This window comes from Marmota flaviventris, chromosome 14 (assembly GCF_047511675.1).
Source record: "Marmota flaviventris isolate mMarFla1 chromosome 14, mMarFla1.hap1, whole genome shotgun sequence".
In the NCBI taxonomy this organism is placed as follows: domain Eukaryota; kingdom Metazoa; phylum Chordata; class Mammalia; order Rodentia; family Sciuridae; genus Marmota; species Marmota flaviventris.
This window is the reverse complement of record NC_092511.1, coordinates 42,994,538-43,138,716: the sequence shown is the minus strand read 5'-3', so window position 1 is coordinate 43,138,716 and position 144,179 is coordinate 42,994,538.

Below are 144,179 nucleotides of genomic sequence, written 5' to 3'. Positions count from 1 at the left end.
AAATAATAGGAATAACATCTTCTATAGTGCTTACTGCAAGGAAGATAATGTTCTAAGCACTCTTACATATTTAAATTCATTTAATCCTTAAAACGATTCTATGAGATAGGAACTATTATTACTCCCATTTTAAAGAAGAAACTGAGCTATAGAAATCTAAAATACTAGTCCAAGTTCATCTAGCTTGAAAGTGGTGGAGTCAGGCTTTGAATCCAGGCAGCCTGGTTCTAGAGTCTACACTCTTGATCACTTATAATGCTGTTACCTTCTGTGATGTCGCTGTGCAGGGAAATGCTTTGATCTTTGTTACTGGCTCCTACCATGGTTATAGCACTTGTTATGCTGCCATGAATTGTTTTCACTTCTATTCCCTTATGGGTAAACAATAAAACTATGAGGAGCAGAAACTGGGTTTCATTCAGTTTTGTATACTTGGTAGTTTACCTGGAGGAGAGCTTGTTGAAGAAATGAATTGGCCAATTTGGAACAAAACCAAAAATGAAAAATAAAGCATTAAATATTCTGTCCTGCTTGAAAATTGGATTAAAGTTCTAGATACTTTTCATGGACTGACTATGTTTCAACAAAATTTCACTTTTCTGATTTGGGGTCCATTCACTAGCAGAGTCAAAGACAATTGGACATCCACCACAATTTGTGAATGTTAGAATGAATTACAGAATTTCTGTCATACGCCCCCAACCTTTTTTTTTTTTAGGAAACTGAGCCAGCCCAATGATTTGACTTTCCCCAAAAGAGAGATTTGTAGCAAGGTAGGGATAAGAACCTGGTCCTCCTGATGCCCAGTGTAAAGTTTCCAGTAGGAAATATGAAACTTCTTCCTTAGATTCACAGTTGTTAGATTGGTAGTCTCAAGTTTCTATGCTCAGAGCATTTGAGCTCTATAATGAATGCAGTTATGTGCATTAAAAAAAGAAAAAAAAAAACAGTTCTGAAGAGTTGAGTTTCTTTACAGGTCAAACCTGCTTTGTTAAGTTTTTTCTTTCTGTCAAGTTTTGAATTTACAAATGAATCCCTTTTTGGTTACACAGAGTGCTTCTGTGCTATCTCATTAAAGATGAATATTTCTCCCTTTAAATTTTAAATGTAACTGGAAGATGAGCTGCCAAAAACCTGAAATGTTGTTATGGAGGCAGCTTTCTTTAAATTCAGGGTGAAAAGGAAATCCTATTTTTTAAAAAAGACTTTTATCCAAAGTATCATTTAAAATTAATTTTGTTAAAGTTTTCACTAATGGCAACTAAAATATTTCAATAAGAATGTGTAAAGAGAAAAAGGAAAATGTGGTGGGTAAGGGGGGTAAGCCTGGAAAAACTTTATAAAGTTGCTGAAAGTATTGGAATGAACTATAAATCTAATAAGAGTATAGATTAGACTGTAGTATTTGAAAAGCTACAGTTACCTTTGTCTTTGAAGACCATGGTCAATGTAGTAGCTACAATATTTCAATCATCTAGATTGGAATTGGCACAGGTATGATTTAAAAGATTTAAAATATTTAAGTGCCATTAAAAATATAGATGAGGGTTTGCTCTTACCTCTAACACTTTAAAGATCCAAAAGACTTAACCTTTAAAATCTGGTAGGTTTTAATGCAATGCGAGAACTGTTTCTCTTTGCCTACAAGGTCTGGAGAGTATTCTACTTCCTTACAAAAGTCAGTAATTATTAAATCAAAGAAGATCATAAAGTCAATTTCAATTAAATCTGATTTTTTATGCCCATATGCTTGTGTTCTACTTTCAGTGAGATGTGACCTTCTCAACTCTTCTCAACTAAACGTTTTCAGCTCCTGAGTATAAGCAGAAGTAAAAACACTTTCTTTTTGTGTTCATTAAAGTAACACCTTTGTTTGAAGAGACAACCTTTCTAGGTGGAAACCTACTTGTTTAATTGGGACTTGTGCTTGATAAAACTGCTTTTCTTTCACTTAAATTATTTAATCCTGAGAATTTATTATTAAAGTTTCTTTCTCTCACTAGTTTCCATTTCCTAAAGTAGATAGACTTGTAGTCCATTATTTTTTGGGAAAACAAAACAAAACAAAACCAGTTTATATTTCAGTGGAGAGTCTGCTGTGGAAATTCTTACCCCAACTATTTGGACAAATCAAGAGTGTATTTTAGCACAATCCCATTGCCTTCGGGTAAGAAATGACATTCTCAAAAAATGTTTTTGAAAGATGCTTTTGGAAGGACAGATTGAGCTTTTCTCTGTGTACTGCATTTTATAAAAAGGCATATAGCTTCTTGTTGATTCACATGGAAGTATCTGTAACAATAAGAAATAAAAGATGGTTAGAACTGTTCCTGTAGAGGGACATAGACAATAAAGCAAGAATGAATGGATCTTGCTGCCTATATAAATATTTCAATTAAATCTCACTTGTATTTATTGAGGGCTTTCTATTCAAGTATTGAATTAGGCTCTTTAACCCTAAAATAGTCTGCACTGGGCCATGGGAATATCAGAACCAAAATAAGGAATTGCAATATGGGAACCAAGAGAGAAGAAAAAGGAATTTGAGAACCCAAAGTGGAATAGAATGAGAACATGAGAAAGAATCAAAACAAAACAAAAACAAAAAAAGGGGAGGAGAATAGAACAGGAAGCCAGGAGTCGGAGGCTGGTGACTTCTAGGTCTTCTTTCACCATCCACGTGCTCTTAGACTGACCTGGCTGGGAAGTGTCTTGGAACTCTAATAAGAATAATATAGAGAGAGACACCCTTAAAAATTAACTGTGGACTGTAAATATAAGAGCATTCTCAATTTGTATTGCTTAGTTATATTATTTTCTTTACCTTTCAGAGACTTAAAGAACATAAAGACCCGGGCCCATTTCAATAAACCCTTTGGAAAACCATGTATTTCCAATAGTCAGATAATGATCATACAAGATTGTTCCAGAGAAAAGTAATTTCTGACAGAATTTGAGCTACAGAAACACAAGTAAACAGCACTCAGTGCAGGTTTTGCTAAATCCAGTTCTGAAATGGGGATGGACATGTTTCCTAAGCTTTACCTGTACTGTTGATCTATTTCAGGATGTGATGGATATGCTCAAGATTTCAGCAGCTTTGACCTCTGGTGCCTTATGTCTTTGTTTCTGGCGGCCCTTGTTTAATCAAAGCCACAGATTAAAGTCACTCCTGTAATGTAGTTGGATAAGGCAGTAAAAGTTAAGAAGGCTATTTATAAGAAAAGGGTAGAAGAGGTAACCCAGTGTGCTCTTTTATAGCCCAAAGCTAGATGGTTTCTTATTGATCCAATATGAAATAGGATGTTTTCCACCTTTGAATTTCTTCAGAGTTTTATGCAGTGAAACAATGTGGATCCAAAATATATATATATAAAATTTGTAAGGACCTGAAAAAGGAAAATGATAAATAACAGAGCATGCTCAAGGGACTTCTGTAGATGGAGTCTTATGAACAAAAACATGCCTTTTTCCAAAGGGCAACATAAAGTCAAAGTCTTCAGGTAAGCAGATGGTTTCCAAAAACCAAAGATAGATACTTGTAAGAGAGAGGAGGAGATGCACCATACTCCTAGATGAAATAAAAGTTAATGTTTATCTTTGTAATAAATACTGTCTTCTTAATAATTTATAGATTTTTTCTTACCTGAAATTCTAAGATGAATGCTCAGAATGAATTTCATTTCTGGAGATTTTAGAATACTAGAAAGGGAGGCTAGAATGGGAAAATATTGTCAACAATTAATTCAAATAGGCTTGGCCCTGTGTGCCCACTCATTGTTAATGAATTCCATTGTTTCATGAACTACAATAAAGCAGCAAAGTGCACTAGTAGTATAGGATGGATTTGAAAGAAAAATACATAACACTGTGACGGAGAGAATTGATGGTCTTATGGGAGGACCAGGCTTTCAGTCTACTTCTCCCATTCCTTCTTGTAATTCAAGTCACTTCATCTATAAGATGGGAATGAAAGCACTACTTTTCTTTATGCAAGAGGAGGATGTTTTTAGGTTATCAAATTTCATTTCCACAATGTATTTCCTATCTAGATCTGAATAGGCCAATTTCATTATGTTAAGATGAAATAGAATATATTAAGAACTTTTCTCTTTTTTTGATCGTCGTCAGTATAGAGCGCAAGTTTGGAGTCCTAGCTGGAATGAAACTAAGGTGATTTTCTGAGTTCATAGTCATCTGGCCTCTGTGGCTAATGCAGGATTTGTCTTTACTTAGGCCCTTATGAAATATGATTCTTTTTTTATTAGTTGCTCAAAACATTACAATGATCTTGACATATCATATTTCATACATTTGATTCAAGTGGGGTATGAATTCTTATTTTTACCACGTGTACAGATTGCAGGATCACATTGGTTATACATCCATGTTTATACATACTGCCATACTAGTGTCTGTTGTATTCTGCTATGATTCTTTAAATCACCAATTCCCTGTCATTTTACAGTCAAGACATGCAGTTTGACACTGTTTTGAAAAATGACAATTATAGATTTGTTTATTTGTTTATAATTCTTCAACATGCCTTCAGTTATTTGAGACTTCAGAAAAATCACAGTGAAGAATTACTACTTGAATTAGATGTGTGCCCCTTAACTCTAACAGGATGTAGTTAGTCTGCTCTTTATCAAATGAATTATGCATAACGTGTTCAAAAATCTTGTTCAAGCTCAGGCATTAACAAAGAAAATCATATATCTTTTCACTTTAACCATTTGATAAAATCTATTTTGGCTACTGCACTTTTTACTGTAGTGTTTTCCTTTGATAATTCCGTATTTCACAGTACCACCTCCTTCCTGTAATAATTGGTATTTTTGAATTGAGGCAGGTTTCTCACCCTCATTTCCTTAGCAAATGATATATTCTACTTCATTTTATTCTTGGTTAAGGATTTTATTGCCAAGTGACTCAAATAAATCTTTTAAAGAATGACACATTCAAAGGAATAACCATCTTTGTTTGATGCATTTAAATAGAGTAATTCACTTTTGAAAGACTTGACCCTTTATGTTTTAAGCTTTCGTCCAGAATGTAGGAAACACAAGATGGTAACCCTTCACCCCACTAAGTAGTCTGGCTCTGGACATGAGGTTCATCTTGGGTTTCCTACTTATCCATAGTCTTATTTATTTATTTTTTTAGGATGACTTTATTATCAGCCTATATTGACATGAAATAGATTAATTTTCTCTTATTATGCAAAGAAAAGATACATTCTGTAAAAATTATGATACTCCTCATGTTTTCTTACTCAATTAGAACCCTGATTTGGGGATATAACGCACATGCATACACACACACAGGTAAAATCATGCATCATAAAAAAATTTATCATGATCTGTGTTTTTTCTGATGACTAGGCTTGGAAAACTTCCAAATTAGAATATACATATAGACGTTCTTTTTAAAAATAAAAGTACATATTATATACATTATAACATTATATTGATACTTGTTTTCATTCAGGTAATATGTCAGAAATATTTCTTCAGATTAATGCATATTAATGTACCTCAAGGTAGCTACTCACCTGTTAAGGGATAGTTGTTTCCAATTTTTACTGTTAAAATGTGAATTGGCAATTTTTTTTCTTTGTTACAAGGTTGAATAGTATTTTAGTATAGATTACTTCATGTAGAAATAAAGGGTCAAAAGTGTGAACATTTTGAATTGTGATAGGTAATACTATAGTATTCTGGAAAGCATGTCACTAATTTATATGCCCCTATATGGTTGCATGAGAGTCCTCATTTCTCTATATTTTCACTACTACTAGATTTTATTAGTCACTTTAATTTTTGACAATCCAATAGGAAAAGTTGTCTTATTATTTTAATATATCTTTTCATCATTACCAATGAGTTTGAGGATCTTTCTCTTAGTTCTTCTTTATATTGCCTTTTCATAACTGTAGCCTATCTTTTTTATTTATTTTTATTCTAATTTTTTTATATATGACAGTAGAATATATTACATTTCATATTACACATATAGAACACAATTTTTCATATCTCTGATTGTACACAAAGTTTAGTCACACCACTCGTGTCCTCATATATGTACTTAGGGTAATGATGTCTATCTCATTCCACTGTCTTTTCTACCCCCATGCCCCTCTCTCCCCCTCCCACCCCTTGGCCCTATCTTGAGTTTTTCTAATCCTCCCATGCTGCCTACCAACCCCATTATGAATCAGCCTCCTTATATCAGAGAAAACATTCTTAGCCAACCTTTTCTATTCAATTATCAGTTAATTTTTTTGACCTACTGAAGTTCTTAGGACAATTCATATCAATTGTTTTTAATTTTTAAAATGGTGTCTTAAATCTTAAATAGTCAACTGTCTTTGTCTGGAGTTTTTGTGGATGGCATTAGAAGCCTACGTGTATATATATATTTTTTTCTAATGTGATTATGACTAAGTCTGTCATGCTTGTCCCATGGGTTGATTCTAAAACTAAAATGAACCAAAAAGAATATACAATATTATTATTATGTTGATATTGTTTACTTCAAAACCAAGTAGTATGTTTGGGCCCTTAGGAAAAGAAGACTGTAATCTATTAACACTAACCCTTGCTTCTCAGAGGCACTGTCCTTCTCAGTATCAAGAACAAATGGAATCCACCCCCCACACCTTTTTTTTTTTTTGGTACCAAGGATTCACCTCAGGGGCATTCGACCACTGAGCCACATCCCCAGCCTAATTTTGTTTTTTATTTAGAGACAGGGTCTTACTGAGTTACTTAGCCCCTTGCCATTGCTGAGGCTCGCTTTGAACTCTTGATCCTCCTGTCTTAGCCTCCTGAGCCGCTGGGATTACAGGCATGCACCACCACACCTGGTTTTCCCTCTCTTTTTAAAGTACTTCAACACCTGATCAAAAACCACATCACATTTTAGTTTGCCTCATATATACAGTATTAATTCTACAGCTCTTGGTTTTTCTTAGCATTTGTAATTGTTTCTCATTGGTTAGCAGTAGAGAAAGAAAGGTCAGAAGTCAAAAGTCATACAAACTTTGAAATATCTGGCTTTAATTTCTATGTGCTGATCAATAGGATTCAATCAGGAGACATATTAAGTATTAATTTATGAAGACATTAAATATTTTTGGATAGAGAGACACACATGAAACCAGTGTGGTTAAAAATAGGCCAGGATCTCTGATTCTTCTTGGTCTCATTTTGAGAATTTGTCTTCATTAACGGGTTTCCTGTGGGTGTGTAGATTATTCATCAGTCCTTCTGAAATCCAGGATCCAGTTAGAAACTAAGGAACTCTAGCATTCCCATTGAAAGATGAGTTCTACATGGGGTGAAGTCCCATGGAAACTATCTGTTTCTCTATGGGGCAGGAGGAAAAGGTCTGGAAAAATGTACATCCTCTCCAGGTGGCTCAGCAAAGTGAGGAGGAGTATTTTGAGAAAGCCATTAAATCTCTAAGAAGGCTTGTTACCAACACAGCAATGTGACTATAATGTGACACAGAATAATGTACAATAAGGTCTTTCAAAATCAAGCAATTGCCACAGTTAGAGCTATTTTAAGATACTGGAGACTTCCTTAGGTTTTCTTAATGCAGTATTATTTTTAAAATGATAGATTATATGTTTAGAATAGGGGCAGGTGGTAAGAAAAATGGGAATGCCAGCTTTAGAGCTCAAATTTAGCAGAAAAGTTCTCTGAAAGATGAAATGAACTAACATGCTGCTCAGACTCATTTGCTCCAATTTTTTCTCTGGTTTCCTGTTACTAACTGATCTACTAACCCTTAGTAGCACCTAAGGTTTGCAGATCCTCACCAATATTTTTATACAAGGTTCAATGGCTCATCTCATTTATATGTCTCTCTTGCTTAAAACTAGCAATACAAATAAACAAATACTAAACAAAAGATTAGAAACATGAGTTTAAATTCATTTCTCTTGGATGTTGGACATCCTTTGTGTATATCCATGCTAGTAATCTGTGTATCTAGCCTAGGCATTAATGTCTAGTGAGAATAAATGGATTCTCAGCTTCCTATTTGGCCTGTTATAACTCAGCATGACTGTTATCAACCTGTTAAGTAACTACGCAAGCCATGCTGAAGGCTAAGTGTACTTAAATGGAAGTCATAAAAATTATGTTTTATGAAGCTGGAGTGGTTGTCATGGTTGTCTAAGTTTATGTGCTTATTAGGTCCTGGACAAGCCACCAATAACCATGTGGCTTTGTCTTTTGAAGTAATAGCAAATTAATAATCAAGAGGAGGAGTGGATGGGGCTGATAATGTACTTTAGTTAATATGTAGTTCATTTCAAGCATGTTCTTTGAATTTAAATACTTGGGGGTGGCTGTGACTGAAATTACATAGCAGCAGGAATGAAAATATTTTCTGTGAAAAATGAGTGGCTGAGAACATTAAACTAGTTTTTGTTAGAGAAAATACAAATTCTCTCACAGAGACCACTGCTGTTCACTTTAAGAAAAACCTAAAAAAATGGAGTGACTTGTCAAATTTTTAGGAGGTGACATTTTTGAGTACCTTTGATTTAAAGTGATACTACAAAGGGGGTTTAATGCTATGTTAAGAAAAGCAGAACCTCTAATTTATACTATACAGGACAATGGTTATGAAGAAGAAAATGACTAGAAATTATAGAACAAATTATGTTTATTTTCAGACATCCTCTGAAGAAAAAAATAAGCAAGCATTGGAATTATTGGGCTAAAAAAAACAGAAGACCAGTATGTACAAATTAAAGCAACCAATTGCCGTGGATTTCTACCTTTAATTTCCACACATGATATTTTCCCCTTCCAAAATTCCCAGATGCCCTCAAGTTTACCATTGTATCAGAATTTATTTCACCTCAAATAATCAAATGTTATCGTAGCTATTTATAATATTATTGTAGCTGTTTACAAAAGATATAGTAATTGTCATTTAGTATTTTGGAGTATAAAAGATGAAATACTTCAGCCTAGGCTATACTACAGACAGTCCCCAGCTCAGCATGTTTCAACGTAAGATTTTTAACCTTACTATGGTGCCACAGCAATATGCATTCCATAGAAGCTTCACTGTGAATTTTAATTTTTGATCTTTTCTTGGGCATGGATATGCAGTTCAATATTCTCTTGTTGATGTTGGATGGTGGCAGCTTGCTGTAGCTCCCAGTCAGCCAAATGACCAGGAAGGGGAAACTGATGTGCTAATGTCTCCTGTGTAACTATGTCATGAAATTTGGTGTATTTAATAAACTTTCAAGGTTTTCAATTTTCTGTGAGTTTAACAGGATATAACCCTGTAACTTTATTATTTTACCATGTAAAAAGCAAAACAGATGCTTCCAAGGGACTGGTTGGTTAGATCTGCCTGGGGCAAGACCTGTTCCTCAGAAACTCCTAACTTTTTCTGTGGTAGAAATGACTCAGGATCAAGGGAAGATCTCAGGGCTGTTTATTAATATGGCAAAGTCTTATATTATGAAAAAGTGGTCCTGTATCGGAATGCAGAGGTGTTGTTTCCTGATTGCTGAATGATAGGAGGTGGGGCAAGTCGGTCCACACATCAGGTTTCTTTTTTTTTGAAAGGAAAAAAATAATCTTGAATGACCCTGTAATGACAGTGTCAAGAACAATTAAAATTAGGCACCATCTAATCTTCCTTCAAATACCAACGTGTTCTACTCTTTTGATATCTTTTGTTGTGGCCTTTTATTCTTAATTATGTTCTTATATGTCTAGTTGTCAGAAGTTTTATAGTAAGTAAAGGATCCTTATTTTCTGTTAAGAAATTTCACAATTATCTTGAAGAAATAAAATATATAGCAATAAAGGAAAGATTGTGTGCATATGTAGTTCATATGGCACGTGTAAGTATATCATATTATTTTCCAATTTTTGCTGGAATGTCTCCCCTAGATATATGCTTGCATCTTGTTTTATCTATTTACCAGTTTTGTATAAATGAGGTAAGCCACTTGTTGGAATTGGAGTTTTTCATCTATAATGTGGGGATTACAGTGTTTCCCTTACAAATCATGGATATGAATGTACTTGGTAAGTTGTATAGCACTATATAAAAGTATAATATTGTTACTGAATTTTAGTTCCTATCCTAGTGTCTTTGACTGAATTTCCATTTTCTTTTTTTAAAAAAATTTTTAATTGATTTTATTATTTTTTTAAATTACACAACAGCAGTGGAATGCATTACAATTCTTATTATACATATAGAGCACAATTTTTCATATCTCTGTATATAAAGTATGTTCACATCAATTTATGCCATTATACATGTACTTTTTTGCATTACAATTCTTAATACACATATATACCACAATTTTTCATATCTCTGTATATAAGGTATGTTGACACCCAATTCAAATCTTCATACATGTACTTTGTATAATGATGACCATCACATTCCACCATCCTTGCTAATCCCCTTCCCCCTCCTTTTCCCTCCCACCCCTCTTCCCTATGTAGAATTAATCTAATCCTCCCATGCTCTCCCTTCCTACCCCACTATGAGTCACCCTCCTTATATCAGAGAAAATATTTGGCATTTGTTTTTTGGGGGCATTGGCTGACTTCACTTAGCATTATCTTCTCCAATGCCATCCATTTACCTGCAAATGCCATGATTTTGTTCTTTTTTAATGCTAAGTAATATTACGTTGTGTATAAATGTCACATTTTTTTTTATCCATTCTTCCATTGAAGGACATCTAGGTTGGCTCCACAGATTTTTCTATTGTGAATTGTGCTGCTATAAACATTAATGTGGTTGTGTCCCTGTAGTATGCTGTTTTTAAGTCCTTTGGGTATAGTCTGAGAAGAGGAATAGCTGGGTCAAAGGGTGGTTCCATTCCCAGATTTCCAAGGAATCTCCATACTGCTTTCCAAATTTGCTGCACCAATTTGCAGTCCCACCAGCAATGTATGAGTGTACCTTTTTCCCCACATCCTCGCCAACACTTGTTGTTTGTCTTTATAATAGCTGCCATTCTGACTTAAATAAGATGATATCTTAGAGTAGCATTGATTTGCATTTCTCTGATTGCTAGAGATGATGAGCATTTTTTCATATATTTGTTGATTGATTTTATATCCTCTTCAGAGACATGTCTGTACAGGTCCTTGGCCCATTTATTGATTGGGTTATTTGTGTTTTTGGTGCTTAGCTTCTTGAGTTCTTTATATACCCTAGAGATTAGTGCTCTATCTGATGTGTGAGGGGTAAAAATTTGCTCCCAGGATGCAGGCTCTCTGTTCACCTCACAGATTGTTTCTTTTGCTGAGAAAAAAACTTTTTAGTTTGAATCCATCCCATTTATTGATTCTTGTTTTTAATTCTTGTGCTATAGGAGTCTTATTAAGGAAGTTGGGGCCTAATCCCACATGATGAAGATTAGGGCCTACTTTTTCTTCTATTAGACACAGAGTCTCTGGTTTAATTCCTAGGTCCTTGATCCATTTTGAGTTAAGTTTTGTGTAAGGTGAGAGATAGGGGTTCAATTTCATTTTGTTGCATATGGATTTCCAGTTTGCTCAGCACCATTTGTTGAAGGTGCTATCTTTTCTCCAGTGCATGTTTTTGGCACCTTTGTCTATTAGAAGATAATTATAATTTTGTGGGTTAGTCTCTGTGTCCTCTATTCTGTACCATTGGTTTACTGGCCTGTTTTGGTGCCAAGACCATGCTGTTTTTGTTACTATTGCTCTGAAGTATAGTTTAAGGTCTGGTATAGCGATATCACCTGCTTTGCTCTTCCTGCTTAGAATTGCTTTAGCTATTCTGGGCCTCTTCTTTTTCCAGATGAATTTCATGATTGGATTTTCTATTTCTATGAGGAATGCCATTGGGATTTTGATGGGAATTGCATTAAATCTGTATAGTGCTTTTGGTAGTATGGTCATTTTGACAATATTAATTCTGCCTATCCATGAGCAAGGTAGATCTTTCCATATTCTAAGGTCTTCTTTTTTCAATGTTCAGTTTTAATCTCAATCTCTCTGAAACAAATCCCTTGGTGTTTTTTTTTTTTTTTTTTTTTTTTTTATCAGACCATGATAATTTGTCTTCAATTTGTCATGGTGACTTCACACCATGTAAGTTTGTCACTATATGCACTCTAATTGGGATGGTGGGCAATTTCTTTGTCTTTGAACTTTCCTCCTAGCTAGGTGAATATTTGTCTAATATAACTCAGAATTGTCTAGCATTGGCCACAGGCATGATTTGAAACACTTTGCAGGTAGACTTGGTTTCACGTATTGGAAGGCAGAGGGTCGTAGCACCTGACAACTCTGTACCAGGAATCTCAAGCCTTGTGGAAGACGTGTTCTAATTTGTTATTATGAAGGCAGCTTCAGTCTGAATGCTATTGTGCAGGCTTCCCTTTTTTTCTCTGAGCTGTGTACCAGGCCACAAGAACTGAAGGCGAAGACGCATTTGGTATTTGAGAAGCTTCCTTGCTATGCGCCCACATGCAGTGACTCCAGCTTGGTGAGGTCGAGCTTCCTTCCCCTCTTCTTCTAATAGGGTAACATCTTTTTTTAATCAGAGCAGCTCAGACTGTGTGTGATGGAAGGTCAACACCAAGCTGATTTTGTTATTTTCTTCCTCCCACAGTATTTTTCAAACAAAATTGGATATAATCATTTTGTGAAGAGTTTAATATATTTTAATTTAGTTTTTAACTTTGCAGAAATAAACAGAGACTCACTCTACTTATCGATTTAAAAGTGGACCTATACTATACTCTGCAATTAAGATAACCCATCCTACTTCCTTATTGTTATGGAACACTTAGGTTTATACAATAATGGCAAAGGTATCTTTGTTTCCTTTAGTGATACAGTTTTGGTATTAGTGACTAAAATTGTAGTTAAATATTATTATTTAGTTTTTTAAAAAGTGTTTATTCTTCATTGTGTTAGATTGAGTTATATGTTAAACAGGCAGGAACCATCAAGTCTTCAGTAATAATCTTTTATTGAAATGTGATCTTTATTCTCTAAAAGTCCATGTACTTTCTATCTAGGAATATCCTTCTGTACTGAGTCCAGCTGATCATGTAAATCACTGGAGAGAGAATATATCTCATGATAAAAACACTCAATAAACTAGTGATAGGAAGTAACTTCCTCAATTTGATAAAGGACATCTGGAAAAACCCATAGCATCATGGACAGTGATGAAGCCAGAATGCTTTCCCCTAAGATCAGGGGCAAGATGAACATACAGGCTCTCACTATTTCCTCTCAACTCTGTGTTACAGGTTCTAGCCAGGGCAGTGTGACCACACACACAAACAAAAAAACAAAACCAAAACCCAAAAAACAAAACAATAACAAAAAACCCACCAACAACAAAACAGACAGAAACAAAACAAAACAATAACAACAACAACAACAACAAACAAAACAAGGCATCCGAACAGAAAGGAAGAAGTAAAATTCTTTTTATTTGCAAATGACTTGATTTTTCATATAAAAAAGTCCTAGGGAACCCACTTAAAAATTGTTTGAATGAATTAACAAGTTAAGTGAAATTTCAGAATATAAGATAGATATACCAAAATCAATTTAACTTTCACACACTATGAACAAGCAATTAAAAAAATTAAATAACCAATTCAAAAAGAATAAAACACTTAGAAAAAGTTTTAGCAAAATAATAGCAGGACTCATAAGCTTAAAACTACAAAACATTATAGAATGAAATTTTAAAAGATTGAGATAAATGGAAAACTATCCCTTGTTTATGAGTTGGTAGGCTTGGTATTGCTACGATGGTGTTATGGTTTAGATATGAGGTGCCCCCCCAAAGCTCATGAGTTAATCAAGCTTAAAGGTAAGAGAACTGGGTTATAAGAGCCTAAACCTAATCAGTGCATTAGCCAAATGCAATGGATTAACTGCATAGTAACTGTAGGCAGGTAGGATGTGGCTAGAAGAGGTAGGCCACTAGGGGCGTGCTTTTGGGGTATATGTTTTGTCCCTGGTGAACAGAGCTCACTTTGCTTCTTAATGCCATGTCATGTCATGTGCTGCTTTTCTCCACTCCACCATATCCTTTGACCATGGTGTTCTACCTCATCTTGGGCTCAGAGCTATAGAGTTGGCTGTCTGTTGACTGATACTGTTGCAGGAATCAGAGAAAGAGTGACAAATGGCATTTGGAGAGAGGGAGAACTCAAACTTTATTTTTTATTTTTATTTATTTATTTATTTATTTATTTATCTATCTATTCATCTATCTATCTGCTTATTTATTTATTTATTTATATATGACAGCAGAATGCATTACAATTCTTATTACATATATACAACATAATTTTTCATATCTCTGGTTGTATAAAAAGTATATTCACACCAATTTGTGTCTTCATGCCTGTACTTTGGATAATAATGACCATCATATTCCACCATCATTAATTACCCCAATGCCCCCTCCCTTCCCCTCCAACTCCTCTGCCCTATCTAGAGTTCTTCTATTCCTCCCATGCTCCCCCTTCCTATCCCACTATGAATCAGCCTCCTTATATCAAAGAAAACATTCAGCATTTGTTTTTGGGGGGGATTGGCTAGCTTCATTAGCATGATCTTCTCTAACTTCATCCATTTACCTGCAAATGCCATGATTTTATTCTCTTTTATTGCTGAGTAATACTCCATTGCATATATATGCCACATTTTTTTTTTATCCATTCATCTATTGAAGGGCATCTAGGTTGGTTCCACAGTTTAGCTATTGTGAATTTTGCTGCTATAAATATTTATATGGATGTATCCCTGTAGTATGCTGTTTTTAAGTCCTTTGGGTGTAGACCGAGGAGAGGGATTACGCTTGCGGACCCACAGATCAGACTCCAAACTTTGAGCTCCCATCTCCAGTTTCTCACAACATTTATAGGCTATCTGGTGCCATAAAATTTCTATTCCACATGATATATGGTTGTGCACGGGGTTTCTAGCAGGAAGCATGTTTATAGAAGCAGAGTGGCTCAAAGTCTTAGATGTAAGAGCTTTATCTCTAAAACTCTTCAATGAAAGTACAGGAGTAAGCCTATATGATCTTGGGTTAGAGAGTGATTTCCAAGATGTGACATTAAAAGCACAAGTAACAAAGGAAATAATTTAAATTGCCAATCTCCAATTAAAAATTTTTGTGCTGCAAGTTACATCATCAAAAAATTGAAAAGACAACCGACAGAATAGGAAAAATACTTACAAACCATAGATCTGATAAGAGACTTGTATTAAGAATCTATAAAAAATTATAAGAAAGAGACAAACCAATTAAAACTGGGTAAAGGCTATGAATGATAGTCCTCCAAAAATATATAGTGGGTAATAGGCACATGAAAAGGTGATCAACATCATTTGTCTTTAGAGAAATGCAAATAAAAACCACAGTGAGATACCACTTCACACCCACTAGGATGGCTATTAGAAAAATAACAAGTGTTAACAAGCACATGGAGAAATTGGAATCCTCTTTATTGCTGTTGAAAACATAAAATGGAAAACATCCTGTCAGGCCTTGAAAATTAAATGACCTGGCAATCTACTCCTAGTATCCTATTTATTGATTGATGATTGTTCTGGGGATTGAACCCAGGGGCACTCTACCACTGAGCTACATCCCCTACCATTTTATTAGTATTAATTTTAAAAATTTGAGACAGGGTCTCACTAAGTTGCTGAAGCTGACTTTGAACTTGCAATCTTCCTCCCTCAGTCTCTTGAGTTTCTGGGATTATAGGCAGATACCACCACATCTGGCCTCGTAATTCTTTTTTTTTTTTTAAGAGAGAGAGAGAATATATTTTTTTTAATATTTATTTTTTAGTATTCGGCGGACACAACATCTTTGTTTGTATGTGGTGCTGAGGATCGAACCCGGGCCGAACGCATGCCAGGCAAGCGCGCTACCACTTGAGCCACATCCCCAGCCCAACGCCTTGTAATTCTTAAAAAAAATATATATATATATGTCTATAACTTTGTACAAAAATCTCCCATATCATTATTAATAGTAGTTAAAAAGTGGAGTGGATCCAATTGTCCATCAAATAAATGAGTAAAATATGGCATATCCATGCCATGGATAATTATTCAAACATAACAAGGGATGAAGTACTGATGCTATGAAGTGGATGAATTATGAAACATTGTGTTAAGTGAAAGAAGCCAGTCACAAAAGGCCATACATTATACAAGTAAGTCCCTATGAAGGAAATGCCAACAATTGGCAAATTCATAGAGATATAAAGTGAATTAGTGGTTTCTTGGGTCGGTGAAGGAAATATATGAATATTGCTAATGGTTACAGAGTTCCCTTTTGAGGATATGAAAATATTCCAAATTTAGAGTGCAATTATCATTGCACAATTCTGTGTATATTATACAAAATCACTTACTCATACTTAAAATGGATACTGATTTTTTTTATGTGAATTATGTCTCAATAAATTTTTACTGCTAAAAAATAATATAGACCATCTCTGTGTTGTACCAGAGTATTCTTCAGTTTCAGAAGTGGCAATAAGGAAGAGTGATTTCTGTCTTCACTTTGAGACTTTGATGAATTCCAAAGCAATGTAGTTGCACATTTTGCTGTAGTTCTAGAAGTTTTATCCCATAGGGTCAAAATATTAGCTCATAGCAAAAGGACAGTTTATAAACTTGTCTTTACTCTGGACATTAATTGGTGATAGTTTTTTATTCAGAGTCTTGAACTTCAGAAAATTCTAACTTATGCAGAAAAAGTAATATATAGGGAAGAACAGGTAAAGATAGATTCTTCCCTTTCTTTTATATATGATTTAAGGTTTTAATTTTTTTTTTTACAAAATATTGCCAAGTTTTGACTTTTATTCAATGTGTGAGTGGAGATGATAAAAGGAAGAAAGGAAGTCTTTTGTTCACTCTTATTTATATATTTATTCAAGAAGCATTTATAAGTATCTCCCAGACATTGTGCTAGGCTTTGAGAAAACCGAGAACATTATGAGAAGTGATACTTCAAGGGCTGCTTAATCTAGTACTATCATTCTGCTTGTAATTCAGCTGGACAGAATTCTCTCTGAATGCACTCATTATCAGGTTCAACAACTAGAAACGTGGTGCTACCTGTTAGACACTCACCTTAAACCACATGCTTCCCTGGGATTCCTGGTAGTTTATACTAGATTTTAAAATTGTGTACTAATGAGACACAGCTAAATCATCTTTAAGGACCCTGTATAAACTCCCTAATTTTACCAGGATGTGACTGTAGAATGACCCTCAAAGATGATGTTATCTGCTAAACTATGAACTAAAAATAACTAATCCAGATGTTTGGAACTAGAGACACTGAATTCATTGGCAGATGTAAAATGCAGATGTTTTCCCTCCATCACCTTATTGTAAAATCAACAAGAGTCCTTGACTTAGGCTTCTTGGTTCTTTTCCACGGAGGAGTATAGAATGTAGGGTGAATGTGTTGAACTCCATTCATGGAATATGCTCCCTCACAACTTTTCAATCCCCCAAATCCATCCAAGTTTCTTTTTAAAATGAAATAGAGAATAGACACAAAGTAATATTTACAAAATATGAGTTAGGCATATAAGAGAGTGAACACTTTTATGTGCATCACCTGTTTCAGGAAGAACATGGTTATTATTTTGCAATTCCTTTGTGCATTCTCCTTGAATCCTGTCGTCTTCCCAGAGGCAGTTTCAGTCATAAATTCACATTTGTCTTGTTTGTTTTTCAAATGGTTTTATTTCCTTCCTCCTCAAATAATAGAATTTACTTTTGACAGGTTTGAACTTTATCAGAATGGAGCCAATCTGTATTCTTTTGCATCTCTCTCTTTTTTAGGGGTCAAATGTACATTTGTAAGAATCATCTGTATGTTTTCAAGTAGCTCTTGTTCATTCATTTTTACTGCTGTATAACATTCTTATGTGAGAATATAGTGTGGAAAATTTATCTGTTTATGATTGACATTTGTTGTTTTATAGGGTTCAGTTATTTTGGAAATGTCACACTGAACGTTTTACATATGACTTCTGGGCTCAGAAATACATGATTCTTTATCTTATGAATAAAAGCACTGTCTTTAATAGGCAGCAACACGATTTTCCTATGTAGTGGTACCAAGTTAGATTTCCTCAAGAAGTATATAAGCATTTCTGGGCCTCCATGTTTTCTCCAAAGAATGCTTTTAAAGTTTTTTTTCCAGACTTGAATTTTTTTTCTCTAACCCATAAAGTGTGTAGTGGCAACTTAATGTGATTTTAATTGCAAAAGCAGATTATTTAATGAGGTTTAGTGCCTTCATATCTTTATTGATTACTTGCATTTATTCTTTTTTTCCCCACCTTTGGTACTGGGAATTGAACCAGGGGTGCTCTACTGCTAAGCTATATTACTAATCCTTTTAAAAAATATTTAGAGACTGGGTCTTACTAAGTTGCTGAGGGGGCCTGGAATTTGTGATATTCCTGCCTCAGCCTACTGAGCCACTCTGATTACAAGCATGTGCCACTGTTTCTAGCTTGCATTTATTCCTTTTGGAAGGGCATGCCCAAGACTTTTGGCCATATTTTCAAGTTGAGTTCTCTTCTATTTTCTTAATGATTTGTAGGACTTCTTATCTTCTGTAAACTCCTTGCTGATGGCGAGCACAAATATCTTCTGCTCTGTGGTTTGGCTTTCCTTTCTTTGTAGATGTTATAGATTTTCAGTTTTAAGAAGTTTTTAATTTGATGTAGATAAGTTGATCAATTTAATTTAGGATTAGAATTTGTTGGGTTTTAGAATACCTTCTTTATCTGGAGGACATATAGATATTGTCCTAAATTATCTTATAAAATCTTTACAGTTTTGTTTTTCATATTAAGGTATTTAGTCTATATGGATCTGATTTTTAAAGAAATTATTGTATAAGACTCAGTTTTTTTATTTTGGGGATTGAACCTAGAGTTCCTCTACCATTGAGCTGTACTCCTAGCCCTTCTTATTTTGAGACAGTGTCTTGCTAAGTTGCTGAGGCTGGCCTTAAAGTTGTGATCCTCAGACCTCAGTCTGCTGAGTATCTGGGATTGCAGGTTTGGACCACCATGCCCAGTTAGGATTCAGGTTTTATTTTTTGCTTACCCAATTGTCCTAAGCACTGTTTCTGGAAAATCTGTTCTTTCTCTCCTGCTTCTTTCTGCCATCTTTTTCATTTATCAAATTGTACATGTGAGTGTGTTTTATTACACTATGCTGATCACTGTAGGTTTATCATGTCTTGGTATCATCAAAACAAATAATTGAGTTTTTAAATTTCACTTGTGTGTAATTTCTAGAAGTTATTTTAATTTTTCTTATTTTTTACTGGTCATTGCTTCAGTCTTTTGATATTTATTCATGTCTTCCATCACTTTTAAAACCTATTCCTATTTATTCATTCTTCTGTGTTTGATGGCAGTAGTGTTAGATGGCTTTTGGGTCTAATGGTGCTGCTGTTTCTTTGGCTTTCACCTGTGGTGCTTTGTTTCCTTGCATGTTTGATAATTTTTTACTTTGAACTCAGTTCTTAGAACTTTATTTTCTGAGGTTTGCTTTGAAGGTAGGTTTCTACAAAGAAGATTTGCAACATTTCTCTCATTCTGTACTCCAGTGACCACTTTAAGTTAAGATGGCACAAATTCAGGCCGTAAAGACATAGAATTATTGCTTGAGGTAAAAAATACATAGTACCAAGTCTCTTACAGGTTTGTTTTACATTCTCTAGTGGAGCAGGTTTATCTCTACTCAGTACTAAGTGGTAGCCATCTGTTGCCCCAACTTTTTGGGAAGTTCTCATATGGGAAGTTCAAATTTCCTATTTGAACAGGCCCTGAGTTTTGTCTCTGGTTTTCTGTGAGGATTTGGAAACCCAAGTTTACCCAGTTTGGCTAATGCTCCCAAGGCAAAAAGAACTTATTATTTCTCTAGGTTATAGAGAACCTGTGTGTGTGATAGTAGGAGCAAATGTGACTCCATTTTGTTTTATGACTTCATCCTGTAAAACAACCATGTCAAGTAGAAGAGTCATGACTGGAGCAAGATATTCTTTTCCTTTTGCTATAGAAACCTTTAAGAACATGGAACTACCTAATGGGGTATTTTTTCTGTAACTAGGGTAACGGGGCTCTGTTTCTGTAACTGGGGTGACTGGGCTAACTGTGATTGGTTAGGCTTCCCTCCGCTTGACTGCACTGTCCTGCTTCTGTAACCTGGCTTGCTTGCATTGGCTAGACTCCCTGAACATCCCTTTTGTGGTTTTCAGGCTTATAAGGAGCGCCCTTGCAATTGTTCGGGGCTGATCAGGGGAACAGCTTTATGTTCTGGTCAGCCGCCACCGGTGTGCTTCAATAAAGGCTTGATTCGATTATACGTCAGTGGTCTGGAAGTCAGTTTATGAAACCCTGGGACAAAGCTTTAACTATAACATTTGGGGGCTCATCTGGGATCCATTTCTTCCCTACCCTCATGCCAAATTTGCCTCCAAGGATGGTCCTTTGGATCTTGGCCCCGGAGTAGAGGGGAGCTCCTGAGAGACGTTCTTTAGCCTCACTCCGAGGACAACTCCAATCCGTCCTAGGACGCTCTGATCAGCCTCCTGCCAGCTGTCAGTTCTGGTGAGTCAACTCTTCTGTGGGGGAAAAGGTCAGATTGGACGCAGTCGCTTACACCTTCCCCGGGACAGGACGAGACGTTGTCACTGTCTCCCTGGAGGTCTCCCTGGGAGGCCTCATCTGTCTGGGGGCAGGACGAGACGGGGTCTCTGCCCCGTTAGAGGTCTCTCTGTGTGATCTCAGCGATTGTTGCTTGTCCTGTGTCTGTTCTGCTGTTTGTCGTTTCTCCAGCATCTTCTTGCTCTTCGTCATTTGTCCTATGTCTGTTTGCCGGCCGTTTGTCTTGTGTTTATCTGTCTGAGTGTTGTTCGTGGGGCCCTTTTCTTGTTCTCATAACCACTCTTCTTTCACCAGGACTCCTTCGCTCCACCGACATCAGAGACGAAGAAACGCTTCAGAGATCTCCACCTGTACCCCTTTAACTTGTTTTCTTAACAATTTTCAGGACTTTGTCTGTTGGTTGGTTTTTGTTTGTTCCCTTTGTGTTCTGTGTTAATTTCTACCTCAGTTTGTTTCTAATGGGAATAAAACCGGTTAAAACGGTTTTAACTGTGCTCACTACAGCTTACATTAAAATGTAAAGTGCTGCCAACAGGAGTAAAAAGAATTGTCAAAAGTAAAAGCTAAAGGTAAAAAAAAAAAAGACATTCTAGAGATTGTCTTCATTTAGGAACTGGGCCAGGTGGCCAACTAGGTAAATCATGTCAGTTCCTATAGAGGACAGATTAAAACTAAAGTGTTTTATAAAATTATTATTCCTAAAGTGTATAACAAAAAGCATAATTTTGTCTAGGAAATTTGGCTTTTGTCTCTCAGTATTTACAAGCATGAATAACTCCCAACTATTAAAAAATGGTCTAAAGATTTTTCAATGTCATGCTAAAAGTTGGTGGCCACTATCCAAGAAACCAGAAAAACCAGTTTAAAATGGGACCCCAACCTGGGGGACTCTCCCAAGGAGACCAATGAAGCTACATCTTTGGGAAATTCCTCCAGGAAAAAATAAACCCCCTTCATTTGTCTATGTTCCCTCAACTCTTTTCAGCTTTCATGAACAGGACCACCTCAGGAAAAAGGTCAGAAAACTTTTAAAATTCTATATTTGTTAAACTCATAAATTTGATCCAATATGTCTAGGTTAATATGTTTTTCCGATTACACTCTGCTTTATTCTAAGGCCAATTTACAAGGGTTAACTCTCAATATAATAGGTTTTAAAAAATAAGCTACCAGGCTTTTGTTTGTCTGTTTGCTTTGTGTGGGTGCACCAGTGTACTGTCTGTCTATGTGTATTGCTATGTCTACATATATTTGGTGCAAAAAAATTAACATATGAGCTCATAAATTAAAATTTTAAAAAGTGGATCCAAATACTTTTAGTTAATATAATTTAAAAGATTCAATTTAAATTGGGGAAATAGATAAAAGTACAAATGTCTTTAAAGTTACTAATGCACAGTTTTGTTTCTAGATGGTTAAACAGCTGTTAAAATGTTAATGTCTATAAAGTGTCTGATATTCATTGTCTCTAGGGTTTTTATTCAACAACAACAAAAAAGATTACTAATATTATTCAATACACTTGTGTGATACCTTGTTTTTCAAAAAAAGATATGTAAATTTCATCTAAACGTATATAAAATTAATCATAAGTTTGTTTGTTAGAGACATCTAATTGGTTTACAAAGTTAAAATGCTAAATGTTAAATATAATATCAAGTACTTTTAACTCCTTAAATTCCATAAGGTAAAATACTTAAATAATGTTGGTGTTTTCATAAATTGGTAAACTAAAAAGGAAATTTGTAATCATTTTGTGTTATTATAAAAACAAGGTTACTCTAAATTACAAAGTCCCAACAGGTATAATTCTACATACAAGGAGTCAAGAGGTTTCAACTGTATTTCAATTAAAGTACTGTAAATAACAAATATTTCACCTTATTAAAATGGATTGATTTATCTAAATTGAGAAATTTATAAGGGTTATTTCAAGATACAGAAAAAAGGATCAATGGGTTAAAAAATTATTAAAAAGTTCTAAATATAAAAATATATTTAATAAAAAAACATTTCCAGGTAAAAAGTCTTTATGTGGTAAAGTATAATTATAATACATCTAAGTAAACAACAAAAGGGTCTAATTAAGTAATATAAAGGTCTATAAATAAAAGACAAATATTAAAAGGTTTATATGTAACTAAGTTGGTTATATATATAACACAAATAGTTAAAACTATTCAAGGTTGTTCCCTAAGGACAAATAATAATGTACTGATATATTTATATGTTAAATTGACAAAAACTTCTAAAAATATTAATTACATTATGTCTGTTAAGTTTTATCCCCTAAAACAAGTAATCTTGGAGAAACTAAGGTTTTTACATCTGTGGCTAAACAGCAAATGTTATTTTAAAGTATTGTCCTACATTACAAAGTCTAGATTTTCCTTTAAAAGCTAACCTTGGTTAATATAAAAAATCAATAAAAGTGTGGTACATTACTCTTCTTTACAAATTAAATGTGTTCATATCTTTCAGGTAAACAAGTCTTTAAGATAAAAGGTTTAAAGGAACATTTTATCAAGCTGGTATTCTCCAAACTATAATTGTCTGTAATGGTAATTTAAACTTATAAAGATAATAGATTTTATTAAAAATTTATTTATATTATTTAATGTTTTGTAACCAAATCTTATGTTACCTTTTACACTAAATTTAAAAAGTAATGAGAGCCTAATCTACTTAAAGGTTAAATATTATAAAACATTTTGCCACTTTTCCACATAAAAAAAATGTTAAGGGCTCTCAGCTTTTTCTTAATTAATGTTTCAGATTTATGTCATATTGTGCTACTAACATTCATACAGAGTCAAAAACAATATATGTAAACTTTATAAAATGATATCTAAAAAGAGAGACAAAGATCAGCTTTAAAACTAAAACACTTTACCTAAGATTTGTAAAAGGCCCTGACTTACTTGAGATAAGGCTCTGCCTTCCACCTTACAGCATGTCAAAATAACTTCAAAGTAGGCCAGATTTCAGTTAATTTAAAGTTATATTCAAAGATTAATTCATTAAAAAGATTACTGTGATCTCAAATAAAAAATACAATGTATAACTCAGCCAAGTTTCAAAATTATATACAAGCTAAATATGTTTTTACTATTGTTAATTTCACTTTGTATTTTCATTATATCTAAAAAAAATGTGACCACTACACTCAAAGCAACCAAGAGACCTTTACTGTGACAGTGTCTGATTAACACAGAGAGAGAGAAGAGAGAAGAGAGAAGAGAGAGAGAAGAGAGAGAGAGAGAGAGAGAGAGAGAGAGAGAGAGAGAGAGAGAGAAGGAAAAAGAGAGAGGAAAAAAGTAAATGAGAGACAGGGAAAGTGAGAGAAAAAGGAGAGAGCAAGAGAAAAAGACCTGGCAAGAGAGAGTTTTTATAGCCAAAATATAATGGGCTCTCTAAATCTGCAAGCTGCCTTGTTGGTGTACAGTGATTTGATCATACAGTAGATGCTAAGGTGTCATCTTCTGCCTTCAGGCAGATCTTCAACATTACATAAATTAATAAATAAAATAAGGATATTATGTTATATAAAATTAACTGTAAAGTTATAAAGATTAAAGTTAAAGCCCAGCATTTTTACTTTAAAACTGGTAAAACTGACTTGCTAAATGTTTAAGGCTAAATTTAAATATTAAGGTTAAAATAAAGGGGCCAAAGAAACCAATATTTGGCTCTTGCCCTCTGAGTCAGCCTGAACTCAGGACAGGGGGAAAAGCTTTGCAACTCTGGGCCACATAACCTCCCGATAAGGGAGATTAATGAGACCCCTGGAGAACAGAAAGCCAATGAGTGTACATGCTGCAAAAGAGGAGGGTCATTTAAAAAAGGAGACATGCCTGATGCTTCCAAGGGAAGCCATATGGTCAGCAAGACCTTGACCCATCCTAATGCAGATGACATTAACAGAGCTAAAATGCTGCTCACAAGTTCCCCAAAAATGACCTCTAAGAAAACTCAGCTGACTCTTACCAATAGATAGGAACAAGTTCAGTTTGACCAGCTTGGTCTTAAACACCTAGCAAAAACAGTTAAAACCAAAGCACAGCCATTCCTGGACATTTAAAAAGAAACAACAGTTATTTTAATGTAACTTAAAATGTACACTAGTGTTAGCACCCCTCAAAATAAGTAAGACTGAAGGCAACAATAGAGAAATTCTTGGGCAAAAATGCCTGATAACTATCAATAAAAAAAAACTGCCAGAAGTTTTTAGTCAGTTCAAGGCCTACAGATCTTCCTAACTTCCTAACAGGTAGATGTAATCAATATTTATTAATATAATTATCTAGCCTTAAGTAACAAAAGGATCTTTACTGAACACAGTGGTCATGCCAAAAAGGTATTTTTACAAAAATCAGGTGACATTAACTAATTTAACTAAATGTTGTGTCTACATTCTTGATAATTCTGACAATGTTAAAGATTTATGTTCCCTAAAAAAGTGCCTTATTAGGCTTTGTTAGGCCTTGTTATGAGGACATTTTCTCAGGTCTTCTGCCTCCTGGTAAACAATTATTAATTTCTGTCATTTTCATGATATTCATGGACAGGTTCCAGATGCTACAACTGCTATTTTGTATTAATCTTACTTTAGCACTCATGTCTTTTTGTTTCTCTCATAGAAGTGCCCACCCCAGGTGACTTTACATCCTGTTCTTCCTGAGCCAGATTTTTACCATGGACTCCTTGACCCACTCAGTTTCTAAAAAGGGACTCCAAACTGCTTGCCCACTGCACATCGCCCCGCTTTCAGCTGGAAGTAGCAAGAACGGTCATTGCCCTTTTCCCTTACAGCAGTTGGAGGTCCCTAATATTAGAGGAAAAATTACAGTCAACATAGATGTTCGCCAATATGTCTAGCTCAGGAAGATATACCTGGGAAACTACTCCCAAGATCACCCTGGGTGATCTCCCAAAAAGAGACAATTGCTTCCACAACCCAACTTATAAGTGGGACAACTCCCCGTTCACCAAAAATTGTGCTTCCTGGGTCCCACTTCAAACTCCTTGCCTAAATCTCCAAACTGTCAATAACTCTGAACTATGTAGCCTACTATTTTGATGTAGTAAAGGGAAAAGAACACCTGGACTTATTAAAAGGCCAGGCCCCACTGATTTATCAACATAGACTGGCTGCCCCCATTTTAGTTCCCCTCCTGGCTGGTTTGGGAATAGCTGGATCTACTGCTTTAGAAACTGCAGCTCTTATCACAGGATATATATCAAATAGATATAAATTTAAACTTCAGGTAATTGGTTCTAAAACCTATTCTCATGGTCCCCTTGGTTGACTACCATCATTTCAGCCATAGTTGGGCCCCTAGTCCTTCTCCTGATTGGGATTACTGTAGGACCCTGCCTCTTAAAATCCCTCCTAAACCATATACAAAAAAATGTAGGTGAGGTCAGACTTATGGTCTTGTGAGCCCAGTTTAGTCCCTTAGACACAGAAGGTTGGAACAAAAACTGAGGCCTAATGATGTGCAAGATTGACATCAAACCTACTAAAACTAGTGGGGAATGTGGTAGTAGGAGCAAATGCGACTTCATTTTGTTTTATGACTTCATCCTGTAAAACAACCATGCCAAGTAGAAGAGTCATGACTGGAGCAAGATGTTCTTTTCCTTTTGCTATAGAAACCTTTAAGAACACGGAACTACCTAATGGGGTATTTTTTCTGTAACTAGGGTAACGGGGCTCTGTTTCTGTAACTGGGGTGACTGGGCTAACTGTGATTAGTTAGGCTTCCCTCTGCTTGACTGCACTGTCCTGCTTCTGTAACCTGGCTTGCTTGCATTGGCTAGACCCCCTGAACATCCCTTTTGCAGTTTTCAGGCTTATAAGGAGTGCCCTTGCAATTGTTCAGGGCTGATCAGGGGAACAGCTTTATGTTCTGGTCAGCCGCCACTGGTGTGCTTCAATAAAGGCTTGATTCTATTATACGTGCGTGGTCTGGAAGTCAGTTTATGAAACCCCGGGACAAAGCTTTAACTATAACATGTGTTCCTGATTTTCATGTCAGCTTAATATATGAAGAAAGACTTTAAAAACTATTTTTATCTAGCATTTCTATTTTCATCAGGTAAACTGGAGTATCTGGTCTACCTTGCTACATGAAACAGAATACCTCACACGTAACTTTGCCAATAACACTGTGAAATCAATTTCTACTGAGCTACTCCCTCTTATTGACATATGAAAAATAGTACTTATAAGGAGGGTGACTGTTAAGTTTGTTACTCTAACTAGGACACATCTTCAAGGGAAAGAAGGAACAGTTAACAATTACAGAGGAATCAGGCATAATGTGGGACTCTTCCAGGACATAAGGACACAATGTATACTACATATGGGGATGTATGTTGTGCATTGCATCTGGGATCATGGGTAAATTGATTTTCTCACCTTTGAATTCAGAGCAGAAACTGTTGATTTGATCATCTTGAATAGATGGAAGTTCTTCCAGTAGAGGGGATAGAATCTGATTAGAGTTATACTTAGTTTAAATTCTGGTTTTGCCATTTTTTACTTCTTGTTTGTCCTTAAGTGAATTATTTAACTTTTCTGAGGTTTAGTTTTCAGGTATATATATATATATATTTTTTTTTTGTATGATATGGGATAATAAGCTATTCTGTAGTGTTGTAATGAAGAGTGTGTAACGTGCCTGATAGAGTATTTCACATACTCTCAATAATAGTAGCTATCACAATGCAATCATGAATTAAGTACAAGAGATTGATACTGATGGGGGTGGAGGTTCCTAATTGGAGTCCAGGTTTCTGGCATCCTTAACAAAGAATTTAGCAAGATGTGAAGAGCCAAGATTTATTTAAAGTGAAAGCACACTCTGTAGAGTGGAGTGGGCAGAGAGAGGGAAGAGAGAGAAAGGGGCCCGTATGTCTGGGAGAGTCTTCTTGTTTCACATGTTGAGCTGTGTCTTCGTCCTGTCTCTGTGGACCTGATTGAAGACCTTGCTCTACTTGTTTTCATGGGTTACTTTATTTTCACCTAATTAGAAAAACGAACTTGTGGCAGGAGTTGCCATAGCAATAAGCCCTCAGTGACGGAGTTGCCGTGGCAATGGGTCTTAAACAGGGATGTGATGATTCAATTTTTGGTCTTCTATGCCGGTTACATTTTTCTTGTACCCTGCCTCTGCCTTCTTGATATTCCTAAACACCTATCTCAAGATTGCTCAGGGACTTAATATTCAGTACTATAATTCCAAATGTTGATGGTAATTCAGGGCCATAGGTATAGGAGCTAGAAAATGATATAATTAAGAAGATATAATTGTAACCAAAATTTACTGTGAGGCTTGTGATCAGTACTGAGAAGGTACATGTGGAGAACTAATTGTTAAACTTCTTGAACCCTGTGATTGAAAACTGCCCATTTATGAGAAGCCATTCCTTTTTGTAGTCCATTGCTTTATAAGCTATTTCTGGGCCTCAAAATAATATTAGAGTCTTAAGGAAGAAGAAAACTATAGTTTAAAAAGTGTCTGTCTCATCAAAGTGTTGATCTAATTTGTAAGATTTACATATCTGTTCATTGAATCCTGACACTTCATTGCTTTTTCTAGACTTAGATGAAGCTAGTACTTTGGAAAACTTATTGTAGCCCATATTTGCAACCCTTGGATTTTTAAGAATTCTTTGCAACCCTTGGATTTTTAAGAATTCTTTATCTATTTCCTTCAGCATAGAATAAAAGCATATGAATTCCAGGAAAAGGTTAACAACAAACATTTCTATTTGCCTCTAAGTGGTATTTTGATGCATTAAGCCAGAGTCTGCAATAAAATGTGTAATTTAAGTATTCGAGAGGGTTTATACTGCTGTTACTAGTTGGCTAGTTTTTTTCTTTGGAAATCTGTAACTAACAGTATCATAGAAACAGTAATGTAAATTTTGAGAAATTTTAATCACTAATAGATGAGCATATTTATATTTTTAATAGTGTTTGCAACCTTTGTATACTCCCATCAGTAATCTTTAGATGATATAATTATAGAATTGATAACAGTTTTTAATTTTGTTTCTCTTTAAGAGGAGAGTTATCATTAATAAAAGGAGGTTAGATTTGATCAGTGCATATTATACACAGACATGGAAATATCACATTGAACCCCATAAATATATACAATTAACACATGTTAATAAAAATCATTATTTTTAAAAAAAGGTATCTCATCCTCACCACCAGAAATATGTCATTTCAGTGACAAACCAGACTTTCAACATGTGCCCTACATGGAAATGATTGAGAATAATCCTGCCATAAACCTCTATAAAATAAAACTGCTAGATGTCTCTTGTACAAATGATACAAATGACAAAACAAAACAGTGCTAAATGGCTCTCCTGAGGGACAAAAGGACCTACTTGGTAACACAGGGTATATTACATATATAATATGGCTCTTCCAACATCTCTGTTTCAGAAATCAGGAAAGAGAAAACTCTATTATTATTTTTACTTTAAAACAGTAAGTTAGCTTGTAGGATCTTGATGGTAGAAGTAGCAATTCAGAGTAATGATAGGGGAGGAGAAATGGTGTGCTGTTCTCATGTGGTTTTAGTCCCCCCTAGCAGTGTTCAATGCCAGGTGTATCTGTTGTTTCACCTAGTTGTGCAATCCTACATAACAGCAATGGCTGGGATACAGAGGGGACACACACACACTTATTATTATTTATTATTATTATTTTATTATTATTATTATTATTATTATTATTATTATTATTATTATTATTTAACTAGCAGTCCTTGTGTGAAACCCATGGAATTCTCTTTGAGTTGGTATCAGTAGAGAGTAAACCCAGTATGTGTTGCTACTTCCATTCTTCTCTCTCTACCTCTGGTGTCAATATAATTTTAACATTTTTCACCTCTTACATACTTTGTTCAATTTTGAACAGAAAGGATGATCAGTATTTCTGGGATTCTTGCTAAGTTGTTTACTCAGTAATAACCAGTGGGTGTCATATGTCCTTGCATTAGTTACCATACACAGAAGAAAGATTTTCCTTTCATTGGTTTTAAAGTTAATATCATCTTTTATTATTTCCATATAGACAAATGACCAGAATAAAAGCTTAATAAATTTCCTGTCTATCATTTTGAGATTAACTTTTTTAATGCCACTGGTGATTTAGTTTTCCCAATTAAACAACCTGGGGTAGTTTTTTTTTTATTCAATCATCTATCATTTTATTTTTTTCCACAAGCAATACATTTCTCTACCAGGTATCTATCTGCATATTAAATCAATCAAAAATTAGTAGTTTTTTTCTCTCATTTTTAAATTTCTAATTAGGTATACATGACTTCAGAATACATTTTGACATATTGTGCACAAATGGAGCACAATTTCTCACTCTTTTGGTTGTACATGATGCAGAGTCACACTGGTCAAGCAATCATACATGTATATAGGGTAGTAATGTCCATCTTATTCCACCATCCTTCCCACCCCTAATTACCACCATCCTTCCCACAATCCAAAGTTTCTCCATTCTTCCTTAGCACTCCCCACCCCCAGTATGGATCATATCCACTTATCAGAGAAAACATTTGGACTTTGGTTTTGGGGGATTGTCTTATTTCACTTAGCACGATTGTCTGCAGTTGCATCAATTTACCAGCAAATGCCATAATTTCATTCTTCTTTAAGGCTGAGTAATATTCCATCGTGTGTATATATACCACATTTTCTTTATCCATTTGCCTGTTGAAGGGCACCTAGATTGGTTCTGTAGTCTAGCCATTGTGAATTGAGCTGCTATAAACACTGATGTGGCTGTATCATTATAGTATTCTGATGTTAAATCCTTTGGGCATAAACCTAAGAAATGGTACGAATGGGTGAAATGAGGGTTCCATTCCAAGTTTTCTGAGGAATCTCCATAGTGCTTTCTACAGTGGTTGCATCAATTTGCAGTTCCACCAGTGATGTATGCCTGTACCTTTTCCCCCACATCCTTGCCAACATGCATTGTTGCTTTTATTCTTAATGATTGCCATTCTGACTGGAGTGAGATGAAATCTCAGTGTAGTTTTGATTTGCATTTCTCTAATTGCTAGAGATGCTGAACATTTTTTCATATATTTGTTGATGGATTGTATTTCATCTTCTGTGAAGTGTCTGTTTGGTTCTTAACCCATTTATTGATTGTGTTATTTGTCTTCTTGGTGTTAAGTTTTTTGAGTTCTTTATATATCCTGGAGATTAATGCTTTATCTGAGATGCATGTAGTTAAATATTTTCTCCTATTTTGTAGGCCCTCTCTTCATATTATTGATTGTTTCCTTTGCTGAGCAGAAGCTTTTTAGTTCGAATCCATCTCATTTTTTGATTCTTGACTTTTTATATTATTATTTTTAATTTATTTTTATTCTAATTTGTTATATATGACTGCAGAATGCATTACAATTCATATTACACATATAGAGCACAATTTTTCATATCTCTGGTTGTATGCAAAGTATATAGACATCATTTGTGATTCTTGATTTTACTTCTTGTATTTTAGGAGTCTTTTTAAGGAAGTCAGGTCCTAAGCTGACATGAAGATTTGAGCCTACTTTTTCTTCTATTAGGTGCAAGATCTCCGTTCTAGTGCCTAAGTCTTTGATCCACTTTGAGTTGATTTTTGTGCAGGATGAAATATAGAGGTTTAATTTCATTTTGCCACATATAGATTTCTAGTTTTCCCAGTACCATTTGTTGAAGAGGCTCTCTTTTCTCCAATATATGTTTATGGTGCCTTTGTCTAGTATGAGATAACTGTATTTATGTGGGTTTTGTCTCTGTGTCTTCTATTCTGTACCATTGGTCTACATATCTATTTTGGTGCTGATATCATGCAGTTTTTGTTACTATTGCTCTGTAGTATAGTTTAAGTTCTGGTATTGTAATGCCTCCTTCTTCACTCTACTTGCTAAGGATTGCTTTGGCTATGCTGCATCTCTTATTTTTCCAAATGAATTTCATGATTGCTTTTTCTATTTCTATGAAAAAATGTCATTGGGATTTTAATAGGATTTTAATCTCTATAATGCTTTTGGTAATGTGGCCATTTTGACAATATTAATTCTGCCTATCCAGGAACATGGGAGATCTTTCCATCTTCTAAGGTCTTCAATTTCTTTCTTTAGTGTGCTGTAGTTTTCATTGTAGAGGTCTTTCACCTTTTTTGTTAGATTGATTAGACTAAAAGACAAGAATCATATGATCATCTCAATAGATGCAGAAACAGCATTTGTTAAAATACAGCATCCCTTCATGTTCAAAATGCTAGAAAAGCTAGGGATAACAGGAACATACCTCAACATTGTAAAATCTATCTAGCATAAACCCAAGGCCTACATCATTCTAAATAGAAAAAAAATGGAAGCATTCCCTCTAAAAATTGGAACAAGACAAGGATGCCCTCTTTCACCATTTCTATTCAACACAGTCCTTGAAACTCTAGCCAGAGGAATTAGACAGATGAAAGAAATTAAAGGGATGTTAATAGAAAAAGAAGAACTCAAACAATCAATATTTGCAGAGGACATTATTTCATATTTAGAAGATCCAAAATATTCCACCAGAAAACTTCCAGAACTAATAAATGAATTCAGCAAAGTAGCAGAATATAAAATCAACATCCATAAAGCAAACATGTTCCCATACATAAGTGATGAATCCACTGTAAGAAAAATTAGGAAAACTACCCCATTCACAATAGCCTCACAACAAATAAACAAACAAACGAACAAAAGCCAGTGAGGATTCTGCTAGTTGACCATTTGGCTGGGCTCAGCTGGTGGTTCATCTCTGGTCCTTGTTCTGCTTTTCCTCAGCTGGTCTGCCTCAGGATTTGAATCCAGCTATTGGGGCAGCAGGAATGGCTGGTTTATAAGCTGCAATTTGGATGGCTAGAGTGATTGGGGCTCTCTCATGTGGTGTCCCATTTTTCAGCAAGTTAGCCTAGGTGAGTTCTTACCATGATTAGTTTGCAAGGCTGAGACAGCAGGGGTAGAAGGATGGAAGCTGTGCACATTCTTGAGGCTGGATTGTAGAATCAAATGTCCAGGCTGCATGCTGTTTTCTTACCAATATTCCAGGCAAGCACTGGTAGTATGGAGTCAGGTTTATTTAAAACCCACACTGAAGAAGTAAGATAGCTCCTCAAAGTTCTATCTTCCTGGGCTCAGGGACATGGAATATTTTGTATAGGGAGGGAAGGAGACACAGAGGCTACAGGCAGAGAGGGGTCTTCTTCAGAACATCACCATGGATTTCCACTTCCTGCAGCTGGTTACTAATGGAAGGTGTTAGCAAGGCATCTGGATTCTATGAACTAAGAGAGGTTTATCAGTTAATATCCAGGTGGGGCTTCCCTTCAACCATAGGATTCAACCAAAGTTGGAAGGGCTTAAGCCCTTCCGGTCATTTGTTTTTAGTGCACAGGTTCATTTATTTTTTTTTTCACATTTTATTGGTGCATTATAGTTGTACATAATGATGGGATTTGTTAGATATCTGTACATGCACACAGTATAACAATGCAATTTGGCCAATATCCCTCCCCAGCACTTCCCCCCTTTCTATGCAGTTCCCACTCCCTGGTCCCTTTTCTACTGATTCCCTTTGATTATTATGATCACCTCCTTTCTTTTTTCCACATATGAGAGAAAATATATGACCCTTGACTTTCTGAGTTTGACTTATTTTACTTAACATAATGGGCTCTAGTTCCATCCATTTTCCTGTAAATAATATAATTTCATTTTTCTTTATGGCTGAATAAAACTCATTGTGTGTGTATATATATATATATATATATATATATATATATATATACACACACACACACACACACTATACACACACACACACACACACTACATCTTCATTATCTATTCATCATTAATACCTATGGCACTTTCCTTTAAAGGGAAGGAAGGGGGGAATGAAGGACAATTTTAAGGAAGCCCCTATTACAAAGAGATCCACACCCCACCAGGAAGGCATAAAGATTGCTTTACATCAAAGACATCTGAGATATGGCAGGTGTAGAAAGATGCCTTCTGAGTTTCTCTCACCTGATTAAAGCCAGCTTGCTCAGAATGAAGCCATACATCACCTCCCTGAGGAGCTTCCAGTTAGGATGGAGGCTGACCATCAGCACTGGGATGAGAAACTGGGTCAACAAACGTTATCAGAAGCTTTTGTACCTTCCATTTATTTCCCAGAGAAGCCCATTTGTGTCCACAGAAGCCCTGTCCCCTTCTCCTTTTCCTGTTAAGGTGGTGGGTCAACCTCTGCCACCAGCTGTCCTGGGAGTCACTCTTTATTGAGTACTCCATCTGTATGTGGATTTAAACCTTTTCTTGTGTTAATATGTCTGTTGTCAATTAATTCACAGGCCTCCAGGCATTTAGATCTAAATTGGTAAAGGGAAAGTTTTCCTCCTAACAAAGCCTGGGTTCAGAATTGAGGCAGTATCTTTTGCCACTCAATACTTCAAAGCAAATCACAGTTTCAGCTGGGATTCAAGGGCTAGACTTCACTCTTGTACAGGAAGAACTGCAAAACATTCTTACAATTTTTCCATCTACCACTGTACTTATGTGAGAATAAGGAGAAGCAAAATGGCTTTATAATAGGAAAAAAAGAAGCACTTGTATTCCTTCCTTCCACTTAGAATTATAAAGGCTAGTGTCATTTTCTGTGCATTAAAGTCTTAATGTCTGTGGCTAGTCAGCCAGGAATGGGTGAGCTGGGAAAAGACAACCAAGGGCAAGTTATCTGACAAACACCTGGGAGATGGGGACTTGGTAAGATAAAACCTCCCCATGCCATAATATAATCCCCTTAACAAAAACTACTGTTGAGTGAAAAGTGAGCCTATAGAATGGGAGAAAAATATTTGTCACCTGTACCTCAAACAGAGCATTACTCTCCAGTGTATATAAAAAACTCAAAAAACTGAACATCAACTCCCTCTCCCAAATAACCCTAGGTGGGCAAAGGAACTGAACAGACATTTCACAGAAGAAGAAAGATGATTGGTTAACAAATATATGAAAAAATGTTCAACATCTTTAGCAATTAGAGAAATGCCAATCAAAACTACACTGAGATTTCATCTCACTCCAGTCAGAATGACAATTATCAAGAATACAAGTAATAATAAATATTGCCAAGGATGTGGGGCGAAAGATATACTCATACATTGCTTGTGGGACTGCAAATTAGTGCAACTGTGGAAAGAAGTATGGAGATATCCTCAGAAAAGTTGAATTGGAACCACCAATTAATTGACCCAGTTATCTCATTCCTTGGCATATGCCCCCAAAACTTAAGATCAACATACTATAGTGACATGGCCACATCAATATTTATAGCAGCTTAATTGACTATAGGTAAGCTATGGAACCAAACTAGGTGTCCTTCAGCAGATGAATGGATAAAAAAAAAGGTGATATGTATATACAATGGAATATTACTTAACCATAAAGAAGAATGAAATTATGGCATTTGCCAGTAAATGGAAGCAACTGGAGACTATCATGCCAAGTGAAATAAGACAATCCCCCCAAACCAAAGGCCAAAGGCTCACTCTGATATGTGGATGCCTACTCACAATAGGTGGGGGTTGGGAGGTGGGGGCAGTGGAGGTTCACTGGATCGGATGATTGGGAGATAGAGGAGAGGAGAATGGGAATGGAAGAGAGAGTAGAGTGAATCAGACATAACTCCCCTATATTCATATATAAATAGTTGACCAGTGCAATTCCACATCAAGTACAATTACAAAAATAGGAAGTTATTCTCCAGATGTGTATAATATGTCAAAATATATCCTACTGGGCTGGGGTTATGGCTCAGTGGTAGAGCACTTGCCTAGCACCTGTGAGGCACTGGGTTCCATCCTCAGCACCACATAAAAAATTAAATAAAGTGGGGCTGTGGCTGTGGCTCAGTGGTAAAGCATTTGCCTCGCATGTGTGAGGCACTGGGGTCGATCCTCAGCACCTCAGCACCTGTGTTATCTACAACTAAATAAAAAAAAATTAAATAAAGGTATGTCCATCTTAAAAAAAAACAAACAAAAAAATAAACTATTCTTGAAAGATTATGTCGTGCCCTATTGGGTGGCCTGCACCCTCCCTTATCACTGAAACTATCATAGTCTCCAGTCACTGGGCAACTGAAGCATTCAAAACACAATAAACCAATTAAAGCAGCAGGAAATTGAGGCAAAAACGGGGGAACTCATCTTTCTTAAAATCTCCAACTCTGTGAATGCCACAACATCTCTTTGAGGAGGTCAGTGCAGTTCCTGTGCTGTCAGTCAAAAGTCAAAAGGTGGACCTGGGCGGGACTATTCTGAAAACTTCCCAGGGACTCCCCCAAAACTGGAGGGCAGGAGGTCACACTGTCCCTCTCCTGTCTGAGAGGACCCACTCTCTCCATCGAGGTTGTCTCCCCTTTTCCTATCCCTTGTAATAAATTCAGGCCTTTTACTCTGAGCTCCATGTCTGAAATCTTTTTGGCATGATTTCAAGAACTGGAGTTGAAGAAGGGGGACTCCATGCTGCCTCTGCCCTGTAACGCTACGTGAACTTTTCTCCATTCTGATTTATAAAAGGTAGGCTCATGTGCATACTATTTAAACCTACAGTTTCACCGAGTAACATATTGTGAAAATGTGCAATATAAAAGTTTATCTCTAGCTTCATACTTAATATTGGTATTCAATACTATACAACAGAATAAATTGAAGTAATGACCTATTTCTGGACATTTTCATTATTTTCAATTTCCTAGTATAATAAAAAATGCTATAATAAACATGATTGTAGCTGTTCTTTTGTGTTTACCTTTCGTATTTTCCTTTCAGATAATTTTCATGAAGTACATGTGCATTTTAAAGATTATGTACATTAAAATTCCTTTTTAAAGGTTACTGAAGTATATGGTTTAAAAGTCAAATAATTGTTCAAATTCTGCTTCTCTCAAGGCTCATTTCAGAGATAATTACTTACAGGAATTTTAGGTGTTTTATCTGGTATTTATATCTCTACTTACTATGTCTATATTAATTAATACCATATACTGATGTTCCTATTAATTTTTAATCATTTGATAAGATTTCTCCGAATTAGGCATTATTTTAAATATAAACTCCTGGGAAGAACTCTAAAACACCATCAATGTGGTCAGATACCTTAGGAATCTATCATTTAGAACTTCGGGGCTATATTCCTTCTGGCACTGTCTTTACAAATGCTCTATTCACTATGAGCATTTGCCATTATTCTAGAAATCCTCTGCCTAGACCCTGAGTCACATTCCTGTTTCCTGGATTCTATGTTTTTATCTTTAATTTTATTCTACTCTTTTGAGTGGAGTATACCCTCGAATAACTTCCCAAGAAATGATTAAGAGAAGATACTTTTTAAAAAACATTTTTTTAATTTGTAAAAATTAAAGATTTTTTTCCCTTGAGACAGGTTTCCCTAAGTTGCTGAAGCTGGCCTTGAACTTGTGATCCTTTGATCTTAACCTTCAAAGTTGCTGGGATTACAGGTATGTTCCACCATGTCTATCTTGAGATATGTAAATATATACATACATATCTGTAGTGTGTGTGTGTGTGTGTGTGTGTGTGCATGTGTAAGTGTGTATTTTTTTTTTTTTTTTTGGTGCTGCGGACAGAACCAAGGGTTTAACCACTGAGTAACATCCCCACCCCTTTTTATGTTTTATTTTGAGATAGGATCTCAGTAGATTGCTTAGGGCCTCGCTAAATTGCTGAGGCTGGCTTTGAACTTGCAATCTCCTGCCTCAACCTCCTGAGCTGCTGGGATTAGAGGTGTTTTTTATTTTTAAAAAGTTTTTATAGTTTGAAAACGTTTTTACACCATGCTCACATTTGATACATGGTTTGATTTAGTATGAAATGTGTTGAGAGTAATTTTTTCCCTCACAATTTAGAAGTCATTTTTTCCACTGTCTTCTAGCTTCCAGTGTTGATTTTATTTTTTACCATTTTGATTCTTAAATCTTTGTATGCACCCTTTAATTTCTCTAAAGTTCTTAGGATGTATTATTATGATGATGTTTCATGATTACATGTCCAGATGTAGTTCTTTTTAAACTGTAATTTTGGTTTTTCTATGAATTCTTCCAATCTGTAAATTCATGACTTTATGTTCTTTGTTTCTTGAATCATTTCTTGCTAAATTCTTTCTCTCCTTTCCCCCTCTTCTGTTCTTTCTATAACTCCCGTTATTCAAGGGTTAGACCACAGCAAGGTCCTCTTTGATTCGTATCTTTACTATTTTTGAAAAGTGTTTTTATATTATGTTTACCTGGAGACTTTCTCAGTGCTATAGTTAAACCTTTAATAACTTTGTTTTTGTAATTATTTGCCATCATATTTTAGAATTTCTCACAATTTTCTTGTGACTCTAAATTCTCTCCCCCTCTATTTCTCTTTACCTTTATTTCATTCTTTGCTTTCTGGATATATCAGTCATTTTTTCCTACCCTTGCCTTGGTTGCCTCTGTGTCATCCACTTTTCTCTCTCTCTCTTTTTTTTTTTATCTCTGCTTTATGTAAGAGGTGTGTTTCAAATATTTTGTGACCTTCTCGTTTCTATCTTTAAGAATGGAGTCAGTATTTTGGCAGGGCTTGTGGACAGATATCTTTCATAGGGGGAATGGGTTGAGGAAGGATGGGTAACCAGGCTATTTTGCTAGGGAATTTCCAAATTTTAATTTCAATACTTTTTCTTTTAATTTAGCCAGTTTTGCTAAAGACCCCTCAGGCTCCTTTCTGCAGTGGTGTAAAGCTAGGAGACAGTTTTCTGGGCTTCAGAGAAGACAGGAGCTCAAGTGTTCACTAGAGCAAATCAGATCAGTGATTATGAATCCCATTTTTAGTAAGGGGCCTCATTTGTATCCTCCGCTATTTTATTGTCCCCAGTTCAGACAATCTTAGGGTCAGTCACTCTAGAACACCATGTTGACATTTTCTGTTACTATTCTTTAAACTGAAGATATATATTCCTTTTGGTGTGAGGATTCAAAAGAGCTTTATTATACATAAATGTTTTGTGAAAAATATTGAGGTTAGTCACATAAAGGAAGTATATTTTTAGGGATACCTTCCCAATGATCAGGGTCTAATTTGAATAGTGACAGTCTTGGAATTTCCAATTATGCCAACCCTATAATATCTGGGTGTATTTAAACCTAGAGATATAAAATTTGTCCTGTACCAGTTCTGTCAGTTCCAACCAAGCCTCCCACTGTATTTGAAAACCTAAATATTTGCAGTTATAACTTGGGTAGAACATCTTGTGCGTTATCAAGATGGCTTGGTGTGGTCTGATTCAGAAGGATCAAATGAGACTCTTCATACATGTTCTTTGATTTGGACCTATCCCCTTTCAATCCTCTTATAATATGTGTATATAATATTACATGCTATTTTAAGCATATTTTATGTCAGGGCTCATTTGTAAAAACTACACCAGAAGGGAAATTTTCACATCAGTTTCCCTCTCTTTGTTCCATTGAAAACAAATATTTAAGTGTACCATTATTTTCAGATTCTCAGTTGGTGGAGATCATTATGAGGAATGCTGTAGTTAAAACTTATGAAGAGAATTATTTTGAAACAATATATGTAAATAATCCAGATGAATTGGGACCAAAATGAGCAATCTGTCTAGAATGCTGAGGAGATGCCTACTTTCATTTCTATTGACTGAGCCATCCATTTTCTGAGGGAGTAGTGGTCTAGGTCAGGTTGAGGAAATAATCGTTACATTTCCATGCCCTGTCAGCTATGAGCCGAATTAGGAAGTATAAGTGTGATGAGTTCTTGTTATTTATTTGACTTAATTTTGTTACTGTCTTTTGATCAAGATTAACAATAGTTTGTGACTAATCTCAATTTAGGTCTATGGATCATTAATTAGGTGATTGATTGATTTTGAAATGATAAACATGTTCTATATAGCAAGTGAGAATATTGCTTTATTGAATGTCTCTACTTTGGAATGCTTTGGGAGCCATAATCAAATTGATATTAGATTATTAGTATACTTGTATGTTACTTTGAATGATAATGTGTAGGATAATATTTGGGCAGTAATTAAACCTAGAGATATAAAATTTGTTCTGTGCCAGTTCTGTCAGTTCCAACCAAGCCTCCCACTATGTTTGAAAACCTGAACATTTGCAGTTATAACTTGGGTAGAACATATGAGGAAAGATATTGCAAAACAAAGCAAAAGGGAAAGATCCCGATGAAAGCTATAGAAGGATAACATGTAAATACAATTTAGTATATTACACATGTTACCAAATAACCACTGAACTCGGTATTGTTCAGTCCATCCCACGTACCGTGTTTGGTGGGAACCACTAGACAGTTTTTCACATTTTTTTGTCTATTTTTCACTTAGTTGTAAACACTATCTTAATCCTAAAGGATCAGTGTAGTATGAAAAGATATCAATCGTTCACCAAAGGTGAAGTTCACAATGTGCCTTTTCTAAGTGCTGGCTTTCCAAGAAGAGATAAGATTTCCATTTGAGCAAGTTGTAGAGGAGCTTTGCCAAGTGCATTGCTGTAGTGTTATGTTCACTTCATGATGAAAAGCATCTGTTCACTGGGTGATAGGCTGGCACAGGAAATTCCCTTGTAGAGGGAATGTACAAGTTTCTTCCATGTGGCAATTTATGGCAATGTGAGTTATCAAGATGGCTTATGGTCTGATTCAGAAAGGATCAGATGAGACTCTTCATACATGTTCTTTGATTTGGACTTATTAGCCAGGTTAGTTCTGTGGACTTCCGTGTAACTTTCTGCAAGGCAGCTTTGACCTATGAATATTAAGACTAAGCAATATTGGTAAGAATTTGACAATGTAAAGAGCTATTATTAACAGGTAATTGAAATAAAAGTTTTAACCAGCCTATTGGGCCTCCAGTGATTATTTTATTAGTACAATCCAGTTTTCCAATTTGGCATGGATTTTTAAGTCATGTAATTTGTGTAAATCAAATCTTAGGACCAAAGTAAACTTGTCAAAAATTTGTCAACTATTTCCTCATTAAAATGCCTTTTTCCTCTTATTTTTTTTCTTATAATATGAAGATGATGTAGAAGGTACAGGAATTTTGATATGTTAAAGAATCTACTATTTGTTTTTTAAACTGATTTGTGGGATGATTCAGAATAACAGGATACAAACAGCAACATAATCCCATAAAATGAGTACAGCTTTTGCCTAGAATCACTTTTTTGGCTTTTACAGAGGGAGGTAGAGTCCAAACAGAAGTGGTCTAAAGGAAATGGAAGTCTGCTTTGACTCTCTTTGATCTTTAGGTTAAAAAAATCATGTTATGTAAACTCCTTCAGAAAACAGAAGAGGAAAAGAACATGTTTGAAGAGGAGAACTTAACACTGTGATAGAAGTGACCATTACAAGGCAAGAAAATGTCCTCATGAACACAGATGCAAACAATCTTTAATAAGATATTAGCATATTGAATAGATAATACATTCTAATCAAGAGGGTTTAATCCAATGAATGCAAGTTTTGTGTAATAAAAATTAATCAGTCAAATTCACCATGTCTAAGACTTATAGGAATAAAATCATCATCTCAACAGATTCATAGAAAAAAAAATAACTGACAAACTTCAACACCAATACATGATAAAAGACATTCAGAAAATTAGGAATAGAAGGAGACTTTCTTGTTAAAGGGAATCTATAAAAACCCTACAGCTAACATCACCCTTAATGGCAAAGACAAAGATTTTCTCTAAGCTCAGAAAGAAAGCAAAGACTCCACGTTTTGCTGAAGGTTCTAGCCAGGGCCAATGTGGGAAGCAAAATGAAGAAAGCAGAACAGTCTCTATTTATAGGTGAAGGAAAGTAAAAAGAGGGAACACAAAAGAAAAAAAAGTAACATTCAATTGTTATATTCCTATATACTATATTTACTATAGGAATTTTATTCCTTACCACATTAGAATGTAGCTTTCATAAATGAAAAGAGGTAAAAACAAATTTCATTTACAATAGCAACAAAATTATAATACTTAGACATGAATTTAAGTTGCGCAAAACCTTTACATTGAAAACCACAAGAGATTTCTAAGAAATTAAAAATCAGAATAACATATTTATGGTGTGGAAACAATAGTGTTAAGATTCCAAATTTCTGCAGACGTCTTTAAATCTAAGACAATTTCAATCAAAATATCAGTAGATTTTTTTAATGATCAATTCTAAAATATATTTGGAAATGCATAAAATTATAATGTCTAAAATGATTTAATAGACAAAGATTGAGTATTTTTACTACCATATTTTAGATTTATTAAAGTTGTATTAATCAAGATATTAATCAAGCGTTGATGTAAAAATAACTGAAGAGATCTTTGAAATAATGTTGGTTCTGGAATTTTTGCTGAAATGACTTTTGACAAAGGCATCAGGCCAATTCAAAGGGGGGACAGTTTTGCAACAGCCATGTGGGAACAACTGGATATTCATAATGTAAAAGAAATAAACCACAGTTCCAATCTCATATCATTCACAAGAATTCATTTGATATATAAACCATAGACTTAAACATGAAATGCAAAACTATAAAGTGTATAAAATAAAGCAAAGTAGGGTATTTTTAGGACATTAGAAATGTCCTGGATAGGACTCAGAAAGCACCAACATTAAAAGATAAAAGTAATAAATTGACTTTATTAGCATTAAATTTGCTCATCAAAACTCATAATTCAGAAAATGAACCTCAAAACCACAGATAAGGAGAGAGGGTCTACTGTACAGAAACTGAACTAAGAACTTACATTTAGATTATATCAAAACTCCTATGATTTAATAATAAAATATTTATAGCCCAATTGTAAATAGGCAAAAGATTTGAACAGATATCTCACAAAAGACGCTGAATATATTTCCAATGAGTCCATGTGAAAATGTTCAACATTAGGGGTCATCAGGGAAATTTAAATTAAATCCACAGTGAGAGATCACTACGCATAGCATTGGAAATGACTAACAGCAACAAAAAGGACAATGCCAAGCGTTGGGGAGTATGTGAACAACCAGAACTCTCACACATCGCAGGTGTAAGATGAAAACAAAACAAAACAGAATAAATTTTAGAAACTAGTTTGGCAGTACATTATAAAGTTAAACACACTCACCATATGCCCCAGCAATCCACTTTTAAGTAAAAATCCAAAAGGAATGAAAGTATATACCCACAAATAGATGAATACCAAAAAAAAAAAAAAAAAAAAATGCATGTAGTATCCAAATTGGAAAGGAAGAAGTGAAACTGTCTATTTGCAGATGATATGATATTATATATAGAATTTACTAAAAAACTTACTAAAAACTATCAGAACTATAAGTGAGCTCAGTAAGGATTTAAAATAACCGATCAATAGGCAAAAATCAATTGCATTTCAATTTACGAGCAATGAACAATTAAAAAATAAAAGAATCTATTTCTAATAGCATAAAAATAATAAGATGCTTAAGAATAAATTTCACAAATATGTACAAGAAATACTTTAAAAACTATTAATCATTGTTGATTGATCTGAAAGAAGCTCTAAATAAATGGAAAGACATCCACAGAATTCTTATAAAACAAAAAAGGGTAAATAACACAATTAAAAATAGACGAGGGTCTGACTAGACATATTGTCAAAGGTCACATGCAGATGACTAACATACACAGGAAAAGATGCTTGATATCATTAGTCCTTAGGGAAAGTGCAAATCAAATTCATAATGATAAATAAAAAGATGAAGAGGGGAGGGGAGGGGAGGGGAGGGGAGGGGGGGTAGTAGAGGATAGGAAAGGTAGCAGAACACGACAGTCACTAGTATGGCAATATGTAAATCAATGGATGTGTAATTGATGTGATTCTGCAATCTGTATATGGGCTAAAAATGGGAGTTCATAACCCACTTGAAGCAAAGTGTGAAAGATGATATATCAAGAACTATGTAATGTTTTGAACAACCAACAATAAAAAAAATAAAAAAAAAGATGATAAAATTATGGATGAATTGCAACCATTATATATTGCTTTATGAAGTAAAATGTGCAGCCACTTTGAAAAAAAGAGTATGGTAGTTCCTAAAATGTTAATTATGAACAAATAATTCTACTCATGGGTCCTTTTCAAGAGTGATGAAATGATAGTTCCACATGAAAACTTGCAAACAAAAGTTTATAGCAGCATTATTCATCATAGTAATGTATAAATAAAATATGGTATACCCATACAATAGAATACTATTAGACCATAAAAAGAAATGAAGTACTGACACATGTTGTAACATGAATGACTCCTAAAAACATTTTATTCACTGAGAAAAGATTATCGTTATCAAAGATTACATATTACATGGCTGCATTTATATGAAGTATCTAAAATAGGTATGGTTACAGAGACAGAAAGTAGATGAGTACTTCCTAGGGCTGGGGCAGTGGGATGGGATATAAGAGTTGGGGAGGAGAATTGGCAGTGGATACTAACGGGTATAGGGTTTCCTTTTGGAATGGCGAAACATTCTAAAATTGTGGTGATGACTGCATAACTCTGAACATACTAAAAATTATTGAATATCACCCCAAGTGCAAAATCCTCATTACATGGGTGAATTATATGGCCTGTGACTTTTATCTCAATAAAACTATTAAAAAGGAAAGAATCTACATTCCAGCTTTTTTCAAAATAACCCAAAGTTGGAAACAAAATCTACCAGTAGGAGAATAGGTAAATTGTGGGATAGTCATACAATGAACTCTAATGCCTAATACAAATAAGTGATACATATGTTGATATGTATCTACTGATACATATTATCTACTGATATATATATGTTGACATGGATGAATTAAAAAATATGCTGAGTGAAAAAATGTGTGCACAAGAATGCATACTAATGATTCCATTTATATAAAGTAAAGGACAGGAAAACTAACCATTGATGAAAGAAATCAGATCAGGGATAGGGATTGAGTGGGATGGCATTCAGGGAACTTTCTAGAATGGTTTCTGGAATGGTTAATGAGTTCCATATTTTGATAGGAGTTTGGCTTACACATATGTTTACATTTTTTTCCAAAACTGCCTGGAGTGTTGATATGGGTTGAATCTCACATGGACCTGGGTCGGCCTCACTTAGATGACAATCAAACACACATTTCAAGAGTGACACATTTGAACATCCAGGCAGAGCAAACAAGCCCCCCAAAATTCCTAAAATGGATGCTTGGCAGGAATATATACTAACAAGGAAGCTAAAGTGGAAGCAGGCTAAAGTGAGCAAATGGATAGAGTGGTAGGATATCAGGTTGGAGGTGTATTGGGGGACGGGGAGGATATAGTATAGGGCCTGGTGGGGTGAAATTCCCTTTGGTTTTTACTGTGAATCCAATGTGGAGCAACCAGTCATGCTCTGACTGGCATCTTAGTAGGGTCATTTTGCTACATTTCTTTAGGGGAACAATGTCAAAAGCAAGGAGACTAATTAAGAGTATACTGCAGTAAGGATGAGAGGGGTTGTTAGTTTGGACCCCAGTGTGGGTAATGGAAATGGGTGGGATCTGAGTCTGCAGACTACATGCACAGCAGGTTTGTTGTTGCTCTTGGTGGTAGTGGGAACCGAGGACACATTTTGGACATGTCAAAGTTAGTATTCAAGAGCATTTCAAGTAGGTAGTTGGATTTATAAATGTGGGAGCAGGGGAATAGTCCGGATTGTGGATTTAGATTTGGTGTATGTATCGATAGTGTGTGACTGTTGTGTGTTGCAGAAAGTGCAGAAGGAGAAGAGCAATGGTCTGGGGCACTTTCTTGATTTTAAAAGTATAATTTTGACCTTTCACCATCAAGTATTATGTGCTCTGTAGCTTCTTTGGTGAAGGTGTCTGTTATCAAGTTATGGAAGTTCCCTGTCAGAGAACTCTGTTTTTGGTTTTGTTTTAACAATTAGTTGATGTTGGATTTTTATCAAGCAGTTGTTCTGTATCTATTGAGATAATTATGTGATTTCCCTCCTCCCTTTAATCTAATTGATTCCCCCGCCCCCATTAAACCAACCTTGCATTTCCTGGACTAAGGTTAGCTAGAATATATCAGTCTGTTTATATAATGCTGGATTAGTTTGCTACTACTTAGTTGAGGATTTTACACTTGTGTTTATGCTTTAAATAGGTTATAATGTTCCTTTTGTGTTGCTTTTGTAGGATCTTGACATATGCCATGGCCCTCTCACCTCTCAGCCATGGCCTTTAGTTCAGAAACCAGAGGAGGGGCCATGGGGAATGAAAAAAAGACAAACAGACACATAAAGAGAGAAAAAAGGTGGGGCCAGGGTGTTCTCCATCCCTTGATCAGGCATGAATGACCCAGAGCTAGATCAGCATGTTTATTATATAGATTTCACCAAAAGGTCATTTGTGAGAAAGTTTCAGCAAAACAGGCAATCTGAAGGATGCAGGACTGGTGAGGTATTTGGGTCATATTCTTTTGCTCAGAATTCTCTATTCCTGGGAGTTGGTGTCTGAACTCACAGCCTCGACTGGTAACAGCTGTGTGCCTTTGCAAGCAGTCTCCTCTGGCTGGAGTCTCCTGACCAACTGGGCCATCTGGACCTGCACCTTCACACAGGAAGTTCCCAGTACAATGCAGCCATGAGGGAGTCAGACCATGATTCAAATCACTGCTCTCCACAGGCATACAAATTATTTTCATCAGATAAAATGAGTAGGGGAGTATTTCCTTGGTTTCTTCCCTCTGAATGAGTTTATGAAAGCTTGGCATTTTTTATACTTTCAAAGTTAGTTGAACTTGCTGGAAAATCTCTATAAGCCTGAAGTTGTCTTTAGGAAAACAATTTTTAGACTATGAATTGAAATTTTTAAATATTTATATTTTAAGACCATATATATATTGGGTGTGGTGCTGAGGATTGAACCTAGGGTCTTATGCATGTGAGGCAAGCACTCTAACAACTGAGCTTTATCCTCAGCCCCAGTAAGTGATATTTTTGTGAGAGTTAGTATATTTTATTTAGAGTTTCTCTATAATTCAAACATTATTTGATTACATTTTTGTACATCTACTGCATTTCTAATAAGGCTCCCATTTCGTTCCTGATATTTTTTACTTTTGACTTAATTGATCTTGCCAGATATTTATACTCAGTTTTAAACTTCAGCTTTGCTTCTCTTTATAATATTTTTGTTTTTTATTTCATTAATTTTCATCTGTATCTCATTTTTTCTTTGGGTATGATTCACTCTTTTTTCTAACTTTTTAAGAGAGATACTTAGTTCATTGACTTTTATCTTTCCTTTTTAAATACATATGTTGATATGTATTTAAGACAGTATTTTCTTTTGGAGTACTGCTCTAGAAATATCCAGAAATTTTATTGAGTATCTCCTTGCTTCATTTATTTCAGAATATTTTCTATTTTCTTTTACATCTACTTTTCTTATGTTTTAAAATTAAAATAATTTTTACATTTCAAAATAGGGATTTCTAGTTATCTTTAAAGTATTAATTTTAAACATAATACACTGACTTTAGATTTAATCTTCAAAGATTTTGAGACTCCTTTTTGATCATCTGGTGGTAAACTTCTGTAAACTCTAGGTGTACACAGTTAGAATATGTGTTTGAAACTTTGGGGTGGCATGTCCATCAAATCAATGTTAATAATGTAGCTCAAATATATTGTGTTCTCATGGATGTTTTGTTAGGTTGTTCAAAGAAATGTGTAATAATTTCTTATGATTTGCCTACTTACTATTTTAGTTCTATTAATATTATTTCTTGGTATATTTTGAGGGTATTGTTGTCACTGATGTCTTTAAACATCATGTCTCCTTGAGGATCAAAGAACTAAATTTTAATTTTTAAGGGAATTATAAATTTCATTTAGGTTTTCAAATGAATTTGCTTTAAAGTTGTTCAAAGCAGGTTTGTGATTAATAATTCTTTGTGTTTGATGGTTTGTTCTCTCTTTACAAGCATTTAAAAAAATTTCTTATACTCATGCTTTATTTATTTACTTAATATCTTTATTTTACTTATTTTTATGTGGTGCTGAGGATTGAACCCAGTGCCTCACACGTGCAAGGCAAGGACTCTGCCACTGAGCTACAACCCCAGCCCAACCTATGCTTTATTTTTAAAATTAAGGTTCTGGTCATTTATTTTGTTGATTCTTTTAAATAGATAGTTTTCTATCTCATTAATGTTGGCTTTTAATTTACTTTGTTCTTTTTCTGATTTTTTTTTGAATTGGAAATTTATGCATTTTTCTTTTTCTATTTTTATTGAATAAATATTTAAGCCTATGAATTTATGAATTTTTATCTGATTACTGATTTATTTTTTTATATATTAGATAGACTTTCCATTTACTTTATAAATTTTCTCTTTGACTCAAGTGTTGTTTAATAGATAGCTTTTATTTTTTGGTGGAGGGGAGGTACCAGGGATTGAACTCATGGGCACTGAGCCACATCCTCAACCCTATTTCGTATTTTATCTAGAGACAGGGTCTCACTGAGTTGCTTAGGTGCCTCACTTTTGCTGAGGCTGGCTTTGAACTTGCAATCTTCCTATCTCAGCCTTACTAGCCACTGGGATTACAGGCATGCACCACTGTGCCTAGTGATAATAGGTAGCTTTTAAAGTGCTTTAATTAGTATATTACAGTTATACATAATGGGTTCATTTTGACACAGTTAAGCATGCATGGAATTTAATTTACTCCAGTTCAGTCCCCAGTGCCCCTCCTTCCTCTCCCCCTTTCCCTCCCCTTATTGCTCTTCTACTCTACTGGTCTTTCACTCATTTATTTATTTATTTCTAATTATTGTTTTATAGATATACTGTGGTCTATTTATACATGCACATAGAGTAATTTTGTCAAATTCATTCATATTTTCTTTACTTCCCTGCCGCTCTTCCCTCCTGTTGAATCTCCTTCTTGTGCTTCCTGTAGAAAGCCTTTGAATTTCCAGATATAATGCTCTCCTTCAAATTCTTGAAGGAGAGTTTAGGGGTATAGTTTAGTGACAGAGTGGTTGCCTATCATGTGGGAGGTCCTGGGTTCAATACTTTTGTAAAGAAATAATTACATTTTAATTCTATTGCATTTTTTTTACCAGATAAAATTATTTGTTTTATTTCTATGTGATGTGTCATTGAAAATAAGTTAATTGAGGTTAATGTTTATGTGTGCTTGAAAAAAGGAAATTATTTGGATGTAAAGCTTTATATCTATAAATATGCTATTGATTTTTTTGTACTTGATCTTCTTGTAATATAAGTGGTATATTAGAGTCTCTTCTTTATTAGCCTATTTCTGTCTTTTTGTATGTACTTTGCTTTTTGCTTTATAAAGGAAATTGCTTATGTTGTATATATAAATATTAAAATATATATTTGCCAATATTATGTCTTTATTGTGGGCTGTGGTTTTAGCATTATAAAGTGTTCTTTTGTGTTTTATTTATTGCATTTATCAACTTTGTTTATTATTAAAATTGTAACTTCTTTTATTTTTTCCATTTACCAAGTATATCTTTAGCCATTCATTATTTTATTTCATTTTATTTATTTTTTGTTTTTTCAATACTGGGGATGAACCCAGGGACACTCAACCCATGAGCTACACTCACTCACAGCCCCTTTTATATTTTATTTGAGACATGGTCTCACTAAGTTGCCAAGGCTCATCTACAATTTGTGATACTCTTGCCTCAGTCTCCTAATAACCTTAGATTACAGGTATGCATCATCATGCTAGGCTTTTATGTCATTTTTAAATTCTAAGATTGTTTGAATTTTTGTCCTATACTATCTACTATGACTTTACTTATTTTATTTTTTACAGCTAGTTTTTTATTCTAAATTGTTATATATGACAGCAGAATGCATTACAGTTCATATTACACATATAAAGCACAATTTTTCATATTTCTAGTTGTAGACAAAGTATATTCACACCATTCGTGTCTTCATGCATGTACTTAGGGTAATGAGGTCCATCTCATTCCACCATATTTCCTATTTTTTATCTTATTCTCTATTGTGCATTTTGGAATTTAGTTTTAATTTTTTAGCTGATTTTACCTTTTTCTTCAATTACATTCTGGTGTTGAATTCAACTCTTTTTTTCATGACTTCCTAATTTTTGTCAATTTATATTCTGAGATTTTGAAATTGTAATTTGTAATTTTTCATATATGCAATTATTGCTTTAGTGACATTTCCTTCCTAATGGACAAAATTTCCTCTGGTGTGAGTGTGTTTGTGTCTATGTCTATGAACAGGTTAGCAATGACTCTTTCAGTGACTCTAAAAGTAAATGACTCATTTACTATTTAGTTTTTTATTTGTTCTAATTAGTTATATATAATAGTAGAATTAATTTTGACATATTGCATACAAATGGAGCACAATTTCTCATTCCTCTGGCTGAACATGGTGCAGAATCACACTGGTAGTATAATTATACATGTATGTAAGGTAATAATGTCCATCTCATTCCACTGTCCTTCCCATCCCCACACCTCCTCTCACTCCCCTCTGCACAATCCAAAGTTCCTTCATTCTTTCCTAACATCCTCCCCCATTATAGATTAGCACATGCTTATCAGAGAAAACATTTGGCCTTTAATTCTTTGGGCTTGGCTTATTTCACTTAACATGAAATTCTTCAATTCCATCCATTTACCAGAAAATGCCATAATTTCATTCTTCTTTGAGGCTGAGTAATATTCCATTGTGTATATGTATCACATTTTCTTTATCCATTCACCTTTTTAAGGGCATCTAGGTTGGTTCCATAGTTTAGCTATTGTGAATTGAGCTGCTATACATAGTGATGTGGTTATGCTACTGTAATATGCTGATTTTAAATGCTTTAGGTATAAACCAAAAAGGTGGGATAACTGGGTCAAATGTTGGTTCTATTCCAAGTTTTCTGAGAAATCTCTGAACTACTTTCAAGAGTGGTTGCACCAATTTTCAGTCCCACCAACAATGTGTGAGCTTACCTTTTCTCCCATATCCTCACCAACACTTATTGTTGCTTGAATTCTTGATAATTCCCATTCTGATTGGAGTGAGATGAAATCTACCTCTAAGTTTTTTTTTAATTTCATGTCTGATTTCTTCTGATATCCATTCATCATTCAATAGCATATTATTTAGTCTCCAGGTGTTAGAGTAGCTTCTACTTTTTATTTTATCATTGATTTCTAATTTCATTTCATTATGATCTGATAGAATGCAGGATGTTATCTCTCTTTTCTTGTATTTTCTAGGAGTTGCTTCAAGGCATAAGGAATGGTTTATTTTGGGAAGGATCCTTGTGCTGCTGAGAAGAAAGTGTATTTGCTCATTGATGGATGAGATATTCCATATATGTCTGTTAAGTTTAAATTATTAATTGTATTATTTAGTTCTTTAGTTTCTTTGTTTAGTTTTTGTTTGGAGGATCAATCCAGTAGTGAGATAGGTGTGTTAAAGTCCTCTAGTATTATTGTGTTGTGGTCTATTTGATTTTCAAATTTGAGAAGGGTTTGTTTGATGTATGTGAATGATTCATTTTTTGGAGAAATAAATATTTATGATTGTTATGTCTTTTTGATGTATAATTCCCTTAAACAGTATGAAATGTCCCTCTTTGTCCCTTCTGATTAACTGGCTTGAAGTCCACTTTATCTGCTATGAAGATAGAAACACTTGCTTCTTTACGTGGTCCACGTGATTGATATGTTTTTTTCCCCCATCCTTTCACCTTGAGTCTGTGATTGTCTTTGCCTATGAGGTGAGGCTCTTGGAGATAGCATATTGTTGGGCCTTTTAAAAAAATACAATCTGCCAGTCTATGTCTTTTGATTGATGAGTTTAGGCCATTAACGTTCAAGGTTAAAATTGAGATATGATTTGTGTTCCTGGTCACTTTAGTTTATTTCTAGTTTTTAATTTGAGTAGTTTCTCCTTTGATTGACTATTCTTTTAGTGTAGTTCCTCCCTTTGATGGTTTTCACTTTTTTTGTTTTTCATTTCATCTTCAAGAAATATTTTGTTGAGAATGTTCTCTAGTGCAGGCTTTCTAGTTGTGAATTCTTTTAACTTTTATCATGGAAGGTTTTTATTTCATCTTTAAATATTAAGCTTAATTTTGCTGGATATAGGATTCTTGGTTAGCATCCATTTTCTTTCAGAGCTTGGTAAATGTTATTGCAGGACCTTGTAGTTTTCAGAGTCTGGGTTGAGAAATCAGCTGAGATCTGTATTGGTTTCCCCCTATATGTAATCTGATATTTTTATCTCACAGCCTTTAAAATTCTATCCTTATTCTATATGCTAGACATTTTCATAAATGTGCCTAGATATTGGTCTGTTGTAATTTTGCACAATTGGGGTCTTGTAAGCCTTTTGTTGTTGATTTTCTATTTTATTCTTTAGATTTCAGAAATTTTCTGATATTATGTCATTGGAAAGATTGTGCATTCCTTTGGTTTGTTGATGTGCACCTTCATCTATCCCAATAAATCTTAAATTTGTTCTTTTCATGTTATCCCATAATTCTTGGAAGTTCTATTCATTGTTTCTTAACATCTTCTCTCTGTAGTCAACTCTGTTTTCAAGATTATATATTTTGTCTTCGTTGCCTGAGAGTCTGTCTTCCAAGTAGTCTAGGCTGTTGGTGATGCTTTCTATTGAATTTTTAATTTGGTTTATTGTTTCCTTTATTTAAAAGATTCCTGTTTGTTTTTTTCCCCCAGAATTTCTATCTCTTTATTGAAGTAATGTTTTGCTATCTGTATTTGCTCTTACATCGTCTTTACTTCCCAGATCATTTTAAATATGTACCTTCTAAACTCCTTCTCTGACATTTCTTTCACTGTGGTGTTGATGAATTCTTCTTTTGAAGTATCTTGGTTTGCTTGGAGCAATTTGTTTCCTTACTTTTTAATGTTGTTTGTGTGTCTATCCATCTAACAGTATAGATCTGAGGCAGTAGAGTTTTTACCCTGTGGACTTATGGTGTCCCTGAAGGTTTACTGTACTTCACTGTTTAGGGGAGACAAATGATAACAACAAACAATGCAAAAAATATACGGCATTAAACCAAATAGTTCCTACTATGACATCTACAATGTTAATTATCACAATAAACAGAAATAATATGATCAGTTATTGCCTATAATAAAAACGAGTTTGAAAAAGTGTTTACATTTTAAAATGGTGAACAGGGAGAGGACAGAAGTGATAAAGGATGTGATGATTATGAAGGAGGAGAGAAGACAGAAGTAAAAGATTAAAGGAAGACTGAAAGAGAACCCTAGAGATTGGCTGTTAGCAGAAGAAAAGAGAGAACAAAGGGAAACAGGTAGGAGAAATACATATATAAAGCAAAAATTAAAAAACATAAAAATAAAAGAATATAAAACAAAACTAAAATATACTAATCAAACATCCTAGTTCACAAATAACTAATCCCTGGAAAATAACTGGCTTAAAAAATGGTAGAAATGAGGGGAAAAAAACAGAAATTATGTAAATGTCCATGTACCTATAAGGTGAGAAAGAATAAAAAATATCTTGATGAAAGTTAAAGAATTCTTTCCATTGGAGTTCAAAATAGTCTCAGTTTCTCTTCTCAGTAGTTTTAGGTGGGGTGTGATGCTCCACTGTATTGCTGGAGTGAGAGGGTAATCCCTTAGGTGGAGTTCCTGGAGGCAGGCTTTAGGCTTAGGGGGCTCCAGGTTCTTTGCTGAATGCTAATTGGTCTGGAGATTTTAAAGCAGTGCACTTCCAGCGCCCAGTACTTGGTGGTCCACGCTGGAAGGCAGTACCCCAGGAATCTCCCCTGGGTTCCCCCTGTGTGGTGTGGGAGCTGAAAGGCAAGTGACTTCCCCAAGATGGAGACTCAACCAAGAGATTTTATTGGGGGGCTGCCCAAAGGGTAAGAAAAGTAGAGGCAGAGAGAGGAGAGGAGGAGGGCAGAGAGGGAGAGGAAGAGAGCAGAGAGAAAGAGAGCAGAGAGAGGAGAGAAAGAAGAGGAAGAGGGCAGAGACCAGCGTGAGCTTGCAAACTTCAGCTTAAGAAGGGTTGCATAGGTGATGTGGCGGGTGCTGATTGGCAGGGTGACTCAGGAACGGTGAGCAGACAACACTGTGTCCTGCAGGGATTGGTTGAGAAAACTTTTGAATTTGTTGCCCTTTGGATTGGCGCCCTTTGGAGAGGAGGGTGAGGGGTAAGGGATTAATGATGTTCTCCTGAGACAGAAACTTAACCTCAGTGGGGCATCTCCCACACACCCAACAGGAGCCAATTCTTAATCCTGTAGGTCACCTTCAGACCCCACGTTTCCTGGTCTTGGATCAGTCTCCAAACAATCTCTCCTGCCCTGCACTTCCAAGACTCTCTCTCCCTGTGGGTCCTGCAAGCAGTTGGAGTAGAAGGGGAGGGGTAGAGCCAGGTGGGTTTCTGGGACCAGTTGAATAAACCTGTATAAACCTCTGTGAAAGGAAAGAGAGAAAGCAACAGACAGGTGAATGAGACATGAAAGACGGAGACCAGGCAGAGATCCACAGGAAAGTTTATTTGTCAGAGGTGCTAAAGGCCATCTCTCTATAGAGAGGGGAGAGGCCCTGAGATGTTCAGGGGTTCAACTTTTGTGGGGTAGGTGTGTGGAGTTGCAGCTGCGGTGCTGCGGGATAGGCTCAGGGGAGCTTGCTTCAGAACTAGGGTGGTGGGAATAGCATGGGATTGGCTTAGGCCGATGGCACCCTTTCTGGGATTGGCTTAGGGTTATGGTACCATGGGGTAGGTCACTTAGAGGGTTAGGGAGAGTTCGGGTAAGAGGAAGTACAGGAAAGTGAACCTTATCTCATAAGATGGAAGTTAACATTTAAGATGGAATGTTAAATCAATACCCTATACTCTCCATGTTTGATTTTTTTCCTGGTCACCGAAGAGCATACTTTATGACATGCAGCATGTATTTACTGGGCCTGTATTTGGGCCAAACTCTGGTTTGCCGTGAATTGCTTAGCACCTTGCTTTTGCTGAGGCTAACTTTGAACTCAGGATCCTCCTGCCTCAGCCTCCCAAGTCTCTGCCACTGCACCTGGCTTAAGTAAACTTCTTGCAACACTGTTTCTGGAATTGTATAAAGTTAATATAGATTTGAAAGCTTAATACTATCAGGGCTTTGTTGCAATTATTATTAATGTTCAACCTGATTTATGGACTGTACCTTAACTGGGAGGAGTGGGAACTGACTCCTATTAATTAGCAGTCAATTAGGCTACATTGACTGGTGCTGGACACACTTGGGGACACTATTGTCAGATTTTCTTTGTGGAGCTGGTCCATCCATATAGATTTTCTCTCTTGAAACCAGCTGTGCCCATCTAGGGTTGGAGTCTAGAAGCTGTTCCTAGGTTGTTAAAATATTTATTGACAATGCTTTACATTCTGCACTTCATGAATTACATTCTTTCAAAGGGTAAACTTAGTAGTTGGTCAAATCTATTTTTGTCCTGTGAATTTTATTTACAAACCAAATTTAAGATCAATATTAATCATGATGCATGGAATATTTTTGTTACCTCAAAAATATTGATTCTTATTTTTTTCTCTTTTATTAGCTTTCTATGTATGTTAGACATCATTATTAGGCAGGCTGTTATGTTTTCCAGGACCCACAAAGATAGGTTTTTGTCTAGTAGTTTAAGAGTTTGGGAAGCTTACTCAGTAGTTCACGTTACTTGTTGGTTTGGTTCCAGATACTGTGGCTAAATAACCAACTACCCTCAAATTCAGGGACTTAAGATAATGTCAACATCTATTTTTCTCAGAAGCTACAATCGAGGCAAACCTATCTCAGTGTAGATAGCTCATTTTTGCTCCACTTCATGTCATTTGTGGCAGCTCAGAGGTCATAACCTGAAATCATCTGAAGTCTTCCTTACTCACACATCTGATTAGGGTCAGTTTCTCTGTGTGGACTGATGTTGGACATTCCCAGAGAAGGGTTGCTGATTTCAAGAGCTAGCATCCTGAGACAGGTAGAAGATAAGTAATCTTATATGACCAAGTCTTGAAGTCAAGCAGCATCATTTATGACACACTTTATGTAGTGAGGCAGTCATAAAATCCCACCCAGGTTTGTAGAGAGAAGAAATAAACTATACCACTTGACATGGGGAGTAGAAAGGTTCTAGAAAAGTGTGTGGGACTGGAAATATTGCTATGGTCATTCTGAGAAAATACACAAGAAGAAGACCATCTGGAATTAAAAGAACAAAGACAAAGTTCAGAACTCAGCAGGTAACCAACTGGCACATCAATAGGGAAGTTATGGAACTTACATCTCAGTGATAATATTTGGCAGGACACCATGAATGATAGTAAATAAGAGGTGAGAGAATGGAAGATTCTTTATAAATTTTATAAGCCTCCTGTGTTCTTCACGTGTTCATTATTATTTTTTAAATTTTTATTATTTTGGTACTGGGGATTGAACTCAGGGGCACATCTCCACCCCTATTTTGTATTTTATTTAGAGATACTGAGCCACATCTCTAGCCCTATTTTGTATTTTATTTAGAGATAGGGGCTCACTATTGCTGAGGCTGGCTTTGAACTCTCAGTCTTCCTGCCTTAGCCTTCTGAGCCACTGGGATTAACAGGATGTGCCACTGTTCCTGGCTACATGTTCATTTTTTGAGCAATCATTTCACTATGTGAACATTATTGTGTTGTTAATTCCTTCAAAAAATAAATTTATTGGATTGGACAGAATCAAAAATTGATTTAGGATTTAGAGTAATATTTCTTAAATTTGTATCATCCACAGATTGCATAGTAGTTTCAAAGGGTCATAATGTATGTTTAAATAAGTATAGCCAAACAAGCATTTTTTGATAAATTAAAAATTCAAGTTTATAGGAGTAAATGAAAGCATAGTATTTATAAAGTTAAAACATTTTTATTTAATTAGAGGAATGATATTTTAGTTTTGAATAATGTATATGATTAAATTATAGCTATCTGAAGCTATGGAGAAATCACATTGGTTTCTTCTTTTATTCCTTTTGTGCTTTTATATAAAAAAATCTCCAACTATGTAGATCATTGAAAAAGGCAACTGTCAAATTTGGGTGGAATATAAATCCAAAATTATGGGGAGATCTTTTAGCAAAGACTCCAGGCTTTGGTCACATGCTTCAGCCTTGAATGAGCGTATCACCCTTGAAAGCAGAGAGATTATATGTTTCTTTGAATAAATAGTGGATAATATTCAGTCTTTGGTGTCATTTCAGTTTTGTAGAACTTTACATTCTATTGAAATATTTGGTTATGCTTTAAAAATGTATTTAATAATGCATTATTATCTACTTCTATGGGTGAAGAAAAACAAGTGTTAGGAAAGCTTAAGTTATTTTATTACAGTTTGATCTTCTTATAAAAGCCTACTATCTTATCCTCTGCATCTAAAAAAATCATAATATTTTAGAATATTTAGGTTTAGGCTAGTAAATATGCTGAATACTGAGAGATGCTACTTAATCAAGTCATATAAAATAACAGAATTTTGCCTCCTGCAGTTATCAATGTCATGGAAAATATTTTTATCTTTTCTCTATTTTAAAAACTCATGAGTACCTTTCTACTCAACCGCAGAATCCAGTGTTGATTAGCAGTTGTGTATTCATGCTAATTTCCTCTCAGAGTCCACTGATAATGTCATAGGCTTAGTGGCTTCAATTTTATTATATTTGTTTCTGGTTATTTGCTTTAAAACTGAATTAAGAGCAAGATCTTTGTTTCTGAAAGATCCACATGTGCATGACATTCAATGCAGAAACTTTTTTATTCCTTAGTAATGTTCTTCTTTATTGTATATTCCATAGCTAATGCTGATCAAGACTCGTGGCCAAGGCAAAAGCCCAGACTCTTAGGTAGTGTAACTTGTGTGGTAGGAACACTCAGCCCACATCTCCTGGCTGCCCTGGAGAAGCCTTTCTGGCCTTTCTAATTACAGTGCTTGTTCTTGTTCCTGTCGGGAAAGAGAGGATCCTATGATTTGTGAGTCTGAAGGAGGAAGTGCCTTTCTGGATGGTAATTTAGACTTCTGCTCCCATATCTCTGACTCAGGGAGCAGAGAAGGGTGTTGTTTCTGCCTTGGCTGCTGATGCAGAACTTCAGAGGCGCCTTTGTTTTTTCCCATTTTCAAGCCTGGATCCTCAGCTGTGGGCTGATTTCATATAAGCATTGAATTGTTCTTGAAATAAATTCCCATTTTTTAATTATAAATAAAGTCAGTTACAACCAAGTTACGTAAATTAAGCCCCATAACCAATATGATCATTTAGTTCTTGTTGTGGAGAAATTTCATTGGTTAGACAGAAAGGTCATCATGCTTTGCTAGAAAAAGGCTAAAATGGTTACAATATTAATTTTTGAATTCTATTACAGACAGTGCACAGGGCAATCAATCACCAGTCCAGGAAAACCCAGTTTTCAGATAATTGTCATTGTACTTTGTATTCCCACTCTGCTGTGTTGAATGCTGATGTGAAATTCTCAATCACAGATTCACTTGGATGAGCAGGTGCAAATTCACTATCTGCAGGCTCTCTGGGGTCAGGCATCACTATGTTTATGACATTCTTTCTGGGTTGTACTTTTTACATTATATTTTTTAGCTTATTTTTATTCATTCATGCACAGTATTAGAGTCATTATTTCATTTTATGAAATATTATCATAATAGCCTATCGTGCTAAAAGAGCGTAAGTTTAACAACTGTAAACAATCATATATATAAATGTTAATGCATTGACTCAGGCTGACTACATTCTGTCAACAAATGTCAGTCAAAATAAACTGACCAATGTAATCTTAAAAATATATATATGAACTTTATAGACTTAATGATTGGTAAGACTCTCACAGGGGTTCTGTGAAAAATCATAATTAATCTTATTGTTCTGGTTATAAATTGTTGTATAACAAGGTAACTGCTAGGGTTTGAATGTGTTCCCCAAAGTTTATATGTTAGAAAATTCATCCAGTGCCACAGTGTTGGTAGATGAGACCTAATTCCAGCTGATTAAGCTATAAGGGCTCTGCTTTCATGAATGAATGAAGTCGCTATTGCAGGAGTGGGTCAGTAACTCTAAGATTGGATTTCTTACCAAAACAGATTTGATCCTTCTCTTGCTGTCACTTCTGCCCTCTGTTGCACTTCCACCTTCTACTACAGTGCCCTTGCTATATCCGAGACCCTAGATCTTGAACTATCTAGTCTCTAGAACTGTTAAAAAATAAATTCATTTCCTTTATAAACTATTCAGGCTGTAATATTTTGTTTTAGTAACATAAGATGGTTAAGACCTGATCACAAAACTCAGTGACTTAAAACAGCACCATCAGGGGCTGAGGTTGTGGCTCAGCAGTAGAGCGCTCGCCTTGCACGTAAGAGGCCCTGGGTTCTATCCTCAGCACCACATAAATAAATAAAAATAGAGATATTGTGTTCAATTACAGCTAAAAAATAATTAAAAAAACCCAGCACCATCAAGCTACAAATGTAAGTTCTGTGGGTTAGAACTGGCCAGAGCTTGGCTGGTGTGACTGGTATCAGTGGTATTCCATGATGGAACCTGGGCTGAGGTTCCAAGAGGCTTTACTCACACACCTGTTGATTCGGTAGGAAGGATCTGCTCCTTCTCTGGGCGATCTTAAAGCTCTCCTTGTGATGATACATAGATAGGTATATTTCTTGCATAATTTAAATAAATTATTCTAAAATAATTTATTTAAACTTATTTAAAAAATTTTAAGTGATGCATAAAATTGTACATATGTATGGGGTAGCATATGATGTTTCCATACATGTACAGATGCTCAAAATCAGGGTAAGCATATCTATCTCCTCAAATATTTATCATTTCTTAGTGGTAAAAACATTTAAAATATTTTCTTCTAGCTTTAAGAAAACATGCAATTCATAATCATCATCTGTAGTCTCCCAATAGTACAATTTGGACCCTTTGATTGTTTCCACTTCTTGGGTGCATAAATGTCTCTTTGACAGACTGATTTTATTTCGTTTGAATATATATACCACATAGAAGAATTGCTGGATCCTGTATAGTTCTATTTTTCGTTTTTTTCCTTCTTTTTTTCTTTTGGGTAATCTCCAATCCACTAATCACATGCAGGAGTTCCTTTTTCCAACATTCTCATCAACTCTGTCTTTTTGATAATAGCCATTCTAACTGGAGTGAGGTGATGTCATTGTGGTTTTGATTTGTAGTTCCCTGATTATTAGTGATGTTGAGCATTGTTTTTTCATGTACCTGGTGGCCATTTGTGTCTTCCTTTGAGAAATGTCTGTTTAGGTCTGTTGCCCGTTTTATTATTGTTGTTCTTAAAAATTGTTTACTATTGAATTAAGTTCCTTATATATTCAGGAAATTAGTCCCTTATCAGATGTATAGTTTGCATATATGTTCTCTCATTCTACAGATTTTATCTTGATTCTGTTGATTGTTTCCTTTGCTGAGCTGAAGTTTTGTAATTTGATATAATCTATTTGTCTCTTTTTGCTTTCATTTCCTATGCTTTTAAGGTCTTGTCCCCTAAATTCTTGCTCATCCCAAAGTCCTGAGGCATTTTCCTGTTTTCTTCTAGCAGTTTTATAGTTCCAGGTCTTACAGTTAGGTCTTTGATATATTTTGCATTGATTTTTTAACATGGTGTATGTATGAGAGAGAGTACTCTAGTGTAATTCTTCTGCATGTGGATATCTAGTTTTGCCAGCATTATTTATGTAAAAGCCTGTCCTTCCTCTAATGTGTGGTCTTAGCACCTATGTGAAAGGTCAGTTAGCTGTCTCTGCATGGGTTAATTTCTAGGTTCTCCATTCTCTTTCATTGATCTATGTGTATGTTTTTATGCCCATATTCTGATTCTACTTTGTAGTATTTTGAAGTCAGGTAATATAATGCCTCCTGCTTTGTTCTTTTTTCTCAACATGGTTTTAGCTATCCAGAGTCTATGCATGTGGGTGTGGGTGGGGTGATCCATATGAATGTGAAAATTATTTTTTCAAGTTCTGTGAAGAAAGTCATTGATATGTTGATAGAGATTTAATTTAATCTGTAAATCACTTTGGGGAGTAGGACATTTTAACAATATCGATTCTTTCAATCCCTTCATGTGGGATGTCTTTCCACTTCTTTGTGTCTTATTCAGTTTATTTCATCAAAATGGTTTTCTTTTTCTTTTCTTCTTCTTCTTTTTTTTTTTTTAACAGATCTTCCACCTCTTTGGTTAAATTTATTCCCAGTTTGTTTTGTTTTTTAAAATAGCGTTTGGAAATTGGTTTGTTTTCTTGATTTCTCTTTCAGATAATATGGTATTGCTCTGTAGCAATGCTACTATATTTTGTTTGTTAAATTTGTATCCAGCAACTTTGATGAATTCATTAATTAGTGGTAAGAGCTTTTTGGTGGAGTACTTGTGATTTTCTTTTCTTTCTTTTTCTTCTTTATTTTTATTTTTGTTGGTACTGAGGATTGAACTCAGGCATGCTTAACCACTAAGCCACATTCCCAGCACTTTTTATTTTTTTTTATTTTGAGACAGGATCTTGCTGAGTGGCTTAGGACCTCACTAAGGTGCTGAGGCTGGCTTTGAATTTGTGGTCTTCCTGCCTCAGCCTCATGAGCCACTGGGATTACAGATGGATATCACCATGCCTGGTTGGATTTAATCAAACTATTAAGATCAGGCTGGTTTCAAGGGAAGAGAATTAGGTTCTGAGAGAAGTGATAGTATTATGACTATCTTAATCCACATTGTGAAATTTGTTAAATGAATGCGAACAACTTCATTCCATTGTTCTTGTCTCTGTAATAAATTTCATGTGGATGACTTCTGATTACTTGCACTCCATTGACCACATTTTGAGAAATGATTTGTCTATCAAATGAAGTTGGTTGTAAAGAAATTTCATGAAGCTCCTGAGTACAAGTGCTAATTAAAAACACACAATGTGATTTCCAGCCCTATTAAGGAAGCAGTATAGTGTAATTGTGTGGTCTCTGGAGGTAAACTGCTTGGAGTTCAAAGCCTGATGCTGACTTAGCAGCTGTATTAGATGGACAGATGTCTTGATTTGTCTGGTTTTACTTATTTTCTTCCTCTCTACCTAGAAATAATAGGCTCTCCTATGTCATCAGTTTTTTTTATATATTAAAAAATGGGAGAAAGAAATAGCATAAAGCTACCAGGTATCACTCAATATATGTTAACCACAATTATTAATAATGATAAATTTATTTAGACTCTTGAGTCTTACTGGAAGTGAGCATTACCTTAAGAACCACAGATATTTAGGGCTTGAGCTATTAAACAGATGTGAATTTTTGCTTTTCAATGATTTTTTTTTAATCTGATAGTTTTTTTCTCTTGATTTCTATAGTAGAAAATTGAAGAACAAGAGAGAATTAGGCTTTAGGGATTGTCCAATCAATAGTATAGAACGGAGAGATGGAAACAGTGGGTCAATATATTAAGAAACAAAAACAAAAAAATGAAATAAAACAAAAAAATCCAAATCAAGTCAAAATACTCTTTTCTTTCAGATTCTTTATATGCCCTTCTGTTTTTCTACCAATATAAATTCCATCATAGAATTTTCTCCCATAGGAAGTGCTTTGAGCATAATATGAACAGTAAAAACAAAAAAACAAAAACAAAAACAAAAAAAAAAACCAAACAACAACAACAAAAACATTAGGCTATCAAAGCTTTTATTCTAGAGTTCTTATATCACTGGGATTTAGAATTGACAGTATGTGACATAAATCTATAAATATACTGGCTTAAGCAAGACAGAAGATCCTTTCCATCTCACAGAAATTCTGGGGTTAGGCATTCCAGAGCCTATATGCAACTTGTAGTTTATGGACGCAGGTTCCTTCTACCCTGTGACTCTATCACATGTGTCTTTCTAGACAAAAATCTAGAATGAATTCTGGAGCTCCATTTTCTTTCCTATTCTCAGGAAAAAGAAAGGGAGGAGAGAGAACATATGCCTTCCTACTTTACGAACACTTTCTGGAGGACCCTAGTGACTCTTGTTTATGGTCCATGAGGTTCCTTCTGACACCCAAAGTATGGCGTCTTTCCACATCAGTTCTCTGGTTCTCTGACACCAATTAGTCAATTCACTCCTGGCACTATCTTCCTGAAGTTGGTGTCAAATCTCACAAATTAAATGGTTCAATCTTACAAATTCCTGCTTCCATTTCCGATGCAAGCTGCAAATGAGATGCCCGGGATATCCACATTTTTCCTTCACCCTCCAAATTCATGCTTCCCTCCCTCACCACTCCCTGTCCCTTCAGTTTTCAAAATTTTCTGTGATGACTCACAGAATTCAGGAAAGTGCTTTAATCACATTTACTGGTTTAGTATAAAGAATACAGCGAATATCCAGATAAATAAGTACATAGGGTAAGGTCTGCTTCCAAGGTCAGAAGCCTCCTTGGGGTTGAGCTGTGAAACCACCTGGCATGCAGATGTGTTCCCTAACCAGGAAGCTTCCAGAATCTCGTGGTTCAATAGTTTTTTAAAGCCAATCTTCAAATGTTTGCTTTTCCTCTCCATAGGTGCATGGTGTTGAAAGTTCCAATCTTCTTGATCTTTCTCATGACCCACTCCATCCTGAGGCTATCTATAGGCCCCACTCTGCGTCACCTCATTAGCATAAAGTCAGATTTGGTTGAAAGGACTCACAAAATGAAATATACTCCTGTCAGTATATTTTAAGGGTTTTATGAGCTCTAGGCTCAGGAATTGGGGACAAAGACTAAATATTTATTTTTTTATACCAAAACCTATTTACAATTTTTTAGTTTATGATGACCTCTTCTAGCTTAAGAGAGACTTAAATGTGTTCAATGTGTTATTGTCAAGGAATAAGGGAAGAATGAATACTGGGGGAAACTTCTCTGCTTCCTCATGAATGAATTTTCTATTTAAAAATGAACGTTCTTGGTAGTCGGCCTTAATATTTTTAGGAAGAACCTAGGTCCCCTTGGAATAGCTTTATGGATGTTAGCATTAGCCTCACTGTTGTTGGAGGTTTGAACACTTGAAAAAGACTTATTATCACTAATTAGTGTGGACTTCTAACTGGGGTGTTAGTCTGTGGATCTGTTTGTCCCTAAGTCACCAGTGACCTCATTCAATTTTTGTTTTTTCAGGCATTCAGTTCTGCAGATATGCACTTTTTAGTTCTAAAGTTTATACCTACTTTCTTGATATTTTTATTAATGGGCATTTGTTTAAACATGTTTCTAAATATTCAGCAGTATGCATAATACACTATCTCATCTTGTTCTACTCCTGATTAACTAAAACAAATTTGTTTCTTTTGGAGAACTATATTCTACCTCCAACATACTTGTCTTGTCTTTGAATTTCATGTTTTATCTCTATGACTAATTAATTTATGTCTGATATACTTCTATACTTTAAAAAAATCTCCTAAACCAATGCTAAACCTGTTACATAGATTCATAAACTTCTGTAACATACCAACTTAAGAGTCTCATCTGAAGGGCTTATCAAAGTCTATTTAGAGACTAACTTCATACCAACCACACATGCTCTTTAGTTTTTCTACAGTCTCTTTCTTAGAAGTGACTCACTTTAAGACTGTCTAAGTGGTTCTCATTCAGGCTTACTTAGAAATATCATATTGCTGGACTTTGGGGCTAGGTGTTCTTCCAGTGACATCTCACCTTCTTCGCTCTCAATTTTACCAGTCAGTGCATGCTTCCTTTTATATGGAGATGGCAAGGTCTGGACTCCTTCAATCATGATTACATCTTGTCAGTGTTTTCTTATTGTTGACCCAAGTCAGTGTTTTAAAAACATACAAAAATGTAGGATTATAATTTGTGAAATGTTTCAGAAAGAACTGCCTATTTTATGACATTGGGGTATATTTGGGAGTTTGAAATGTTTGGAAGTTTGCCACTCTGTGAGGAGTAGTAGCTGTGAGGCACTCCAGACTTACAAAGGCAGCTGTCATCTGGTGGGGGCCAGCACGAATTTTGTGACTGGAGGCTGAGGCTGTAGCTCAGAGGTAAAGTGCTTGCCTCACATGTGTGAGGCACTGGGTTCAATCCCCAGTACCACATAAAAATAAATAAAGATACTGTGTGTTCATCTACAACTAAATCAATATATAAAAAATAATTTTGTGACTGAACACCCAGACTGCCGGGAGAAATTAATTGGGTCAATGTGTGTGTGAAGGTGTTTTGGGGAAGCCTCAAAATTTTGTAAAATGAAATTAAACAAATACTTTGGGAAGCTACACTAAATTAGGTGTTTTGTGAGAGTTTGCACAGAGCATTCAGCCTCTTATGAAGGTTCAGTTCACAGTATCAGTAACTGTTGGTCAGCTGAATTCAAAGTCCTTACCAGTCATTTTAGACAATTTTACTGAATTAGTTAATTCTCCAGATAGCAAAATATGGAATTACATATTCATTTATGCCATCCATTAAAAATTAAATTACAAGTAATAATTTTCTTTGCAACCAACCCCAATTTTTTGAACACTGTAAATATTTTTGTCTATTTTTTTCTTATGTATTAACCTCAGTGGAATTCTGTATGTGCTATCATTGCCTTATTTTTGACTTCAGATCTCTTAATGGGCTCCATCTTTATTCTGATGGGTTCCCTGAATCTTAGTGGAGCAGGGTACCAGTCTGAGCTCAAGGCAGGCTTCATCAGATGTTGGGCTTAGTGGGAAACCACTGGATTGGTTTCTATTCATTTATTCCATCAATAATATCTGAGTGCTTATGATGTGCCAGTTTCTATTCTAGCCATTTGGGGTAATCAGTGGCCAAGATAGAAAAGAAAATCCCTATTCTCATGGAGTGTGTATTCTTTCTGATTTTAGGAGGCATGGGTATAGAAAAGACAGTCAATAATTTTTAGATCTATATTTATATTTGAATCTATGCAGCCTGAAAATAGACACCTCTAGCTAAAGGACAGGAGCTGTTTACTGATAGACACCTGATATAATCAGGAAGCCTTAATCTTACTGGGGAGTAGCTGTCCTGGGGTTGTTCTAAAGACTGAACACTTTGAACTCATGACTCAGTTCAATGATTTCAATGGTGAATGGTAGTGAGTGTGTGTGTGTGTGTGTGTGTGTGTGTGTGTCTTTTGCTCCAGTTGTACTCATGTCCTATCCTAGAATCTATTACTCTGTAGTAATTGTGTGTTGTTTTTAAGAGTGTAACATCTTTGAAGGCAGGGATCACATCTTAGATATTCTGTTTCCTTGAGTATGACAGAGGGCCACATAAGAGCTCAGTTAAGACTGACTTACTGAATAACTTTTTATTCTTTATTCTTTTGCTACTCTCTTTCCTTGTCATGTTCATATGATGAGAGAAGATGAAAAGCCTAAGTTTTCAGGAGATTTTTTTTTCAATAAAAATTTATACACAGTTATGAAAGAAATAATTACTGACTACTACTTCACTTGGGATGTTTTAAAGTGTAATTAATTTTATCCAAAATACATGTACAAAGACATGAAAAAAAAACCATTTAAACCCCTCCAAAAAAAATAAAAATAAAAATTGTATATATCATGTACAATGTTTTTTTGAACTATGCATACATTGTGGAATGGCTAAATCAAGCTAATCAACATATGCATTTTCCTCAAATACTTACCTTTGTTTGTGTGGTGAGAACACTTAAAATCTGTTTTCAGTGATTTCAAAGAATATAATACATTGGTACTAACTATAGCCACCATGCTGTGGCTCTTGAAAATTTTCCTTCTAACTGTAATTTTGTATTATTTGATGAATATCAGCCAATTCTCCCTCCCACTTCCACCACCCCAGCCACAAGTAACCATCATTGCACTCCCTACTTATAGGAAAGTTCAACTTTTTTTTTTTGAGTCCATATGTAAGTAAGATCATACAGTATTTGCATGAATGTTTTTGTACCTGGCTTATTTTACTTACCATAATGTCCTTCAGTTCCATTTATATTGTCATAAGTAACAGGATTTCCTTCTATTTTAGGCCAAATAATATTCCATTATGTACATATACCACATTTTCTTTGTTCTTTTTTTCCCCAGAGGCAAGAGCAAAAGTTTTATTTAAAGGATAGGGGAGAGAGAGAGAGAGATACACATCTGGAGTTGGTATCTGAGGGAGTGGGGGTGTCTTGCCCATTTTATAGATTTCAGGTTTGCTTTCTTCTCACATCCCCTCCTCCTTTTATGTTGCCTACATGACCAAATGACTGAAAGAGCAGGAAGAGAGTCATTTAGGGGATAATATCTTATGTTGGAAAATTTGATCCTTCTGCTCCTCCAGAGGCTGTTAGCAACTGGGTGATGGGGAGTGCTATCTACCCATTTCCTTTTCTTGGATAATCAGCTGCCAGTTCTTTGCCCCGGTCTCATTCTCCTGCAGGATTAAGGGAACCCTTACTAGTGTAAGGGGAAATGGATGGTAATTGCTCTAGCTGCTTCAGGCAGTTTGGGTTTTCCTTTTAGGATATTTTGGGTCAGTCAAGGGGTCTGTGGCAAAAGTCTGGTTCAGAAAAAACAGGTTGTAAAGTAATCTGAGAGGTGGTTGCTTCTATGAATGAAACTAAAAGACATGAATACTGGAATGAGATTAATACAAAATAAATGCCATAGCATCCGAAACATGCCAATGAATATCATGATGATGATAGAAACCAATAACTTTTTTTTTTTTTTAACCACGAGGTGCAAGAGCTAAGAAGTTATCGCCATGAGAAGGCTGCTGAGGACCTGGCCTCTACTTGGGAATGTAAGTCTTCAAGGATATTACATTGCCAGAGTTATCAGTAATATAAACACAACACTTAGAGGTTTTATAATGTCATAGATGCCTCCATAAGATGTAGTTAAGGTATCTGGTGTCATCTGATTTTTGTAAAATACCTATTTGTTTTTATTTTATAAAATACTTCTGTGTTTAGTAGAGATCCCTTTATTTCTGTCACTTAGGGCTAGATAATCATACTCACAAACACAGATTAACTCTGCCTATGTAGGAGGTCAGGAAGATTTGTAGATGTTAAATTGACTAAAAAACTTCTGACTCTGATAGTCAATTTTGATAGTTATCAGGCACTCCTCTCTAGGAATCCCTCTTTTATAGCCTCTAGTCTTACTTACTCTTTGTGAGGCTCACACAAGTGTGTATCTTAAGTTGTATTAATAGAACTATTGTCTTTCCTTTTTATATGCCCAGGTATGGCTGTACTTTGGTTATAATGGTTTTTGCTAGGTGCTTAAGATCAAGCTGGTTGAATTGACCTTGTTCCTATCTGTTGTAAAGAGTCAGCTGAATTTCCGCAAGGGATCACTCTCTGGAACTTCAGAGCACCATCTTCACTCCTCTAGTGCCTTCTGCCAGGATAGGTAAGGGTCTTGTTGACCATGTGGCTTCCCTTGGAGATCTCCTTCTCTAAAGATCCTCCTCTCTGCAGCATGTGACTGGTCAGCTTTCTGATCTCCAGGGTCTCATTGATTCCTCTGATTGGGAGGTCAAGTGGCCCAGAGTTGCAAAACCTTCAGACACGTCCCCTTGTTCCCTGCGTTTAAGCTGACTTAGTCATTCATTTTTTGTTGAGCACTAGATTCATTTGATAACCTGGTTATTATGAATAATGCTACAATGAACCTGGGAGTATAGATGTCTCTTTTGACATTTCCTTTGGATATGTACTTAATAATGAGATTGCTGGATCATGTGGTAGTTCTATTTTTAATTCTTTGGGGACTCTCCCCACTTTCCACAATGGCTAAACTAATTTAGTATACTAATTAGTATACTATACTAATTTAGCCACTCCCCCTAACAGCGTGGGAATGTTCATTTTACCACACATCCTTGTTATCTTTAGTCGTTTTCAAAATAGCCATTCTATATTTTTTTGTGGATTTGATTTGTATTTCTCTGATGATTAGTGATGTTGAACAAGTTTTCATATATTTATTGACCATTGTATGTCTTCTTTTAAGAAATGCTTATTTAAACTTTTTGTCCATTTTTAAAATGGGGTTATATGTTCTCTTTGTAGTGAGTTTGCTAGAGTTTCTTATATGTTTTGCATATTAACTCCTTATTAGATGTATGGTTTGAAAATATTTTCTCTCATCACATAGATTGTTTCTACGTTCTGTTCATTGATTCTTTAGTTGTGTAGAAACTTTTATTTGAGGTAACCCCATTATATATATATTTTTTGTTTTTGTTGCCTGTGCTCTTATCTTCATATTCATAAAAATCTTTGCTTATACCAGTACATTGAAGCTTTTCCCATTTTCTTCTAAATGTTTTAAAATATCAGGTCTTACATTTAAGACAATCCATTTTTTATATTTGGTATGAGAAAAGAGATAAATTCATTTTGAATTGTATTTTATATATGATTAGGGTGTTTCATTTTTCACACATATGTCTAGTATTCCCCAAACTAAGAGACTGTCCTGTTCATGTTATATGTTCATAGAGACTTTGTTAAGAATCAGTTGACCATAAGTTCATGGACTTATTTCTGAACTTTTTTAAAATTAATCTATTGGTTTGGTTTTATGCTATTTGTATTTCTCTGATGATTAATGATGTTGAACAAGTTTTCTTATATTTATTGACCATTGCATGTCTTTCATTTTGATAACTATAACTTTGTAGTATGTTAAAGTCAGCATGATACCTTCAACTTCATTCTTTTTGCTGAAGTTTATTTTGGCTACTTGGGATTTTTGTGATTTAGGATTGATTTTACATTTTTTTTTGAAAATTTTCACTTCAATTTTGATAGTGATTGCATCAAGTCTGTAAATTACTTTAAGTAGTGTAGATATTTTGGCAATATTCTTAATTCTTCCAATCCATGAGCATGGGGCATCTTCCCATTTCTTTATGTTTTTTTTTAAATCAGTATTTTATAATTTAAATGAATAGGGCTTTCACTTTCTGGGTTAAATTTATTTCCATGTATTTTATTATTTTTGTAGCTATTATAAATAGGATTGTTTCTTGATTTTTTTTTCATATAGTTTGTTGTTAGGGTATAGAAATGCTATTGATTTTTGTATGTTTATTTTTGAGAGAAGATATATTTAATTATATTAATTTATTGTTGAATTTTAGTTACACATATTAATGGGATTTGTGTTACATATTCATACTTGCATACAACATAAGTGATCAACTTCATTCTGTAATGGTGATTTTTGTATCCTGAATCTTTATTAAATTTACTTATTCTAACAGTTTTTTTTTTTAATGAGAGTTTAGGTTTTTTTTGGTAAATACTTTCCACATATTGTTTTCTTTAAGTCTGACAAAAATCCATGCAGTGAGATTGTTATTGATAACTTCTGAATGAGTTAGGGGAATTAAGTATTTAGTCTTTTTACAGGGTTTTAAAGTCATTATGAAGTATTAATTACAGACTTATTTCCTTTTTAGTGTTAATCTATTAAAAAAATGTGAACATCTTGTCTTGTTTCCAGTTATATTCAGTGAAACTCTTAATTAATGAATATAACCCAAATCAACATCATCACTATTTAGAAAAAAAATAAAAACTGTTCTAATAAAATAATGGTGAATCTTATAAAATCCAAGTCATATTTGAACAAGAATCCTCCATAAGTCAAGGTAACTCTGGGTTTTTATTCCATATTCTTGCCATTTTGATCATTTTGCTATAGACAAGTCTTAGTGATTTTAGTTAAAAATTACAAATCTGGAGAAGTTGGAATTAGATTTTTTCCAGGTTAGGTCCATATCTACCCTTGAACCAAATCATTACAGGCAGGGAAGGTCATAGAATAGAAATATGTCTATTGAGAGTGCTGAATGTTGTGATCATTTTCAGAAATAGGAGGCTAGTCAGAGAACACAATAGTGTCCACTGAAACTCTTGAGATCAACCCATCAATAACAAAGAAAAGCAAATTTTGGTGCTATTCATCAGATTGCCCTTATCTTTTCAGTAATAGTATTTTAATTTTATGAACTTATTGGAAATAAAAAGATCATTAAACTTATTTTAGAGATATTAAGATTAAGGCTCAGAATTTAAGTAAATTTTTCGTACATAAAGAGCTTGTAAGTTTTGATCTCAAAATCCAAACTTCATGTTCTTTCCACCTCATCATGATATACCTCTCTATATTATTTTATTTAATCCTCATGATGACTCTGTGAAGTGGTGTATTGTCTTTATTTTATATCCCTCAGTTCAGTAAAATGAGGCATAAGAATCTTGGCTGTACTTCAAGATATTTTAGGATGAGAAAGGTTATTATTGATTGACTACAGGAAATCCCATATCCCAAATAGCTACTCAATTGTTTCACTTAAAATATTATATCCTCCCTTCTTCTAGTGTTAAGTCTCACATTCAATATAAAGAAATAATATTCAGAAAACAAAGACAATATGACCTTGATATCTTCACTTTGGCAATGTTTATTAAATAAATTTAATTGATATATTACCATAAAATTTTATTAATATATAGTACCAAATGTATATACATTAATCATTCTTTGATTCTCAGGCATACCTTTTCTTGCTAAAATTTTAACATCATTGAAAGTTGGCTTGCTTCTTTCAGATAATATCAAGTTGTATTTTAATTTGTAACATTAAAAAATTATATATAAAATAATTTATACATCTTACATTTGATGGATTCTTAGATTTTATGGATACATACATATGTATTGTAATGTAACAGACAATTCCAGATACCTAGATCCCTGTATTGCAAATTTCTTCCCCCCAGTAGAGGAGCAAGAAAAATGAATAAAGCTACACAGAAATCATCAAAATAACATGGTAATAGAGAATGGTCGAACTTTGAAATAACTGTAAATTTAAAAAAGGGAAATGTCAAATCTTAGTGATCTCTCATATTTCTGATTTCCAACAAGTCTTTTTTTTTTTACTGATTTTTTTAAACAATAAATGACAGCAGAATACATTACAATTAAAAGAAAGAGAAATTTAGAAACCTGGGAGAGGAGACGAGTGGAACTAGTAACTGGTCTAAGGTTGATCTAAAATTGTCAGCAGAAGTAGTAAGTCCACACTAAGTCTTAAAAGAAAAAAAAAGTGTTTTGGGCATATTGGTATAGTCTACAAGATAATGACATAAAAACAAGTAATTGGTTCACCTGTTTTCCTATTCTGTCCTCTTTTGTGTCATTTGAAAACTGCCACTCTATCTTAAATCCAATATTGAGAGATGCATTAAAAGGCATCTTACCCTTTTAAATAACCCTTTGATAGCTAAAGATAACCTCAAGTAAATGCTTTCATTTGAATTAAATGGCCCAGGAAAAGACAATACTCCTACCGATGACTGATAAGCTCAAAGTACTCAGAAGTAAGTACTCACAATTAAGGAGAAAAAGAAGAAAGTTTTAAAAAGAAATGTGTATCTTTTGGCAAATTGAGTTGCTTGGAATCAAACAGTTAAAAAGCCAAGTTTTGATTAAAAAAAATATATATATATAAAGCTAACAAAGGGGGAAAAGGATCTAACCTAGATTTAAAGACACTGTGACTATTATAGACTCAATGTAACCTTTGAACCCTCAATATAATACAGGCAAGAAGTCTTTTAATGTTCTTTTCAAATGTGGTTAAGGAAAATAATAGAACTAGAAGGAAATACCAGAGAATAGAGCTAAGAACATAAAGAATAATGTATTGTAGTGGCAAAATCAGGCCTTAATAGGGAATATTTCTTAATTCCAGGGTAGGGTTTCTGATGACAAAAATTTCCCCATATGCTCTTAGAACTCCTTTGTGTACCTTTTTTTTAAAAAAAAAAATTCTGATTGGGAATATTTATTTGCAAAGAAATTTGTAGTGCCTAATCCTTCCCATGGGAAATGTGCTTTTCCTCCCCTTTGATGTGGAGTGCAATAATGAGACATTTTGAAGTTGCAGAATATAAGTTCAGGATAAATACATGGTAGAAGGGAAACAGCTGATCTGCAAATGATATACAACATGAAGGTAAAATAAAACTTTGTTGTTATAAGAAATTGAAATTTTGAGTTGTTTGTTATAACAGCAAAATATGGTAAAAGCTGACTAGTTTATATGGTTAGATTAATGGTTTTTAAACATTTTTAGTCTAGTTATAATTAAAGGATTAGAAAGAGCAGATATAGAGAATGTCAAGAAAACCTTTTCAGCATTCTGAGAGACATGATGATGTCTTAGACTTTGGTAGTTATGATAAAATCAGACAGTTAGAATGAAAAGAGCTATATATTTGATTATAAGTGATTATGTGAGAAATACACCAGAAATTAGTTTTAGATTTTTTATAGAAATAACTGGATATATAATATGGGAAAAAGTTAAATAAGAGTAAACATAGGTTAGAAGAAAAAGGTATGGAGATACTAAGTTTAGTTCTAGATGTGTGTGACTTGTTAATATAGAATTTAAGTAGGAAGTTGGATGTATGAATTAAAAAAATACATATATATATATATATATATATATATATATATATATGATCATACATATATACATATTGACAATTGATTTTAAATAGTTTCATAATGACTTTGAGAACTTAATTTATAGATCAATCCAAGATTGATTACTGAGTAGTCCACATGGAGGACAAAACCTATTAGGGCTACTAATGCTCTCCACTGAGTTGACATCACAGCCCATAGATTTTGGAATTATGGTCAGAACCTAACCAAGTAGTTTATTTGTTAATATTAAAAAAGTATGATCATATATATATATATATATATATATATATATATATATGATCATACTTTTATACATATATATATATATACATTATATATATAAAACTTTGTTATAATTAACTGAAATTTTGAGTTGTTTGTTATAACAGCAATATATATATTTGAATCAGCATTTAGATGGAGGCCATAAGAATTTTTTGAGACATCCAAGGAAAAAGTGTAGAATGAGAAATTAAAGATAGCTTACAACAAGGTCCTGAGAAGCAGTCATTTAGAGATAAAGAAGTAAGTGGCTTCCAAAAGTGAAATTCCCAAGAATTATTGTATTGTGATTTATCTGAGCTTTTATGTTAAAAATTGTTTATTTTACATAATTAGGTGCCTCAGTGTTTGAAGCATAAATATTTACTATCATTATATTCTCTTGTTGGATTTATCCTTTTAGCAGTATGGAATGACCTTCATTGACCCTTCTACCTAATTTTGGCTTGAAGTCTGTGTTGTCAGATATGAAAGTTGCCACTCCTTCTTGCTTTGATCCTATGAATGTCTTGGCTTGAGAGGTGTGTCTCTTGCAGGCAACATATAGTTTGATTGTGTTCTTTAATCCAGTATGCTAGTCTACTCTTTTAATTGGAGAGTTGAAACTGTATATGTTCAGTATTATTACAGAAAGACATTTATTATTTCTTGCCATTTTGATATATTTCTAATGTTTAAGTCAATCCTAATTCTCATTTGTTTGACTGTTCTAATGAGATTTATCCTTTCTCAACGTCTGCAATTTGTTTTTGTCTCCTTTTTTGAGTAGAATTTCTTGAAGTATCTTCTGCAATGCTAGCTTAGTAGTCATTTTTGTTTTCATTTGTGGTACTGGGGTTTGAACCCAGGCCTTGCATTTGCTAGACAACAGCTCTCTGATCTACATCCATAGCACTTTTTACTTTTTATTTTGAGACATGCCCTTGCTAAGTTGCCCAGGCGGACCTTAAATTTATAATCCTCTTGTCTCAATCTCCTGAGTCACTGGGATTACAAGTATGAACTACCATGCCTGGTTATGAATTTTAGTTTGTTTATCTTTGGAAGGTTTCAATTTCTTATTCAATTCTGAAGGATTTCTTTGTTGTATATAACAATCTTGGTTGATAGGTAATGTCTTTCATGGCTTGAAACACATTTTTCCAAGATCTCCTGAATTTTACCACTTCTGTGGAGAAATCAGATGTTATTCTGATTGGTTTACCTCTAAACATGAACTGATGTTTCTCTCTTGAGGCTTTTAAAATTTTATCTTTATTCTGTATATTTGGCATTTTAATTGTCATGTGCCATGAAGAGGTTCTTTGTGGTTTTGCCTATTTGGGGTTCTAAATTCCCCTGTATCTAGATGCCCTCTTATTCCCAAGGTTTGAACAATTTTCTGTTATTATTTCACCAAACAGGTTATCATGCTATTATCCTGTATCTATGCTCCTTCCTTGATGTTAATGATTATTGTTTGGTGTCTTAAAGTTGTCCCAGATTTCTTGTATATTCTGATTATGTTTTATTTTTTTCCCTTTAATAATATCTGAATATTCTAGGATGACCACCTTGTCTTTAGACTCTGAGATTCTGTCTTCTACTTGATTCAATCTATTGGTCAGACTTTCAACTAAATTTAAAAATTTGATATATTGAATCATCAATTTCTAAGATTTCTGTTTGGCTTTTTTTTCAGAATTTCTGACTCTTTACTGAAATGCTCTTTCAAAACATCCTATATTTTCCTCTCTTAGTTGATTACTTAGGTCTTATTTAAATTCATTACTTTAACAACAAATTTCTTGAGTTCTTTGTCTAAGCTTTTGCTTTTTGTCCACTATAATATATGTGGATTCAGTTCTTGGGGGATTGCAAACATCTGGAGGCATTTTGTTGGCTTGTTTCCTTATGTTTTATGAGGTCCTATATTTGTGCATTAAGATGGATTTCTCTTCTTCTTTTATATGAGGGTCCTTTATGGAGTAGTTATCTACTTATAATAAGCCCTGAACTGGCAGTATAGCTTTTCAACATATTCAGTCAGCATAAGTTCACTCATCAGTATCACTTTGGGAAGAGAGAGTAACTGCTAGTAACATGGCAATATAAGAGAAAACCATATATCAACATATACTTAAAAAGTTATTACTAATGATCTCCACAACTCTATTAACCAAAGGAAATGTGAGAACAAACATAGAATAGATTGAAAAGATTAAGCAGTAATGGTAGAACACTAAATTGATTCAAAAGAAATGATTGAAAATAGATAAAGAAAATAGATAAAAGAAAAAAGAAATTAAAAAGGTGAGGGAGATAAGGAACACAGAAAAATAAATAAAAGAAAGAAGGATGAATGAGAGAGGAAGTAAATGAGACGAGAAAGAAGAAAAGAGATATCAATGAGATCTAATTGACAAAGTACCTAAAATCAGAACTCTGAAGTAACACAAAATGTGGAAAGAGGATAGAATCAGTTTATATTGAACTGCTAATGCAACAACATTCAAAAAAAAAAAAAAAAAGACTCAGTTTTCTTCTTTCTGAGGTTTTTAAACTAGAGACAATTTCTGGGGTTTTGATTTTAGAATCATCCAACTAAGAAGAAATTTGTGTGACACAAATGTCATGCTGTTTGTTCTCAACTCTGACAAAACAAATCTGTTAGGGGAGCTAACCCCAACTCTCTCCTTGCCTGGAAGCAACAGTTGTGGTTAGTGTCCATTTCAGAGCAGAATTCATCCTTCAAGTGACTTTGTTATGGTGACTGGGGATAGGAATGTAAGTTTGGCCAGGCTTCTGGCACACCCATTTACACAGTCTAAGTCTGTATGCTGGGGAAAAGGTGTGTGGGAAATGTCAATCTCTCCTACAGGCTCTTCTGGGTGTGGGGGAGGTGGCATGGGGATCATGGTAAATATTGCATGGTCAGTGCTTACCATCTGACCCTGATCCATCCTTATTATCCATGGTCCTTATCACAGACTACAGACTGCCAATATCAAAATGAAAGTAGCTTTTGTTTTTCTCCTGTCTTTAGACACAAAGACTGGCAGCCATGGCTCCTGTCATTATCCATAGCTTCCCCCAAATCTATGTTATAGTATCACTTCTGTGCCTGGACTGATTCATAAGTTGGACACCTAATGATCCAGTGAAAAGCAAGTCCCATTTGGCTATTAGGTTTTTGCCTATTCAAAAGAAAGTATACCAAGAATAAAGAAGAATTCAAAGAAGCACTGTTTGCAATGATGTGATTCTATACCTAGAAGACCTAAAAGTTCCACCAGAAAACTTGTACAACTAAAAATGAATTCAACAAAGTAGCAGGATATAAAATCAACACCCATAAATCAAAGGCATTTCTGTATATCAGTGACAAATCCTCTGAAAGGGAAACGAGGAAAACTACCCCATTTACACTAGCTTCAAAAAAAAAAAATAAAATACTTGGGAATCAACTTAATGAAAGAGGTGAAAGACCTCTACAATGAAAACTAGAACACACTAAAGAAAGAAAGAAGACCTTAGAAGATGAAAATATCTACCTTGTTCTTGGAAACACAAAATTAATATTATCAAAATGGCCATACTACCAAAAGCACTATACAGATTTAATGCAATTCCTATCAAAATCCCAATGGCATTCCTCATAGAAATAGAAAAAGCAGTCATGAAATTCATCTGGAAAAATAAGAGACCCAGGATAGCTAAAGCAATCCTTAGCAAGAAGAGTGAAGTAGGTGACATCACTATACCAGACCTTAAACTATACTACAGAGCAATAGTAACAAAACCCACATGGTATTGTCACCAAAATAGACTTGTAGATCAATGGTACAGAATAGAGGTCACAGAGACAAACCCACATAACTACAGTTATCTTATATTAGACAAAGGTGCCCAAAACATACATTGGAGAATAAATAGCCTCTTCAACAAATGGTGCTGGGAAAACTGGAAATCCATATGCAACAAAATGAAATTAAACCCCTATCTCTCACCATGCACAAAACTTAACTCAAAGTGGATCAAGGACATAGGAATTAAACCAGAGACCTTGCACCTAATAGAAGAAAAAGTAGGCCCAAATCTCATTCATGTCAGATTATGCCCCAACTTCCACAATAAGACTCCTATAGTGCAAGAATTAAAATCAAGAATCAATAAATGGGATGATTTCAAACTAAAAAAGCTTCTTCTCAGCAATAGAAACAGTGTGAGGTGAATAGAAAGCCTATAGAATGGGAGCAAATTTTTACCACACATACATCAGATAGAGCACTAATCTCTAGGATATATAAAGTACTCAAAAACCTTAACACCAAAAAAACAAATAACCCAATCAATAAATGGGCCAAGGAACTGAACAGACACTCAGAAGAAGATATAAAATCAATTAACAAATAAATGAAAAAAATGTTCAACATCTGTAGCAATTAGAGAAATGCAAATTAAAACTATTCTAAGATTTCATCTTACTCCAGTCAGAATGACAGCTATTAAGAACACAAACAATAAGTGTTGGCAAGGATGTGGGGAAAAAGGCACACTCATACATTGCTGGTGTAACTTCAAATTGGTGTAGCCAATATGGAAAGCAGTATGGAGATTCCTTGGAAAACTGGGAATGGTGCTACCATTTGACCCAGCTATCTCACTCCTCTGTTTATATCCAAAGGACTTAAAAACAGCATACTACAGGGACACAGCCACATCAATGTTTATAGCAGCAGAATTCACTACAGCTAAACTGTGGAACCAATCTAGATGCCCTTTAGTTGATGAATGGATAATGAAAATGTGGTATATATACAGAATGGAATACTATTCAGCAATAAAAGAGAATAAAATCATGACATTTACAGGTAAATGAATGGAGTTGGAGAATATAATACTAAGTGAAGTTACTCAATCCCAAAAAACCAAGTGCCAAATGTTTTCTCTGATATAAGGATGCTGATTCATAATGGGGTTTGGGTCAGAATGTGGGTGGATTGGATGAACTCTAGATAGAACAAAGGGGGAGAGAGAGGACAGGAGGGGGAATGGGGGTAGGAAAGACGGTGGAATGATATGTACATCATTACCCTAAGTACATGTATGAAGACATAAATTGTGTCACTCTACTTTGTGTACAATCAGAGATATGAATAATTGTGCTCTATATGTATAATATTAATTGTAATACATTCTGCTGTCATAAATAACAAATTAGAATAAAAAGAGAATAAGACAAAAAAGTAAATAAAAAAAGAAAGAAAAAGAGAACAAAAATTGAAAGCCAAAGTTAAATCATAGGTATTTCTAGTCTGCCACTCAGAAAGTTCAAATAAAGAGTTCTTTTAAGCTGTTGCCACTTTATTATTTTCATTAAATCTGCTGGAAAGTAAGATGAAATCTTAGAGTAGTTTTTATTTGCATTTCTCTTTCATGCTGGTGGATGAAGCTGATGGCTCAATATATGGCTTAATGTATGCAAATCAATACATAATTTTCCACATAAATAATACTAAGGACCAAAACATGTGAACATGTCAATAATATACCAAGAATCTTCAACAAAATTCAGCACCCATTAATATCAAAACCTGAACAAACTAGGGTAGAAGAAACTTACATCAACACAATAAAAACCATATATGACAAACCTAAAGCCAATATCATACTAAATGGGGATCAACTGAAAGCATTTTCTTTAAAATTAGGAACAAACTAGATGTTCACTTTCATCATTCCTATTCAATATGGTACTTGAGGGGCTGAGGATGTGGCTCAAGCGGTAGTGAACTCGCCTGGAATGAGCAGGGCGCTGGGTTTGATCCTCAGCACCACATAAAAATAAAAAAATAAAGATGTTGTGTCCACTGAAAACTAAAACATAAATATTTTAAAAAATTCTCTCTCTCTCTTTAAAAAATATGGTACTTGATATTTTAACTGGAGCAATTAATCAAAAGGAAGAAATAGAAGAAATATATAGATAGAAAATGAAGAAGTTAAATTATCACTGTTTACAGATAGTATGATTCTAAACTTAGATGAGTTAAATAGTTCCACCAGAAGACTTCTAGATCTGATACACAAATTAAGCAAAGTGGCAGGATAGAAAATCTATAGCATTTCTATGCATCAATAATTAATCTACTGAAAAGGAAATCAGGAAAACAATCAATTGCCAATAGCCTTTAAAAAATAAAAGACTTAAGAATAAATCTAACCAAGGAGGTGAAATACATCTACAATAGAAATTATACAACACTTTAGTAAGAAAATGAAGAAGAAATCAGAAGCTTGCAAGACTTCCCATGTTCACGGATAGGCAAAATTAATATTTTAAATGGCTGTATTAGCAAAAGTGATCTACAGAGTCAATGCAGTCCCTATTAAATATAAATAATCTCTGCATAACGAGAATAAACAGTCCTAAGATTCATATGGAAAAATAAAAGCCCTATAATAGCTAAAACAATTCTGAGCAAAAAAAAGCAATGCTAGGCTGAATGTGTAATCCCAGTGGCTTGGGAGGCCGAAGCAGGAGGATTGCAAGTTCAAAGCCAGCCTCAGAAACTTAGTGAGGCCCTAAGCAACTTATTGAGACCCTTGTCTCAAAATAAAAATAAAACAGGGCTGAGAATGTGGCTCTGTGGTTATGTGCCCCTGGATTCAATCCCCAGTACTAAAACAAACAAAGGAAAAAAACTGGAAAGAGGGACCAATGAAATAGACTAAAAGACACCAAGACAAACTTATACATACAGTAATCTGATCCTTGACAAAGGTGTCAAAACCTATGTTGGAGGAAAGATAAGCTTTTTAATAAGTGGTGTTGAGGAAATTGGATATTCATATGCAGAAAAATAAACTAGATCTTTTATCTCTCATAAAAGTCTACTCAATGAATCAAAGACTTTGGAATTAAGCCAGCAACTTTGTAACTCGTAGAGGAAAACTAGGGGAATAATTTAAGACTTCCTTAATAGGACTCCTAAACCTCAAAACAAAATACCAAGAATTAATAAATGGAGTGACTTCAAATTATAAAGCTTCTGCATAGCAAAGACAATAATAAGTAGTATAAAAAGAGAGCCTACAGAATGGGAGAAAATCTTTGCCAGTTACTCTTCTAACAGAGGATATACATCCAGAACATGCAAAGAACTAAAAATCTTACACCAGAAAAACAAATAATCAATGAATGGGCAAATGAACTAAACAGACAACTTTTAAGGAAGAAATACAAATGGCTAACAAATGTATGAAAAAATATTCAACATCTTTAACAGGAAAATGCAAATAAAAAAACTACACTGAGATTTCATCTCATGTGAGTTAGAATGACAATCATCAAGAATATAAATAATAGATGCTGGTGAAGATGATGGGAAAAGGAACATTTATATATTATTGATGGGATTGTATAGTATTAACCACTAGGGAAATCATCATGGAAGTTGCTGAACAGACTAGGAATTGTAGGACCCAGTTATATCACTTCCTGGTATTTATCCAAAAGAATTAGAGTTATCATACTGCAATGATAAATGCATACCTGTTTACAGTGACCCAATTCACACTCTCCCGATTGTGGACCCTGCCTAGGTATCTATCAACAGATGAAAGGATAAAGAAAACATGGTATATGTTCACAATTGCCATAAAGAATGAAATCATGTCATTTGCAGGAAAATGAATGAAACTAGAGACCATTCTCTTAAGTAAAATAAACCAAACTCAGAGTCATAGGTCAAGTGTTTTTCTCACTTGTAGAGGGTAGATAGCCAAAAGGGGGAAAAAACAACAACAACAACAAAAAAAAAAACCGGAACTCATGCAAATGGAAGAGAGACCAGTAGAATAGATGAAGGGAATTAGGGAGAAAGGAGAGACAGAAAAGGAGAGTGAAATTGATCAAATTGTGTGCATGTACAGATATCTCACCATGAATTCCATTATCAAGTAAAATTACAATGTACCAATGAAAATTTAAAAAATAAATGAATTAAGTAACATAAAAAAATTCAATTCCTGAATTTCAAGAGCTATCTTTGAAGAGCTTGGCAGCCTCATGGGACTGGTGGCTATCTTATTAGACAATGATATCAGACATTTCTCTCATTGCAGAAAGTACTATTTTAGACAACAGTATTCTAGGCTATGTTCAATCACTTAAAAAAATTGTAAATAGTAAATGAAAAAAATGTCAACACTGGCATTCACTGCTCAGTAATAATGAGTGCTATTTTTTTTCTTTTTGGTATGTGTTTTCAAAACTGATAAGGCTATAGATGTTTGTAAATATGATTCGTCATGTTTAGATCTGGAAATTTTTAAAAATGTCCACAGTTTATATTTTCTCTGCCCATGCTTTCTATCATTATGCTTTCATGTAGTCAATCTTTTCTTAACTGTCTACAGTGAATAGTTAAAATTCTGTGGCCACTTACCCACCTCCGGAGTCCAATGTAATCATGGAAGAGGCTGAGCTCTGTAAATATTATGGGAATCCAGAATCTGAGTTCACAAGGCCCACTGAATCCTCTATTTTGGCTTCTTTTCATATGGTCTTTTATAATTACACATTTTAAAATGTGACTTTTTTATATAAGTATAAAAATGCTTCTTTTCCACCCTGGATTAGGCATTTTAAATTGCAGATTTAGTTATGATTAGCATAGTCAAAAAAGACCCAAGACTGTAAGTTTATTTGGCAAAGCTTTTTTCCTGGTTATAGCTATGAACAGATACCTGGCACTCTCTATATTAAGAGAGTCTTCTTTGTCCACAATTGCATCTCTTTTATTTTTCTTTCTCATAGCAAGAAAATGATAGAGTTGTAGTATTATAGCCAATTCATTATCAAATTCTCTATTCATAAAATCACATTCAAAAAGCCTTTGGAATTAATTTGAAGAAGAGTTCATTTTATAGTTGATGCATTTTCTCTTTTCTTCCTCCCCAATTTTAAACACAATGAGCTCAGCTCAACTAAATATATGAAGTAATTTTAATTTATTGAAATACTTTATGTTTTGCTTTGGCCCAAACAAATCACAAACCATTTGTCAAGGGACAAGAAAGCAAGGAAATTAAAATTAGCTAGCTCTGTAAACAAGAAGTAATTTAAAAAACCTCTTTGAATTATTTATACTGTTTTTTAATGTTGAAATTATCCTTCATCTTTTCACATTCCCTTATAGGGTTTTTTCATAAAGCAACGCTGAAGAAAGTGTTAATGCATTAAAAATTCTCTACTTTTAGTGGAAAACAATGTATTGTCTTGTCAGATTTATTTCTCATTTGGAGTTAGAGGTGACCTCAATGAATACTGATATGGTTGCTGATTTTGCCAATGTCATTTGTTAAAACTACTTTCCTTTTAGGACTTGGGCTTTCTCCTTACACAAAAATCCCAAGTGAAATTAGGGAAAGAGTAAAGGTGTTATTTATTTTTTTCATTCTAAATTTCTCTCTTTCTTGTACAAATAGGAGTTTGGTATGCATGTTTGGATGTTGATTTCCCAGGACACTTGCAGTGCTATGTATGCTAAAGTATAGAAAGTGGAGTTTTTGAAACCAGAGATCATTGTTTTGCTTTTTAGTGGCTGCTCAACTTTGGATAAATTATTTCATTTCCCTGAGCTTCATTTTTTCTCATGTCTAAAATAGGGATGGTATGATTTATTTTGTAGATCTGGGGGATTGTACATAATAAACATAATGACTGAGAATGGCATCTGGCCAACAGAATAGGATCAGTGAGAGAGTATTGCTGTTTTTGAAAGAAGTTAGCTTTATACAGTGGCATTGAGACTACAGTTGTGCAAAAGATCAATTTTTCCCAAAGGTTTATTTTTTAAAAAATTGAAATGATTTCAGTTCAGTGCCAGGAAAAATGGTTGAGGCACACAGAAACATCATAATTCCTTATCCTAAGGATTTGAAGCTAATGCTTTAAACTGGGAAGAATAGCTGTCTGCACAGCTATTGTTGAAGACACCATTTTTTTACTTTAACCAAGATCCTCTGCAGTGGTTAGAATAATCATCCTTGTGTGAAAATATTGAATGATTCTGGATCCTGGCTGCCAAGTAAAATTGGAGCACATTCATATAATTTGATGACCACTGAGGATTGAATCAGAATTGTAGAAGTGTTACTCAAATTATTAAGTTTGATGATCAAAGTGTAAACAGGATACTAATTAATGCATTTATTGGTAATTTCAACTTTTAACTATGGGCTTTTATCTATGTTATAGCTCTTTGAATAATGCATTTTGGGTACAAGATAACAATTATGAAATAACTATACATACACATTGAAATTGAACACTTTAGTAAGTGCTTGGTGGAAAGTTTCTCACTGTTGGTGTAACAGGCAATAGACCAAGCAATGGGAGAAAGCTAGAATGAAGCATTGGTAATGGATTACAGTTAGAGACATTAAACTATACTCATTATTTGCTTGACATAGATGCATATGGACACATATTTGTAGATATGTGCATATGCATAATTTAGTATGAGCACATATATTTCCTTGCTGTGTCAGCTAAGAAGTCCTACAAGCAATGACACTCCAGTAGTAATGAGTACACTCAGTAGTAATGAACACACTCAGCATTTAGATGCTAGTTTCTTATATCATTTTCCAATCAAAAGAACCAGGATTTCTTGGAGAAGTGGCTGGTTCTGGGGCAAGAAAAGGAACAAATAAGGTGAGCCTAAGTAGCTCATAGTACCAGAAAGTAAGAAATTCTCAAAAAGCAAAACAAAGCTAAACAAACCCTTATGGTTTGGATCTGGAATGTTCCCTAAAGGTTCATGAGTTGAAGGCTTGGTTGCCAATGTAGTGATGTTCAGAGGTGGGGTTTTTGGGAAGTGATTGGATAATGAGGGCAACTAACCTTATCATTGGATTAATGCACTGGGTTGATGAATTCATAATTTGATGGCATTTTTGAGAGGAAGTAGAACTTTAGGAAGTGGGGTCTATTTGAAGTAAATAAGTAGAAGTGTGTCCTTAAATAGTATTTCACATTCCTGGCCCATTATCCTCCCCCCCATTCCCCCACCTCTTCCCTGACCACCAAGCACCTAGGTGAGCAGCTTTATTTCACCCTTCACTACCTACCATGATGTTCTAACTCACCACAATAGTGATAGGGCCTAATGACTATGGATTGAAATCTCTGGAATTGTGAGCCAAAATATATCTTTCCTCCTTAAATTGTTTTCTTCAGGTGTTTTATCACAGTGACAGAAAGCTAACTAACATATAAAAAAAAAGACTGATGGAAAAAGAACTACACTGATGCAACCATGTCAAAAGGTCAAAGGAGTCAACTGAAAGAGTTTACAATGGTCAAAGCTGGAACAACTGAACAATAAGGTAATATTGGATTATAATTCAAAGTGAAAAATAAGTATAAAAGAGTCCTAAATAATATAAGCAAATGGTTGAATCATAAATCAATGGGGGAGAATTAATAAATATCCTGTGAGGAAAAATTCTGAATAATTTATGTAGAAAACTCTATCCTTAAGGATGTGGAGTAACTCCTCACCCTATAAATATGGGTTTTGTAGAGGTGAGAGCAAAGTAAGGAAAGGGAGTGGAGGAGGAAGAGTAACTTTATAGTGGAGAAACATGACAAACTCAAACATAGGTGATCAAGGTCAAGACCAACAGTCACAAATCATGTTTATAGTACCCACGCTTGATACAAAGTGATATAAGTGCCCTTTTAACTCTGTGGTCTTCCTCCCTCAAATCCCTATCCTGTCTAATCATAATAAAAACATCAAATGAATCTAGGAGACTCACAGAATATTCACCAATATTCCTCAACACTATCAAGGTCATTAGAAAAGAAAACTCTGAGAAACTGTCCTAGTTTATATGAGCCTAGGGGCATGTGACTAAATGCAAAGTGGTATCCTGGAATAGAGAAGAAATGTTAGGTAAAGACAGGAAATCTGCACAAAATGTGGGCTTTAGTTAAAGATAATATATGGACTTGGTAATAATGTGTCAGAGTCTGGTCACTCACTACCACCCACTGCTATCACATCACCAGTGGCCAGATGGTAGGTGTAGCTTGCATACGTAAATTGTTAACTTGGAACTTATCAAGTTGCAAGGCACTTAAATATTTTTTTCTTAAAGTCTATATTTGGGATTTTCTTCAGAATTTTTCAAGTTTTAAAAAGACTAATCTTTGTTCTCTTTGGTTCTAAATAATTTAAAATAAATTATAATTATCTTCTTGGTTGACAATGTTTCCATGAATTTTTAATTTTTTTGCAAAATAGATGAAAACAAATCTCCACAAAAACCTGTGAACATTTTAGAAACTTTGTACCCCACATTTTCTTTACAGATACATATTTATTACAAGTTATTTGCTATGTAAATGTTCTACTTCATTTTTTTTTCTAGGTGATAATTTTTTTCTTTTGTTTTTCTCTGTTCTGGCATTGCTTTAAGTATTTATTTATTTTAGTCAGACAGTCTAAATTTGGCTTAAAGAATAAGAAGAAATGCAACTGTGCTGTTGAAGAAAATAATCTGATTTTAATTATTGCAAGAAAATTTATCAGACACATGTGACATGTGAAGCCCTGTGTTAGACACTGGATGTGGCACAGTGAACAAAACAGTGTTTCTCCTCATGGAGCTTCCTCATTCTAAAGAGGGATGCGACTTTGAAAAAGTGATTGTAATTCAGTCCACTGTAGTGGGTAAGAAATATTCTGTGTCAAGGAAGCCAGAGTGAGAAAGAGGTGGAGGATGGGGTGGAATTTGAAGCAGGCTACAGAAGCCATCCTCAAGGAAATGAGTAATTATGTTTAATCATGGTAGACATTAAGCAGGTCAGTGGTTCTCACCAGGGCTGTTGGGAGGCCTGTTTGTGGGAGTGTTTGAGTTTGTTAGAATAATGGGAGTTGCTGCTAGCACATGGTATGTGGATCCAAGGATGACAGATGGACAGTAATGTGTGGGATGGTTCCACACAATTAGCTACTATTCTGTACAACTTTCAAAAGTCCCACCAGACGTTTTTATATAGGTTGCATAGCTGGTCTGCAAGAAAACCATACTGTTCATATTTCCTACTTTGACAACCAGTAATTTGTCTCGGCCTGATAATTAAGATCATTTTGCTCTTTCATTGTATATAAATATGAACATTCCATTATGACTTACCCTGGTGTAAGTTTTGAGTGTACACCCTTACCCTTGCTCTTCCATTTTCCTGTATTCCTCTTACAAGTGACCTCTTAAATTCAAATTTACTTATTAATAACAAGAGTAAATATCAGATTAGATCATGATGGCTTCTAGCATAGCCCTGCTCAAGCCTGTGTCCACAGAAATATGTAATAATTTATTAAAAATTAGTTTCCTGTTGTTTCTCCTTTATATTAAACCCAAAACATAGATATAATATTAAATTTTAAAAATTCATAGGTGTCAGAGATAGTAGATAGCCAGGAGAGCAATGGGGGGATTAGAAAATACTTATTATAAAAAAAGGAAGATTTTATCTGATTTCATTTGAGATTGTCACCATAGTCAGGAGTGCTCTAGTGCCTCACATGCAGGAGCCATGGATGCTGAGTTTCTTGCTATGTATGGGATACTTCTACATATTGAAGAATAATCCTATGCCCCACATAGATTTTGCAAATTTCAAATGCTTTCTTATAGGCCCTATGGTTTCTCTAAAAGAATATCAAACTTCCTTATTCTCGCCTCTGTTAATCTATAAATTGTTTGGAATATTATTTCTATTTCAACAAAGGCTATTTTGCCCTTTCTTTTATCATATACAAGCGTGACTAGTCTATTATGACTTATTCTGTTACTAAATTTTATTCTCATTCCTACTCATACCTCTGTTTTTTATTTTCCTATTCTTCAATGTACAGAATAGCTTTTCATTTTCTTCTTTTAAATTTAGACTTTCTGATTAAAGTAAGCAGGTTTAACATCTGAGAGTACTTTGTTATGTCTTCTAGTAGATTGCACCAACATTCACATATATTGAAATATGCATTAGTTAAAGTTAATTTTCTTCATTTGCACTTGCTATTAACATACCTTTAACTTAACATTTGGAATGAAAACCAAACTATATATTTTGTTTTTAAAATATCTAAAGATAGAGCTGCCGCCCGCGCCTGCAAGGTAGGCAGACCTGCGACCGACCGGCAGAACAGGCCCAGCGGCCCGCCAGTGTGGCAGACACATCACCACAATTGGAGTAGGGGCAGAGCAGAGCCGCCGCCCGCGCCTGCAAGGTGGGCAGACCTGCGACCCACAGGCAGGACAGGCCCAGCGGCCCGCTGGCGTGGTAGACACATCACCCCAATTGGAGGAGGGGCAGAGCAGAGACACCGCCCGCGCCTGCAAGGTAGTCAGACCTACCGGGAGAACAAACCCAGTGCCCGCTGGCGTGGTAGACACATCACCCCAATTGGAAGAAGGGCCCAGCTGCCTCCCACAAGGTAGGCAGACCGTGCGTCCTGGAGAAGGGGCCCAGCGGCCCGCCGGCGTGATAGACAGATCACCCCAATTGGAGGAGGAGCACAGCTACTGCCCGCCCCTGCAAGGGAGACTTTGCAACTATACAAGAGCAATATAAATATATAGGGGGAAAATTCAATAGCACAACAGTTTCACCAAGCAGAAAGAAACGTGAGCAGTATGAAAAGACAAGGAAAGAAAGGACCACAAGCAATGCAGGTCAACTCAACTTTAGAAGAGGTAATAGCTGCAGCACATGGAATGTCAGATAAAGAATTCAGGATTTATATGCTTCAGATGATCTGGAGTCTCAAGGAAGACATTAGACAGCAAAATCAGACAATGAAAGATCACTTCGACAGTGAATTACATAAACAAATCCAAGAAGCAAAAGATCAACTATACAGGGAGATAGAGGTTATAAAAAACAAACAGAAATCCTAGAAATGCAGGAATCAATAAACCAACTTAAAAACTCAAATGAGAATACTACCAGCAGTGTAGAACACTTAGAAGATAGAACATCAGACAATGAAGACAAAGTATTTCAACTTGGAAAGAACATAGACAGCTCAGCGAGACTGTTAAGAAACCATGAGCAGAACATCCAAGAAATATGGGATAACATAAAGAGACCAAACTTAAGAGTCATTGCGATACAGGAAGGTATAGAGGTCCAAAGCAAAGGAATGAGCAATCTGTTCAACGAAATAATATGAGAAAACTTCCCAGACTTGAAAAATGAGACAGAATCCCAAATCCTAGAAGCCTACAGGATGCAGAACGTGCAAAATCATAAGAGATCCACACCTAGACACATTATAATGAAGATGCCCAACATACAGAATAAGGAGAGAATTTGAAAAGCTTCAAGAGAAAGGAAGCAGATTACATTTAGGGGTAAACCAATCAGTATAACAGCTGATCTCTCAACACAGACTCTGAAAGCTAGAAGATCCTGGAACAACATATTTCAAACACTGAAAGAAAATGGGTTCCAACCAAGAATTGTGTATCCAGTGAAATTAAGCTTCAGGATGGAAGAAGAAATTAAAACATTCCACGATAAACAAAAGTTAAAAGAATTTGCAGCTAGAAAACCATCTCTTCAAAACATCCTTGGCAAAACATTACAGGAAGAGGAAATGGAAAATAACAATGAAAACCAACAGTGGGAGGTAGTACAGTAAAGGGAAAAAATAATCAAAGAGGAAAAACAAACCATGTTAAGTAACTTAAATAAACAAATATGGCTGGAAGAACAATCCATATCTCAATAATAACCTTAAATGGTAATGGCTTAAACTCACCAATTAAGAAACACAGGCTAGTAGAATGGATCAAAAAAAAAATCCAACAATATGCTGCCTACAGGAGATGAATTTGATAGGAAAAGACATACATAGACTGAAGGTGAAAGGTTGCGAAAAATCATATCACTCATATGGACTTCGGAAACAAGCAGGAGTGTCCATACTCATATCAAATAAAATAGATTTCAAGCCAAAGTTAATCAAAAGGGATAAAGAGGGACACTACATACTGCTCAAGGGAACCATACACCAACAAGACATAACAATCATAAATATATATGCTCCAAACAATGGTGCAGCTATGTTCATCAAACAAACTCTTCTCAAGTTCCAGAGTCTAATAGACCACCATACAATAATTATGGGAGACTTCAACACACCTCTCTCACCACTGGACAGATCTTCCAAACAAATATTGAATAAAGAAACTATAGAACTCAATAATACAATTAATAACCTAGACTTAATTGACATATATAGAATATACAACCCAACATCAAGCAGTTACACTTTTTTCTCAGCAGCACATGGATCCTTCTCAAAAAATAGATCATATATTATGTCACAGGGCAACTCTTAGACATTATAAAGGAGTAGAGATAATACCATGCATCTTATCTGATCATAATGGAATGAAACTGGAAATCAACGATGAAAGAAGGAAGGAAAAATCATGCATCACTTGGAGAATGAACAATAGGTTACTGAATGATCAATGGGTTATAGAAGACACCAAGGAAGAAATTAAAAAATTCTTAGAGATAAATGAAAACACAGACACAACATATCGGAATCTATGGGACACAATGAAAGCAGTTCTAAGAGGAAAATTCATTGCCTGGAGTTCATTCCTTAAAAAAAGAAAAAACCAACAAATAAATGATCTCACACTTCAACTCAAAATCCTAGAAAAAGAAGAGCAAAACAACAGCAAAAGAAGTATAAGGCAAGAAATAATTAAAATCAGAGCTGAAATTAATGAAATCGAAACAAAAGAAACAATTGAAAAAATTGACAAAACTAAAAGTTGGTTCTTTGAAAAAATAAATAAGATCGAAAGACCCTTAGCCATGCTAATGAAGAGAAGAAGAGAAAGAACTCAAATTACTAGCATATGGGATGAAAAAGGCAATATCACAACAGACACTTCAGAAATACAGAAGATAATTAGAAATTATTTTGAATCCTTATACTCCAATAAAATAAAAGATAGTGAAGGCATCGATAAATTTCTTAAGTCATATGATCTTCCCAGATTGAGTCAGGAGGATATAGACAACCTAAACAGACCAATATCAATCGAGGAAATAGAAGAAGCCATCAAAAGACTTCCAACTAAGAAAAGCCCAGGACCGGATGGGTATACAGCAGAGTTTTACAAAACCTTTAAAGAAGAACTAATACCAATATTCTTCAAGCTATTCCAGGAAATAGAGAAAGAGGGAGAACTTCCAAATTCATTCTACGAGGCCAACATCACCCTGATTCTTAAACCAGACAAAGACACTTCAAAGAAAGAAAACTACAGACCAATATCTCTAATGAATCTAGACACAAAAATCCTCAATAAAATTCTGGCGAATCGGATACAAAAACATATCAAAAAAATTGTGCACCATGATCAAGTAGGATTCATCCCTGGGATGCAAGGCTGGTTCAATATATGGAAATCAATAAATGTTATTCACCACATCAATAGACTTAAAGATAAGAACCATCTGATCATCTTGATAGATGCAGAAAAAGCATTCAACAAAGTACAGCATCCCTTCATGTTCAAAACTCTAGAAAAACTAGGGATAACAGGAACATACCTCAATATTGTAAAAGATATCTATGCTAAGCCTCAGGCTAGCATCATTCTGAATGGAGAAAAATTGAAGGCATTTCCTCTAAAATCTGGAACAAGACAGGGATGCCCTCTCTCACCACTTCTGTTCAACATAGTTCTCAAAACACTGGCCAGAGCAATTAGACAGACGAAAGAAATTAAAGGCATAAAACTAGGAAAAGAAGAACTTAAATTATCACTATTTTCAGATGACATGATTCTATACCTAGAAGACCCAAAAGGATCTACAAAGATACTATTAGAGCTAATAAATGAATTCAGCAAAGTGGCAGGATATAAAATCAACACGCATAAATCAAAGGCATTCCTGTATATCAGCGACAAATCCTCTGAAATGGAAATGAGGACAACCACTCCATTCACAATATCCTCAAAAAAAAAATACTTGGGGATCAACCTAACAAAAGAGGTGAAAGACTTATACAATGAAAACTACAGAACCCTAAAGAGAGAAATAGAAGAAGATCTTAGAAGATGGAAAAATATACCCTGTTCATGGATAGGCAGAACTAACATCATCAAAATGGCGATATTACCAAAAGTTCTCTATAGGTTTAATGCAATGCCAATCAAAATCCCAATGGCATTTCTTGTAGAAATAGATAAAGCAATCATTAAATTCATATGGAAAAATAAAAGACCCAGAATAGCAAAAACAACTCTAAGCAGGAAGTGTGAATCAGGTGGTATAGCGATACCAGACTTCAAACTATACTACAGAGCAATAGTAACAAAAACAGCATGGTACAGGTACCAAAACAGGCGGGTAGACCTGGTACAGAAAAAAGGACACAGAAACCAATCCACAAAACTACAACTATTTTATATTTGATAAAGGGGCTAAAAGCATGCAATGGAGGAAGGATAGCATCTTCAACAAATGGTGCTAGGAAAACTGGAAATCCATATGCAACAAAATGAAACTGAATCCCTTTCTCTTGCCATGCACAAAAGTTAACTCAAAATGGATCAATGAGCTTGATATCAAATCAGAGACTCTGCATCTGATAGAAGAAAATGTTGGCTACAATCTACATACTGTGGGGTCGGGCTCCAAATTCCTCAATAGGACACCCATAGCACAAGAGTTAATAACTAGAATCAACAAATGGGACTTACTCAAACTAAAATTTTTTTCTCAGCAAAAGAAACAATAAGAGAGGTAAATAAGGAGCCTACATCCTGGGAACAAATCTTTACTCCTCATACTTCAGATATAGCCCTAATATCCAGAGTATACAAAGAACTCAAAAAATTAAACAATAAGAAAACAAATAACCCAATCAACAAATGGGCCAAGGACCTGAACAGACACTTCTCAGAGGAGGACACACAATCAATCAATAAGTACTGAAAAAATCACCATGTCTAGCAGTCAGAGAAATGCAAATCAAAACCACCCTAAGATACCATCTCACTCCAGTAAGATTGGCAGCCATTATGAAGTCAAACAACAAGTGCTGGCGAGGATGTGGGGAAAAGGGTACACTTGTACATTGCTGGTGGGACTGCAATTTGGTGCGGCCAATTTGGAAAGCAATATGGAGATTTCTTGGAAAGCTGGGAATGGAACCACCATTTGACCCAGCTATTCCCCTTCTCAGTCTATTCCCTAAAGACCTAAAAAGAGCATGCTACAGGGACACTGCTACATCGATGTTCATAGCAGCACAGTTCACAATAGCAAGACTGTGGAACCAACCTAGATGCCCTTCAATAGACGAATGGATAAAAAAAATGTGGCATTTATACACAATGGAGTATTACTCTGCATTAAAAAATGACAAAATCATAGAATTTGCAGGGAAATGGATGGCATTAGAGCAGATTATGCTAAGTGAAGCTAGCCAATCCCTAAAAAACAAATGCCAAATGTCTTCTTTGATATAAGGAGAGTAACTAAGAACAGAGTAGGGAGGAGGAGCATAAGAAGATTAACATTTAACAGGGATGAGAGGTGGGAGGGAAAGGGAGAGAGAAGGGAAATTTCATGGAAATTGAAGGAGACCCTCAGGGTTATACAAAATTACATACAAGAGGAAGTGAGGGGAAAGGGAAAAAAACAAGGGGGAGAAATGAATTTTAGTAGAGGGGGTAGAGAGAGAAGAGGGGAGGGGAGGGGGGATAGTAGAGGATAGGAAAGGCAGCAGAATACAACAGACACTAGTATGGCAATAAGTAAAACAGTGGATGTGTAACCAATGTGATTCTGCAATCTGTATACGGGGTAAAAATGGGAGTTCATAACCCACTTGAATCAAAGTGTGAAATATGATATGTCAAGAACTATGTGATGTTTTGAACAACCAACAATAAAAATTAAAAAAAAATAAAAATAAAATATCTAAAGATCTTGGTTACATGGGCTAAAGGCCTCCAGGAATTGCAAGGAAGAATGTTTGTGGATATGATTTCAAGTGACAGAAACAAGTTCATTGCTTCTCCTGAATTCAAGAACTTTAATTGTAAAAAGCTACACTTTACAATTTAGTAAGATATAAAAGTTATGTACCTGGATTCAAAGCTTTCCCTTGTCCATTTTAGTTTAACTGAGTCCCAATTTTTCACTCTTGTCTGATACATAAAGTTCGTATCTACTTATCACTTATAATTCAATTTAATTTTTTAAAAAATTTAAATATTTAAAATTTTAAAAAATTTCCATATTCAACAGGAAATTCTGCCATACCAGGCCACCCTCCTAAGAGGAAACCAATAGTTTTCCTAATTTCAAGTTCCCCTTTTTTTTAATTTTTGAACATAATTACTTTATGCAGGAAAATTATTATATAAAATATAAATTATTTTTAAAAATAAGATCTTCTAAATGATTTTAATAGTATTTCATGCTCTGTGCAGAAAATTCAGAAAGTTGGGAAATTACAATAAAAAATCATACTTTCTTCTAATTATTTTTGCAAGTTTTTTTCAGGTTTATATATATAATCAATATTTAGATGAACATAGTCATAGATTGATTTGTTTATGTATGTATTCATGATGGAATAGGCATCATTCTAGGTGCTTGGATGATGGCTGGGGTGAGACAATCAAGATCACCATGGGGCCTAACCTTAAGTTAAGGAATGATTAACAAGTAATCAAACAAATATGGTAATTAACATTATGAAAAACGTAAAGCACAGAATGAGGTAGTATCATAGATGAGTATGGGCAGTAGGTAGCTAGCAGAGCAAGAATAGACTAAAGGAAAGAAAATAGGCCTTGTTGTGGGCCAATTTGATCCAAGACCTGGACAAGAGATATCTAGTACAAAAGCCTTGATGTGGGATGAAGCTGGTTGGGTATGTTTGATGACCAGAATAAAGGACTGTTTGACTGGAGCATAGTGCATAAAATGGAGAGAGGCATGTGTTAGAGTTGAGATTTTGCAGGGTCTTAAAGGCCTGGAAGGAAAGAAATCCAATTTTATTTTTAATTGTGATTGTAAGCTTTTGAAAAGTGACTGTCTGATTTTTGTTTGAAGATGGTCATTTTGGTTGTTCTATATGGATAGATTATAGGACATCAGGAAAAGTGTTTCAGTAAGAACAAGCTAACAGGTGTAACAAGCAGCCCCCAGTCATGGTGCTTTAATACAACAATGCAGCCCACTTCAGAGGCCAGTGCTGTGTGTTGGTTGGGAAAGGTTTCACTCCACGCTGCCTTTCAGGGACTCAAGTTCCTTTCATCATGGATGTCATCATTTTCATTCAACACATGACCTTCAAGTTAGTACAGAAGGGGAAAGAGAGAGGATCAGCAGAGTCCTGGAAATGGTAACAAATGGTAACAACTTACCTACCACTGGCCATAATTTAGCCAGTGGCTCTTGCATAAAATTTCTGCAATAAAACTAGAAAATGGAGTCTTCCTTCTCTCTGCCACATAGAAAACAAGATATGTTCCAGGAGCCCATGCAAGAGGCTAAAGTAAATTGGGATATTTGTTCAATGAATTTATTGAGTATTTTTTTGGACTAAACAGTGTTTTAGTTGCCAGTGATAAAGAATAAGACAAAATTTCTGCCCCGTGGGAGCTTATTCTTTATTGATAGCAATAAAAAGAAAAATAAACCAAGAAAATTAGCTCCTCACATACATATGATTTTAATGTGGTAACTAGGTGTTGTGAAGTAGAAGAAAAGCAAAACATAGGAAGATAGAATGACAGTGGATAAGGTAAAATGTCTTGTGTATGTCTGTTTAATGTATGTAATACAAGTTTATCTATATCTATGCCTATATCCATACACATCTTTACAAATATCTAGTTCCATGAAGATTAGTCTCCTCATTACAGACTTTGCTAGTGTATATTTATCAATTAATACATGTTCATTTCTACAAAACAAACAAACAAAACAAAACGAACTCCAGAAGCCTGTTTCCATTTAAGTAGTAGCTGTTTTAAAAATATCCTCTTGTGGGGGCTGGGACTGTGGCTCAGCAGTAGAGCGCTCGCCTAACACGTGTGAGGCGCGGGGTTCAATCCTCAGCACCACATAAAAATAAATAAATAAAATAAAGGTATAAAAATACAAAGAAGAAAATATTTTTTAAAAAATATCCTCTTGTGGAAAAGACAACACTTTAATTAGTTGTGCTCTTTCTCTACCTTCTGCCATTTTTTAAGAATTCTTTTGTCCAGGAGCTGAGCCTCTTGGCTACTCAGATCATTCTCCAGGGAAATGTCTCTAGCTTTTCTCTTGAGATCCATCTTCAACTCTCATTGAAGAGGGCTCCTCAAACACTCTGCTTCCACTCCAGCTCTATTTCTTAAAGCACAAGGACAGTGTCCTCTCTCTCTCTCTCTCTCTCTCTCTCTGTGTGTGTGTGTGTGTGTGTGTTCAGAGAACTGGTAATGCATCTACTATTATGAGAAAATCATTTTATATAGACCAATACTTAAGAATTTCATTGACATCAATGGTTTTGATGAATATTCATGTAAGGATAAGGTTTTATACATATTCTTCCCTAATTTCAGATTTCCCTTCATTTGGCTTTTTAAGATATGTGGCTTTATTTCTAAATATCTTTTTGGCAGCTTTGAGATTCTCAATTTTAATATGTTCTAATGATAATTAAAAAAAGATGCTTTGGAATAGAAAAAGGAAGTAATTGTCTGGCAGAGCAAATGTGAGGTTTTTGTAAACCTTAAAGAGATAAAAATGCTGAAAGGAGAGAAGAGAATCCAAACCTCAAAGCTGTGATCCTGGAGCTGCCAGAAGAGAGGGCTTCACTGAGAACAAATGACAGGTTGAGCTGATGCTTTTAAATCATCAAATCCAAAAAGCACTGGGCTTTGGATAGAGAAGTGGAACTGGAAGAAGGGTATAGTCTATTTAATGAAACTGAACTGATGGAAAACATAATTAAAATGTAACAAAGGAAATCCTGGTAGTTTCTGGATATACAAAAATCACAAATGGAAGTTTAGTGTATAGTCCCCATTGTTCCTATTTTAAGATGTATACAAACTTATTTAGTTGGATGGGGGTATTGTTTTATTTCAGAGAATGGAAAAAGGCATAGGAAGGTTTTTCTCATTTCATTTGTGATCTTATCCCACCTTTATATCTCTTAAACACCTTTTATTTATTAATTTTCAACTGTAAAAATTCCCAGGACCCTGAGTCTCATGTTTGTGAATAAGTGGTTATCTATATAGTTTACAAAAATAGTTAGAAAATCACAAGTGGATCATATTCTAAAAATTCAGCTAGAAGCCAGATAGATATGTGGAATTAGGTAGTATAGCTACATGTAAGATGAAAGTCAAGAAAGCCCCTGGTCAGCCTTAAACTCTTCATACAACATCCACTTAATTGACAGTATTAGTTTTTTGCTGTTTTGTTTTTAGTTTGGTAGCAGAAGGAAAAGGAAGAGACATGATCTTTTCCTGATTCTCCCTCCGGTCCCTAGGAAAATTTTGAAAGAAAAATCTTTCAAATATCCTGCCACTTACCTTCTGCACCCCTCTCTCAGTGCTTAACGATAGCTCTCCCTAGGCACCCTGATCTTGATACACCTAAGGCCCACGTGCTCCTGCCAGGGTCTTTCTGTTGAGGTGCCCCCCTGCACCACAGATCCAGAACAGCCTTCCTCATTTCCTATCCTCCTTGTTTACAAACTTCCCTTACAGGTCAGTGTGGTTACAAGTTACCATCCAGGGATGAAGGTTCAAGTTTTTCAGAAAGGTTTGCGTTTTGTAACAACAACAACAACAACAACAACAACAAAAAAACAGTGTTTGATAACTCAAATGTGAATCTTTTGAATGGAAGTTTAAGTCAATAAATTAAATAATAAAGTATACACAAAACATGGAGTACAGTGCCAGGAAATTCCTAAACATAAATTCTCTATTCTATTCCTGATAAAACAAGATGAAAATTAAGAAAAAAAAATTGCAATCTGGGGAAGATATGACAATGCACAGGGGGTGTCAACAGTTCAGACCCTGTGAGGAACACAGAGTCTGAGAGGAACAAATGGCCATGTGTGGGAGAAGATGGGCTTCAGGCAATTTGAATTTGGCAGGGGGTCGGTTTGTTAAGGTAAGACTGAAAATCCTTTGTTTTTATCTTCCTTGAAGAAATAAAACCTTGTTGTCCACAATTTCATGTTTCTGACAAAATGTTTGTTTTCCTGACACTTTGGTATATTAGGCTAGAACTTTAGGTGGGGGTTCCAAGTGTCCCCATATTCCTTAACATTTCACTTTTGTCTTGAAATTTGCCACAAGCTTTGAAACTCCCTCTCCTCATTGGAATCTATATAAGTTTAAACCCTATTCTCTGGTACTTTTTGCTTGGCTTAGTGGAGGGAGAGAAGGAATAATTTTTATGAGTTACATGTGACTTGGAAATGTCTTATATAGTTTCTTTGGAAGGTTGCAGTTGTTTTCTTATGCACATTTCAAACTCTTTGAATATCTTGAGAAGAGCATGACATGTAAACTTAGGCCCAACTTACGCAAAAAAGAAAAGTGAATCAGAGGGAGCAGTGATAATCACATTTTTCCATATTATGCACTATATAGGAAAGATGTTTCTTTTTTAAAAGTTTGGTCATGTTTCTACCTTTTGATTTCTTTAGAGGATATTCCAATGTCTCTGGATAAGTTGCATTTTCTTCTTCACAAGTTTCTTTTAGGGATCTTAAGATGCTTTAAATGTATTATTAATAAGTAGCACAATTCAATATTTATGTGTCCTCCACATTATACTAGCCAGAGTGCATATTCTTTTGTATTTTCAGTTTTATAGGAAATAATTTTAATTTTTCCACTTCATTTATCTCCTCTCAATTGCCCATTACAAGTTTGGCTATTCTATTAAGCTTCATTCAAGTTTCTATTATAAATTTCACTTTTCCTCAAAAACCCTTCCTTCAAAGTCCATCATATCTAATGTTATTGCTCTTTCTACAGACACTCATCAATATTTGAAAGCTGCAATATTATGAATTTCGGCCATCTCAGCTTTCCAACTTAGATATCACATCTGGTCCATTTCTAGTTATAATTGTGTCTGACCCTTATGACTCTTCAACAGTATGGGTAAGGAGAAATCTTGTATTAGTTTCATAAAAACTGCCTTACTTCATGTTTTCTTATTAATAAAGAGATAATTCCAAAACACATAATAATTTTCGGTGGACTTAAAAAAAAAAAGACTTTTAGAAAGCTGCATGATCTTTGATAGCATTTAAAATGAACATCTGGAAATGAATCCAATTGAACTTATAATAATTTTTAGCAGATGAGTACCTTTTTTAATAATTAGGTGTTGAGGGTAGTGATAGGGAGATTCCTTTCTCTTTTGTTATTATATAAGCTACATTAATTTGTCTGAACAGCAATCTTATTTTTTAAAGGGTTTTAAATAGCATATATATGTTGTATAATTAGGAAGCAGAGAAAAACAAAACTAAGAAAAGGGATAATATCTGTTTTCTTTCTAAGTGAGTAATTATTAAGATTTTGAAGTACAGTTTTCCCAAACTTTATGGCATATATACGAATGATTTTCTATTACAAATGAGATCATATTAAAAGAGCTGTCTTCTTTAATTCGGAAGTCTGTCTCTATTTGAATTTGTAGGATAAAATGTCCTCACATTTCTAAGCTGAAGATGACATCCAATGAATCAATTAGGAACTCCTTTAGGGACTAAATATATGGTGTTAAGGTCAGCACCTATGACAGATCCATTGTGCTTCAAGGTGTCAGAAAAGAAATGTCACTATTTACTGCTGTGGGGGTTAGTCTTGATATAATCTGAAGTGAAACAGAATACCTAAGAAAATTGAAATAGAGAAGGTGGGCTTTGTTCCCGTAGGTCTGACTACTCAGGTGTGGCAGAATGCTTTGAGATTGGGAAGCAGGATAGCCAATATTGGTAATAATATTACTGAAGCATTATTGGGCAGTGCATTGAGTTTAAAGATTGTTTTTGTCTCATTTCATATAAAAGAAATTGTTCTTAGCCTCCTCCATTCAGTGTAAGCAGTCCTCTTATTAATACTGGAATTCCTGAGCACTGAAGAGTACTTCACTCACTGACAACAATCTGTATTGCAGTCTAATTTGGTTTTTATCATTTGCTGAGATTGTACTGATTAAGGAAATAGTGCAACTTCATAAAAGATGAAGATTCTGTATCTTTCCATTAAAGATGGATTATATGGAAAGCAGAGGAAATAAACACATTCAAGCATATCTCATGCTTCTAAGTCCTATTTCTGAAGATGATAAATAACTGTATGTAATTTTATGTATTTTTGTTTTTATAAGTATTGAATCTGATACTTATTATATTATCACAGTAAATTCATGATGATGTCACTTATTTTTAAGTGCTCTGTGAGAAATTAGCATATTTAACCCTATTAGCATATTTTCCCTATTAGCATATTTAACCATTTCTTTTATTAAATGAGAATAGGACTAACATGAGGCAAAATCCAGTTCTCAAAATTCCAGCTTTTTATGATTCTACATGATTGTGGTTAAATATCTTGTAACTTTACAGACATAACCCAAGGATAATAACTAACTTAAATAAATTAAGCTTATACTTAGCATTTACCATCTTATTGTATAACAGATCATTAGCAATATTCCTTACTAACAGTAGGTTTCTGAAAGATGATACATAGCTTAATGTACATTATTTACTGAAATATTTTAGCCAGGCTTTTTTGAAATATTTGGAAATTGAGATGATGTCTAAGATTAAGCATAAAATTAGAATGTGTCAGTAAATCACAAGTATATCGGATTAATAGTGAAATTAGAACTTCATTGAGATAAATTTAATATGTTAGAGTCAGAAAATATAACTTACTTTGTTGTAATATCTGCTAGGAATAATCAGACTTTGTCATTAATAAAGTGGTACCGTTTTTAAGATTAATGGTGTTTCAGTTTTTGAGAGACTGCCAATTTTTGAGGACTGTGAGGATCTCAAGTGATCTTGACTTTCTCCTTTAAGTTTGTTCTGAGGTTCTGTCCTGAGTACTTCATAGTTATTGACTCAGGGCAGATTTCTTATCCCCAAATATTGCCTTGAATAAAGTAGATCTCTAGCTTTCAGGTTAGATGATTGTTTCTTATAATCTTACAAGATGCCTGGATGAAGAGACCGCCTCATGACCAGGATTGGTGCAGGGAAGTTTTCCATGTTTCCATATTATTTAAACTTGCAGACAAGATAGCTAATACCCAGTTGAGAATGTTATTAATAGGTGTCACTTACTGGGCATGCTATATGTCTGGTTTTACAAATAACATTGTGAGATAAATATTTTATGGTAGAGGAGATTGATGCTCAGAGTGGTAAGTGGACTGTTCATTTTCATAGATAGAGAGCAGCAGAATCAGATTAAAACCCAGGTTGAACTGAGCCCAGATCCTGTGTGTATTTTCAGGCTACTTCCCTTGTGTAAAGTGAGGAGGAGTGCAAAGGGGAATAGTAAATACCTGGGAGGCAGTGATGCACAGTATCACACCAAAACAGCCTCCCTCTTTGGAGGCTAGGTAGACTGTGAATGTGCTTGCACCATCAAAGTTATTATTAAATAAAAACAAATAAAAGCAGAGATTTGTATTCATGTGGGAGGAAGGTCCTTAGAAAGCAGCACATTTGCCAACTAGAATTTGGTTTATGAATTGGTATTTATTCCATTCTGAGGCAGGGACAGATACCATAATGCAATAGATTGACACACAGATTGTGTTACATTCTACCAAATATGGACAAATTTGTTGTGAATTCTGTGTGAAAATACTTCTAACTTATTTTTGTGAAGTGACTTTAGACTTAACAGGTAAAACAGACACCAATGCTTTGGAAATGTCAATGTGAAGAATGGTTTTCTTCAGCGTTTTCATCCACCAAAAGATTTATTATTCTAAAAATGCAATTGCACAATAGAAAATCTACTGCAGATATGGATAAAACTGCTTAGACACAAACAACCTATTTTTTTTTTTAAATGCAAGATGGAGACTGAGACCATTTAAAAAAGAAGTTGACTCACTGGTTCACCTTCCAGTAATCGCCCAGTCAGCATCCACCTCTGCTGTACAGACTGAGAGCACAATTCATCTTCTTGATGCTATTCCTGCCTTTAAACTTTGTGCTTGTGCTTTGAGATGAACCGTATTGGTTGGACAGCAATTCAGTTAAATGAATTCAATTTGTTTCTGACTCTACAGGGCTTCATTCTTCATGGGCAGGAATTTGTAGGGGCACTTTTGTAGCTTCCCCAAGGTGTGTGGCAGGAGAAATTTCCATCCTTAGACCAAGGAAGAAGGTCAAGAGGACAATGGTCAGTTATGTTCAGAAGAGATTAATGGCTACACACTTGTTTTCATGGGGAACAAATTTCATCACTAAATGAACAGTAAGATTAGAGGGTGAGCAAGGTTTCTGCCCTTTCTTGTGTATACCTGGAGTGAGAACGCAGACAGCACATCTCTTCTAATAAAGATTGGCTGTCAAGTAACTCATTTAAATTCTCTGTGTTGATTAATTTAGAGCCCACCTGTCCAGTATGATTATAGTTTTAGTTTTATTATAAATAAAAAATAATTATAACCCATATGATAAATTTGTTTTATTAAAGTGACAGAAACTTTAAGGACTGTGATAGTCGGCTTCTTATCACTGTGAACAAAATATCTGACACAACCAATTTAAAAGAAGAAAGGTTTGTCTGGGCTCATGGTTTTGGTGTATGTCAGCTGGCTCCATTGCTCTAGGCCTGAGGTGAGGCAGAACATCTGGTGGGAGGGCAGGGTGGAGAAAAGTTGCTTAGCTCATGGTAGGCTGACAGAGGGGACAGAGGGGGAAGGAAGAAAATAAAGAAAAGAGGAGAGAGAGAGAGGAAGAGAAGAGAGGGAAACCCTTCCAGGGACCTCAGTGACCTACTTCCTCCAGCTAGGTTCCATCTACCAATACTCCATTCAGCTGTCCATGTGTTAATCTATTGATGAGGTCATAGCCCTCAAGATGCAGTTACTTCCTGAAAGCCCCACCTCTGGATACATGAGAGCCAAACCATAATAGACACACAGGGAATTTTCTATATACTATAGATGACTAGGATCTCTCACTAATAAAAAATAAATTGGTTAGGACCTGTAGACTTTAATTTCTTTGTTCATTCGCTCATTTCACCCATTTGGGATTTTAATGTATCAGCAGTCAAATTGAATTTAGTTTAACTTTTACTTGAGTAGAAGGATTTCTGTAGAGAATAGCAAATGGATATGTGAATTTTGATTGTACAGTTCTCTTTTTCCTAAATATTTATTACATCTCTGCCTCAGATTTCCTAACTAGGTACCTAGAGACCTGAAGATACTGAAGTAAATTCTCAGGGTATTTTAAATCATTTTGAAGGAAGTCACGATACTCAACATCTTTTGGATGCTAAAAGGACTGCTAGATCAAAGTAGTTCACAGTTTCAAATTTAGATTGCATTACAGTCTTTTAATTATATTGTATTTTTGCAAATCAGTGATTGTTAATCAAACATCTTGGAGGAATCAATGTGGAACACCAAATGAGAGTAGCAGTCTTCACTGATTTTAAAGTTTGGAGAAGTTGTTTAGCACCCATGAAGTGTACACCTTATATTGAAAATGAAGCTATAATCTTTTCAAGTTTATGTATTTGCTTTTTCAATTATATCCTGCGTTGTTAGAACATAGATACTTGCTAAGTTGTTTGGACCTAATTCTAATATATGGGATGGTTAGATATTTATTTTGGTCTAGGGGTGCCATGAAATAATACTAAGACACAAAGGTTTCTGAACCAAGAAAGTTTGTGGTCCCTTGATCTATGCTAATAGTATAATGAAGATATTGTAGCAGATTGAAATTCCCCATGGAACACAAACAATTTTAACTGTGGTTTCTTGTTAACTGTTTTTAGTGTCATTGTATCCTTATAAGATTAGAGCATTCATCTTGATGTTATTGTCAAAGGCCAAATTGAGAAGTCACACTAGAATTTTCTTTGTCTAGTTCATTATGAGGAATGGGGCAATGTCAGGCATGTAATAAGCACTCAAAATATTTGTGGAATGAACAAAAGTATACAAATTATATTTAATCACAAGATAATTGTTTCATATCAAATTATTTTCAATTCTCATTAGATTAGCTTTTATCATCAGAATTATCTCAAATAATTTAGGCTATTGTTCTAATAACTGAGTTAAAACAAACAACACCTTTTTCCTATACATCATTAGAAGGTTGTTCTGATGTGGAGAAACAGATACCTTAATATATGTTATCAGTTGTGCTAAGAGCGGTGATGACTTCTTTCCATACAGGAAATTGTTAATTTTATTTTCTCCTGTTAAGGTGGTAATGATGTCCAAATATTCATTAAAAGCAAGAAGAAATACATGTAAGAAATCTAAATGTAAATTACTTGAAAGGATGTAACATAAAAAGGAAAATCTTCTTCCCCAGAACCTGTAGATCTCTACCACAAATTATTTCCTCTTACTAATGATTACTATGGCAGACAGACTCCAAGATAGCTGTCTTGATGATGTTTCTAATTCCTGGAATTCATACCCTTGGGTAATCAATCACCTTTCTTTGAATGTGGGCAGAATCGATGACTTGCTTTTAAACAATAGAATATGGAAAAGGTGATAAAATGTCACTTTTGTGACAATATTACATAATATTTGTAACTTCTGTCTTGGTAATAAACTACCTCAATAGTTTCTCCATTTTGTTGCCTTAGATGAAGTAAGCTACCATGGAGAGGCCCACATGGAAGGAATTCTTTTTAGGGCTAAATAGTATTCCATTGTGTAGATGTACTACATATTCTTTGTCTACACATCGGCTGATGAACACTTAGATTGTTTCCATTTCTTGATTACTATGAATAATGCTTCAATAAACAGGAGATATCTTTTTGACAGACTGATTTCATTTCCTTTGCACATATATCCAGTAGCGTGATTACTGGGTCATATGATAATTCCATTTTTAATTTTTTGAGGAACATCCATGCTGTTTCCCAAAAGGCCATTCTAATTTACATTCCAACCAACAGTGTGCAAATGTTCCCTTTTTTAACACATCCTTGCCAACATGTCATATTTTGACTGTTTGATAATTGCCATTCTTACCTAGGATAGGTGATACCTCATTGTTGTTTTGATTTGCATTTCCCTAATGATCAGTGCTGCTGAGCAATTTTTCACATACCTATTGGCTATTTACATATCTTCTTTTGGAACATGTCTACTTAGATTTATTGCCCATTTAAATTATTATCATTTTTATTTGCTATTGAGTTGTTTGAATTCCTTCTTCAATCTGGGTATGAACCACTTGTCAAATGTATCGTTAGGGAATATTTTCTCCCATTCCATAGATTCTCTCTTCACTCTGTTGGTTGTTTCCTTTTCTGTATAGAGGGTTTTTAGTTCAATACAATCTACCTACTGTTTTTTTTTCTTCTTCTTGTGTTTTTGGGGTCTTAGTAAAGGAAAAAAAAATCCTTGTTTTTTTTCCAATATCCTTAAGTGTTTCCCCTAGATTCTTTTCTATTAGTTTCATTGTTTTAGGACTTATATTTAAATCTTTAATCCATTTGAGATCATACTTGAATTTGGTAAAATAGATGAGCTCTGGTTTCATTCTTCTGCATGTGAACATCCAATTTAGCATGAGAATATTTTTAAGGTTTTGGATGAGGCAGATGGCAAGATAGGTAAGATTAATGTTTTTTTAAGTTTAATGGTAAGGGAGAATTGTGCACAATTGGATCACATGCATGGGCCCATTCTCTCTTTCTCTTCTCCTCACACCTCCTGTACTATTCTACTGGAGGAAAGTTTGGAGGCGTTTAACACATAGAAAACATTTACTTCTGTATCAAGGATCTTAATAGCAAACAATAAAAATTAACTCTGGCTGTTTGAGGCAGAAAAAAGAACATGTGAAAGGGAATTAGGCAGCTCAGTGTACCTCTGGGAAGGTTGGAGAATTAGGCATAAAGACTAAGCAACCAGAAACAATACCTAAAATCAACTTGAGAGCTGTTCCTGAGGATAAACCATTGCTGCATGCCTGGTCACAGACATTGTGGCTGACATAGACAATAACCCCAATTCCAAGTACTAGGTGCTGTGACCAGAAGCTCTATTCCTTCTGCCCCAGCCATATCTAGAAAATGCACTGTACCTTGTTTTTTCCAAAATCCTTAACTAAGAAGGGTTATACTTAGTGCTTTGTTTTAGTCAGCTTTCTTATTACTGTGACTAAAAGCCCTGACAAAAATCATTTTATAGGAGAAAAATTTTCTTGGGGTTTATGGTTTCACAGGGCTCAGTCCATAGACGATCAGCTTTATTGCTCTGAACCCAAGGTGAGGCAGAACATGGCAGAAGGGTGTGACAGAGAAAAGCAGTGCAGGACATGACAACAAGGAAACAGAGAGAGTTCCGCTTGCCAGGGACAAAATATTCCAAAGGCACATTCCCAATGACCTACCTTCTCCAGCCATTCACTACCTACCTAAGGTTACTACCCAGTTAATCTATGTCAGTGGATTCATCTACTGAGTAGGATGTACCTCTGAAAATTCCTGCCTGTCTCACATTTGAGATTTTGGGGGACACCTCATATCTAAACAATAGCAGGCTTGTCTTACTGGTTTTATTAAAATACCAGCCTGTCTGTGCTCCAATCCAAGATGGCTGGGAAAGAAATATTTGGCTCCTCTAGTACAAGGTGGTCTCTGCCAAAAAGCATGAAGCAATGGATCCACTACACAGAAGAGTGTCTGAAGGCACTATGTTATTAAAAAGAATAGCAGACTATCAATACCACCTTTATTATATTTGAATTTGGGAACACATGCAACTTTCTTGTGTTGCTGATTATTAATTTGTAGTGTTAAATCAATGATCTCATGATTGAAAATCATATGAAAGGGTGATAGTAGAGGATAGGAAAGGCAGCAGAATACAACAGACACTAGTATGGCAATATGTAAATCAATGGATGTGTAACTGATGTGATTCTGCAATCTGTATATGGGGTAAAAATGGGAGCTCATAACCCACTTGAATCAAATTGTGAAATATGATATATCAAGAACTATGTAATGTTTTGAACAGCCAACAATAAAAAATTAAAAAAAAAATCATATGAAAACTTTGGCATAGGATTTGTAAAAGCCTTTTAAAAATTTTGTTATATGTCCTTCTGATTTCAGAATACTTTCATTGAAACACTAATTCTAATATCCATTTTGGTTGGAAAAAGAATTTCTCTGTCTTCCTCCCTAGGAAAAATTTAGTAAATAAAGGAAAACTTTTCTGAGAATTTTGTGGGAGGAATTAGTGTTTAAAAGGAGAAAAAAAAATGTTCTTCTTCTTCAGAAGAAATTCTATTGAGCCAAAAAGGTTTTCTATTGTGAAAGTAAACCTTGGATGACTCAGGTTTTTATGTTTTTCTCAACGTGTTCCTTACATAAGAGCATGTAAAAAATTTCTCAATTCATTGGGATGGTATATGCCCTGCAGGTTGGTTTTATTCTTTGTCCTTGAGCTTCTTTGTTGATAGGGTCTGTAATAAGTAGTATACTTGGGAAAGAAACTCTAAGTTTGACATCCTGAAAACAGTAAAAAATGGAGCAATTGATTAAAAAGTACTTCATTTCTTCATTTAAAAACATTTATTGAGCGCATCCTCTACTAAAATGTTTTATCACTTGGTCCTTACCCTTAAGAAGCTCCCAAAGATGTGGAAACCAAGAAATAGTTGGATTATAAAATATGTGAAAGAAGAAAAATACAGCATGTTGAAAGTAGAGAGAGGCATATTTAACTTAAAACCAGAGGTCTCAAAACTAACTTTTAGAACAGATAATGCCTTTGAGTATCTTAAAGACCAAGAAGGAGTTAGGTAAATTTGTAGAGGTATTTCAGGGAATAGTGGGGTCCAGGGGCAGGAATGAAGGGGCATTTTGGGAAACTATAGGAAGAACAATGAGATGGGATTAACAGAGATAAGACAGGTCAAGTGAGGTCAGTCCCTAAGGACACTGAAGAACCACTGAAGGAATTAAATAAGGTAATAACCAGATTACACATGTGTTCTTTATTCCTTTAAATACAGAGAAATAACATGGTAGGTAATGAAAATAGGAATGAGATTTGATACAGTAGCAGTATCCCATCAGCAAATGAAGAGGCTGGAGCAAACAAGATGGATTCTATTGGTACTTAAGTGAGAGAATTGATGAGACATAGATACTAATTGGGTGTGAGGGGTTCAGGAAAAGGTTAAGTCAAAGATTTCCAAACACAAAGTCTGAATAACTGAACAGACAGGTTTTCCATTCTCCAATACAAGGGAGGGGTTTCTTTGGGGGAACAAAATGAGTTTAGTTTTGATATGTATTGGTGAGGAAATCTAAGGAGAAATGCACAGTTGGCAATTGATTGTATGGGATTGAAATTCAAGGGAGATGTGGATTGGGCAAGTATGGATTTCCTAGGATTTAGGTTATGGTTTAAGGCATGGTGAGGGTGATATTTCCCAGTGAGATTGTGAGAAGGGGACAACAAATGGATATCTAAAAGTTACAAGCATATAAGAAGGTCGAAGAAGTGGAGTCCATGAAAGAAACTGGCAGATTGTAATGAAGGACCCTTATTCTTATGCCCAGTGACCCAAATCTCTTTGCTCTATCACTTATTCTTCCTAGATAAATTGACCTAGGACATATCCCTTTTCACTAATTTGGGTCTTCTCTTCTGCAGAGTAAGCATTTCAGTCTGCTTTGTGCTTTATGGTAATAAGCCTATCTTTGTGGGACACCCTGAGGCTGTCCAGCTGTGAGTAAATATGTTAATTCCATGTACATTATTAATAGACCTTCTTGGCTCTGCATCTCTAATCAGTGATTCTCTGTGGGAGTAGATTTTTGCCCACCCCTTCTTCCTTAGATATTTGGCAGTGTCTTAAGACAGTTTGGTTGTTACAACTTGGGGTGGGGGGAGGAAAGGGTGCTACTGCATCTAGTAGGTAGAAGCCAGGGGTGATAGTAAACATCCTGCAGAGCACACAGCAGCTCCCGTTCCTCTAACAGAGGATATTTCTTCTCAATATGTCAATGGTGCTCAGGTTGAGAAATGCTGATCTAAGTCATATTCTTCTACAGTGTATATTCATGAAAAAGTAATCTTTCTCTCTCCAGTCTGGTTCCCGAGTTTGTTTCTGGTTGGCTACCGATTTGGGTGGGGAAGAGAAGAGCACTGTCTATATATTGGGCCTCCTAAAGAAGGAGTGTTCAGAAGACCATAGAGAAAGGAGAAAGGTGTGAGGGAAACCAGGAAGATATTGTTCTTAAGAGAGGCCATCAGAACCAACTGCTTCAGGGAGGTCTAGTGAAACGGGAATTCACAGGTGTACTTAGGACTGAACATCCATGTCTTTAGCAGTGACCTCTGTCAGAGGCGTTTGAGTCCAAGGATGAAGTTGGAGCGGATTGCCTTGAGGAGTAAATGGATGGGGAGAGGATGGAGAGTCAGTGTTGGATTCTGTCTCTGGCTATTAAGGGGAAGAAAGAGAGGATGATAGCTAAATGGGAGAACAGGTAAAGAGAAGAGGACAAATGTGTTTGTAGTAAACAGAAAGGCTGGTAGAGAAGGTATTGGAAGATCAAGGTGAAAAGGGAATGTTCACAATGAAGTCTTTGAGAAGGATACAGAAAGAAAAAAATCCAGAGCACATTTGAAAGGATCATGTTTGTTTAGGTGAAGTGATTCTTCTTCCATGAATATGAAGATGTAGGATAAAGCCTAGCTTTGTGAAACCTAGGCTTTTTGGGGTGAAGGGAAGACAGAGAGGTAGCGAGTCTCCCTTGGCTGCTTTTCTTCTTTGCCAAACTTTAAGTTGGTGGCATTTTCTAGGACCTCAGAGAAGTGGTAGAATAGGGAATATAAAGAAAACCATGAACGTTTGAAAACCAAAAATCAAATAAGAGGAGGAACTAACAAGGGGTAGTTCCATCAGCCTTCTTCAGTATTTCAGAGAAGTTTCTGGGGAGCTGGAAGGAGAGGTGAGTCTATTCACGCATAACCTAAAACCAAAATCAGCTAGGAATTCCAAGGCAAAGGATGACAATACTCCTACAATTCCTGCTTCTTTCCTGACCCCTATGACCAAATTTCTAGAATCATCATCTGGGGAGTCTTGACATTTTTTCTATAAAAATTAACGTCTCTCACATAGCATGTGAATTTGTCCTGCCACTTTCCCATGGCTGGTAAGATTCTTGGTACTTTAGTAGATGACCTATCTCAGACTCAGGTTCATCATGTCTAGGATTTGGCCACTGGCAACAGTAACTTTTATGTCAGTGATTACAAACTATGGTTCCTAGACATGCTGTTGTTTGCATACCAGGTTGCTAGAATTTCTATGACTACTTTAATAGCTCATAGAGACAACATGATTGAACATTTGAAATAGGTCTCATACTGGGATACCCAGGAAAAGGCAGCCCTCAAGGCAATCACCTGCTTCACTTTCTTGCATGCATAACTTTAGAATACTTTGCTCCACTGATTTGGGTTTCTGAAATGCAGGTGATACCTCTATCCAAAAATCCTAGCACAAATGGGGCTTGAATGTTTTCATTTGCATCTCTAAACTCCCACAAAGGTGATAAAGTTATTTTACCCACTGGTAAATGTAATAAACAGTGATATTCAGATAGCGCACATTTAAGCTTGCCTTTCCTCTTTACATAAAAGTGCATGCTAATGGCCGATGGATAATTAAAATTAAACCACGTTCAATAGATAAACAAATTAAAGCAAAGCAAATTGTGTGCATGCCTCCCTAAACAGCACACACATTATCAGAGAGGCCAACCCTAATTATTCAAGGATATAGCAAGAGCTGTGGAAGGAGCTATTGATTTTTTTAAGATAAGAAAGTGTCTCCAGTATTAATGAGTAGTATTTGTTTACAAGCCACATTCTTTCTAATACTGTAGAAATTAAAAAGGAAGTTGGATCAAAGATACCCAAACCATACATACTAATCAGGATTTACAAACTGATATATCATGAGCTGATAGTATTATTATTTTTCCCCCTTTCAATGCTTTATTCAGTCAAATCACTCAATACAATTTCACTCTATAGGTTCTTTTTTTTTTAAATTTTTTATTGTTGGCTGTTCAAAACATTACATAGTTCTTGATATATCATATTTCACACTTTGATTCAAGTGGGTTATGAGCTCCCATTATTACCCCGTATACAGATTGCAGAATCACATCAGTTACACATCCATTGATTTACATATTGCCATGCTCGTGTCTGTTGTGTTCTGCTGCCTTTCCTATCCTCTACTATCCCCCCTCCCCTCCCCTCCCCTCCCCTCTTCTCTCTCTGCCCCCTCTACTGACATTCATTTGTCCCCCTTGTATTATTTTTCCCTTTCCCCTCACTTCCTCTTGTATAGACTTTTGTATAACTATGAGGGTCTCCTTCCATTTCCATGCAATTTCCCTTCTCTCCCTTTCCCTCCCACCTCTCATCCCTGTTTAATGTTAATCTTCTTCTCATGCTCTTCGACCCTACTCTGTTCTTAGTCACTCTCCTTATATCAAAGAAGACATTTGGCATTTGTTTTTTAGGGATTGGCTAGCTTCACTTAGCATAATCTGCTCTAATGCCATCCATTTTCCTGTAAATTCTATGATTTTGTCATTTTTTAATGCAGAGTAATACTCCATTGTGTATAAATGCCACATTTTTTTTATCCATTCATCTATTGAAGGGCATCTAGGTTGGTTCCACAGTCTTGCTATTGTGAATTGTGCTGCTATGAACATCGATGTAGCAGTGTCCCAGTAGCATGCTCTTTTTAGGTCTTTAGGGAATAGACCGAGAAGGGGAATAGCTGGGTCAAATGGTGGCTCCATTCCCAGCTTTCCAAGAAATCTCCATACTGCTTTCCAAATTGGCTGCACCAATTTGCAGTCCCACCAGCAATGTACAAGTGTACCCTTTTCCCCACATCCTCGCCAGCACTTGTTGTTGTTTGACTTCATAATGGCTGCCAATCTAACTGGAGTGAGATGGTATCTTAGGGTGGTTTTGATTTGCATTTCTCTGACAGCTAGAGATGGTGAGCATTTTTTCATGTACTTGTTGATTGACTGTATGTCCTCCTCTGAGAAGTGTCTGTTCAGGTCCTTGGCCCATTTGTTGATTGGGTTATTTGCTATCTTATTGTCTAATTTTTTGAGTTCTTTGTATACTCTGGATATTAGGGCTCTATCTGAAGTGTGAGGAGTAAAGATTTGTTCCCAGGGTGTAGGCTCCCTATTTACCTCTCTTATTGTTTCTTTTGCTGAGAAAAAAACTTTTTAGTTTGAGTAAGTCCCATTTGTTGATTCTAGTTATTAACTTTTGTGCTATGGGTGTCCTATTGAGGAATTTGGAGCCCGACCCCACAGTATGTAGATCGTAGCCAACTTTTTCTTCTATCAGACGCCGCATCTCTGATTTGATATCAAGCTCCTTGATCCATTTTGAGTTAACTTTTGTGCATGGCAAGAGAAAGGGATTCAGTTTCATTTTGTTGCATATGGATTTCCAGTTTTCCCAGCACCATTTGTTGAAGATGCTATCCTTCCTCCATTGCATGCTTTTAGCCCCTTTATCAAATATAAGATAGTTGTAGTTTTGTGGATTGGTTTCTGTGTCCTCTATTCTGTACCATTGGTCCACCCGCCTGTTTTGGTACCAGTACCATGCTGTTTTTGTTACTATTGCTCTGTAGTATAGTTTGAAGTCTGGTATCGCTATACCGCCTGATTCACACTTCCTGCTTAGCATTGTTTTTGTTATTCTGGGTCTTTTATTTTTCCATATGAATTTCATGATTGCTTTCTCTATTTCTACAAGAAATGCCGTTGGGATTTTGATTGGCATTGCATTAAACCTATAGAGAACTTTTGGTAATATCGCCATTTTGATGATGTTAGTTCTGCCTATCCATGAACAGGGTATATTTTTCCATCTTCTAAGATCTTCTTCTATTTCTCTCTTTAGGGTTCTGTAGTTTTCATTGTATAAGTCTTTCACCTCTTTTGTTAGGTTGATTCCCAAGTATTTTATTTTTATTGAAGATATTGTGAATGGAGTGGTTGTCCTCATTTCCATTTCAGAGGATTTGTCGCTGATATACAGGAATGCCTTTGATTTATGCGTGTTGATTTTATATCCTGCCACTTTGCTGAATTCATTTATTAGCTCTAATAGTTTCTTTGTAGACCCTGTTGGGTCTGCTAGGTATAGAATCATGTCATCTGCAAATAGTGATAATTTAAGTTCTTGTTTTCCTATTTTGATGCCTTTAATTTCTTTCGTCTGTCTAATTGCTCTGGCCAGTGTTTCGAGAACTATGTTGAACAGAAGTGGTGAGAGAGGGCATCCTTGTCTTGTTCCAGATTTTAGAGGGAATGCCTTCAATTTTTCTCCATTCAGAATGATGCTAGCCTGAGGCTTAGCATAGATATCTTTTACAATATTGAGGTATGTTCCTGTTATCCCTAGTTTTTCTAGAGTTTTGAACATAAAGGGATGCTGTACTTTGTCGAATGCTTTTTCCGCATCTATCGAGATGATCATATGGTTCTTATTTTTAAGTCTATTGATGTGGTGAATAACATTTATTGATTTCCGTATATTGAACCAGCCTTGCATCCCAGGGATGAATCCAACTTGATCATGGTGCACAATTTTTTTGATATGTTTTTGTATCCGATTCGCCAGAATTTTATTGAGGATTTTTGCATCTAGGTTCATTAGAGATATTGGTCTGTAGTTTTCTTTCTTTGAAGTGTCTTTGTCTGGTTTAGGTATCAGGGTGATGTTGGCCTCGTAGAATGAATTTGGAAGTTCTCCCTCTTTTTCTATTTCCTAAAGTAGCTTGAAAAGTATTGGTATTAGTTCCTCTTTAAAGGTTTTGTAAAACTCTGCTGTATACCCATCCGGTCCTGGGCTTTTCTTAGTTGGTAGTCTTTTGATGGTTTCTTCTATTTCCTCAATTGATATTGGTCTGTTTAGGTTGTCTATATCCTCCTGACTCAATCTGGGCAGATCATATGACTTAAGAAATTTATCGATGCCTTCACTATCTTCTAATTTATTGGAGTATAAGGATTCAAAATAATTTTTGATTATCTTCTGTATATCTGAAGTGTCTGTTGTGATATTGCCTTTTTCATCCCGTATGCTAGTAATTTGAGTTCTCTCTCTTCTTCTCTTCACTAGCATGGCTATGGGTCTGTCGATTTTGTTTATTTTTTCAAAGAACCAACTTTTAGTTTTGTCAATTTTTTCAATTGTTTCTTTTGTTTCGATTTCATTAATTTCAGCTCTGATTTTAATTATTTCTTGCCTTCTACTTCTTTTGCTGTTGTTTTGCTCTTCTTTTTCTAGGATTTTGAGATGAAGTATGAGATCATTTATTTGTTGGTTTTTTCTTTTTTTAAGGAATGAACTCCAGGCAATGAATTTTCCTCTTAGAACTGCTTTCAATGTGTCCCATAGATTCCGATATGTTGTGTCTGTGTTTTCATTTATCTCTAAGAATTTTTTAATTTCCTCCTTGATGTCTTCTATAACCCATTGATCATTCAGTAACCTATTGTTCATTCTCCAAGTGATGTATTCTTTTTCCTTCCTTCTTTTATCGTTGATTTTCAGTTCCATTCCATTATGATCAGATAGGATGCATGGTATTATCTCTACTCCTTTATATTGTCTAAGAGTTTCCCTGTGACATAATATATGATCTATTTTTGAGAAGGATCCATGTGCTGCTGAGAAAAAAGTGTAACTGCTTGATGTTGGGTTGTATATTCTATATATGTCAATTAAGTCTAGGTTATTAATTGTATTATTGAGTTCTATAGTTTCTTTATTCAATATTTGTTTGGAAGATCTGTCCAGTGGTGAGAGAGGTGTGTTGAAGTCTCCCATAATTATTGTATGGTGGTCTATTAGACTCTGGAACTTGAGAAGAGTTTGTTTGATGAACATAGCTGCACCATTGTTTGGGGCATATATATTTATGATTGTTATGTCTTGTTGGTGTATGGTTCCCTTAAGCAGTATGTAGTGTCCCTCTTTATCCCTTTTGATTAACTTTGGCTTGAAATCTATTTTATTTGATATGAGTATGGACACTCCTGCTTGTTTCCGAATTCCATATGAGTGATATGATTTTTCCCAACCTTTCACCTTCAGCCTATGTATGTCCTTTCCTATCAAATGCGTCTCCTGTAGGCAGCATATTGTTGGGTCTTGTTTTGTGATGCATTCTACTAGCCTGTGTCTCTTGATTGGTGAGTTTAAGCCATTAACATTTAGGGTTATTATTGAGATATGGGTTGTTCTTCCAGCCATATTTGTTTATTTATGGTACTAAACATGGTTTGTTTTCCTCTTTGATTATTTTTCCCCCCTTTACTGTCCTACCTCCCACTGTTGGTTTTCATTGTTATTTTCCATTTCCTCTTCCTGTAATGTTTTGCCAAGGATGTTTTGAAGAGATGGTTTTCTAGCTGCAAATTCTTTTAACTTTTGTTTATCGTGGAAGGTTTTAATTTCATCTTCCATCTTGAAGCTTAATTTCGCTGGAAACACAATTCTTGGTTGGAACCCATTTTCTTTCAGTGTTTGAAATATGTTATTCCAGGATCTTCTAGCTTTCAGAGTCTGTTGAAAGATCAGCTGTTATCCTGATTGGCTTACCCCTAAATGTGATCTGCTTCCTTTCTCTTGTAGCTTTTAAAATTCTCTCCTTATTCTGTATGTTGAGCATCTTCATTATAATGTGTCTAGGTGTGGGTCTCTTATGATTTTGCACATTTGGCGTCCTGTAGGCTTCTAGGATTTGGGATTCTGTCTCATTCTTCAAGTCTGGGAAGTTTTCTCGTATTATTTCATTGAATAGATTGCTCATTCCTTTGGTTTGAAACTCTGTCCCTTCCTGTATCCCAATGACTCTTAAATATGGTCTCTTGATGTTATCCCATATTTCTTGGATGTTCTGCTCATGGTTTCTTAACAGTCTTGCTGAGCTGTCTATGTTCTTTTCAAGTTGAAATACTTTATCTTCATTGTCTGATGTTCTATCTTCTAAGTGTTCTACTCTGCTGGTAGTATTCTCAATTGAGTTTTTAAGTTGGTTTATTGCTTCCTGCATTTCTAGGATTTCTGTTTGTTTGTTTTTTATAACCTCTATCTCCCTGTATAGTTGATCTTTTGCTTCTTGGATTTGTTTATGTAATTCATTGTTGAAGTGATCTTTCATTGTCTGATTTTGCTGTCTGATGTCTTCCTTGAGAGTCCAGATCATCTGAAGCATGTATATCCTGAATTCTTTATCTGACATTCCATCTGCTGCAGCTATTACCTCTTCTAACGTTGAGTTGACCTGCATTGCTTGTGGTCCTTTCTTACGTTGTCTCTTCATACTGTTCGCGTTCCTTTCTACTTGGTGAAACTGTTGTGCTATTGAATTTTCCCCCTATATATTTATATTGGTCTTGTATAGTTGCAAAGTCTCCCTCGCAGGCGCGGGCGGTGGCTCTGCCCCTCCTCCAATTGGGGCAATGTGTCTACCACGCCGGCAGGCCGCTGGGCCTGCTCTGCCAGTCGGTAGCAGGTCCGCCTACCTTGGAGGCACGGGCGGCGGCTCTGTCCCTCTGCAGGCCACTAGGCTTGTTCTGTCGGTGGTCGCAGTTCTGCCTACTTTGCAGGCGCAGGCAGCGGCACTGCCCCTCTGCAGGCCTCTGGGGCTGTTCTGCCAGTGGGTCGCAGGTCCGCCTACCTTGCAGGCGTGGGGGGGGGGCGGCTCTACCCTTCCTCAGGCCACTGGGCCTGTTCTGTCTGTCGGTTGCAGGTCTGGCCTGTTCTGTTGGTGGTCACAGTTCCGTCTACCTTGCCGGCGCGGGGGGAGGGGGCGGCTCTGCCTCTCAGCAGGCCGCTGCTCCTCTTCTGCCGGTGGGTCGCAGGCCCGCCTACCTTGCAGGAATGATTGGAAGCTCTGCCCCTCCGCAGGCCACTGGGCCTTTTCTCTTGGTGGTCACAGTTCCGCCTACCTGGCAGGCGCGGGGGGTGGGGGGCGGCTCTGCCCCTCAACAGGCCGCTGGGCCTGCTCTGTGGGTGGTCACAGTTCCGTCTACCTTGCCGGCGCAGGGGGAGGGGGCGGCTCTGCCTCTCAGCAGGCCGCTGCTCCTCTTCTCTGATAGTATTATTAACATTTATGTTTAATTGCAAGCTAATACATGAATTTATTTCCTGTATAAGATATTATAATAATCCTGACCAATTTAAATATCCATCTGTTCTTCACAGGTAATACTTGTTCATGGTTTTGTGGGAGAAGAAACCTTCCTGCTTCTTTCCTAACCCTTACAATTTCAGATTTTTTAGTGCATTTTGAGCATATTTATATGTTTATCAATATGTGTGTTATAATATTGTTGGGTTTTATTTACTTGGTTTTCTTTGGATCCCAAAATAAATGGGATCACCTCTAACCTGTATTTATTGTCCAATTGTATACCTTAGAGATTTTTTGCGATGGTACATGCAAATCTACTTCAATTTTTTCTGATATTTCATTCCTTTTCCTCTTCATACATTTGTATGAAAGCAATAAATGTCTTTGATTAAAAAAATCTAACAGGATAATAAAGTCATAATCAAGTGTGTCAGTATCCTGCTGCATGGCCCCATTCTGTCCTGGAAACACTCTCAGAGACAACCACTCTGAACAGTTGCTGATTATTATCTTATAATAGATTTTACTTTTGAAGAAAATGACTCTAAAGGTACTCCAAAGTTCATCTTTTTTGAATTGTCCATTTTTTAGTCATTGATATAAATGATACCATGTCATACCCTAACTTCCCATCTACTCATTTTTTTTTTCCCAGTGAGGGCTTTTCTCTTTCTCTTTTACTTTTAGTTTGGATGTCTAGTCTTTGACCTATATTTTTTAATTTTAAAATTATTACTTTTATACATACTTATGGGTTATGATGTAATCATTCAATATACATATACAATGTGTAATGATTGAATATGGGTAGTTAGGCATTTCCATCCTCTTAAACATTTTTAAAATTTAATACTAGCATATAATAACTACAATTTATGACATTTGCAAACATGTATGCAGGGTAATTAATCTTTTCATTTCTTTAGCCAAAGCAATCTTAAGCAAAAAGGATAAATCTGGGGGCACAATACTCTGACTTCAAGTACTCCAAACCTATAGTAATGAAAAAAAAAAGCATGTAACAATCCATAGTCACAGAATATACACTTTTATCTCATAGGCACATAACATTCTGCAGGATGGATCATATGATGATAGGTCACAAAATTAATCTTAACAAAATTTAAAAATATTGAAATTATATTGACTATCTTTTCTACTACCATGCAACAAAGCTAGAAATCAGTAACTAGACAAACTTTGGAAACTTATACAAATACACAGAAATTCAACAATCTACTTTCGAACAACTAATGGATCAGGGAAGAAATCAAGTAGGAAATTTAAAAATTTCTTAAAAGCAAATGAAAATGGAGACACAATATCTCCAAATCTATGTAATACTGCAAAAGCAGCACTGAGAAGGAAGCTTATTATAATCAATACCCACATCAAAAAATAGGAAAAAAATCTTAAACAATTTATCATGGCATCTCAAGGAACTAGGAAAACAAAACAAAACTGAAGCCAAAATTAGTTTAAAAAAAGATGAGAAGAGATATATGAAATAGAGATAGGAAGAAAAAAATCCCTAAAAATTCATTGAAACAAAGAATTGTTTTAAAAATAAAAATAAAAAATAAAAGGACAAACCCTTAGCTGGATGAACCAAGAGAAGGAGAGAAGATTCAAATAAATAAAATCAGAAATGAAAAGGGAGACATTATAACTGATGCCACAGAAATACAAAAGATCATCAGAGCTTATTATGAACAATTATATGCTACCAAATTTGGTAATCTAGAAGAAATGGTCACGTACCTAGACACATATACCTTATCAAGACTGAATCATGAAGACATAGAACACCTGGATAGACCAAAAGCAAGTAGTGATATTGAGATATTAATGAAAAGCCTCCCATCCTATAAAACCAAGGTCTTCATACTGCATACATAGCTTCACTACTGCATGCAGCAAGAATTTAAACATTAAGTAATACCAATATTCCTTAAGTTACTCCAAAAACTAGAAGAGGAAGAAATTCTTTCCAAACATATTCTATGAAGGCCAGAATTACCCTGTTACCAAAAGCATATAAGGACACAACAATAACAACACCAAAGAAAAGTATAGCTAATATTTTTGAAAAAAATAGAACAACAACAGCAACAAAAAATACTCAACAAAATACTAGCAAATCAAATCCAGCAGCATATTAAAAAGATTATTTATTATGATCAGGGGGGATTCATCCCAGGGAAGCAAGTATAGTTGAATAAATGCAAGTTAATAAATGTGATACCATATCAACAGAATGGTTATTTTAACTGATTCAGAAAAGGCATTTGATGGGCAAAGCAACTAAACAGATACTTCTCAAAAAGAAGAAATATGAATGGTCAACAAATATATAAAAAAATGTTCAACATCTCTAGCAATTATAGAAATGCAAATCAAAATTATCCTGTGATTCCATCTCTCTCCAGTCAGAATAGCAATTATCAACAATACAAATAACAATAAATGTTGACAACGATGTGGGGAAAAGGGTACATTCATACATTGTTGGTGGGACTGCAAATTATTGTAACTACTCTGGAAAACAGTATGGAGATACCTCAAAACACTAGGAATGGAACCACCATTTGAACAGTTATCCCACTCCTCAGTATATATCCAAAGGATTTTAAATCAGCCTACTACAGTGATGCAGCCACATGAATGTTTATAGAGGCACAATCCACCGTAGGTAAGCTATGGTATCAACCTAGGTGCTCTTCAACAAATAAATGAATAAAGAAAATGTGGTGTATATTCACAATGGAATATTACTCAGCCATAAAGAAAAATGACTTTATGAAATTTGTCAGTAGATGGATGGATCTGGAGACTATTTTGCTAAGTGAAATAAACCAATCTCAAAAAATCAAAGGCAGAATGTTCTCTCTGATATGTGAAATTGACTCTCAAGAAAAGAGAGGGGAAGAATAGAAGTTCAGAGGATTAGATAAAGGGGATGAAGGAAAGGAAGGGCAGATAGGAATAGGAAAGACAATGGAATGAATCTGACATAGTTTTCCTATATACATATATAAATACACCACAGTGAATCCCATCATTGTATACATCCACAATACTAGAGCCCTGATTAGAATAAGATATATTCCATGCATGTATAATTTTATCAAAATGAACTCTACTGTCATGTATAACTAAAAAAAACAAACACTAAAATGAAAGAAAATAATTCAAATACATACAGTAAAATAAACTAAATAAAATGGTTCTTTTTCCTGTGGAACATTTTTCCTGTGTATATGCCATATATTTTATTTATTTGTATGTTTCATATTTTATGTTGAAAATAAACTTTTGAATATTATATATTTGAATATTATAACTCAAAAATAAAAGGCATTTGACAAAATTCAACATCCCTGCATGACAAAAATGCTGACTCAATTAGGATACAATGAATGTACCTCAACATAATAAAGGCCATGTATAATAAGTATAAGCTAACATTATATTAAATGGGGAAAACTCAAAGATTTTCCCTCTAAGACCTGGAACAAGACAAAGATACCCACTTTCACCACTTTTATTTCAACATAGCGCTAGGAGTCGTAGCCAGAACACTTAGGCAAGAGACAGAAATGAAGGGCTTTCAAATTGGAAAAGAAGTCTGATTGTTGCTGTTTGTGATTGACATGATCACATATATAGGAAAATCTAAAAATTCCACCCCAAACTATTAAAACTAATAAATTAATTCAGCAAAGCTGCAAGATACAAAATGAACTCTCAAAAATCAGTAGCATCACTATACGTCAATGTTGAATTATCTGAAATAGAGATCAAGAAAGCAATCCCATTTGTAATAACAGCAACATTATTGTCTAAGAATAAATTTAACCAAAGAGGTAAAAGAATTCTGCAATGAACATTATTAAACATTTAACATAGAATTTGAAGAGGACACAAAAAAGTGAAAAGACATCTTAAGTTCTTGATTGGAACAATCAACTTTGTTAAAAATAGACATATTACTCAGAGTGTTATACATATTTAGTGTAATTCTTATCAAAATAACAGTGGCATTCTTCACAGAACTCGAGTTAAATTTATATGGAACTGCAAAATACCTAAATAGCCAAGCAATTTTGATCCAAAAGAACAAAGCATACAATATACTCTTGTAGTATATAAGAATAGAGCATACTCTTATAGTATACTGATGGTGTGAATGTAAATTTGTATGACCATTCTAGAGAACCTATGGAGGTTCCTCAAAGACAAAAAATAGATCTATTGTATGATCCAGTTATCCTACTACTGTTTCTATGTCCAAAGGAGATAATATGAACATATCAAAGAGCTACCTGGACATCCATGTTTATTGTCACACTATTCTTAACAACTTGAATATTGGAACAACCTAAGTGCTCATTAATGGATGAATGGATAAAGAAAGTATGTTATATATACACAGTGGAATTGTATTCAGCCGTTCTAAAGAAAATTATCCTTTTATTTGCAGCAAAATGGATGGAACTTGGTAACATAATGTTAAGTTAAATAAATTAAAAGACAATCCTATGTGTTCTCTTTCACATATGTATGCTAAAAACTGTTGACCCAAGGGTCTGGGGATATAGCTCAGTTGGTAGAGTGTTAACCTCACATGCACAAGGCCCTTCGTGAGAAGGGGGATAGAAGAAGGTTGGATAGTAGGGAACAGATAGAATTGATAAGTTCTATTGTTTTACAGCACAGTGAAAGGACTGTACTTCATAAGAAGCTATGATATATTTTATGAATAACTAGAAAAGAGGAATTAAAAGGCTCCAAACACAGAATAATGTTCTATTTCCAAAATTTTCTTGCCTATTATTGCACATTTAGTTTTCTCCATGAAGTTTAGAATCAATTTATCAGATTTCATGAAAATCTTATGAATTCTCAGTTGATCCATCTTGCCAAAAGATAACTTGAAATAACAAGTGTTTTTCCATGGCTCTTGACAAGTTACATTGACCAAATGTTTCTGTTTAAATTTGGTATTCTTGTTATAAATATTTATATGAAGTTATTTTAGGTTAGCTTGTTTGATGACTCAGCTCTGGAGATACGGTTGCCAGATACAATACAGGATTTCTAGTTAAATCTGAATATCTGATACATAATTTATTATGGAATATGTACTATTTGGGACATTTGTTTCATACAATATTTACAACATCATTATACTAAAAATCATTTGTTTTGTATCTGGATTTAAATTTAACTAGATGTCTTATAGTTTTGTTTGCTACAACCGGTGACCCATCTGGGAAGGTTTTTCAAGCAGATATAGATGTGGTATGTAGATACCAATAATAACATTATGTTCTGATAAAGGAAATGGCAGAAAATAGAAGAAAGTCAGTTTCAGAAAGAAAGGTTTTGAGATTTTCATTTGTGTACTTTACTTTGTTTAGGGTTGTAAATGCTTAATTTTTCAGCTTCTTTCTTCAATATAAGCCCCTGTTAGAAAGTAAACACATTGCAAAAAGTCATATTGTGTTAAACAGAAGTTATGTTAGGATTTCTGCCACTTTTTGTGTTATGTGTTTGGATTAGTTTCAGCAGTTTTTAATACAAATACTTATGGTAATGAAAAAACTGGGAATCAGGTCCTGAGTTTAAATAGTACCTCTGTCACTAAATAAATGTGTGACTGCCACAATAATTAGAACTGTTTGTCCATGTATTGGTTCTCCTTATTCTAGACATGAAATAGGGCTGCACATCACAGTCTGAAAGACCCCTGATTTGCTTTGTCCAGTAAAATGTGAGTGGAAACTTTACGAATTAACATTCTATTGTCTGTGTACCTACTCTTGCCAGAGTTACTTTGGAAGTAGTGTTAAGATGGAACTTGAAGGGATTGAGTCCCTGAAGGACTCTTATGAGTAGATCTTACCCACAATAAATATATAAGATTAAAATTTAAAACAACAATTTTAAGCCTGTTTGTTACTGTATCTACCATATCCCACGCTGACATAAACAGGAATTGTGCAGTAAAATAGGTAGTTGCTGCATTAAAATCTATAATGTGGATTGGCTTATTGGCTAGATCCAAGTTGGTAGATTATTATAGGCTAAACAGATGGTAAACTGTCTCCTGTGATAATGTGGAAAGGAGTTAATGTACCTATTTTGTTTGTATCTCTAGAGGATGATGTAGAAAAGAAAATGTTAGTAATGTGTGTTGGTAGTTTAGCTTTGTTTGATAAGTATTTCAAGAAAGGTGAAGTCATAAAAGAATTGGTCAGTTGGGAAGTTTTAATAAAAGGAATAGAGAGTTCATGGACTCAAAAAAATTTGTATACTTGTAAGAGATAATTTCCTCCTCATATCAAAGAGTGAAAATAAAACTGATAAAACTTTTGGTCAAGAAAGCCTTATTAAACTTAAATATACAGCCATTGCATTTATTGTTAAATCTTCTGAGTGAATAAAATATCTCCTTCAATGTCCAGTTAGAGTTATGACACGGAGTAAATCCTTTCAATTGGACAAAATATAAAAGATTAATGTGAGCAGAGACCTCTGCTAACCTTTGTTGGACAGATAATAAAAACAAGAAATGAGCATTATTTTTTCTTAAGCCACTGAGTTCTTGAGCTTCCAGGACAGATGTATTGATTTTAACCTCTGTCTTGTTCTTCTGTAAAATGGGATTAATTATGCTTGTCTGGCATATTCCACAAAAAGATTTATAAAAATCATGGATTTATTCACCAGCATATATTTCTTGAACATCTTTTATGCGCTAAGCTTGTCCTAGGCTTTTGTAAATCAAACCTGACTTTTTCTTAACAGAGTCCAAAAAATTAAAAATACTGAGTGTGATCATTAAGCATGATGGGCTTTTGGCTCACAGAGGAAGATTAGCTTTCTCAGCAAAGTTCTTTATATAACCTGCTGCCAGACTGAGAAGGAAGCATAAACATTAGAGTCATTATCAGTAACAACTAAGAAATAGATGCAGTCTGGGGTTTGTTGAAGCCATGGGGAACATGAATATTTCATTAAATGTAACAGCTGATTTTTTATTGAATACTTACCATGTACCAGTCACTATGCCAAGGTACATACCAGTCACTATGCCAAGAGATTTACATGTATTATTTTATCTAATTTTAACAGTATCCTATAAGACAGTTAATTGTTATTGTTCTTGTTTATTAGAGGAGGAAACAGAACCTCTGAGAGGCAACTTGCCTAAGGGTATGGAGTTGGTTTAATGGTGGAGCTGGTTTTAATGGTAGAGTTGAGACTCAAACTTTGACTAAATCTAAAATCTACAAACTTAACCACTGTGTCAGGGAATGAGCCATGAGAACAACCAGGAAGTGTGACTAGGAGGTAAAGGGGAAACTGGATGTGGCAAGTGTATAAAAAGCCACAGGAGGAAAGATTTTCAGGGAAGATTTGGTGAGTGAAGGATTATATGGTGAAAGGTTCTGAGTGAGATTAAGAAAGATAAAATGCCTGAGTGTTTGGGGTGGGTGAGGCAACATTAGTGGTCATGCAAGAGTGGAAGCCAATTTAAAGCGTGTTAAGGAGGGACTTGAGGTTATAGGGTAAAGAAGGCTGTGCTCTAGAAGTTAGTTCTAAAAGGAAGAAGACAGATAGAAGACTTGTGGACAGGGTGACTTGAGTTTTGGCATGAGTATGCGGTTGTGTTCTGTGTTGTTTTGTTTTGATTTTTAATGGGAAATGTGTGATCATTTTTAGAAATTAGTGGAACAGAATCAGGAGGGTAAGGAGGGAAAAAAAAAGATGATTACCATGGGGAAATGGGAGAAGAAAGCAAACTTGCATTGAAAAAGGAGGGAAAGAACTAGGAAGGTGCAGAGACAGGGAAATTTTCAGGGGAATAAGAGAAAGTTGATGTATTTCTCCCATAGACATAAAAACACTTTGAGAGGGACAAGCTTTATGTATATACAAATCAAGCCTTTAAAATATTGATAATATGATTTTTTTCGAGTTACTCAATATATCAAATGAAAGCAAGCAAGTCTTAAAAATTTGTGAGATTCTGTATCTGGAAAGGTAGGAAGGATGTCCAGTTTCTTTTTTCTTTCTTTCTTTTTCAGTCTGTATCACAGTTTTTGCTTTGTGGCTCAAGGACAGACATGACTTAGAATATGGCCTTAGATGTAGTTAAAAGGAATTGCATTGGCTACATGCTATAGGTTTGAATGAAATCAATAGACATTTTTGAGAAACAGATACTGTAAATCTCCTCTGGTAACATCCCTCAGTCGGTCTGGGTCTGTCATGGACCCTTTTTATCTTGACTTGATAACAGATACAGCTTGGGTTGCTGTAACTGAATACCATTGACTAGGCAACTTAAACAAAACCCAATTATTTCTCACAGTTCTGGAGGCTGGCAAGTCTGAGGTCAGGGTACTAGCAAAGTAGGTTCTGGTGAGGATCACCTCCCGGCTTGCAGAAGGCTGACTTCTTACTGTGTCCTGATATAGAAGAAAAAGAGGGGAAGTGAAAGGGAGGGAGGAAGGGAGCAAGAATGCAAGCACTGATGTTGGTCACTTCTTGTAAGGGCACTAAGGCCCCTAGGAGGACTCTACCCTATGACCTCATCTCAACCAAAGGCCCTATCTCCAAAGGCATCACATTGAGGGTTAGGGGGTCATATAAATTTGGGGGAACCCAAACACTCAGTCTATAACACCCCCGAATCCCAGAAGGTTTGTTTCTTTTGAGATAATTCATGCTTTTATATTGGTCAGTTAAATCAGAATCTTGGTGATCTATATTTACTCAGGAGGGTTCAGGTGGTTTTATATTTTTTGAAAATTACCCCCTTCTCTCCCTTCACTCTTCTCTGCCTAATCCAAAGTACCTCTCTTTTTCCATTTGTCTTTTTAAACCACCCAACTTCTTTTCTCTGATTTAAAAATGCATTAGAAAAAAAAATACTGGTATGTGCTTAGCAAAACATAGGACAGTAATGAATATGTGTTTCTTTTAACCCCTAAGACTTCTGAGTCTACCTCTTGCCTTCTGGAAAGTTTTTTTGTTTGTCATTTACTTGTTTTTAAAATTTTTATTTTTGCTGTGTACTCACAGAGATTTTTATTTTCTTCAGGCAAAATTTCCTAAAATGAGAAGCACGGATTTTGTTAGATACTGCTTGCCTGTTACTTCTATGCAAAGCTGTTTTTTTTTTTGTTTGTTTGTTTGTTTGAGTCTACTGTCGAGTGTCAAAACAGTCTTCCAGATAGCTGAATTATTAAAATGTTTGGGAGCAACCAGGGACCTAGTGAAGGGCCCCACAAAAGTTGAGTTGGCATCCAGGAGAGCAATGCCTCTGGCTACCTAGTGACAGATGAGGTAACTCCAAATACAGGATGTTTTCCAAGCTTGTTGCTGGCAGACCCATAATATCTGAGCGAGCAGTGATGAAAATGGCCAGGCCATGACATGACAGGCATGGTGTCCAGAAACCCGACAGTGCTGTTCGATAGGAAAGGTCATGTCGGAACTACCATTTCCCTCTCAGAATTCAACTGTTACATGATTTTAGCAGCAAACATTTCCTACCTCCATTGACTGCTTTAGTTTGTTTTACTGTGATAATACTTAAAAAGTTATGGGGATGCTTTACTGCTGCCTGTTGGCTGAGCACATTTTGCAGATTCAGTATGTAAATGTGCCCCTGGAGACCACTTATGGCACAGGTAATGCTGTTGGAAGGGCTTGGATGAGACCGGGCTCTGGGCCTGGCACAAGTCATTTAGCCTGTGTAGGCCTTAGTCTTTCCCTCTATGGAAAAACGGAATTGGATTAGATGATACTAATCCAATTGATCTGCAGTTTTATGATTTCTGTCAAGTATATTTGAGAATATGGCTTGGCACATAGAAAGTGATATCAAAATGTTGGCTATTATTTTATTGTTATTAGTATATCACCAACACAATCAACTCCAAGATTTATTAATACCCAGTTGAGCAAAGCAATGCTGAGGGAAAACTGTGAAAGATTCAGAATCTCCTTGTTCTTCTGATGTTCTAAACTATGCCCACTGATGAAATCATATCTACAGAGGGATGGAATTGTGGACCCGTATTGATCATGTTCATTGTTTAAGTCAGGGAAATGAACTCTGTTTCTTAATCATGTCGTAGTCTCATGCAAATTAAATGGCCACCCTTGGAGATATTCCTCTGAGCAAAGGACACAGTTTGTTTCCATTGTGTGGCACTGCCATCTTAAACATGGGCCTGCAAAGTTACTATGGAGAGGAGAGATGTGTTATGTCCAAACCCAGATGCACTTTGCATTGACCAGCACCCAGTCATATGGTCCCAAAATAATTTCAAAGGTAGTAGGTAGGGCTTGTAGAGTTTCTGTGTGTGTACTGGAAGGGGAATTCAGGTTAACACACTGTCCCTTACATCTGGTCTTGCAGACTCATTTTTATGGAGCTCTGAACAAGTCAGTATGAGAAACTGTTTGATGCTGCACTATCTTATTTTTATTGTATGAGTGCCATTGAATTGTGTCCTGTTCATGTGGAGCTTTCGGTTTGATCTTTGTTTAAGAATAGTTGTCACTCCCCTGGGAAAATTGTTAGTGTTTCTCTTATGGAAACTGAATTGAGACCAAGTTTCCCTTTTCAGGTTGGCAGGCTGCAAGGAGAATGAGAGCCAAGTTTGTGGCCCATCTGTAGCAATTAACATTCCTTACTCAATTTTATGTTCCATAGACTTAGTTTCCCCATGTTTTTTCTTTCACAACTGGTTCGTGTTATTCTTATTGTATTTTATAAGTCACTATAAATCTTTTTTGGAATAAGATAAAATATAAGTAAATAAGTAAACACTTGTTTATGTAGAGATATATCTCATGGAAATATATATTACCAAGACCATTAATTGATGAATATATACTTTCTTAAACCTTATGGGAAATGACACCCATCATTCGCCATGGCTTAATTTGGTAGTGGTTCTCAACTCAGGAGATAGGGATAGAATCCATAGGAAGACTTATTAGAATGTTCAGGAAGGAGAGGAGAGAGGGAGTGGGATTCACCCCCACCCTCTTCTTTAATATCAATGGTACAGATAGACATTTGAATAGCCATGCATCCCATTCACTGATATTATCATAGCTCTGTTCTTTTATAAAACACAAAAATATAAAAAAGAATGTTTTATATTTATCTTATGCGTAAATCTTTCAGAAGAGGGAGAGTCCCCTCTTTTCATGGTATCCGGTTACCTTCCTGGAATTCAAGTCCCAAGTGTTGATCTGAAGAGTTGTTGTTCAGCTGAGGTGGGTTTCTCCTTGGCATCTTTTTGGCCAGAGAGAAGCCAGGTGCAAGCCTGCTGTGGGACCTGTCTCTTTTCTTCTGGGGAAAGCATTAACTGGATTATCCTTTCCTAATACCACTTCTAATTACCATAAGAAGGGTTTATCTTCTTTTCTTTGCCTGCTTTTCCCAGGAAAACAGCTTCAGGGTGTCCAGGGAAAGACAAAATGCCAGAGAAAGAATATTCTCTGAAAGGCAAGCACTTTTAAAGAAATTATATCTTGTTTTTCCTCAATGCATGTTTGGTGAATTTGAGTTAGAAATTGGAAAAAAAAAAAAAACTGACTAGCTTAGTCAATGCACTTATACAGACTTCAAAAGCAAAGAGGAGGAAATGTATGTACCTTATGGATAAACCAGAAAATACAAGATGCAAGATGGAGCATTTATGTTTAGTTACCTTGTACTCAGATCCTTCTAGCTGAGCCTCTAGCCATTTTTGTGGTTGGCCAGTGCTGCTTTCTCACACACCTCTGCCTCGTTGGATGAGTTGGTGGCCAGCTTCTAAGATGTCACCCAGTGGTCCCACCTCCTGTTTGTACCATGGTGAGTCTATTATATAGGACAGAAATGATAGTAGTTTACCTCTGAGATGGCATTATGGGAAATTTGTTTCTATCTTGAGTATTACCTCTATCCCACTTGGATCTCTTTCTTTGGAAAAAATAGGCTACCTGATTTTAAGCAGCCCCTTCCAGAAGTCCATACACTGAGGAATTGAAACTTATGGCCAGAGTCAGAGATAAAATGAGGCCTGCCCATAACCACACAGATGATCTTGGAAGCAGATTCTCTAGTCCAGTAGAGTCTTTAGATAACTACTGCCCCAGATGACCACTTGACTGCAACCTTGTGATAAAAATTGAACCAAACCCCCAACCTAAGCTCCTTCCAGATTCTTGACTATCAGAAACTGCTGGAGATAATAAGTGCTTGTTGTTTTCATTTGCTAAATTTTGGGGGTAATTTGTTATGCAGCAATAGATAACTAACATAGATGAGACGGAATGGACATAAATCTTTTCTCCCACACATCAAGAAATAAATCATTGGTTTTTGCTTGAGTGTTCAGAGAGACCTGACTTTTCTTTAAACTTCAATTTCTTTCTTCCTTTCCACCTTAATAAATATACTTATCACCTGATAGAGCAAATTAGATTCTCTCCTAATGTTGAAACCCATTTGACAGTATCTTGGAGTAGTGATTGAAGAGATGAGATTTCTCCCAATGCTTAATATAAAAAGAATTTCCTCCAACAAATCTTGTAGTAATGGTCATTATTAATTATCATCCAGGCAGCTCTCTTTGCTCTCCCCTGCTCTGGGAATGCTTCTCTTTTGGGAAGTAAAATATAGGTTAAGACAGAATCAGTTTCTGAATATACTGGTATGTAGTTAGCTTTTCTCTCAACATGTTCTAATTTTTTTCCTGTTTGTTTTAGAATAATGGACAAAGAACTTGTTTTAGGAGCCAGGTATTCTGCCTCAAATTTTGGCATAAGATGTTGTGAAGAATCATAGGACATGATCAGTTTCACTTCCTTGTTTTCTCATTTATAAGAACTGAACAGGCAGCTTCTTTGAGGCAAATGGAGCCCAGTGTAACTTTTGGTGCTCTATTTAAATGGAACATCTCTAATATTTTACTGATGTGTGGATACATACGACTACTACTTTTGTACATCATGGTAAACAGTTTTCCTTTGTTATCTCAGAGATTCAGGTGAGAAACTAAAGTCTTTATGATTTGTCCAAAGCTATCTCCTGGTTAGAAGCACTCATGACTGGAATCTTCATTTCCCACCTTAATTCCAGGTCCATTTTAAAAACACAGGGTTGGGCATTCAATTAGTTGGATCTAATTCTATTCCTTACATATGCAAGAAATGACTTTCATGCATTTCATATGGATCAAGATAGAAAATCCCACAAAACTTCAGAAATGGGATTATTGTTTGAGATAGATGTCCAGTTTTTGACCAGTATTAAAGTTTGAACAGGTCTGTGTAGTTTGGTTACTATTTAATAAAAATACATTTTTACTTAAAATTTTGCTTCTTCTAAAACTGAATTATCACATAATATATAATATATGTTTGGAAATTGGCCTTGCTATAGAAATAAAATAGACAGATCCCCGGAAAATCACTTTCATTTGAACCTGCACGAATTTCTTCAGGTCTGTCTTTGCAGAACCTCTGCTGAAGAATGTCTAAAGGGGCATACATTTATTCATAGGGATTCATTTTATAAGCAGGGGCAATCCCCCATCCTGAGCATAGCTAAAAGTAGAATTAATCATCTGCAATGTGCCTTGTTTCTGTTCTATTTGTCCATGGAGGACATTAATCAGTGCTTCCTTGGAAACAATGTTCTTGTTATATGAGTTAAAATTGTAATGAATCTAAAGAGAGGCAAATGAATAGATCTAAAAATAGATTGCTATTCAGCAAAATCTATACCCCTTTCCCTTAGACACAAAACTGTTGGTTGACTACACATAGTAGTCAAGGGCACAGATTTGCAAGGGTTTGCCCCTTTCTTTGGTGCATATTAGGGCACACCCAAGACCTTGTAGGACCATGGGTCTCTAGTGTGGAACAATTAAAATGCCAGATTCCAGGTGTGTTATACCTTTCATATTTTTTCTAACATTAATTTTGACATGATCCAGGGCAAATAAGCAACTGGGAAACCTGATTAGTCTTTTTACGGCTCCCTCTGTGGACTATCTCTTTTTTCCCCAACGAAAGGATTGTTTTACAGTTCTGCTGTGTGCATATTAAACATTCATTCATTATCTGAAAAGAAGGGAGTATTCCTAAATAACATACACATAATTCCCAGTTAGATAATTTTAATTTTAATCATTATGCAAATGTAATGAGTCTACCTTTAATTTTTCTTGCTACCTAAGTTGGCTATCCTTCAGAATTATTTAAAGGAATAGCATGATTTCAAAATACCTAAAACAGCATAGAAAAAGATTTTCTTACAAATGCAGACCAGATAGGTTTTAAATGACTTTAGTGATTCCATTATTTATGAATAAATGCAATTTGGAACTATATGTAATATTTGAATGAATAATTTTCCAAGGTCATTGCTTTGGTCAGGACTTTTCAAACCAAGGGTCTTCCACATCTGCTGTTGTACTAGACTCACTCAGGGGAATTTGTGCATTCTGAACATATAGGCATATGTACACACCATTGCTGGAGAGACCTGTGCCCTATAGCCTATCTAACTACTCACGCTGGCAAGATGCCCTGGACCCTGTGAGTGTCTTAGGGACCCTTTCTTTCAGAGGTAATCATGCCCTAGAAGTCCACTCTGCTCCTTATGCCTAGTCTTCCTGAGGTGTGAGGCTTAGTAGGATGTGGGGGTCTAGAGTAGGACCTCAGTTAATATTTGTTAAATGAAGGATTGATCTTAGAAGAGAATTCAAGAGTCAGTAGTGAACATTTGCCCAAACCTAATTCTGTTGATAACATTTTCTGCTAAAAGTTCTAGCACTTAATGGCATGGCCTTTATTCCTCCTGAGAGTCTGCAATTGTGTCTTTGTCTTTTAAAGAGGTCTTTCTGTAGAAATAGACTGAGGTGGGAGAAAGTCTTCAGCTCTTCTCAAGAGTGCAGGTTCAAGGCAGGGGGAGGGTTATGAAATATGTGGGGCCCACCAGTGGGCTTTAGAGAGTCTATCCTCCCCTGAGATTTGGTGCAAGATTTCATTGTTTATCCATATATGTATGTATTTTTTTTTTATTTTTTTGTAGTATCCATAGTGTTTATCAGAATCTTAAAGGAGTTGGGCTTCCAAAACTGTCAAGAATCACTGCTGTAGAGACTGCCAGACAGAATTTCAGACAGATTTTGTGAAAAAACTACCACTGCTACTAGTACCTAGGTAGTGGGATTTTAAAGATGCAAATAAGAAAGTGGTTAATTAGAAATAGTTTGCTATTAGACACAAAGATGCTATTTGAGTAAAAAGTCATGATACTCCACCGAAGCTTCTTGGAATGCCTCATTTAAACTAGTAGCTGACTGACTTTGTTTCAGATATGGAAGTTCTTTATTTATTTTGTCATCATGGACTCTGGAAAAGAAGTTCAGTGATAATGGAACATGTGCAAATTACATCTTTCAGTACAATGGAAATGTAGGTGTCATTTTTCATTCTTTGTACCCATCTATGGTTCTGATCTCTCATGCCTGAAATGTATTTGCTTTAGGAGTCTATCTTTTCTATGGGCCACGTGCTCATGAAAAAAAAGGAAAATTCTAGAAAATAAGATTAGTACATTGTGTTTCATCTTCATGATGAAATGCAGATTTCTCATTAAAAGGCAAGTCCTTCTTTTGTTAAAAAAAAGTTGAATAGAGAGGTGCTTATATGAGATTGACAGATTGAATTTAAAGAACTAATAAAATTTATTTGATTATGAATTAGATAAACTCCCTTTTATATTTATATGTATAAGTATAGTCAGTCACACATTGCTTAGTAACAGGGATATGTTCTGAGAAATGCTTCCTCAGCCCATTTTTTGTTGTTGTTGTTGTTGCGTGAACATCACACTGTGTACTTACATAAAATTGGATGGTTAGGACATCATTAGGCATAATCTTATGGAACCTCCTTCATATGGAACCTCCATTGTTAGTTAAACTCTTATGTGGTGCTTGACTGTATGTGTACATGCATACATACGTGTGTTTTCCCCGTCTCTCTCTTATACACATACACAAGCGTACTTACACATAAACACAATTGAGCCACATCTTGTTCCTATTTTATTTTGTTTTTTTGAGACAGGATCAAGTTTCTTGGGGCATCATTAAATTGCTGAGGCTGGCCTTGAACTTGCAATCCTTTTGCTTCAGACTTCTGAGACACTGGGATTATTACAGCTGTGCTCCACCATGCCTGACTGCCTAGTTTGTTTGTTTGTTTGCTTAAAAGAGCTTAATAAATATTGTTTGTACTGAGACAGTTTAATCGGTAAGTGGTTTAAGTCATTTATTTGTTTATCATTAATTTGGTTAGTAGTCATTTGAGCATAATAAACATGCTAGGGCCTTTATTAATCTCCGATATAAAAATATGAGTAAGAAGTGATCTTTTCTCGAAAGTTTTCTCTAAGTACAGGCGAAACACTAAACAGGACCCGTTACAATGGGAGTCAGTATTGTCAATGGATGTCAAAAACTAGGGCAGGATTTGAAGTGAGCTCTCTTGAGTGTAAACTTGGTGCCCATTATGTGTTAGTCTTGTGCCCAAGCGTCAGTTGCTGCACCATCATAGGCCTCAGCTTCTGCCTTAAAATTAAATAGTGCATCTCATAGGTAAAGGACTTAGTAGAATGTCAATAAATGCTGCTCAAATGTAAATCAATTGATGAGAATTAAAAACACAGTTGAACAAAGTACTTGGGAATGTAGAGAAGGGAACTATGAAAAATGACTAGACAGGTTCTGGATAGATAATATGGATAATACATTCTTTGTCTGGTGGGTCTGGGTAAGAAGGATCTCCCAAGGAATAGATGATATATAAACATGAGGGTGCTTGGGGAATGGGTCAAACTGTGCCCAGGGAGCTGTCTAGAGCACTTGCATTATTTACGTTCATGTGCACAACATATTTTTTCATCTTTCTATATTATAGAACTAGAATTTGATTTTTAAAGAGTTTTCTTTGCTTGGCATAAAAAAGTAGTACAGTGAGTAATTGTTGTATAACTACTTTGTGCCTCTTTCCTCCCAACTAGGTAGTTTCCCAATGTGGATTTATTAATGTCATAACTTCACTAATAAGTATAGATTTCAGCTAGAAATAGATCCCAATTTACCCTTTTTGTTATATTTCTGTTCAATGCTATATATGATGTTTAAGATTTTTAATTTTTCTAGCTTTATTTCAGAGCAGATTGTTCCAAAATATTTATACTTTCTGTTAACTCTGTTTTATAGAGCATTATTATTTTATATACAGTCTTATTTTCATATATAATTTGCTACTAATTCCTATTTTTTATTTACTATTTTCATTGAATTGTATCCATCTCATCTACCTCACCACTCTAAAGCAATAATCTTGTGACATTTATATGTTAGTGTATATGCATGTGAGCACATATATGTATATTAACACTTGGTGATGTGAGAGAGTTAAGTAAAAAAAGCTTTTTTAATTTCCTGAGTTTTTTTTCTGAGATACTGAGAAAAGCAGTGTACAGAAGTAGCAATATGATAAAGACTAATTAGTAGCATGATTCATCAGAAAAATACTTTCTTTAATCCACAAACTTATGCTATCAATTTAATTGAAATATATTTACCTACAATTCTTTATTTCTTAAATTTAGCCTAAATTCTTCAAGGTCTTGATACTTGAAATTTTAGATAATAAAGGTAATGTATCTAATATTGTAAATAAGATTTTGTTAATTTAAGGGCAATATACATTGGAAAAGACTGTGAATTTATAATAAAATATTAATCAGTGAAGATTGATTAATATTTTCAAAATCAACTCATATTGTCAATGCCTTCCAATGTTTTTAGAAAATATGATACTCTGTATACAAAAATATTTAGCAAGTAAAGACTTAATTTTCAGATATATTAGAAATAGTATTATTTTAGCAATACACATTCTCATGTTTAATAAAATTCTTATCTATGAAAATGTCTATGAAGATATCAGTGCTATTAATCTAATTGAAACTATTTGATTATACAGAGATGAATGTTAAAATGTCTAATATTTTTTGGAGACCAATTTAATTTGCTTTTAAGTACTATAGCAAATGACATTCTTCTACATCTTTGAATGGTATTGATGTTTATGTGTTCAGGTGTTGCACAAATTAAGGAACTAAATCACTTTCATAGGTAGGAGTTAAATGTGGTAAAGAAGTCATTAAAGTAATTTATAGCTGATGATATGTCAAAGCAAGTTCCCTATGAAATCCTACAGAGATGGGAGGGAGTATGAATCATTGAGAATTAAAGATTTTTCATCTCTAATTACTTTAGCTCTCTTAGGAACCACACATACATTTTTAATGTAAAAATAAAGACAACAAAGACCAAAGAGGAATGGTACACTGGTGCTGACTTACTTGCGTTTTTGTTTTTCAAGCCTAGAAATCTGGGATCAAATTGAGTTTGTTTACTTGACTTTCAGTGCTTTCTCCCTTCCTCTTCACTAGAACATCAAGAGTAAACTGTTCATAAGACCGAGGAGATTTCATATGTGTCCTGTTTATTTTACTAAAATTGACTGGGGAGTGCCTAGAATGCCTTCTGTCAATTAGGTTTTTAAATTTAAAAAAAATAATGCATGTTAGATAAACTTTTATACTAAAAATGATTTCTGACACTACTGAATTGTATATAAAACTCAAATATATTAATTACTTATGTATATTATTACTTAGAGTTGCAGTGGGCAGCTATGGTTTTGGTCAAGCAGCAACTACTTACTATAGTTTGGATAAAATCATCCCAGTTTTTCCTCTAGGGAATCATCTTTTCCCTAGTTTTCATTGGTGAGTTTGTGACCCATCAGAACCTTGTATTACCATAGCCATGGTGGTTGGTTCAGGGATGGGCACAGAATTTTGTCACTGTAAGGATCATGATAATGAAGTTAATATGGAAAAGAGTAGAATGAAAATCAGGCGAGTGGACATGACCCAGAGAATTACTGAACCTCTGGAAAATAAAAACCAAGATTTTTCTCAAGAAGTTCCTCTGTTCATTTATGTCAGTTTAAATTGGATTTTCTGTCACTTGCAACTGAAAGAATCCTAACCAAAATATGCACAGAATTTTTGAGTTGGAAATCAATGAGTTGCAGAAGTAGCAGGGTTTAAAATGAAGTACGGCTTCATTCCTATAGCAATTTCAGAAGCAGGGAATTTTTTTTCCTCTCTAAATATCATTTCTTTCCAAATAAGATTGCTAAAACTTATGCCTAGATGTAGGCATGTATAAAGAATCAATCTGGCTGTTTGAAAATAAAAATCCTGACAAAGTAATTCAAGTTCTTTTATGTTTTCTGAAATAAATGATATTTTTCCATATTGTGATTCTGAGATGAAGACACATTTGGGTTTTATTTTCTTCAATAGTCCTAGGGGAATGTGACAGTATCCACATATGCTGGGCCCAGTGCTTAGGACAGCAGAGAGGCTGCCTCTGATCACTCAGACTTGCAGGCACAGAGCTGGGCTAACCATGGCCATGTGCACACCCTGAATGCAGCACTGGGCCAGCCTGGCCAGAGAAAATCCTCAAATTTGTGGGGAGATGGAGGTCTGCATGCAAGCCCTGGGTTGCATGACTTTAAGAAAGGTGGCAGCTGGCTTACCTGGCCCTGAGGAATAATTTCCCTCAATTTTGATATACCTCTTACTCATGGAACACCTTACTCAATCTGCTGAACTTGTTGGTGGTGGGGTAGCTTCATAATATTATTTCATTGTATTATATATTTAAATGCTTATTGTATTTTATCCATCCTTTGCTAGCCCTTTTTGGTAAGATCATAGTATCTTTGACCTCAGTCCACCATGTTGACATAATCTGACATTATCTATAATGTTTTAAGAGTTAAAATCCCCTAGTGGTTGCCACAAGTACTGCATCATTATAGAATTGTCAGGTTGTATGAGAATTGTGAGAAAATCAGGCCAAGTAAAGGGGCTGTGAGGTATGTTGTGGGGAGAAGAAGGGATGAATGTTCATGCAGCCCAACCAGTATTCCCTGACTGAAAATATGAAAGCTTTTTAGAAAGTAATAGCGTTCATGGCCCCTTATCTAACCTCTCTTTGTCCCTCCTCCTTCCTCTTCTCAGTCTCTAGTGACTATTTATTTATTCCACATTCTTCTATGAGATTGATTTTTTTTAAGTTTCCACAAATGAGTGAGAACATGTGGTATTTGCCATGTTGTCCCAGTCTTATTTCACTTAACATGTTTCCAGCTTCCATCCATGTTGAGGGAACAAATGATAGGATTTTGTTCTTTTTGATGCTACAAATGATAGGATTTTGTTCTTTTTGATGGCCAAATAATATTTGTATATACCAATTTTGTATTGTATATACCACTTTTTCTGAATATCTGACGATGGGCATCTAGATGGATTTCATATGTTGGTTATTGTAACTAGTGCTTTATTTAGGATGGGAAAGCAGTATCTGTTTGATACGCTGATATAATTTCTTTTGGATATATACCTAGTGGTGGGACTGCTAGATCATCTGGTTGTTTTAGTTTTAATTTCCTAAGGAATTTCTATCCTGTTTTTGGTAGTAGCTCTGCTAATTTACATTTCCACCAAGATTGTGTAAGAGTTTGTCTTTTTGATAAAATCCATTCTAACTAGAGTGAGATAATACTTCCTTGAAGTTTTGATTTGCATTTCTCTAGTGATTATGGATGGTGGGAATTTTTCATATATCCATTGACCATTTGCATTCTTTTTTTAAAGAAATATCTATTTAGAACATTTGTTCATGTTTAAATTGGATTATTATTATTTTATTTTGTTTTTGCTATTGATTTCCTTATGTATTCTGGGTATTAATCCATTGTTTGGATGAATAGTTTGTAAATACTTTCTTCCATTCTGCTGGTTGTGTCTCAAATAAATGCTAAAAGGAGCTTATAGAATTTAATTAAAATGTGTTGATATTTGGTTTGGAATTACAATTTATTTTATTGCCCTAAAATTTAGGAAGAATTGGTACCTTAATTACCTTGACTCTTAGTACTACTACACCTAAAATAATACTTTTATTTTTAAATGGGCTTCTCCAATATCTTTCGGTAATATTTAAGTTTCTCCAAAAATAAATCGTGTATTTTTTGGCATCATGGGTACCTTATATATTTATTGGCTGCCTATTATTTCCAGTTTCCTCCACCTTTTCTATGTAAATAATTAGATACTGCACTTTTATTTCTTTTTCAAATGAAAACTTTCCTTGTTTTGGAGATTCAAAAAATTATATTTTCTAACTTTCCCCTGTTGTAAAGTTGTGAGAGTGTTAGAGGACAATTAATACATGCCATATTCTGCCTTGACAGCTGGTCAGAAATTAAGGAAAAATTAATTGTACTAAATATACTGCTTTGGCAAACATGTCAGAAGCCATGATTTACTACTGTGTCTAGACTGTTTCAGACAATGGTTGGCAAGGCAGCCAGGGTTATGACAGATGTAGCTGACTGATCATCATTGAAAAGCAGCATTAGTAATGTGCTTTCAGAAGATATAAACAGAGGTAAGTGGAAGGTTGCCTTTATAGGTAGAGGAGCTGGAGATTTTGCTTCAGTTTAGCTCTTCTTCCTTCCTTAGCTCCTTATGTATAGGCCATTCTAATGCTCTGATACAGAATTAGCCTTGTTCTAGGAGTATTTTTGCATTACTGACTTAAATTATTCCAAACAGCAATAAAATCCTCTATCCAGAAAACAAATCTCAAAGAGCAGAGATTTATCACAGAATCCAGTGTGGCCTCTTGCCATCATCTGTGAATCTGTCTACAGGCTTAGAATCAAGCAGCTAAATATAGCAACTACTGCTGTGTTTCAAGTGGAGGTTAAGGCCAGTTATCCTCCAGACAGAGCATAGTCTAGACACTTAAGAAACTCTAAGGAACAGAAAGCAAATAGTAACTAGTAAGTAGTTTCAGCAAATATTTGAATCTAGATCTATTGCCTGCTTATCACTTAACAAAATGTAAGAAAAATAAGCAAATACTAATTAATAAGTAACTTGGCATTTCCAAGGTATTTGCTTCTGCCCATTCATGCCACCAGGATCTTTGGATAGTTTCAGGACTGATGAAATGACACTCTATGTAGAAACCCTACAGGTATTTAATTTATAAATTTTGAATTTCTTGCTTAAGTCACTGAATGAGCCAAGTAATTTATTTTCCAAGAACAGGTACTATATGCTATAACTCAAGTAGTGATTTCAAACATTTTTTATATCATTATCATAGGAATAAAATCATTATAATCAAGGACTAGTATACAAACCTATACATATAAAAAGTTGAAAAAGTTCAACAAAATAATACTAATTCTAGCCATGTGCTAAATATATGATTTGCCTGTCCTATTCTATTTCAGTTTTAAAAATGCCTTTTGTAATTCACAAAACACATTTTACAATACAATGTGGAAAAGTCTGCATACAAAAAATACTATGATAGGGCAGCAGAATAGAATAGACAATATGATTGATGTATGTACATTCCATGTATGTATTATATGTCAAAATACATTCTGCTGTCATGTATGACTAAAAAAATAAAAATAAATCATATGGTTAAAAAAATACTATCCAAGAATAAAAGGTTAGGAAACTATTGTCAGAACTAAGTCTGCTGTTTTTATAAATAAAGTTTTATTGTAACACATCTGTGCTCTTTCTTAACTTACTGGCTGTGGCTGATTTTGTGTAGTTATGATAGAGACCATATGGCCCAGAAAGGCTGAAATATTTACTATCTGTTCCTTTACAAAATAAACTTACTCTCTTCTACTTTGGAACAAAGAAAGGCAGTTTAGGTATATAAATAAGTATACATATGTAGTTTTTATCCATATTTGCACTTATATTCATATTTTTATTGCACTTTCTTATCTGTATGTAGGTCTCATTAGGTATTCTCAAATAACCTCAGTGGTAATAAAAATCTACTAATGCCAGGTAAAATGTGTCCACTGAAGACAAGTGCTAAGTGGACACTGCCACTGAAGTGTGTGATATGCAAGGTTTCAAGATTGTTGGATGTTGTAGGGAGATTGTGGATCCTTTTAGCAGTGCTGGGTAATTTAAAGAAAAATTGATAATGAAGAATTCTTAGAGCTTTAAAGCTAAGAGAAAACTAAAAAATTCTGATCTTATAGGTTGCTGACATGTAATTTCAGTTGATTTAAGGGCTTTATTAAATCTATAAAAAGAGATGCTGTTTGTTGCAAATATTGTGGGGATATGGTATAAATGCTCACTGAGGGCCACAAGAGGTGATGGATGCTGTGGGGAAAGCCTATAATTCAGATGGAGCATGAATATTCAATTCATACATGACCACAAGGTGAGAGACCGGGAGTGGGGCATAGTGATTGCAAGATAAGTCTAGAGAAGGAGGAGTCACAGCAGAGCTGGGTAAATCATACAGTGTTATTTACTGAGAGTTAGGAAGGATGTGTGTCTGGGATCCAGTGACCTGTCATGCTAGAACAAACACAAAATCTTCCTGGGAGTCCTGAGTTCTTATTAGTGAAAAGGAAGTTAGGTTACAACTTATTTTTAGAATTAACTCATTTTTTTTTCATTTTATGGTTTCACAGTCACAAAAAAAATAATAAGTGTTGGTGAGGATGTGGGGGAAAAAGGTACACTCATACATTGCTGGTGGGACTGCAAATTGGTGAAGACAATATGGAAAGCAGTGTAGAGATTCCTTGGAAATCTGGGTATGGAACCACCATTTGACCCAGCTATCCCTCTCCTTGGTCTATACCCAAAAGACTTAAAAACAGCATACTACAGGGACACAGCAACATCAATGTTTATAGCAGCACAATTCACAATAGCTAAACTGTGGAGCCAACCTAGATGCCCTTCAGTGGATGAATGGATAAAATAATGTGTGACATAGATAAACAATGGAATTTTGCTCAGCAATAAAAGAGAATAAAATTGTGGCATTTGCAGGTAGATGAATGGCATTTGGAGAAAATAATGCTAAGTGAAGGTTGCCAATCCCCCCAAAACAAATGCTGAATGTTTTCTCTGATATAAGGAGGCTGACGCATAGTGGGTAGAGAGGGGGAGCATGGGAGGAATAGATGAATTCTAGATAGGGCAGAGGGGTGGGAGGGAAAGGAAGGGGGCAGGGGATTAGCAAGAATGGTGGAATGTGGTAGACATCATTATCCAAAGTACATGTATGAAGACATGAATTGGTTTCAACATACTTTATATAAAACCAGAAATATGAAAAATTGTGCTGTATATGTGTAATAAGAATTATAATGCATTCCGCTGTCATTTATTATTTTTTAAAAAAAATCAATAAAAAATTAAAGCAAAATTATATCAAATCTAGCATTTTAGTATAAGGGGAATGTATTTCTGGAGGTCAAAAGAATAAAACAGGAGAGTACTTGCAAAGTAGTTTGTCCTAAAGATTTTAATGAAAATATCAGAAGGCACATGTTTGTAAATCTAAGTTGTCGGTACTACATAGTTGTCAGTACTACTATGTCTCTGGCCACTTAAAGGAGGTTTTCTAGCTTAATGACTAGAGTCTGTAAATAGTGACATTACCCAACCTCACAAGGACCTGCAGAGATAAAGTGCATGAGTCTATTATCATGGATATTTTGAACATATACATTTAGGAGAAAACTGTATTAACTGTGTAATATTTGGGGGTCACACCAAATTGACAAATTAAAAACTTAAAACTTTATCATAGTCATAGGAATATGGAAGGTGACCTTTCAGTATTCTTAATAAAGAATCATAATCTTTCTTTTTTTATATATCAGTGATTGAACCCAGTGGGCTTAATCACTGAGCCACATCCCCATCCCTTTTTATTTTGTATTTTTGAGTCAGGGTCTCACTAAGTTGCCTAAGGCCTTGCTAAATTGCTGAGACTGGCTTTGATCTTGAGATCCTCCTCTCTCAGCCTCTCAATCTGCTGGGATTGCAGACATACATCACCATGGCCCACCAGAACCATAATTTAAATTCATTGATGGCATTAGCATTTTAGGGGTTAACAGTTTTTGTTCAGAATTAAGGCTAAGTCATTTGTTTTGGTTTTAGTAAGTCATCTTCACAAGATTACTTTTTTTCTTATTAGCTGCCTTTTTATTTCAAAGGCTATCAGGAAGTATTAGAGACATTATTTTGATTAAAATACTAGATAGTTGCTTTCTATTTATAGTTTTAATCAGGCTTCCAAATGATTCATGTCTGACATTAAATGCTGTATAACAATGAGTATTGAAAATTGCCGTCTTGAAGCTACCAGCATGACTGTTCTTGTTGTCTGCTTTCACAGAAATATTTCTAAGGATGATTGGAATTGTGTATAAATAATCACACTGTAAATATTTGTGTCACTTTTCCCTTTCAAATCAAGGATCTTATCAACAGAAATGGCATTAACTCCATAACAGCAGTGCTTGAATAAATACCTTGAGTAAAGAGAAAATTATTTCTCTTATACTTCTCAAGAGAAGATAAATTAAAAGTAGTATGGATTATGTTATTTGTTGCATCATCATGGAGTAGTGACATAGCTTCATGTACTTGAACAATGCCTGAGTTTCATATTAACTCATTAAGTGTTATTCATCATTGAGTGATAGACTAGTTGTATGATGTTTTGGAAGGAGACTCTACCTACAGTTTAGGTAGATCACATGCATTTGATTCTATACCAGTAGCACTTCTCTGAGATCCTCATTAACATTATGGGTGCCCCATATACAATACACACAGCACCCTAGTAATCTGGAATATGGGTCGTACAAGTCTTGGATATCAGAAGGTTCATCTAGACCTTTTGCAGTTAATGGGTATTTAAACAAACTTAGAGTCATTATCTTTGTAGACATAAGTGGAAATACTATAATACTCAAGTAATCTCTTAGAGTCATTATCTTTGTAGACATAAGTGGAAATACTATAATACGCAAGTAATCTTTGAATTCAACATCCCCTCACTACCTCCTTAAACTTGAAGATGTTAGTTTTTCATTGTTGAGTAGTGTGGTTGGGATGACTTCTGATATTGTCTAAGGATATATTATCATAAACATCTGTTTGAAGCACAAACAGCCTGCTACTGGTTGAATGTTTGTGTCTAAATTCATACATTGAAATTTATTCCCCAATGTTATAGCATTTGGAGGTGGGTCCTTAGAGATGTGATCAGGTCATAAGAATCATGATGAATAGGATCAGTTACCCCATAAAAGGCCTCAGAAAGCTTCTTTCCTCCTTCTTACCATATGATGACCCACAGAAAGACAGCCAATTATGAGCCAGGAAACGGGCCTTTACCAGAAACAGAATCTGCCTGAGTGTTGATCATGGACTTCCCCACTTCCAAACTATGAGAAAGAAATTGCTTATTGTTTATAAGCCAGCCATTTGTTCTATTATTCCGTTTGAGCAGCACTTTGGTCTAAAACAAAGCTATAATGTGAATATGAGTTTTAGATATGGAGCAAAACAGGGAAAAACTGACAGTGTGAACTGTGAGGAAAAAAGAAATACATTATGGATCATGTTTAGGAGACCTAGCATCCCCATCCCCCAACAAAATTTCTTTGTTGAATTTGCCACACTGCAAAGACAACTAAAAGGAAAATAAAAATGACCT